At 39.4% G+C, this 144,179-nt stretch overlaps 1 protein-coding gene across 1 annotated transcript; it reads left to right on the top strand.

Moving 5' to 3' along the window:
• Positions 1-30,204: 30,204 nt before the first annotated feature.
• Positions 30,205-112,738, top strand: LOC121185664 (glutamate receptor ionotropic, kainate 3). Its single transcript, XM_041043962.1, has 16 exons — positions 30,205-30,319; positions 75,205-75,378; positions 75,599-75,856; positions 75,988-76,169; positions 78,572-78,625; positions 81,892-82,062; positions 82,373-82,516; positions 85,922-86,029; positions 88,136-88,249; positions 91,657-91,860; positions 97,975-98,198; positions 102,574-102,692; positions 107,974-108,191; positions 111,078-111,303; positions 111,553-111,803; positions 112,544-112,738. Exons 1-16 carry the CDS (start codon positions 30,205-30,207, stop codon positions 112,736-112,738), a joined length of 2,757 nt encoding a protein of 918 aa, XP_040899896.1.
• Positions 112,739-144,179: the final 31,441 nt, after the last annotated feature.

The raw sequence follows: 144,179 nt of genomic DNA, 5'->3' as shown, positions 1-144,179 counted from the left end.
TTACCCTACCCACGCACTCCATTTGACCCCAGGAAAGATGGACGGCCTGCCTTATGTTATTTTTCCTCTATCTTTTTTAAACAACGCGCTCGACTGTCAGTAATGCTTACAATTACCACGTCCACCTACCAAATGGGTACATTTTCAGGGGACAGATTTAATTCCTTTAACATACACGTGAATTGATTGTTAGCTTCAGAATCATTAATTAAAGCTCGGGACATTTCCTGGCAAGCTGCACATTGATGGAGAGCAGATCATTAGTGGCCCTTTGGGTCCTTTTAATATACTCTTCCGACAGTGGGCAATTCAGCAGTGACTTGAGTGGGAGGGCCCAACCCGCATATCAACCTTGTTGACCTGTAATTTGCTGAGGGCTGGATATCAGCTGCACTAAAAATAAGGAGACACTCCCTGATGTTTCCCAACTATTGCTTTTAAATTAGCTGGTTAGAGTTGTTGTGGAATTGTTAGAGGAGAAGAATTAAAATTATAACACACGTCCGTGAAAACTATTTAAAATATCAAGGAATTAAGATATAACTGATAATGTTGATTTGATGCTTTGGTATATCTCTGTCTACCCAATGTAAACTAGCAGGATGAACAACAATAGAGCCCTGGCATAGTTGAATTAAAGCTCCTCATTGCCATTTATTTACTTTGGTCTATATCTCATTATCTGCCTGCATTTCTTGAGTAAGTTGTGTTGATCTGCTGTGACAGGTGAATCACACTGAGGGCTATGTTAGTTCAATAGCAATGATCACCAATCCTGAAATCAATCTTGTCCTTATTTCCCCACTTGTAAGTATTGGCAGATTGATAGATCTCATAACTTCAGGGTATTGCATGTAATTAAAAGGAGTGAAAAGGATCCTCACGGTGGGAAGGCTTTGCATTTCAAATGACCTCATTTTCAGATCTCACATTCTGGTGCAAACCAAGAAAGAAAAATGCATATGGCAGCATCGACCTCACCTTGAGCACATAAAACGACAGACTAGTAAGACGTCACATTAAAGTGAGTATCCCCACACATAACGTACTGTAAAAGGCTAGTGACCTTTACGAGATGGAAGTGCTCACGCTCAATTCACTATGAACTCAGACTGATGGAGAAAATGACATGCTTCCTGAAAGCACTACCTTCACACACAAAAAAAGGGAAGAGAAGCAATGAATCAATAGGTTGCTTATTCTTAAAGGGGATATCGCCATGGGGCAAACATTTGGTGGCAGGAGCTCCCTTGTGGCCCCCGAACCTGAAGAAGAGCAAGACTTCATGTCACAAATCAAATGAAGCTCTCGATTGCATCTTCAACCAACATTGATTTCCTGGGTCTGTGGATGACCACAATTCAATGTTGGGCGCCTGATTAAACATCAGCAGTATGGTTGCAAAGTAGTGGAGGTTATCTCCTAACCACCATCAGTACCACTGGGAATCCAAGAGTGGAATTTTTGAGTGGCTTGCTCACTGAGCAGCTTTTTATTAACCAAGAAACCTCTAATATATGGGGGACTTCCACTGATCTTGATACAGTTATTATCAGAAGTTTAAAAAAAATGACATCCTGTAGAGTACTAATTTAGGCTTCAAGAAAACAGTTGCAGATTAAAGTTTAAACCACTGACCCCTGATCAAGACTCCAAGATCCCTCAGGCTTAATGAATCAGAAATCAAGATAAGAAGGCTATGATTTGCCCTAAATGATTTTTAACCAGCTCAAATGTTTTCTGTAAAATCTAGTTTCTGTCTGTGGCCTTGAAACATTCATTGGCAAAGCCAAAACAGCAGGTCACCTGGGCTTTTGGCCCTTTCTCTCCAAAACAAAAGAACCATTCTGTCCTTTGAAGCCAAATTAAACACCAGTTGAAAGTGTTGTGAAATATTTGAGATTGGCTTCAGTAGATAACACTATTTGTTCCCATCAGGGTCAACTACCCAAAACAGGCACTTCTGATCCCAGTATTTGATTCAAAATCAGAGTGCAGGCACGGTTTAACACAACAAGGACTGAAAAGCTACTGCCTTTTGAAAAATCGGGATGAAACACATATGGCTCGACCCTTCCAAGAACAGGAGAGGCTTGCACCATTTAGCATTTTACAGCCAGGCTGGTCTCCAGTATCATCTGGTAACTTGCTGAACACCCAAATAAAATGTGCAGTAAGGAGTTTTTCCCTTCAAGGAGGATGTAAACGGATGGGGTGCTCTGCTAGACTGGATTTGGGGGAGCCAGCCGAGGTTGACTAATCAGAGGGTGCTTGGGAGAGCATTAAGACAGACGTGTGGAGGGGAAATGTGACACCTGGAAATTACACAATGTAATGGAATCAGCCAAGTGGTAAATGTAGCTTTTAAATAGGTTTTGTGTTCTCCATTAACTTGCCAGACACTGATTGGTCCTGACAGCAAGGCAAAGTGACGGTCAGCATGTTGCCCCCTCCCTCCACTGCAGCCTCTACTGCATGTGCGTGCACTTGCGTGCACACCAATATACCAACACACACAGACACACACACACACACACACACACTACGCACTGTGGGACACAAAGTTCTTTGTAGTTAGCAGGGTTTCTGGAGCCAAATGAAAGTCCAGTTGGAGATGGGCACCGGTGATCACAGCACAGTGGCTGCAGTTATGCTCAATTGCATTCTTTTGTAGTTATAGATGTACATACAGGGGTACTGCCAAATCATTTCCATCTCCTCTTTGTCTTTATCTCTTTTAGTCAGGATAATATCAGTTTAAAAAAAACATATTTCTATTACAGCAAAAATAAATACACAACAACACAACTGCAGATATACTTATTTCTGTTTTTGAGGTGTTCTGGGGCTCCTACATATTTTGCCCCTGTTCTGTTTACATATTTCACTTCTCGGGCAAAAGGATGAGACTCCTGTTATCAGTTATCTATCAGTATTGCTCTAATTTCTTATTGTGTTTCCTGATTCGATTTCTTGCTGAGAGTGGATTGGATTTTTGTTGCATTACAGAGATAGGTTTAACAGGCTTCTTAGTTTGATCATATTTCATAGTTAGAACATAGTGAAATGATATGGCTAACTTTCTAGTTGCCTTTGGGGCTTGTCCAGAATTACAATCATTTTCTCACTATTGTAATGATACTTTCCAGTTTGTAAAGTAATGCCATGCCTTTGATTTCATGCCATTCGCAAGTCATTTGAATTCTCTTCTCTTTTTTTGTGTGAGGAAACATAACAATTTATTCATTTTTTAAAAGAAGAGAACACTGTTTTTGTTCTCTTCTAAGTGGAACCTAGTTTGCTTAGCTTGCTAATGTTAGCATGGACTGCCACCAGACGATACTGGTTGATGCTGTTATTAAGTGATAATACATAATGTTATGCAAAGACTGGTCTAGCAAGAATTACCTGTCTCTGTTTTGTTATTAAAAAAATTAAAAGAATTTTAATTTTAGTTTATCTTTAATAATGAAGGCTTTATCTTACAGTTGAAATTGGTATTTTATTTTAATTTGTAGGTGTTAAATCTTGCTATGGAAGACCCTGCATAAACACACTTAATCAGTCCTCCCAGGCAGACAGTAAAATTCTTAGCATGTAAAACACCATGTAACACATTAACACACTCTATACTTGGGTATTTACCCGTGTTTCCATCTCCATATTATGCATAGCTGCCAAAAAATATGACTGGGGGTCGTGAGTGCTGGTTGCCTTGCCTTTGCTCAGAGCTCTTACATGCTAACATGTGGGAGTACGAACTGGCTCAAGGGGGCCAACACAGTGCCACGAAGCTCATGAGCCTGAGCCTTCACACGAACCCTGCAGTCCTTTCAATGCAAATGAGAGAGGAAAGGAGAGGAGGGCTTAGCTGGGTATGTTCAGTGTCTGCCTCCATGCTTTTGCATTTCAAATGAATAAATGATAAAAGACCACTTTTTAGTCAGTTGGTGACTGTCCTCTCTCACTCTCTCTCCCTTTTTTCATTTACCGAGCACCCTCACCCTCTCCACCCTTCATCCCATCTTTCCTGTCATTCTGAGTTTACTGTGACTTTCCCTTGACTGCATGGTTGTTCTCCCTCTCATGAATCTGAAGTTGCTTTTGCATAATATCTAAAGCTCATATTAAACAGCTAATTTGACCAGTTGTTGAAATTGTTATTCTGGCAATTAACTTCATTCATCTGAGGGCCCCTGAGGTTCACAACTAGCCATCAGAGAAAAAAAAAACATTAAAACATTGAAAGTAGATTCTCACTGAAGCCCACAACAGTCTGTTCAGTGGAGCCATTCTAGGAAATGTAGGTTTTTAAAGGCCAACCTCTCTACCATTGTTTCCACTTCTTCTCTTTAGCCTTAGCAGGCTGTGGTAACTGCTATGGTTGGTGTGCATTTAAATAATGGCCCATTACTACATATCTCTCAGAAGAACTGGAGGCCTGTAATACTAGAATGGTGGGAGGGTATGACTGAAACAATGCCCTGCCTCATGGGACGTGGGGGTGGAAAAGAGTATGTTGAAGTCAAACACCAATTACTGTAGGCACTGAACTCTAGATAAACCACAGCAAGAGAAATACTTTTAAAAACTATAACAAATCTGTAGATTCTGATTCAGATACATTATATCAGCTTTGGTGAAAACTGGAATATTGGTAAAATATCACAAATTTGATAAATATTCTGACTAAGTGATACTTCTGATTTCAGATTTGATTTGATTTGTAGTTATAGCTTGAGGTCAAAATTTCCATATGTCTTGAATGCTACAAACAACAAAAGAACAAAACAAAAACAAACGAGTCCAGGAGGCCATCAATGAACACCTGTTTGGAATTTTAACACTGTAATATCTCATCTCATTGTTCATAATTTTTTGCATCAGTCAGAGGATTTAATTTACATCCAGAGTGTGGCCTGCAGTCCTAATGTTAAGCTACCTGTTTATGGTCAATACATACATACAAAATAGCCGTGTGTTAAACGACAGTGTCTTTTTTTCGATTTCTACATGTATACAGAGGATGTGAACAATAAAATTAATGTAAATACTTCTGCTGTTCTGTAATTAGCAAAGTGATGTAATCATTTTGATAAACAATATGTCATGAGTATGATTACATATTTCAAATGACCTGCTTAACACTGGTACTAACCGATGTGAATATGCCAGCGGCAGCATGCAGCCTGAGGCAACAACACAACTGCTGCATGTTGCATTCTGTCTCAATACAACTTTAGGGTACTGTGGCCAACCTCAATAAGACTAGAAGATTTTTCCAATGCTAAACCTGTACAGAATGTAAACACAGCAACAGTCCACTTGGAACATGCACGGACAAATATAACATTTCTGTTCAGCTGAAGGTGACACTGAAAAGAAGCTTTATCACTGTGGATCCTAGATGATACTTTATTTACAGACTTTTCATCCCCAAGGACTCATTGAAGAGTTACAGCATGGCATTCTTCTATGTATCATTCTCTATACCCTCAGCCCAAGATGCTGCTCAGTATAAAACATTAACAATTGATGATTTTGTGATATGATGAATTTATGATAGCGTGCAGAAATCCCAGAAATACTGAGACTTACCAAGAAATTACACCCAAAAATAAATAATAATAAAAAAAAAAACTTCTTAGTAATATTGTTTGTAACACAGATAATACAACTTATAAACTTAGATGTAGCACTCTAAGATGCATATAAGACTTTGGAATTGAATTTTTTCCATTATTGATGTCAACATGAGAATGAACACAGTAAGATTTCTAAACTACTTGTAACACAGATGATGATGAAATTAAAGCTTAATTTTTTTCTGACACAAGATATTTAATTTTGGTTGCAGACGGGTTTGCAAGCAGGAAAATCTGGGACAAATTCATTCATTATTAATCCAACTTTTATTTCCACACTTTCTCATTTGATTATCTGCTTTCTGAAATGGCAACGCTCATTTGCCTTCATATATTAATAATTCAGGATTTATACTGGTATACAGACACAGATACTTGAACACTCATAGCAATGCTTTGTTTCCTAGTTGCATTCAGCAAGAGTCCACATACTGATTTGCTGCTGAAATCTCTGTGTGTTGTTATTATGCAATTTTTGGAAACTGGTAGCACTAAAATATAGTAAAGGTTCATGTTACAAGTGACAGGCACATATTAAACCATTAGGAACACGCAGGAAGGAGAGAGTCTGAGTCATCTTGAATAGACATTATTTTGAGGAAGAAACACAAACAGTGATGCATTAGTCAAAGCAATTTCACTTTGCAGTAAGAGTTGTCTTGTTTTTCAGCGTCTTACAGTATTTTCAGCATTTAGAGTTCTTAAGGTTTGAGGCAGAAACATTTTGTACAAAAACTCAAACCCTGCACTGAAGTCACAGTTCCAACTGTAGCTGCTCATGTTTTCTGCCATCAAAATACTATGTGAGTAGAAATTCTATTAGGCCCAACATTTAACACATTTAATCTTTAATGAGGCTAGTTCTAATTTTATCACATTTCCCTTTTTCGAAGCATCAGTCAGAATCGTCCACGCCTTGTGAAAATTCTGAAGCCATGATGCGAGACGAATCTTATCAGGGAAGACAGATGGGATTGTCGATAGTTGACAGACATGGTGATAACGGATTTTGGTTTTATCTCCAATCACTTCATAGGGTGGAAAGCCTGACAGCCTGCATCTTCAAAGCGACAAAAGGCCAGAAACACGCCATGCTCTGACAGATGGAGAGGCTGTTTTTAATAACCTCAGTGCCACTGCGGTCCAGCAATGATGCCAGACACAGGGGTGCCAGCGAGGGACACCACGCTGTCGTGCTTTCTTGGTTCTCACATCTGTAAGGCGGCAAAGGTGATAGCATCTTTTCTAGCATTACAGAAATGGCAATATGGTAGAAGGGGCACTTGTGTTCTGGAATTTGCTCTTTCTGTTTGCTTTGAAATGTTAATATCTCCTTTCCATGTGGTCAGATTTAAATGCAACAGCCGCATGTCATTTCACAGGTTTGCATTCCACAGCTACTGCAATGCACAGCTCCTGTAGGATATGCCCTGAGCTTCAGGTAGAATGGAAGGCTTTTATATTTGTTTATTCACTCACATGCTGCAGCCTTCAAGTAAACACAGTCAACATCAGGTCAAAGCCATTTATCTTAAGTAGAAAAGCTCAGTTCATGTGACGTCCCTGCAGCTGGACCGACATCTCACAAGATTCAGCAAAGCAGCTTTAACTGTCTCTGTGACAGTTACAGTAAGAGCCACAACTGACCGGCGAGAGTTAATGTGAACTGATCTTGTCTCTGAACAGAGCACTGAATTCTACTGTCAACAGTCATGCTCATATTTCATTAGTATTATGAATCACTGCCTCGGCTCATCATACTGTTGCTCTAATGACTCACGGCTGTGTAGGTTAGTCGTAGCATAACTGAGCATTCCCTCAACAGTTCCCGGAAGATTCTGCGATGGACTTCACTGGATTGAAAAGCAAAAATCACCATTTAAAATCACTAGAGATGATATTTAAAACAATAAATCACACATACTGAGATGCTTCCGCTTTAACACACATCATACTGCAGTTAAGGGGCTGAAATTGAGAACCCTGTAGAGAAAAGAACTAACTATTGACCGTCTGTTGATAAATAATGTATAACTCTACAGTGCAATTTGATGTGAACTGCAGAATTGCTGTGTGAGGTTCTCAATGTTTAATAGGAACAATGTTTAAAAGTGTTGATAAAGTACAGCTACACAAAGGGTTTGGTAATCATTTTAGCCATTGGCATGGACCTCTGCATTCATTTAGGGGAATAAATTGAGAGCGTAAGAAAGATGGCAAAATTATACATACAGTATAGAGAATTCAGCCCGAGGCATTTACAATATGTCTAGATGCTGTTTGTGTACTAACATGTTCCTATTTGTCTTTGTTTTTCATTGCAGGCTACAATCATCAAATAATAAACACCAATTTAAAACTTGGGGTACACAAAATATTTAATGTGTTCCTGAGCTCTTATCCAATTGTAACAAGTCAACAGCTCTCAGGTATAGTTTAATTATATAAAATAATATGGTACTGCAAGTTTGTCATACAGTACATAAAGACACAGCACACTAAAGACTTTATTTATTCTTAGATGGCCTTCACACTGATAAAGGTAGAGCGGCTGACTGCCTGTCAGATTCCTGCTAGTGTGTGTAATCTAGTTATTGTCTGACAAATGCAGATTGCTGGTGTTACAAATAAATGACCCACATCAACATCCTACAGCAGCTCTGTGTAATGGCACATGAGCAAGAGACTGAAACCAAGTGTTGAAAAACGGACAAATCTGCAGTCTGACTTGCTGAAGGAAAAACAAAACCCTACAGTGAGGCTATATTTTGGGAGAGTGGCGCTCCGAGCTACATGCTAAAGTCAGCATACTAACATGATCACGATGATAATGCTGAAGTTCTGACGTTAAGCAGGTATGATGCTTACCACATTAGTTTGGTGTATTAGCATGTCTAACATATGCCAATAAGCAAAAGCACAAAGTACATGTGGGGCTGATGGGAATGTCATTAAGTTTGCAGGTAACTGGTCACAAAATAATTAGACAGATTGAAAGTTTGACCCCATGATGACGCTGGATGAAAAGTTAAAGGATCACCAAAGTCATTACAATTCATCCTGAAGCGAAGATGAATACTTCATGGCAATCCTTCACATCCATAGTGGAGGCAGAAGAAAAAAGGTTGGGGATCACCAAAGTTATTACAATTCATCCCCTCATGACCACCAATGCCTGTTTCACAGAGATCCATTCAAAGTTTCACAGGGATCCATCCAATAGTTTTTGAGATATTTCGGTCTGGACCAAAGTGGCAGACATAACTGTCAGACTCCCCAGTGCAGTGGGGGGAAGTGACAAATTTGTTAGCTCTATTGTTTTCTCTGTGTCACCTCTACCTTAAACATAGCGTACAACTGTAATACAACCTGCCCCTAAAAATAACAGCAGACTGTTGACGAGCAGCGGGGAACCTGAGGCTCAATCTATGCACATCTGTCAGGCAGGTTTGAGCAAAAGCATGCTGCATTATTAACGATGTGCAGCTTAGGGAGAAGCTGGAGGCCAAGCCTAGGGATGACATCTATCAAAGAGCAGCACATCTTTTTCTAGGTTGGGGTACTTCAGTCCACACTGGTGTGAGGGGAGGAGAAGTGTGTGTGTGTGAGTGTATGTGTGTGTGTGCATGTTTGAGGGGTTCTTGGAGATTGACCTTCAGTTTCTTAAACCTTTATTTGTCACCCATTCGTCTTGCTAATTTTCTTACAGTACTGGTTTTTCTCACTGTGCAGTTTTGTACAGCTTTGTCAGACAACACACTTGAGGCTATTTTAGAACTCATTAGTTTAATTGGCAATAAACTGTAATTATTTTGCAGCTGCAAACTGCATTTCTAAGCTACTACAAACACTGTTGGACTAGCAAATGAAAAGAATGCCAGCGCCAGTTTCCCTGGATTTCTCCCTCTCTGTCCTGCATGGCTGTATGGAGAGATAATAATTACTGCTGAGGGGGTAGGCAAGTTCATCTTAAAAGTTCCCCTGCACCAAAGGAGTCAATTTCTTCTCCACTGCTTTAATAATAATACATTTGTGGGCTTGTCTGTGGCTTTCCATGACTCAATAAAAAATAGATGAATAAATAATAAGCTCAATTGAAGGCACTTGGTCAACATTCATGCTCCAGCTTCCTCTCCCTAACACAGAAACCTCCCTATTCCCTGCTCACATGCATTATTCATACATTTAGGAATGCAAGCGTGTGGTGGGAAACATGACCGATGATAGGGAATTGCACACACAAATAACTTTACGGTAGGAACACTGAAAACACACTGTTTGTTTGTGTCCTTAGTGTTTCTGTGTTTATCCACTTAATCTAATCATTACAGCCACTTGAAAATCCAGGGTCGGAGGCAAAAGTATTGGATAAAACGTGCAGTATTTTTTTTAAATAACTGCACAATACTGTGGCACTCTCCTAACAGAAAACCAGAAAATATTCTCTCAATGGAAAATGAAGGTGGAAAGAGACAAACATATTAGTGGAAAAGGTAGACTAACTAAAAGATCAAACCTCATTTGAGGCCAGTTAATGGCCACCTAAGGTAACACAAAGAGGGACAAGGTCTGGTTCAACACTGGTGTGTCAGAGGTTGTGCAATTAACCTCTGTGAATGAGTGTTTGCTACAGAGGGACCGGCTTTGTGTGTGTGTTTGTGTTCATGTGCGCATTTTTCTTCTGCATTTTTTTTTTTCATGTGTACATGTGCGCATGTGCATGTGTGAGTATATCTCTCAGGCAATGAGACCTTGGACAGGAGAGTAATTGATTCAGAGAATCCTCAAATCAATTCTTGGACAGCTGGGGCCAAGGAGATTAGAAGTGAAGCACAGGCGGCCCGGAGTACAGTCAGACAGGCCCCAGAGCAAACAGTAATCTCAGGATTATAGACCTGGGGGAGATGTACCTGTTTTCTCTCATTTCGTTCTCTCTTGCTCTCCCAGTAGTGACAGTCTATATTCACTACTAACCACTTTCCCCCCAAAACGCTGCACTCCCTTCTTCCATCTGTAGAGCTTCACAATAAAAAGGTGACTAAAAGCTCCTGCTGACATCGAGGTAAGATTTCAATGTGAGTGCATGAACGTAAGGCAATTGGGGTGGATGTAGACTGACTGATATATGCTGTTGGATGACTTTTGACCTTTTAATTTGCTGCATTTTCTTTAAATAGAGCTTTTTGTAGTAGCCAAGTCAGAGGCAAGTGGAGATTATCTGGACTTGTAGCTCAAAGGAACCACTTAACCTAATGAAGTAAATAAGGTAATGTGTTCAAAGGTCATTTGTATAATTGTTTTGGTCGGACTGAGTGCAGATGAATGATGCAGACCTTTGTCCCATGGCTGGAATATATCTCATTGCCCTTTCCAATTGATTGAATTAAATCACAAGAGTAAATCTGTCAGCTTAATGGTGGAAAAATTGGCTTTAGAAGGAGGTAAGGAGGAGTAATTTTAAAAAGAGCTCGGGAACAGACAGCACCACAGCCTGCAGTTGACACAGAATAAACTCTCATGATTTGCTCCATGTGCCATATTTGCAGTTTGACTTCTGAGAGCCTTTTTAACTCTGTCTCTGAGCAGCCATGAAAAATACAGTATATAAACCCCTAATTAACCAAAGCTCGAGAGGTCCACTGAATGCATCTTTGCATTCACAAAATATGTCTTAATATATGAGGCAAAGAAGAGTTACATCCATTGCGCTATTTTCCAAAATTTCAGTTATTTCTCAGGGGATTTTAATGAACAATACCACAGCTGAACATAAGGTAGCGGAGCAGTACATGCTCAAATCACTCACTCAAGATACTCTCAAGGGATGTTCTTGTCTCATTAATATTCAGGTAAAACCACGCTGTCTGAATAAAAGTGTTTAAAACTTTAGATATTAAATTTTAGCTTCATATCTCCCACAAATGAGGAGTAAATACACCTTGGCAATGACTCACAGCGTATTTTGCTCATGACTATTCTAATAGGCTGTAGGGCAACTGTTTACTTCCACGAAATAGTGGCAGCCCTGGAATAAAGAGATAACATGTTGCAAGAATAACAACAGAATGCATGGCAATACAATTGAGCTGACACTACCAAATGAGCAGTTACCATCATGCGGTATAGTCTTCTGGGACAAATGAGTCACTCATGCCTGATTTATCAGTCTGCTCATCAAACTACCTCATGTTCCATTTGGCACCGCAACAGTGAAAACAGCTCTTATTTTGACTCGTTGGACATGAAGTCCATAAGATGGACTTTTGGGAACTCAGCTGTAAGTTATGATTAAGCAGAAGCTAAAGGACTATGTTGGAGTATCTAGATTACTTGATCAACAGAAAAAAAAAAAACAATTGTTGATGAATCATTTAAGTAATAGCATAAACATTAAACATTTCTCAGTTTCAGCTTTTCTAATGTGAGGACAGGATGCATTACACTGTTTTATATTATTACAAACTGAGCTTATTTGGGTATTTGACCAATGGTTGGACAAAAAGGCTGATTGCAGTTGTCACCTTGGGCTAAATTAGTAGAAAGAAATCCATCTAATCATCATTAGTTGGAGCCCTAATCTACATTTATCTGAAAGTGCTATTTCTTTGAGAAGTTTGAGATCAGACCTGGAGGTCCTCTCCTCACAGTGGCTTCTGGTTAAAGCTCAAATTGAAAATGTTCTGTTTGAGGAGATTAGAAGAGGAACAATAGCTTGAGGAAGGATATCTAAGTCAGCATATTCCTGCTGGAGGGAGTTCAAATGAAGGCCTGTAACAGGGTGAGACTTCTGTCAGCTGTGTGGTCACATTGATGAGAACGGTGTCCCCCACAAAACTCTGTCAAGGACTTGACAAGCTCTCAAGGTGATTACTGGCTGATTAGCATTACAGTAATCAGAAGATGATTCCTGATATGGAAGCGATTCTAGCTCCACAGTTCATGACCTCAGCAGAAGCAGCCTTCCTGGGCAGTGAGTGAAATGAGGGTGGGCAGATGAGAAAACCTCTGACCATGTTTAGCACAAGCAGGAACATGATTTCAACTTATGCTGAAGCACTGTCATTATGCATTTTGTCGCCTGTCCAACAGTCTGACAGTAGAGCCTAATGAATTGCTGATCATGGCTAATTTACTGTTTCTATCTTTATAAGCAAGAAGCAGATCCTTGAAAGGAATTGTTATCATTGCTGTTTCACCTAAGAAATTTTGCATGTGCAAACACAAATCCAGAGAAGACAAATAATATTTCAGTGGTATTTTCTCTGGTTTTAAGACTAAATGTCTACAGCCATGTTGGTAAGGATGTATTTAGTATGGCTAAAAAATCTGATTGAGTCTCATCTTTAACTCACTGTAACAAACAGGCAACAGAAAACTACATTTCACACACCTGCAGCATTGTAATTCATGCAAGTCTCCATGATATTTGTAGTATAGAAATGGTAAAATCAAAATGAGCTGCATTTTGATGACAGCCAGGAGTATTCCACTCCATTTTCCACTGGTATGGAGGTAAAAGGGGGAATCGAGAGATAACGGAGCAGTGGTAGAATCTTAGAGGAGCATTTGCTTTGATTTTTCCAGAAATCAGATGTAGAAGAAGAGAAAAAGAAAGGCAGCAGGGGCTTGTGAGTGGACGCTGGTTTTAATGCATCATTGTATCCGTGCAGTGATCCAAAAAAGGGAGGATCAGAAAGGGAAAGTAGAGGAGCTCCTTGCAAAGCTTTCCACTGAAAGCCTGGGGTTTGACAGAGCTGTGTAATTTTTATACTTGTCAGAATGTGTACCAGATGCATGACATGTAAATTGAACTGGCAACAAAACACAGCCAGTGGGCAATGAAGGCAACTGAGGTCTGAAGTTACCCTGAAATATCTAAAAGTATTACCAGGGAACACATTTTGACTGAGTGTGCTATTGTGGCTGCTGGAGGAGCTCTATTACTCTCTGCAAAAAAAAAGAAAAAAAGAAAAGAAAAACAGTTGGGAGGTTGGAATTCCTGCCTCACTTGTCTAACATTGCCAGTGGCAGTCAAAAAATCAATAAGTCCAAAATAAGACTGCCGTTTCTCCAAATCCTCTATGCTTACTCCCACGTCACCAATAACTACTGCAAACATTGTCCTTAGCCACACTGCCGCAGATAATCTGATATACAGTCTGAAAAGACCCATAACGGAACATACACTTGTTTGGTCCAGTCTGGCAAAAAAATATTAGCCACAATACATCACATATAATTTTTTCCTGTAAAACAACTGAAATAAAAATACTGTAAATGTAGCCATTTATAGTTGTAGAGTGTTTTCTAGCTTACATTTGGCTTTTTAAACCAGGTACGTAGAGCAGAGCAACAATTTGGCCGCAACATGAGCTGTTTTCGTCACACCACATTGTGCAGGATTGAGGCAAGCCTGGTTTTCATCATGCATATGTTAGCTGGCAAAACCTCCAATGCAGAAATCTGGGGGGGGATTTTTGCTGGTGGAGAACGGTGAGCACAGTCCAAAATATGTGGAGAATAAAAGATCCTCAGCACCTTCTCATGATAAACACGCCAGCTACCTAAAATGTAAAACTTCCCACTTTCAGATACAGAGTAATTTACCATGATTCTATCGTTTTAAATGCACTATTTTGTGACAGGTCTTGAAGTCTACCTTCTTCCTATCCCCACTTTCACTCAGACTACCCTCTGTAAGTTATTTTGTACAGTTTCCCTGAATGATTTTAAGCATAGCCACAGAAGACACCTGAACTTTTATTCCGTCCATGTGTTTGAAAACAGTGATAACAAAATAGTAAAAGTAATAAAGTGAGAAATTTTCAGGTCACAAAAAAGGTGAGATGAACCTATTACTCAAAAACCTGCCCGTCATCTGTAATGGATTTTTTCCTGTATGACAGCTGAGCATGGAGGGAACAGGGTACATTTAGAAAGAGGCCCTTGCTCTCTGAATCTCAGGGTCTAACAACAAAATCTGGTGTTTACGTTTATGCTGTAGATAGCTGGGTTTTATTAATGTATTTATTCTTATCAAACCCCAATCTCGCTACCCTGAAAACATCTCGGTGTGACATCACGTGGTTCATGGCTGACCAGTTATTATCTGTTTGTTTATTTTGACTTTCCTTTAAAAGTAGAAGATCAAATGAAGCAAACAGTAAAACACAGACTTGATTAATAGAAAATGACTGTTCTCTCATTTGACACTGCTCCCTTTGTTATAGAGCTAGTTCGTGTTTGTTTGAGTAATCCTCTCAGAAATCAGCCTTTCACATACTTGTGAAATCTGAATGCTCACCACCACATTTGATTTCAGGAGTTCCTTATGCATTCATGCAGCCCCTTTTTCCAATTTTCAGGATAGGGAGCACATTAGCGTGATTAGCAGGTGGCCCAAAATGTTGATTAATGTGATTTGATACGGGGAGATAATTCTGCCTGATGCCTAATATTTAGCTGATCCAAAAGACAATGGACATTAATTATCATCGCTACTAATGCTTCTGGCATGAAATGTTCTCATTACCTACTCCCATCTAATTTAGCACCAGGAAAGGCAGAGGGAGAAAGGGAGAGAAACAGACAGATAGATTTAGAAAGACAGAGAGAGATAAATAATGGAAAAGATCCAAAAGACTGAAAGAAAATGATAGATAGATAGATAGATAAGTAGATAAATACATAGATAAATTGATAGATACACAGATGCTGTTGCAATGCCTCAAGCTTTCTGTTCTCGCACGGCAGATATGCAATCTACACTGACTACAGGGATGTACTTACCACTCAAATTTCTTAATAACACAGAGGGTCTTCCATTTTATTCAGAAGAACCAAAGGTTAGCTTCTCATTTCTAGAGGACAACCATGGATTTTACTGCCACCAGCTGATTTTTATCAGCAAAACCAAGCAAGTGTAAGCTATGGCTAATGCTCAGACTGTGTAAGTTGGTTAAAATCTCCCCCCTCTAGCCGACCTTTCAGTGTTTCCAGCTGATTTTTCAAATGAGAGTCTTGAGTATGCACTTGATAGGTACATACGGTGCATGATTTAATGATCAGTTATTTAATACCAAACTGGGGCTAAAGCCAAGTGTTCCAGGCAGATAACCAGCATTCCTATACCGAAGCAGCTAGTTAGTTTGAGTACTGTGATACAGTATTATTGTAAAGAAAATTAAATATTAAAATAATGGCTATTCTTTCTAACATAACAGGCTGGGGTGCAGGCAGGGGAAAGAACCTGAGCAACATTTTTCCATTGAGATGCTGGTAAATACTGAAACTGAAATGGTTCAAGTAACATTCCTCATCTTCTTTTCACAGGCTCATTCCTCAGATCAGATGGTCTCATACACTCTACGTCGAGATTCGATGCCACTAAATGAAATTTCAAACAATTTCAAACCATTTTTTTCTCTGTGGAGGTTTCAACAGATCGAGGACATATTTTTAGCCTGTAATACAAGACCTTTTGTTCTGATGAAGTGAGTTAACTGATCCTTAGGCAGAGCTTACAAACTGCCTCTCCTTGAGATGATAGAAGACCTGTGCAATGTCTCCCCTATCCAGCATTCAATGGGAAAACAATAAACAAGCCTGGGAGGGAGACGGGGAGATTGATAGGCATGCAGCTCTGATCACTCAACCAACAGAAGCTCACTTTACCGGTCCTGTGCTTTATGCACATTTGTGTTTATGAAATTGCAATCGATTGTTTCAATTACATGCACAGTTGGACCATAGCGTTGTCACAATAGTTGTGCTTCTCTGAGTCAACCTTTGTAAAAATCATTCAAGTAAGTGGTGTAAAAAAAAACTTCTTTTTCAGACAATTGCTTTTTCATCATATCCCACTGTAGTCTGAAATACTGCAGTAATATAGCCTCAGCATTTGACTATGGTGGTAAATACCAAGATGTACGAGGCAACAAAGCTCTAGTCTTCAAATCAGCCCTCAGCTATGGACACAAGCGTTGGTTAGTAAAAAGATCATGATTATAAGAAGCTGAAATTTTATCTCTGAATGGTGGCCAGGCTTTTCCCCTGTGACAGAGTAATGATTTCAATGACCCGAGCACACTTTGGGGTCAAACTGCTGTGTAGCTAGGGCACCTGGTAAAAAAAAATTGTTGTGCGACCACCTCTTGCAATGGATGTTCCTAAAGCAGAAGCATGACTTGCGGGCGGGGCTATATTTTCATACAAAGCACTTGTTACTCTTTGGTACATGAGCAAACAAACGCTGAATCCTCAAGCTGAACTTAGTGAACCACCGGCATTATTGACTGACTGAGCAGCTTTCTTTCTGAACTGAAGCTCTCCACATTTGTGATTAAAAGTGACTTTGTTAGCTAATCCATGACATACAATATGTTACCTTGCAGTTAAGAGCTTACTGTAAGACCATGATAACAAACATGATGCAAATAAGTGGTTTCTGAGATATTAACCTCATAAATAGAGTTTGTAGAGCATGTTTTGTACTGAACATGACAGAACAGAACTAGACTGGACTAAATATACTTAAAATAGAATCTGAAAATGGAAGGAGAAGGCTAACCACGAGCACTTTAAAACCACAGTTTAACAGATGGCCATACAATCTCCAAGTGATAGCAGTCTGAGCCACCAACGCATCCCCATGAATTATGGTTATAATGGATGAATCTGCAATGCACAGTTTACATCCAATGGCAACTCTCAGCATCGGCGAAGAAATTAGTGTGCTGTTTATGTAGCACAGTGGAAAGCATGGGTGTGGGGTGGTTTGTTTTTATGATCTTTTCCTAACTTCAGTCAAATGTTTTAGATGCTTATCCTGATTTATACGACAGCTGCCATGTGTGGATATTAAAGAAAGAGGTCATTTTAAAAATGTTAGCATTAAATGTTGTCACTGAATGTTCCCTTGACAGGGTTGGTGTTTGGCGATGTGATCCTTTAGATACCAACCACAGAGACACTGCCTACAAATCTTTGAACTAAACTGAAAGAAGCAATTTAAACCAGCAAAGTGATTTGTACTTTTTGCATCTATTTATTTGGTACCCCCCACTCTCCACCGCCCACCGCTTGAGAACAGAAGAAAGAGACTGGGGAAAGACCATTTTGGCTTCACTGCTCTGTTATTACCACAGGCATTGGCTGGGATAAGAACCAGAAATAGATGGATGGCTTTATTAAGCTATGGATGATTTATATTGAGTGTACTATGCATAATAAGTTTAAAGCCCCGGTGATGAGTGCTTTCCCATATGCTGTTGTTGCCCTTTTAGAGTGGTTGATGCCATTTGGGGAAAGCAGTGCCATCCCTCCTGAAATTAAGGGCAAATAACACAGCTTAGAGACAAATGTTTAGTGTTGTCTCTTCCCACAGCACTAAACTAAGTGCTGCTGCTTTTTGTGTGATTGCACTCTTAAATGTAATCATTGCACCATGCAAAATGGCCACACATCTTCACACATTACCAGTGACAGGAAGGCAAAGAGAAATATATTTACACATAAAAAGAGAATACATTTTGTCGTGCAGCTCTGTCAGGTAATCCACTGTTAATTACTAGCGCTGCACCTGTGTTTGATTACTGTCTACAGTAGATGATTTCTGGGTTCATAGACATGTCAGCACAGCCTGTCAAAAAGGCTCCTGATAATATGGTAGCAATTAAAAGCTCCTTTCAGGGTTATAACTAGAATGCAAAGTGAACTTGTGCAGTGCTTCTGGAATTTGATATTTCTGTCCTGTTAGCTAGAGCAAGAGCTGTGGAGCAAGAAAAAGCAATGCCAGCCTCTTGGTCAGTCTATCTTTGTGTCTGTTCTGAACTTTCATTGTCTTTCATGGCAAGGTTTAGACTTGTTTTACATAAAATTTTCAGTGTGTATTCATGGTCCACAGAGGATGAATCTTATTGTTTTGGTGACATTCTCATCTTTCTTCTCATGCCACAACCAGGCCAGAAAGTCCAACTGTATTCAAGAAATATGAAAATCTAAAGAGCAAATTACCCCAAAATTTTAAGAGTAAATTGCAAAGCTTTGTCATAAACAAATTCTGAGATTGCTGGATGTTGCGGGCCAAATCTTTTTGATATTCTTTTAAAGGTCTTTTCTATTGAAAAATACTAAGGAAAAATATTTCATTTTCCTACTGCCCCAAGATTCCTTTTTCTTATTTTTCTTTTATTATTTTTAGTCTCATTAGTATGACTTTTTAAAAATCATGTTTTTTTCCATCGACTCAGTGTGGTGTTGATGAAAATGATGATTATAACGAGTTTTGATTCCGGCCACATTTGTTGAGCATCTTATTAAAGCTTATTCTGTTTTTTTTTTTTTTTTGTTCTGTCTTATTTTTTTAACCATTTGAAATAGAAACAATTACATTTTTGTTACTGTTCTTGTTTCATTATTTAGGAGCTGCTGAAACCTGCTGCTGAGACTCTGTCTGTACTGAAGGGCAATAACATCAACTTGACTTGACTAGAGTGTAGTTGACTGTGTCACCTTATTGTTTTCCATACTGTGATGTCTTCCCTATTTCTTTACATAGTTGTAATATATAGACAAAAACTGAAACATGCACTGAGTAAAAAAAAAACTTATGGCCCACTCATTTGTCCTTTCCCACAGCATCCAACTTCCCTCCCTCACTCAAATCTTTCAATGTACTGAGGAAGCACTAAGGTGTTGATTGAAATTTCATTGACTGTATACAAATCCCTGGCCTCTAATCCCCATAATTCCAGCATATTGTATTGTCATTAACCACTCACTGGCTGGTAAATACAAATCTTTTCACCTTTCACTTTGCAGTCCATGGATAATTGCTGTATCTTCTCCTCAGAAGCGTTCCCATGGGGAGAACCAAGCAGTACACAGGAAGCAGACACAGTTGTGCTTGACACTATAATATGGAGCTACAGTATACTGGAGTTTACTTGGCAGTGGGAGGAAGGGGCCTTGTACAGGTCTGCCATCGCTGACAGAGCAGACACGGTGGCTAATTAGACCTTTGCAACCTCCCAGTGGTGAAACACTTAAATGTCTGGTCTTTGAGTTGAAGCCCCGATCTTTAAGGCTTCTCCCTGGTGTAGTCAAAGCTTTGTGGTTTATTTAACAAAACTAAGGCTGCTTACTTGAAACTGAAGCTCTTCCTCTCTGACAGTAGAGAAGGATGTCAAAATACAATATGGTATAAAAAAAAAAATGTATGTTTGAAAATGTGACAGATGTGATCAACAGACTCTAAAGATGTGGCATTACACAATGTGTCTGCAACAACTTAAATAAAATTTACGTTCTTGTCAGGTCACTCCCTCTTATTGACTATGTAAGTAAAGGAGGAACAATCAGTTGCACTATTTCCCACAGGGCCTTCAAGGGATGTCACCATGAACAATATAGGTTAATTAATTCCTATGAGACTTGTATTAGTCAATGATAACTAACTTCAGAGAGATTTATGTGACAGAGCAGAATCTAAAAAAAGAAAAAAAAAAAGCTTGGATACTGAATGAGAACCAGTTCAGTGGACACAAAAATATTCTCTGATGACATTTAGTATCATCTCATTGAGCAAAGGTCCAGAAAAAGTATTTCAGTATTTTTAGAACATACCATGATACTGAAACTGCTCTTACGAAAATAAGCAGCAGTTCTTCTTCCATTCTTGCCCTTTTAGACCTCGCACAGCATTTGATTCGATTTACCATGATATCCTAATCAATCGTATTGAAAAGTTGGTTGGTCTTTCTGTCTGAGAAGCATGACATCTGCTTTGGGGTTACACAAGGGAGCTGCCTTGGTCCTCTATTATTCTCCCCATCCATTCTGCCAATTGTTGACATCTTTAGAGAGCATAATGTATGTTTCCGTACCTGTGCAGATGACTCACAACTGTACACCTCTGGTGAACCAACTGATGTTGCAGCTATTAACTCCATAACTACATGTCTTTTGGCAATAAATAAAAGATATAAACAAAAATTTCTCAAGGTTAAACAAGGACAAAACTGAAATCCTACCAAGACAAAAAGAGAAATGCTGTTTAATAATCTGGGGAAATTAACTCTAAAATCTAAGCTTCGAGTCCCACATTGGCAAGGTGATGAAAACATAGTTTTATTTTCAGTCTATTTACATGTTCAGCACACGGTGCATGTAGTCTCTTTTGTCATAAAGCACTTTGTATGAACTTAAATGAAAGGTGCTATACAAATAAGTTTTATTATTATTGTTATTTATTATAATCAAGGAAACTCAAGTCAGTACTTTCAATTGAAATCTGATGATTTAACTCTCATGAAGTCTTTTCTCTGTAGAGAGCATATTATCTTTAATCCAAGAAAAAAAAAAATCAAAGTCAGAACTTTTATTTGGAAATTTACTGATGCAACCCTGTAAGCCTTATTTTGTTTATTTATCAAAAAAGGTCCAGGTGCGAACTACTTTTAACTCTGTCAGAACCTGCTTTGAAACTAACGGAACTGATTTAACTCTCGTACATCTTTCTTCTGATCAGAGACGAAAACATCTGTGTAAGTCATCCGCAAACATTCCTAACCCTAATTTTTCTTCATCAGAGCATTTAATTGTGATTGAAAAACAAAAAGTTAATTAGCACCACCACGAGGTCACTAATGTGTTTGGATGAACATTATTTGTCCCACACACTCAGATAAAGATTAAAGGAAAGTCAGAAAAGATAAACCGTGTTTCTGAATTATGTTTTCTGCTTTTTTCTCCTGTCAGTCATTTGTAGCCCCATAGATTAATCTCTCAAACCCTTGTGAGGGTCTCGAACCTCAGGTTAGGAACCACTGACTTAGACTGGAGGCAAGCAGACCTACAGGACTTAGGACATTAATAAATGCACGATGGCTTGCTGATTAATGATTGGTCAAATGTCTTCAAATTCTCCCATCATATGTGCACTTATGATTTCACTTCCAAACTAATATATAAAGCAGTGTCATTTTCCACATCCACTATAACAAAATTACTGTAGCTTCATAATAGATTTAGCATTGTGTTCCAGCTCTCCGTTGAACAGAATCAGCGTCAAACTATAACCAAGCTGATGTGTGAAAAATGATTTGAAGAAAGAGCTTTTGATGTTTTCTGCTCTGCACAGATAACATCACATGCGATGATCCACCGGATAGTGCCTGAGTGAGACTGACTCCTGTAACTCAATATATGCAAATGTCAGCCAGGCAAGGTTCACTTGTAGTGATTATCCATGTACAAGATCTTTGATTAAGCCAGCACGGTGTAGTGTACATTGATTGAAAGAGCACGTTTCCCAACGACCCCTCTCTCTCATTACAGTTTTTTTCCTTAACCCAGTCAGCGATTACTTCAGTAAGTGTGGTGGTCATTTTTCCAGTGTGTTTAATGTATGCAGTCATAATTAGTCAAGCATTAAATGGGTGTTTTACACATAAACAAGAGCATGCCTCGTAATCATTATCATTTAAGTATCTAATAAATCTTTTACAAACTTTTTCTTGACAGTAAGTTTTACACCCACAAAAAAAAGAAACTGCAACTCATCAAAACCTCAAACTCACTACACCTTCATAGTTTCATCATTATCCCATTGGATGTGTCCCAAAAGTCTTTTAAATCCTCTCTGCAAAATTGGTCTCATGTCATTTAAGTTGTCAAGAAACTCTGGAGTGAAGAAACTGTATGAATAGGAGACTTGTTGGCTTAACACTGCACATTCTTGAGCAAGTTCTCTACGAGATTCGTCCTGATAAGTAACAATTTATAATTTTTTGATTGAACGGAATCTGGTGTGCTTCACAACTTGAGTTGAATTAATAAAGCTGAATAAAATGCAAACTTTAGCTTTTTTTAATAGACAATGAGAATTTCAATCATGTTGTTTTCTGCTTTCTCATCTGCAGTTGTAAAAAAAATAATAATAAAATAAAGATTTATGTTTCAGGTCTTGATGTGTTGGTCAAAACTGGTTGTGAAGCAATCATGCCTCAACGTGTTCCTTGACTCCAGTGTGACAAGAGGGACTTGCCCAACATGAAACTGTGAGTGACATGCTGCTGGTCGGTATGTGCTTCACTTCACACTCATCTGCCCCTACGATGATGGACAGCACACACACACATCCATCTCCACAGGGAGAGATGTTTCAGGCATAGGCCATACAAGACATAAATGATCCATGGTGCCCGAGGAATACGTTACAGTTCATTCATGTTGTCAGCACTCTATCTCTGCTATTCTCTTTTCTCAAAAAAAAAAAGATAAAAAGACTTCAGATCCCCTGCTGCTTTCCAGCTTCTGTAAGCATTCCACTGCTTTGCTACACATTATTTTTAAATTCCTTATCATACATAACACAAAGGATAATCCCTGCCTCACATCAACAAATACCATGGTGTGAGTTTATCTCTAAAGATTAATAAACATGTTTGCTTGATTTAGGGAAGCGAGTCCTTGTACAAGACCAGAGTGAATGTAATCGTTCGAGACTCCAACGGAGACATTAATGCAGGAGAGCATGTGCACTTTGTAACATAATTAAAAGCTGTCCAGGGGTAGGGACTGCTGCAGGGTGCAATTACTCATAACTGCCAATGTGATAACATGAAAGTCTGTGGATCACTGTATTGTGCACAAAGTCAAACACGTTTCAAACTAGTGAGACACTTTCTTTCGCGGGTTGTCCGAATGTGTGTATGCATGTGTCGCTGCGGGACTTGTTTACACACACACACATACAAAGACACACAGGGGTGCATGCTCTTTGCCCTGTGTTACCAACTTCTTTACCAAAAACAAATAATGAAGTCGATATCAAATGTGGCAAACCTCAAGGTCCCACTCGCTGCACAAAAAGACACAGCACAGATGAATTTATGTTTACGCTCTTGTCTCATATTATTTGACAAGCTCCTGTCTGTCTAACATTACAGCTAAATCAGTGAGTTACCCATGTACGGATAATCATATACAAAAACCACTGATTCTCAGAGCTGACTTGCCCTGCAAACACCTGTGCTTTAATGATATCTATTTTATGTTGCCGCAGATTTTTTAATGGGCCATTGATTTGGCAGACACAAATGAAAACAAGGTGGAAATGCATTCTAAACCATTTATAATGTAGTTTTGAAGCCACTAAGCTTGTCTGGGTTGGATGCTGCATATAATTAATTTCTCATTGTTTGTGTTAGACAGGGTCATTGAGGTTAATTGAGTCTTACTTCAAAATTCTGGCTAGGAGCCACACGTGCAGTCTTTACTGTATATTCATTTTAATTAATATAAAAGGAGTAGGCAGCCAGCCTTGCCAAGTCTAATGATGGGCAAACGCTGTGTAAACAACAACAAAGGCTGGCCCTGTTCAACTGCATGCGCAATATTAGCCGACATAGTGTCTAATCGCACTGTGGCTGTCACCACTGCTCCCTTTCTGTCACTGATAGATAGGCTACTCGAGTGAACTGAGTGGAGAAAGAAGATAACCTCTGAAACAAAGCCTCGTGGGTATTGGCTGCTAGAGTATTTGCAAGGCATGTCATGATACTGGCCTCTCACTCTGCCTCACTTTGAAGCACTGAACGAACTCTCTGGAGATAGTAAACATACTTTAAGGATGCTTCGCTGATGGCCTTTTTCTTATTGTTCTAAACTAAAAATCCATAATTAGCCGTATGTTTTTGTTTTTTACTGCGCCAACTACAAAACCTGATGCTTTGCATGAAGCTCAGCACAAACACAAGTCTGCTTCTCAGGAAGAAAATCTGTGATTATGGATAGGCTGGAAGGATCAGACATCATGCACAGATCCCTTCAGTCTATTGGATAACCAACATATCCAATGTATGACATTAACTATGTAAACAATGTGACCTCAGAATAGGATAAAAACAACATCCTGGTTCTGACTGCATTCTGATGACAGCCTGAGTGTAGGTCAGGACTGGTGATGCATACAGTGCACACAGGGTCAAGTATAATCACAGAGAGTTTTGTGAGAAAATTAATCACTCCTTGATTGCACTCTATAGGTTCTCCAACAGAAGTGTTCAAGTGTGATTTCAATTCCCCAGTTTGCCTCCTTGACCTCGAAGGTCTCCTTGAACATCAAGGACCAGTCACTTGAGAGCTGAACGACTTTGGATTTTTGTAGTAGGAGAGTTTTTATTTTTGTTTGTTTGACAGTCTCATATAAGCATCTTTGAAACCATGGCACAAATAATGTTTTTTACTGAAGCATTTACTGTAGTCATATCCTCCAACTCCAAATATAGACACATTGATGAAGGTCATAAAATTGTGGCTGATGGTATTTGGTTTTTTTTGCATGCTTCAATACTGTTTCACAATTTTAAGCTGGCGTTCCATAGTTATTGAAGATAGATGACAGGGGTGATAAGGATAATACCACTAATAATTCAATTGATAAATCAGGTTGGTCAGGAATCTATTATTACTCAGTGCCTTTCTCATCTATAACCAGTGGCTGTACCCTGCTAGCAGTCATTTCCCATCTCACAGACTGTCTGGATGACTGATCAGGGTTGTGATTGTCTCCCCTCTCCCCAACACACCACCGCCACATACGTCAGCAGCAGCACATACATCTTGAGCAGTCGCTAACTCCAAGCCAGAGCAGCCTAGAGCCCCAGTAAACGTTGCAATCAGCGCCAGAATTGGGCCAATTCCTCATAACCTTGTCTGCACATGGCACCTTGCCTTGAATCATAAGAGCATGAGGCAGTAGCAAGTGTCCAATCTGTCAGCAAAGCAGCTATGTTGCCCCAGTACAGTTGAAGAGGGTAAATCGACATTTAATTATCTGTGTCTGCACACAAAAGCTGCATGGGTATTGTAGACCTGATGTAATGGAGTTGCCACAAACCCTGTCATGGCAGCAATATGTACAAGCAGCAGTTGTGTGACATTGCAGCTTATTTCTTAAGGCTATCCTGTGCTGTGGTTGACAGCTGACAGGTACCGCGAACAAAGCTTTTTAAAATGTTTTAATTCTATGACGATACAGGGCCTTCACAAAAGAGAGAAACATGTAATAGACATCTCAGGTGTACTTTATTCCGCTCACAATGAAAACTCAGATGTGGAATATTTATTCCCAAACATCAAGCCTCTGTGCCTTCAAACCTATTTTTGATTTGTCACTGCCTTTTCTGCTAAGAGATCAATACAACTCCCCCATAGTTTGAAAAGTTGACTCTGTGGCCTTTTGATGAAACAATCATCTTTTCTTTTAACAAAGGAAAAGGTGAAACTTTTCTTTCACCATCAAAAAAGTGAATCCCATCAAAAAGGCTTGAAAAAAGGCATCTCATTTATAACCACATTAGACCCAGAGATGAGTTCCTATTGACTCATTGTTGAGGGGAGATGTTCGATCTTCAGTATTATGTTCAGTCTGGTGACAAAGTTCTTTGTGTTTCTCTTGACGAGAAAAGCAAAATCAATGGTGAAAATGTTTCACGATTCATTTCTGAGGCTCAATCGAAGTGCAGCAATTTTTCCAAATAATTATGAACAATCTTGAATTGCACATCTTCTCCAGCCAATCATAGGTGTGTAAGCAAGCAGTGAAAGGCGCTGGGTGGAAATTGATTGTCCTCTTTCTCCTCTCTCACAATCTTCAAAAAATAAACAAAATGTGCTGATCAATCCAGTCAACTAAGTACACCTCTTGTCAATGTCTCAAGCTCTACAATGGAGACTTGATGTTTCTGGAGCCATTAGTTATGACCAACTTGCCAGACGAGGCATTGATCGCTGGCCAGTTGTAAGGGCAACAGCAATCATTTCACGGAGAAATAAATAGGGCTGACTGTGCTGTTGTATATGGATGTGTGACCTGCTTAAAAAGTGTCAACTTAAATGACTTTTTAATTTACTCAGAGCAGAGACTGGACTGAGTTATTTCACCTGTGGTTTTATGCTGTTATAACAGTCCCCCAGTGTCCTTCAGTGTCACTTTTACACTTCTGTGTTTCTTTTTTACTTCAGCGGGGCCTTGCACAGCCACATCAGACATCACAAAAAGAAGAAAATTTGACAACCCTTAGCAAAATGCTGCCATTTTGGATCTCAATGGGAAGTCCATTCAAACATACAGTAGGAACCTGTTTGCCCAAGTGTGCAGCCTGCTTTATTCAGGTTAAAGTGGGACCTATAATTCTCATTTCCAGCTCTATATTTTTTTATTCTGGGACTCCACTAGAGTATCTTTGCATGATTCAGAGTAAAAAATAAAACAGAAAAAAAAAAAAACAAAAAAAAAAAAACCCTTATTTATCTCATACTGCCTGCAACTCAGTTGGGCCTCTGACTAAAACAGGCAATATTAGTTCTAGGCTCTTTAAGGGCTTCCTCCCTAAAAGCCGACTTTCTTCTGATTGGCCAACTCCTGGAAGCCCCTGAGGGGCAGCGCACCCTCTCATCCTCTTACAGGTGTGGTGGTTCTGCCAGTTAATACTGGAGTTAATACTTTTCGGATTCAGATTTTACATTAAAACATAGGATAGCGTGGAGAAATACAACGAATTGTTATTCATTGTATATATTAAAATCATATGTATATGATTTAGTATATATTAAAATCTTTTTGGCTTGCAATCCTGTACGTGGGGAAATGTTTCAGCATTCTATGAGCTGTAGTTCCAAATAAGACACATCTTGCCTCTAATCTTCTCAGATGGTTTCATTTAATCATCTCATGGCCCCTCAGAGTTATCTTGTGACCCTTTGGAGGAGTCTGATCCTTAGGTTGGTAAACACTGGACTAAACTACTTAACTTGATATGAATTTGCTCCACCTCAACCAACAGCAAGCGTTAAGAACTACTACTTAATCCAATAAGATATTAAATTATAAAATATCACTAACAGGGAACATTTTTCTGCACAGTTAGTACTTTTACTGTTGATACTTTAAATACATTTTGCTGATAATTTTCTGTATTTTTATGTGACTAGAGTTTTGAATGACTTGTAATGGAGTATTTTTACATTGTTGAATTTGTACATTTACATAAGTAAAGATCTGAGCACTTCTTCCATCACTGAAGCTTAAGCCTTGTTTACAACATAGGACACACCAGCACTGCTCTGGTCTCTTCTAATAATCGTCTTGACTCCAATCCCTTTGTGCCAACACTGCCAAAGCACATTTCTGCTATTTCTCATAATGGCAAGAGACATTATAACATAATGTCTTGTCTTCTTGTCTTCATGTCTTCTAACAATGACAGGGAGTGGCAGAAAGACAAAACTGATAGCTACATGAAGATTTAAGGCCAATTGCTGTAAGAAATACAAACAACTCAAATCCAGTTTGCTTCAACAGCTATTCAAATTGTAGACAATTAACTGAGATGCTACATCTTATGCTTCACATTTCCCCTGTGTGTCACAGTGAGGAGCCCTCCAGGGCCTGACTCCCTCCAGTCTTCATCCCAGGTGATGGAGAGCACAGACCACCATCTCTCTATAGAGGGCACCCACAGACCCAGAATGTCTTGTTTGCTAGAGCTGTGTACATTTTGTATTTGAAAGAGCAGCAAGTCAATGAATCTCGATAATGCGAGAGCCGGGCCACATAACTCACGTTGATAGTCCTTACATTGTGCCAAGAGGCGATAAATCTGCTCGGGGAGACATGAATATGCAGTGGCAGTCAGTCTGGCTTGTTCTTGCTTGCATGCCCCCTGATGCACAGTTTATTCCTCTCCCCCATTCCAAACAGAAAAATAAAACCAATGAGCCGCAGCACTATCTCATCAACAGCGTTCTATTAAGCACAAAAAATGTAGCAGTGCATTTTTCAGAATATGCCTAATAACGCCATATTATTAATGTAAAAAAAAAGCAAGTTGTAGAATTATTATTTTGTTATTATTATTATTATTTTTATGTAAGATGTCTACTTACTTTAATCTGTGAAGTCAAATATGTTCACATTTTTCCAGGAAATAACACATTTGCTCGATCTATCTGTCTGTCTGTCTGTCTGCATGTTAAAATGTGTCTAGATTTAAAAGAGGATTAATTAACCTGAAAATATATTTTTTAAAAGACCTACAAATTAATCCTAGAGGCTACAGCTTTCATCGCTTCAAACTTCATTTCAGCCTTTTGATGGTGCTGGAAGTTTCAATATCGGCAAAATGTATAAAACACTTACTGAAATGCATAAACCATACCATAAACAGGCAGTTCCATACTTTCAGCCTCCTCCACTGCAGTGGTGAGAGAGACATGAGCAGCACTCCGTCTATGTGATTGCATATGTAACCAGCAGCTATTTGACGGCTCTTTGTAAGGCATGAAAAATGGGCAGCCAGATAGGCACCAAGCAGTTACAGGGGTTTAATGTACTCACTGACACAGACAGAATGTCTCAAATAACAGCGATAAGAAGCCTGCTTTGTCAATGGACCAATCCTCAGCTGGTACTTATTTCCCTCATGCAAAGAATTCATCCCATTCACAGTACTGTAGGCAGCCGGGGATTTCCTTTTTTTTTTCCTTTTGCTTGAAGCAAAGAGAATAAAATTGTAATTTCCATCACTGTGTAGAAAATAAGAAAAAAATCTGCATCTCTACCAACCCCGAAAAAAACCCCATATAAATCATAAGATATACAGAGTGAAGAAAATAATTACATAATGCAAGTGTATACAACAACCGGAAAAGTAGAGAACCGGGTCATTATTCGGAACCCTCTCACCTCCATAAAACACTTCTTGGACATAGTTGACAACTATGCGTAACGACGCGTGCCTCTAGTGGCACCGTGGAAGGAGGGTCGTCAGACGCACGCAGATGCACGGCTTTCTGCACTACCTTTCCATCCAGCACAAACTAGGAGCTGGGTAACAAAGAGTCTTTTTCAACACATTTGGACGTTCTGCAGTGTAACCAGCCTCGTGCCATCACCGTGCGCAACTGGAGTGAGCGGCTTTTCCACCTTCACAAAGTATCCCTGTGTTATGTGAACTGTTCTCGTGACTGGAACGAGGGACTGGAGTGATTTAAACTGCAACAAGCATTTTTTGAATGTCTGAAGTGCGTTCAGATTCCGCGGCACTCGTCGCGTAGCGCTTTTCCGTGTTTGTCTTTCGGGCAACACAATCATTCGAGGCGATCCAAAGTTCCGCAGGCGCAGTTCTCCTCTTCCACAGCGGTGCGGGAGTCTGGCTCGGCTGTTGCCGTGGTACTTGCCAATAGACAGATAGCATCGGCGGTAGGAGGGGATACAGAGACTCCTGCAGGCTAATTGTAGCAGCCTGCGTTCGCAGGTGTATCAATGATCCGCCTGTGAGGGACTGGGGGCTTCATCCTGATCGAGCCGCTCAGACTTGTGAGTAACAGAAAAAAAAAAAAAAAAATCCTGGGAGAATGTTGCACCAAGTACAATGAGCGCAAATTTGTCGCAGACACCAAAATACATATATGCTCCGTCGAATTCAGTTTTGATGAGCGATTCTGAACCGTCTTTGGAATTTTAAAAAGTGGATCCCGCGACTTCACAACCATGCGAAATACTTGGCTGTCTCCCCGGAGTGCGATTTGGGAATACTGGACATCGCTGATTGCATGTCTCTTTTGGATTCAGTACTCTTACGGGATGCCTCATGTTATTCGAATAGGTAAGTTCTTCGCATTTGCATTTACACACACTCACGTTTGTATTGCAACCCTCAAATTTACACCCTATCCGGCTCATTTCAGTGCGGGTCTTCAGCAGTGCGTTCACAGCGGCAGTGGTTAGTTTTTTGGAGTAAATGAGCAGTCCCTTTCATTTACCGCTCGCCTCTTTCGGGTGGTGTGTGAATTTTCATTTTACTTAAACGGGGGGATTGGGAGGGGGGAACCAGAAAGCAACAGGAGAGCAGTGCATTATAGTGGATGATTGCCCATAAAATTGAGGATGCCTTCTCCACTCAAGAGACCACGCAACGAAATATTGTGGGTTAGTGTGACCTCTATGCACTCTGCTTTGTCTGTTCCATTTTCTGCAGCCAGCACGTTGAGTCACCAGCTAAATTCAGGCTTACTGCCATGCCTTCTGGAAGTAAGTTCTTAAGGACAGTCTGTTAAATTAAGGGATACAGCTTCCAGTTAAGAAATACACCATCACTAAGTTTCAAACAATGTTATAACTTATTTATGGGAGATTATCAAAGTTTAGATCTCGTCTAATTTCATTTTATCTTATCGCTGCAAAGAAAACTAAGTGCGCACAGAAGACAAATAAACAGTCTAAGTCTGTTCAAAGCTGAATTGCACAGTTAAGTCCTGTGTCCTTCCCGCCCGTCGTTTACTGTGAGACACGAAAACAAGACGCCAGGCTGGTGCTGGTGTTGTCTTTTCCCAATCACTCACCGAGGAGAGGAACAAAGTGAGAATTGCCATTCAGAGGCTGGCGATGCGATTAAACATTTTGCGCTGAGAAGAGACAGGAACAGAATGAAGATCAATACGGTTTTTGTCACGAGGCAAATCGTTTTTGACATTTGGCGGAGTGCCATGCAGGACAATTACTCAAAATGGCATTGGCCCACATTAACATACTACTTCAACAGCCGGAGTACAGGCAGGGAGTGAGAGCGTCTTAATGGCATGAGGCTTTTTGTCTTCGAGGTATAAATGATGGGTGAAAGTAGGTGAATGTTTCAAAATTTCATATTCTTGTGCTCTAACTGAGGTCAATGGTCTCTCAAAACCAGATGTCTGGTGTTTGACATATCGGCAACATCCCACTCTGACTTTGTAATTCAGAATTCCTGTCAAGCTCAATGGGTGGTCAATGAAAAGCTGCTTTAATTCAAGTGAAAGTTAGTAGACTTTAACAGGATGAAGTACAGCTACGTGTTACAGCTCTATAACCTTGAATGAGACCCTTTCTATGTTTTATCTAAATTATTTATATAAAAAAAAAATCTTCAACAGAAACACACAGCATAAAGTCTAAGACTGCAGAATAATGTTTACTGCTGAGTATCATATGCAGCTTGTCAGGCAGGCCCAGCATGTCCCTGTGATTGACTGCTGCACTCTGAGGAGCAATGACTTCTCTGACATTGCTGTGTATGGACAGTGGGTGATGTCTTAGAAACTGCATAAATCCTTAAAGCTCCCTTTCTACTGATCTGAACTGAAATCGTTCGGTCAAAGGAACATTTTTTTCCCTTTTTTTTGTAACTGTGGCAGCAGCTCAAATGAAGACCTGAAATAGACTTGACAGGCTTTGTTTTTAAAAATGTCAAAGTGCTGAGACAAATTTACCTTGAAATGTGCTACAGTCGCACTATTGCTTTTTATAGAATCTATCATTGCCTGCGGTGCAGGAGCAGTTTGGGTTTTTTGTGTTCCTGAGATTGTATTTTGACAGGCTGAGAAGAGGGACATGTAGGAGACGGTTGCTGAATTTGCCTCAATGCCAAAAGAAAACGAAATTCAAAAGGCTTACGTCTTCATATGATCTTTTGAAGCGGAGTGTATATGTGCAACGGCCATGTGTGTATCCATTTTATTTTGTCCACTTAAAAAAAATTGGCTTGTGAGAAAATAACATAAAATATAAAATAATATTCTTTATAATTGCCTTTACAAAATTATTTTTTTTCTGTTTTAATAGTGGATAAGCTTGAGGGTTGCATAAAATATGTAACGCGTGTGTATTACGTATGTATGTATTACTGTTATTGCAGACATACTGTAGTTAATATACAGTCTGGTGATTTATTTAGGGATGAGCATAATTTTGAATGTGTAGTGGAGCTTTTCTCCCCTTTTTTTAAAATGCAATTTGGTATTTAGTGTGAAAGTGCTCTGTGTCAAAGCTACCCTGCTAAAGCCAACAGAGGGCTCTCTTAAAGTCGGTGCACGGTGGCCAGTGTCGCTCCTCAGCACTGGTTACCAACACAAACAAACCAGTGAAAATCATCGAGGTGGGTGGTGGTATTTGAGCACCTCGCTCTCTGTCTGTGCTTGTGTCTGCTCTTGGTTAGGTGGCCTGTGCACCATCTGGGTAATGGTGGGCATCCAAGGTAGAGTTGTTGCCATTGATTTTAGTGCTTTTACAGTGCATTGCTCTAAGTTGAGGCCAGATGGTCGCTCCGTCTCATTCTGCAGCTTCTATTTGTTGGAGGGAATAAAAGACTACTCCTCCTGTATTTGTCCTTTTACACGCTGAGCTTCTCTTTACTCCACTCTGTCTGCCTTTCATAATTTTTTTGTCCTCCTGACATGTTTTCAACCTGTAATCCCATCTAGGAACCATTTCAGTTCATAATGCATTTTCTTTTTATAATAAAGATAAATGTGCTCTGGATCCGAATGTGATTTTTCACTCGGAAGGTAGTGCATGTCTGCAGATAATTTGTATGTTTGCCAACATGGAAATAAGATGCATATTAAAGCAGTACACTGGTGATTTCGTTGAATATGATAGTTGCTTTTTGTGCTTTGTTCTGTCTGTGCATTTTATTAATTTCTCTATACATATTTCCTTCTTATACATCAGATAGGAATTGCCCAAATCGCAAATCTGACAAGATAAAAATACATTCATAGCATACATTTATATAGTATATGTCGTAATGACAGATTATTATGCATTGTCTCTTTCATCTTTGAACTGATGAAACCAATTCATCATTTGATGTTTCTCTTTTCTCTCACTGAGGTTATTCACTGCCTGACAGGGATTTATTGAATAATCAATTACTTTATCTACCTAATACTTAAAGCACTTAATCAGTGCCAGTTAATCAATCTCCCTCATGATATCATGTTGATTTCATTTCCTTAGCTCCTTACTCTGCCCCCACAACACCTGGTCGCATGCATTTTTCATTTAGCTTCCCTAAAATGCTTAGGGCAGCCATGACTCCAGACTTAATTATTGTGTGTGAAACAGCCTGAACACTTAAACGTAAGCTGGCAAATGTGCACCACTCGAAGCTGTATGCAGTGTGACCACTCAGAAGCTTCAGTGGGATAAATCGGGTTTGTGGTCACCACTTTTGGTTGAAGTCTCCAAACACAGCCACTTCAGAGGCTTGTCTTTATCCCCGCACCACCAGCAGAGAGAGACTGAGAAGTTTTCATGTGATTAACTCTTCTAGCGAGCTATAGAGAGTGCACTCTCAACTCACATGCTCTCCGAGATTCTCCTTGCCAGGGTTTGTGCAAATGTCTCATCTGAAATGACTCAGACATATTTCAAGAGACTGCGAAAAGCTGTAATGGTACTTTGGAATTCTAGTTTTAACAAAGTCAAACCCACTGGGGCGCTTGTATTGAGAAATTACCCACAGGAGGATGGCATGGTTGGCAAAGAGAGGGAGGAGGAGGACATTAAGAAAAAAGTGTTTGGTGATGAAAAACAATGAGGAGATGTTGCATCAAAAGTTGTATCAAATTAAGATGGCCATCAGATGCTGAGTGGAAATGAATATTTCATTTTCATCTAAATTTAATCTCTCCCTAGACAGAGTGAGGAAGCAGGGAGAAGCCTGCTGGTGGAAGCTTGGTCGGGGAGTTGTCGTGGTGAATATGAACAAAGGCTGGTAGAGGTCACAGAAGAATTGGATACAGGGAGAAGCTTCTTTGATGTGTAATTCCATTATCTGTTAGCGAAAGCAGAGATTGAAGGGGGAGGAATACACCTGCGCTAACACACTCCCCTTCATCCACTTGTATAAACATGGACGGATAAACGAACTGCAAAAGAAATAGCTGAGGCCTATTTTCTGCCTCTCCCACTCTCGGCCATCTCCACACACACACACGGACGCACACTATATAAACCCATACTCCATCCACAACATTTTCCAAAACATATGTCTGGTCTCTGTGGGCCTCTTGTACACAATCCAATTCCATTCTCTCTGTCAGCACACTCACAGCTCGTCATTAGCTTCAATCTCGCTGATGAGAAACGGCAGATGTTCGTTTTGTTGAGCAGAGGGCCCATCTCTGAACGTGCTGTCTTCTGTGCTTGCCTGTGATCCTCTTTAGATGCTTAAGAAAGGAACATTATACTTCCACAAACAAATACGTGCTCCAGGCGTGCCATATTCTCTCTTTTCTGAAGCGCACTTCCTGTTTTTAAGTTAAGTCAGTAAAGCCATTCCACTTGTATTAAACACACTGTGCGAGTTCAAGTCAAAGTGTATTAAATAAACAGTGTGTTTATGTCCCAGACTACGTGTAATAAATGAGTAATGTTCTGAAATGTGCTCGTAATGTGTCTGATCACTAACACTAACAAGACATAACTGCATCAGGGAAGTGCAGGTACTTAGCTCCTTGTTCAGTCACACATAATAATGATCATCCAATAATCCAAACCACTAGGGGCTAATAGAGCGGATCTACCAACCAGTAAGATAATCCTGTGACACAGCAGGGCCCTATCTAGCCCCAGTTAGCTTAGCCTAGCTGCTGCTCACACACCAGATGGTGTTTTCATATCGTACTACAAAGTGGGTGCTCTGCAGTGAAAGGTCTGCTGCAAGCATATGCTTCTCATGCCTATTGAAATAAATACCCGAGGTGCAAACTCATCAGGGGTGAAAAAGGTGACAAAGATGCAGGGGATGGGGGGTTGCTAGGGTAGTAAAAGTGAACGTGTTTTTTGTTCTATTGACAGCTATTGACAGGGCTATAGATAGGAACTAGATATAATACTTGTAATTTCATTTCACAACCACTATAACTAAAAGAAAAATGTAAAAGTGAGCTTGGCATTTGCCCTTCTCAAGCAACATAATCAAGGTACTATAACAAGAGTTTCCCTTAACTACATCATCAGCAACGTAAATCCATTTTAGCAAAAAGTCTACACCACTGTCTACTGATTTAGTGTAACGTTCCAAAACAAATCAAAAAGCAAATAGTTTATTAGACTTTCTAATGTTATCATAGCTGAAAGAAAATGTACATTAGAAAATAACGTTAGCATTAAGTTGGCACTTTGAGGAGCTCAACCTATGTTGTAGTTGTCGACAATATGGTAACGTTTGTAATGTTAAACGAGTAAAGCCCTAATAACGTTATACAAGTGGAATTTGGAATTTGGAATAATAAGTACACTAGCTAGACTCCATGGAAATAACATTAACGGCTAATGTTACATCCAAATTGTGATGGCTAGCGTTTGCTAATTTAAAACAGCTCAACCTTATCAGGCTAATTAACAGTCCAAGCTTGACAGATCATCATAAAAGCCAGTTAAGGTTATCATATTAGGATAAGGTTATCTTTTATTTTTTTTCATAACTCAGAAGATGTGTGTCTCATTTCACTCGCTCTTCCAGTTGTAGATATATACATATAACATATATCAACCTGTGAACCAACCTGTTAAACATCTTCACTCAACCCCATGTTGAAATGTCCATCAGAAACAACAGCCTGATTGATTTGGTCCACAATTTGCCCAGAGTCCCCCTGCCAGCCCCTCAGGGACTCAATGTCATTATAGCAGGACGTGTGCTTTTTGGTTTTGACAGTGTTTTGAAATTCATGACATGTCAGTGTTGGCTATTTCCCTACGAATGTTTCTGTACCAAGGCAATGAATCAAATTTCATGCTCTAGCCATTTGTCTTTATTATGTGCCCTTGTCCTTTCCATTTGACTCTCCCATCTCAGCCCTCCTCGGGGCTCTGCCGGAAAAGTCGAATAACATCAAAACAGTTTGAGAAGAAAGCTTGATCACGGGGCATTTCACTCTCAGGGTCACGCTAACAATATAACGCAGTTAATTAGAATCATCTTGTTGGAGGTAATTTGGTGATTATTTTTTACATTTCAGCATGGGGAGCAATTTGTCTTCACTTTTCAAGACACACTGTACATGTTGGCAAACCGCACATACACAATAGCAGCAAAAAGTAATGCAGCAAAAGAGACAGAGGGAGGGAGAACAAGCGAGGGTAGTTACATAGATGAAGCTAGGGGACTCTTATTTAGCTTGTTAATTAGCTTGAACCTTTTGATCCCAATTTTAAAACCCGCCACGTTGCAATGCTGGTGCCTTTTGTGTGTTGCCCCAAGCCAGATAAAGCTAAGCTTTATTCCTGTGCCTTTCAAACACCACGGCATTCACCAGAGCAGTATTAGCTTTGCTTTCCCTCCCCGTGTTAGTGTCGTCCTTATCTATTCCCAGACGTTCTGTGTAAACTTGGTCACCTCTGACACCTCAGTTACATACAGTTATGCACATGCATTACAATAACAAGACCTTTTCTTCTCACTGCTTTAGAGCAATCAGGATTTGACAGTGAAGGTATCAGCTGCAATGCACAGGTTTAAATCCTTTTCAACTTGGGCTAAGGACAATGAATGGAGGGTGACACTGTTTCATTCTGCCCTTTTAATCAAGCCCTCATTGTTATAGGTGCACCGCAAATGTCAGGTCTTGGTTGTGTGATTCCCTCAAATTGCTGTTCCATGACTGTAAGGAGATGTGTGTGCATGGGAGGGAGGGAGAAAGAGAGGAAGTGCGAGTGTGTGCATGACAAGGGGCTGTATAAGGGGAGCTGGCATAGAATCCCTGGAGCGTAGGGGTAGAGCAGGAGTTACTAATCAACTGTGAGAGAGTCGGCTAGAGAAGACTCACCCTCTATTTTCCCCCCAGAGAGAAAGAGAAGGAATGCGTAAGACAAAGCTCTTCAGGCCAAAACCACTACAAATGAATGGTTATCACCAAAAATATCAGGAGGGGAAAACAGATCCTCTCCTCCACATTCTGCCTCACACACCCCCCTTGTTTTTCATCCCTGCGAGGACTACCGCAGGAAGTGCATAAGACTCGGGGGTTACCTCTCTAGCCCCTGTGCTCATTCCTCCACTGATGGATAGCCTGGAGGTTGGAAGCCAATGTCAGTTTAGTTAACACAGCCAATACCCAGAAGATTCCACTCAGCACTCTCGCTGTGTGCAGGCAAGATAATACAGGATGGTCTCTCCTGTCTCAGCGAATGTTTTAACGGCCGCCGATCTACTGCCCAGGTTGCCCCCGGAGAGCAGTGTGGTTAACCGCAAAATGTTCCCTCGTGACTCATCTGAAGACAGCTTGTCTGCATGTGACCGGCTTCAGATATATAGAACAAGACAGACATTATCATTGACAGGGAAGGGAAGAGGAGGAGAGATTGTGGGCGGTATGAGGCTGGCAGTACATTCTAGTAAAGCTATTAGTGATGCTTGTATGAATTAGGGCCTTTAATGTAAAGCCAGAAAAGGCACTAACTCACTGTCCTGCGGGTTTTTACAATTTCAGGTGGGGTTTGACGAAGTAGAGATGGCCGTAGTAGTAACCAGAGCTCATGTAGTTGGCAAACTAGAACATGATTGGTGGAGGTAATAGAATTTGATTAGTCTATCATCTAAGCAGCAAGGTTTTTTTTTTTCACAAATCAATTCCCTATCACGGAGTTAATGAAAAATTTGGCTTCTGATTGTTTTGTGCCTTAATCATGTTTCCCAGTATCAAGTGTTTCTGTTTCTTCGCTTCCAGCCTCAGCTGTTTTTTTTCCTTCTTCTTTAGTGATCAGTCTTGTGTGTTGCTGTTACTTGTTTTCCATTATACTGTCCATCTTCAATTTCAGCTTAGTGAAATTGGTTTGATAAATTCATTATTTTCTTATGATTTGGGAAATTGTAATAACTCACAGGTCCTAATTTTAATGTCTTCAGTCATAAATTATAGTATATCGTTGCACAACAGGTTTATATACTAAACACTTGGGGATTTGCGTGACCCTCTTATAAAGGTTTTAGTTTTTTTTTCCAGACATTAAGAAATACCACTGTCTACCACTGTACCTTTTTCCTGTACGTCCTTAGTACTATGTGAGCTGATCAAAAACCATAGCTGAAAACTTAAGATGCAACAAATCGAGAGAGAGAAAGAAAATGCAGCTTCACATATAATCCCCTCTTTTTTATCCTCTCAATATCAGAGTCGTGTTTATTTGTCCAGAGAGAAAAAAAAGGCTGGTTAATTACTGAATAAAGCCGGGAAAAATATGAGCTATGCTCCTTCTTACTTTTTACCAAGAGCGAACATGATACCATGAAATTTGCCTGCACCAAAATAGTCTGCAATCAGCAAGCATTATCTGTTTGATAAAAAGATCAATTGAAGCTCAGCGCTTATCCTTGTCACCTGGCATTTTAGTCAAAAATACTAAAAAACATTAACATTAGATATCATCCAGGGTCTTCACAAACACACATTTCTACCTCCACTGTTTTTGACATACAGAATATGCAACAACTGTATTCGTCAACTGTGGTAAGGTTTGAGTATTTTCAAAATCTGAATCTCTTCTCGTCTAATAAATAGATGTTATAAATGTAATTTTAGGCCACAAGTAGCCATGCAAGAAAGCTTTCTAATGCAAAAGAAGGAAAAGAATAAAAGCTCTCTGATGTGATTACATGGCTAGAGTTACTTATTAAGACATAAGGCATAAAACATAGTTTAGCAATGTCAACATTCTAAATAACTTGAAAGGTCTATTAGAAATGTTACAAATTGTAGGCTAGTGGGTGCAACCGAGTAAATAAAAACATGTATAACTGTTATGAGGTAGTTACATTTCTGAATTACATTTACATCGTATGCATCTGAAACTATTTTTTATTGCAGTCCAATTTACAGCACCCACCAAATTTCTCTTCTTTTGGTTTAAACAACAAAAATACTGTTCTCTCTTTTGCTTGACCTGCCTTTTTAAGTGCAATTCCCATTTACACCAAGGAGCTTTTGTTAGCTTAACTGGTACTTGGTAAAATTTACAACCATCAGAACATTGACCACATTTAAAATAATTGGCATCATGCTGGCATCACAGAATTAATGCTCAGTTAATGTCCTGCTCAGCCTCCCTCTGCACAGTTCACATATGGATCGCCTGTCTGCCAAAGGGGTAATTACTTCAAATGTGCTTAGGACCATTCCTACTGTATGGAGAACACAGGCTACAATACACAGCATATAGAAAAAAGCAATCTCGTAATGAAGCGATTTACCATAGGGCTGAAATGATTAGTCAGTTAATCGATGAGTTAACAGAATATTTCTTTTGTTTTTTTAAGACCTTCAGTAAACCTACCAAACAGTTAATTATTACAGTGTCATTCATATCATCACAAGCTGAATACTTTTGACCAAACCTTTAGCTGCAAACTAATCATTTAGTTGTACCCAAAAAGAAATCAACATGCTAATCAATGACAAAGCTAATTGCTTACTTGCAGTCTTAATTTAAAATAAAATAGAGAGTCAGTTTTATACAGGAGCCAGAACAAAGACTTGGTAGTTTCTCAGTAAAGAGTATTATATTGTAAGACTTCAGCATTCCCCTTTGTCAGATGTGCACATGTCCTTTGTCGACAGCTTGGTAAAAATCAGTCATTTAACCACACAAGGAGGAAGGATCACTTAAAAAAAGAGAGGAATTTTTCCCTTTTTCCCCTCTATCAGGGTCTTTAGGAGGCGAGAGGACAATCAGCAGGGTTTGTGAGCTGGATTTCCAGTCTGTAATGATGGCTGGCTTGAGCTCAGACAGATCAGAGACCTCACGTTCTTTGTCAATATTCTGCCTAAGCATCAGAGGACAGTATGAGATGACAGAATGGGCCTGGTGTGCGTGTGTGTGTTTTTCTGAGAGGAGCCTATTAGTGTAGCGAGCCTCTCCAGCCACTGTCAAACTTAAAACAGAGGACAGGAGGAGATATTACCTCCAATTATGTGCTGTGGTGCATCTGTGAAGTCTGAGCACTATCAAGCTGCTGGACTGTCAAACTTTTGTCTGTTTATTAATTCATTTTTGTTTCATATTATACGTATCGGGGTGATAGAAAAGGAGCCCCCTCTCACCCTTCCCTTGTCTCCTGCTACAGTTCTCCATCTCCCTTTCCTTAAGAAAAGAAATAACCATTTATTTGAAGTCATGTTCTTTTAAGAGGGTAAAAGATAAGCTTTTGTTTAGGTTTCATTCACTTGCTCTTCCTCTTTTCTTACCATACAGATAATGTGATCCTGCTAACACACACTCATTGTGTTAATCCATTTCCAGGGTAAAATGAGAACTCCCCTCTATCACCTTTCTTGACCCAAACCCGGTCTGTCTCCTCAATGCACTGTATTACAAGACTTACATTTCAATTTGCAAGCCCAATCACTGTGATCTTATGAGCTGCTGGTTGGAAAGCAATTGAGTCTCATTCAATCTGTTCCCCTCATGTTTTCAATCCATTTATGATTATTTAAAAGATACAAAATGGCTTGAATAAACCGCTTGCAGAAAAGTTTTTTTTTCCTCTCTTTTTCCTCTCTTCTTTTGTCTCTTTTTTTTAACATTTCGTTTGATTGCACCCACCAGCCACCTTTGCCTCCATCCAGTGCTTCCCTGGTCATCTGTGCACCTTGATTTGAGACTTGTAGGTAGGGGGTGGTGGTGGGAATAACGGCACATGGAAATGGGCCGGTGATTGCCTTCCTCCTCGTGTGGTGATGGAGGGCTTGAGTGATCGCACCCCTCAAGCCCTTCCTTGGTGGTTGATTAGCTGTGGAGACCTGGAGCTCTGGAGTGACACACTGGCTCATCAGACCCAGCTCAGCCTGTCAGGGACCCCTTTGATTGCATGGTGCTTCATAATTGTCCCCCATTCTGCTGTAGTGTCTGGTGTGCTGCCATCTCATCTTCGTGTCAGAGAATGCGCCTCACAATGCTTGACTTTTCCAGTTGCTTTTCAGAATATACACACTTCAAATGTTTCCACATGAAAGCGATGTGTCATAAAAATTTCATTCTCCATGACCTTCCAGTTATTAACAGGTGACAACATGATAGTGCTCTTGGAGACATTCAATGCATAGTATCTACAGTAACTATGTGCCATCTCTCTGAGGTCTAAAAATTATCTCCTAGTCACAATGTACCATTATAGATACTAGTCAAAGGAATGCTGTGTTATAATAATGCATATTGAACTGTACGGAAGCGAGGTTAAAATGAAATGGCAGCTGAAGAAATGCAGGACAACATTTATGTCAAAGAGTGCTGCTTCTTTCTACCTGTCTCTGTCTGCCAGCACCAGCAGCTCCAAATGGGCCTGGTGTAATGTCTTTTTTTAGTAAGGCAATTGGAAAAGAATTGCCATCATGGCATTTATAATCATGGAATTGGTATCCATGATTGAAAGTTAAAGCAGTCAGAATGGAGAACTCTGAGGGCTCCGGCCCAGATTATTGACTCATATAGCTTATGTGGGTGCCTGAGGTGTGGAACTCATCAAATCATAGACTGTTTTAATTATTTTTATGTCCTGGCATTAGCCTCCGGTGAATTTCTCAAAGTTGAGACTTGTGCCCATGACTGTAAGACACTAGCTGACATTAGTCTGAATCAAGTCTTTGGACTCTGCACTGGACATCTGTGGGTTAGAACTCTAAGTGTGTCTAATAGATTCAAGGATTCAAAGATTTATTGGTCTCACACACACAAACTTCAGGCTGTGCAAAAACACTAGTGTGAATAAATACTAGTTAAAGAAGAAATAAAAAAATAAAAATTCAACATAAAAAGGGAATATAGCTCTGATGGTATGATCAGATGAGCAAGCCACTCCCTGTAGGACTATACAGTCTTGTGCAGTATATTTCCCAAGCTCCCAAGTTCCTAGACCACTTGGTGACACCTGTAGTTAGGATGCTTTCCACGCCAGATTAAAAGCTCTTTAGGAACCCAAAAGAGGCTCTGAATTTCTTTGCTATCAAGAGAATCCAGCAGGAGGCTACACACAACCTCAGGGGGCAGCTGTGCTGAGGATGAGGGTGCTGGAGGTGTGACTCCCCACCTAAGCACTTGTGTTCTGCTAGTCAGGAATTCTACGATACAAGCACTGACGGACCGTTTAATCCCAGGTCCATCAGATTTGCAACCCCTCATGTTAAGTTGCAAAATTACTGCTTAATGGCCTTTTTCATGAGCTGTAGCATGTTTTTAGTGCCTTCTGATGCAAAAGCCTGGACTGTTCATTTGTGTCTTGGCAGCTCTGCATTACATGTATCAGACAGAAGGCCTGTCTGAAGCACTTTGCTTACACTTTAAAATTATTCCCTCTTTTTGCCTCTGGTGAAAAGCCCAGCAGGTAAAGAAGCCCATATGTATCTCTAAGGCTTTTCTGCTCTCCAGAGAGTTGAGATGACCTCCAGTCACTCAGCCCAGCAGCTGCTTTTCACTCAACCAAGGCACATGAAACAACATCTTTCTGCCGTTTTGGCTCCTAGAAGCCATTCCCTGTTTTCACAGAACAGACATCACCTACGGAATAAGACTTCAAATATAAAAGACGCCCCTCAATTTTTTTTTTTTGGTAGAAAAACTTGCCCGCTGTTTGTGATGTGTGTAATTGCATTTAACTGTATGCCAGCTTTTATCTTATTTTCTACCAAAGAAGTGGTGACTGCAGCCACAGGCTTATTCATGTCCAGACTTTTTTACTCACCAAATAGGCTTTTTCTTGTTGTCAGCCTTTGGATAAAATCACTCACTAGTTTTTGTTGGTGCATTTTCCTTTGTTTATTTCTTACTTCTGCACTGGCTTCTTCTTGCTCTTCTGGCTTTGTGTAATCATCTGTCTACATCGGTACATTTGTAGCCCATTAAAGTTACAGTGATTTCACCAGCTGCATGTTTACTAGACTTTGAAAAAAAAAAAAAAAGTTACTTCTTCCTTGCTGTTTTACTAAAGATTATATTGTCCAAATTTTAAAATGAAATAGCATTCAGTGTCAATTTTGTACAGGGTGATAGACTTTACAGTGACAGAGCAGAATTGTATTGAAAAGTGAATCCACCATCATATGCGGCACAAGCATTTACATAAGAAGCAGGGGGCCGTAGCAGATGAGTGGCTTGTCGTAACATTGCACATTTGTTCAGCCAAGGAATGAGTCAAGGTGTTCATGGTGCGTCAAAAGGGAAGCCTCAGAGAAAATATTGTCTTTGTCAAGGGTCCCTATAGAGTTCTGCAACCAGGGCAAAAATGACATGTTGGTTTATACTACCTCCTCCTATGTGTCTGTGTTGTGAGTGTTCAGCAGAAAGATAATGAAGATACAGTAAGTGATAGTATTGCATTTCTGCACAAACTGGCTGTGGAACGTGAATATTTTCGATCTTCCTAGTACTAGTCAAATGATTCAGGTCTCAGCAATGATGCACTGGGATCAATTTAACAGCTTTTTGTTTGATTTTGTTGTCGTTTTCATAGCTACGTCTTTGTGAGACACATCTAAACATTCCGTGTGCCATTTAATTGGCAAGGGAAGCATCAGAGCACACCTTGGTGAGTTCACGGCTCCCGATGATTCTGATGAAAATCTTTCGACAGCTGAAACATTTTTACTCTTGCCACACAAAACCCAGTATCACTTACAGTATATGGCATCTGTTTTGGATTATTGGTAAATCAGAATGACTCTGCACATACACACACAGAATCAAGTCACGGTGTTCTGAGCACTGTAAGGTTAAGAGGTAAAAGTTGAGCTTGAGTGTGTTTACTACTACAGCTAAATCTAACCCACTGGGTTCTGTTTGAACAGTCAGGCAAACGGAGGGTAAACTTTACCTTAACTGCCCCACACTGTGAAGTGTTGATCAAAGGGAATGAAAGAAACACATGGGAAACTTCCCGCAATTACAAATAAGACAGACGATGCCTTTAGCACTTTATTATGCTGTGGGACAGAGGAGCAGTATTATTATCACATCAACAAGGGTTAGCATCCCATATGTTTGGGAATTGAGAATTGGTTTCCAATTGTTAAGAACTGGAGATTAACAAACATGCTTTTTACTTCCACCTATTGATTCCTTTTAGAGTATGGCAGCTCATCCTCACGAAGTATATAATGCTGAAAGCCTGGAGACATATTGACCACTGACAGGTTGTCCTTTAGCTGCTGCTTGCTGTGTCGTGTCATTCATGGTAAAAAGGATATTAAGAGGACAGACAATATTGCATTTCAAAATGGTCTGCTCAAAATTAGTGGATACTGTTTAAATTATTTAATATCAGTAATTTTAGTAACAAATGCTGGTGTTGCTTCTTGTGGTAACATGATGGAAGTTTTATGCTTTCATGCAAGCCACAGTAAGCTCCTGTCACATGCACCTCAACAAATCATCTCACTGTGGGTGCTGCTGCTTCTACCACTCCGCCTATGCCTATGTAGAGGTATTTTATATGCACCAAAGAGCAAGCAGTCACTAACACTGATGACTAAAGCTACAAGAAGCCATGACAAGAAGTATTGTTTTGGCATTAACATACGCTTAACTGCATCAGACCTCGTTACAGCTCTGTGCAGAGCAGATGCGAAAACACTGAGTCTCCTTCCTCCACAGTGTTGCCTGATTGTTGACGGTATTAGGAGACATTTGGTTGAGAAATGACAGGGGCTACTTTCAACGTGTTGGTTTCTGTTACCGTTTCGTTTAGCTTGGTAACATGCTGGATAGTTGACATTTTTGCCTAAATTGATTCATGATTTGCAAAATCTTTATATGATACTCAGCACCTATTACTAAAACATTACTATATGTTCCCTGAAATGCAGTCGGGGGATTTTCACTTACTGATGGAATATGCTGAAACATGACCCCTGAGTCCACTGTCCTCCCTTAGTGTATTCCTCATTTATGGGCTGAATAATATGTAATACCTTGCAAAGCTGCACACCTTCCTGGTAAGGTGTCACTGCTGGAGACAGATACACTCACCTCAGTTCAAAGTAAGTCATGTCATTTTGTTGACAAGCTGTAGCTGGGTGTCTGTGAGCATGCTTGTGCCTGGGAAGACATGCTATTCTGTGTTCTTTCTCAGAAAAATCAGCATTGTGACAGAGAGTCTGACAGTGCTGTGTGCCTTCAGCTCACTTAACTGGAGCATCTAGATGTGGCTGAAAATCAAAGGCCAAGTAATGATAGAGAACAAACCTGCTTATATTAAAGGAGTGGAGCAGTGTGGGGGAGGTTGAAAAGAATGTATTGATGCTTAGCAATACATTGGCATTAAAGTCTCTGAGATGTATGCAGCAGTCCGACTTAAAGGTAGCCTGTAGAGTTTTCTTGTAGAAGACAAAAAAAGTCTGTGCCTGAACAAACTGAATACATTTCCTTCCTTGTAAAACATTTGCAAAGCAAAGTTAGTTTTTTTCTTTTTTTCATGTTTACTTCAGCTACCAGCTTTGAACTGGTACATTATTGTCAGTCAGTGAATTGTGTCAAAAGCAAGAGACAACACACAGCCCACCGTCTTTTTTTTCCACAGACACACCAGTTTCATTTATGGTCATGTTTGGTGTAGAGCTGCGACAATTAGTCTCTTAGTAAATTAGTCAATGGATATAAAATTGATTGGCAACTATTTTGATAACTGACTAACATTTGCTAATTACCGCTTCTCTAACGTGAGGATTTGATATTTTTATTTCTTGTACACGATAATAAACTGAATCTTTGGATTTTAGACTGTCGATCAGACAAAACATATGAAGACATCACATTTTTCACAACTTCCTGACATTTTACCATCAAAACGAACAACAGGGGAAGAAAATATTTAGCAGATTAATCTATAATGAAATTAATTGTTATTAGCACCCCTAGGTGGGTGATTTGACATGCAGGCCTATGTTTCCAGCTGAGGTAATTATTGTTGATATACCAACCTAATACTTACTAATACTTTTTTTTCCCTCTTTGCTTCATGTTTGTCTTCTCTCTTATGTTTTATGGCTTAAATGCACTTAATGTTTGAATCACTAAACTGTAAAGCAAGAATGCATATTGTATGTACTACCAATATTAAAAATTGCTCCATGGCACCACTAGTGGTCAAAAGTCTTAAAAACTAAAACTTTGATTGGCTGTCCCAAAGCTGACAGTTTAAGTGACTAAAACAAAATAACTGTTCATCCCAAAATAGCTCTAGAAAGCATGGCTTGGTTAAATGCCTTGCTCAAAGGCACCTTTATTGTGGTTTTTGTGAGTGAGATAAGAACTCCTTCAGGCGACATCAGTGACCTGCTGGTTGTGAAGCCACTTAGCTGACCTCATCTCTGGGCATTAAGCCACATGAATATTGAACGGCAAAGTAGTGCCCGGTCACAACTGTGTGCATTGAGGCCTTGACCCTTCCAGTGGAAAAGGTCAGTGTTGATGCACATTCAGTATTGCCTCAACTAATGTTTCCCAGAAAACAAGTTAATTTCATAAACTCTCTGGAGCAACAAGGAATGTGGGAATCAATAGGTGCTGCTGTTGGCATGTGGACATTGTGATTAACTTGTCCATACGCTTGAGATACTGCACACTGAATCTGTGTGCTCATTTCAGCTCAGGAAAACATGCCAGCTGTTTGTTTTCTGCAGTGGATTTGGTTCAGGAGCGGGAAGTCAGCGCTCTGAGTACTGGTTCTGAACTTCGACTGTTAACTTCAACATCTTCTCTAAAGCTGAGTGCTACTTTCCAGCCATTGCGTCCTGTTTCAGTGCTTAAAACCTCCTGGTGCTTTGTCATTCTGTTCATATCCGGCAGAGTGTAAACATTATCACTTGAACATATTTATTATCAAAGTGTAATTACACTCACAGTATCAGCCTGCGTGTTTCCAGCCGATACACAATTGTGAGAAATGACCTTCAATTAAATTTCTGCCAGAGTGATGTCAGTGTATCTCCAAATATAATCACTGAAAAGTTTGTTCAAATATAAGAGGAAAAGTGATACTGCTCTTCACTCTACTTTCTCCTTAATTAATAAAGGGGTGGGCATTATATTTCCCTCTCATATCACCTCATGCTTGTCATGCTCCTTGACAGTGTTTAATTGAAAAATGGTGTCTGTAAATTTCTTACCAAGTTCATGATCACCACTGATCATAGAGTGTGTTGATGTGAAGTGAAACTTGTCCAAAAATGACACTTTAAACACACTTTCCACAGAGTCACCATGTCTCTCTCTCTCTCTCTCTCTCTCTCTGCTCTATTCGTCTTTCTCCCTCTCCTTTTTTATGAACACACACACACACTCAGATATGACTTGTGTTTTCCAGGCTACATTCTCATATCACACCAGGAGGGAATGAATGTGAGACAAGTCATCCATTATAAGAACTTGATTGGTTCTGTAGTGGCAAATATCCCATCCCCATTTAATACCATCAACATGAACACACACACACTCACACTCACACATGAACACTCACACACAAACACGTGCACCTCAGTTCTGCCTTGCCCAGCCTCTTTCATAATTTTCCTGTCAAGCATAGCAGGCAACGTAATGCGAGAGGGCAAGCCCAGAGTAAACAGTGGACAGATTTTCAATGTATCACTGTAATGGAGTCAGTTATGACGGCATTACGCTGCCAAAATCCGTGAGCGCAAATGAGACCCACCCATGTAGATGCAGAGGAGCCGTGCGCACAAATCAAACAGCAATACAAAGCACGTGCGCACAGAATATCTCAGCAATACTGTAGCCTACGAGGAGGAAACCACGCTTTGAGAACATGCACAATCCGGAGGAGTATATGACCATTATCCCCGAGTGCAAACTACCATAATTGGAAAAAAAACCTTCACCTGCTTGGTTACGAGTGCATTTTATTTTTGCCAGTATGTGGGCAGACCCAGTTGCATTCATTGTATCCCTAAACTTAACTGGTAGAATGGGTCCGGCACCATGGACAGCTACGTATGACAACATCAGCTGGACAAACCACATAGACTTTTCCCCCCGGTATTTTGTTTTGCCAAGGTGGTAAGCCAATCAGATCCTGATACACCTCATGCTGTCATCAGTGTAGTTAGAAGGTGTTTTACTGGTGCTTTTGGGAATGATTTCAATTCTGGGTGATATCTATCTTGATACAATATAAATTGGTCAGATGAATCAGCAGGTTTCAGGTATTGAATTCCCTGGACCAGACAAAGATATCTGGTTATTTTATCTGTTAGCAATTTATCAATTAAGATTTGATTTGGTTAATAATATAAAATGAATACATTGTCATAGAAGATCCATATCACCAATCTATGCAATTGTTACTATATGGTAGCACTGTTCGGCAGAGCCACAGACCCACTGAGGCCCAGATCGATCAGTATGATGGAAAATGATGCCAAAGTAGGTTTTGAGATGAAAATGATGAAGTAAATAACCATGTGCTGGATTTTCATCTCGCTTTGTCTTTTCTCTGGAAAGCATGCATTGGAAAGCTCGGAATCACTCTAGTGTTCACAGTTTGTGGCGGCTGCTGTACTGAAAAAAAGAATTATTAGATTTAATAGTATGTAGGGGAGAAAAAAGCAATGAATAAATAAGAGGTTATACAGTGGTGCAATTCAAATCAGCCTTGGATTCAATTTGTCGATGGAATGGTAATAGGAAGGCCAGAGAGAGGAGGCAGAAAATGGTATGTGATTTCTCCCACTCGCTTGCATCACACCATGCTAATTTGTGTTTCATGCTCTGGAAATGCAAGCCAAACCGCAATTTTTCTCCCCCTCAACCCTGGTACACAATTAGAATTTTTTTTTTGTTTTGCAAGTACTTTATTTACTTATTTATTTATTTATTTATTTATGTGGTTACTTTGAAAGCATTAACCTCAAACGCTGGTTTTGGTAATCACTGCGAGAGCTGAACAGCTGTTTAGTCGTCTCTCACAAGAACTACTTTAGGCCCGAGTGGCGGCTCACATTTTATTTTCATGATGTCTGCATAGCCTTGTGGCTCTCTTCAAAGACCACAAAAAAGTGTGTGAAAAAGAAAAGCACAGTGTAAATGGCCCTCCTAATGACTCTCAGCAGGACTACTCCTTGTATCTTTTATGAGCCAGGAAGAAAGGCGCGCATCATTATACAGTGCCCATCTGAAATCCACCAGCAGCATGATGCTCAACAAAAAGAATCCCCTCCTGGCAAATCGGGTGTAATGGGACACATTAGCGTATCGTTAGCCTGTTAGCGTGCCCGGAGGTCAGACACTGGCTGCCAAATTCCTGCTGCTGTAGAAAAAGAGGAGCTGGCACTAGATGTCTGTTCATTCATTTGTGAACAGATAAAACATGAGCGCAGACATGTATCCATGAGATTTTGAATATTTTGTCAGGATTTAGTAGGGATAATGATTAATTAATAGACTGACATCTTTTGTATCAAGAAGAGACAATCGACCAACTCAGTAAACACTGATATTCAGAAACCTCTCTCTGACTAAGTGCTGATTCCTCAGAGTCGCAGATTAGTATCTTGTGCTTAAATGTAGGCAATGGAAAATGTTAATTAAGTCTCCGGTACCCATTAGAAGCAAATGTATTACTAGGTCACTAGCTCACTTTAAAATACACCTAACACTATATTAGTATTCAGTGTGAAGAAAATGAGTTTTTGGCATTTGGAATAATGTTAGGTGAAAAAATGTACTGGAGCAGAATTTCTTTTTTTTTTTGCTACATCTGTTTTTGCCGTCTTTAGTGAGGACATGCCACAGGTTTGCTTTTTTTTTTTAATGTATGAATTCAGAGCTTAGAAAATGTGAGTTTATTGAAGAACATGAGAGTCTTTTGAAAACGTCCATCAAATCAATCAAAGCAAATCATTTACACTGAGAGTTGGTTATGGAGAGTTCAGTATACAGTATGTCCCAGAGGAACTTTCCTTGTGTGTTTAGATATATTCTTGTAGTACAAGATATAAGAGAGAGACGAGGGAAAATTGTATTGTAAGACTGTCATAAATTTGCGAAGCGGCACAAAGGACTTACGTTACTGATGTAGATTATAGGACAGCTTGGCAGAAATTCACAGGAAGATGGATGGAAACCACAGCTACAGATGATGTAGATGATGGTGGAGAAAGAGAAAGATAGATGGCTGTGGTCAGGGAGTGGTTAAAAAGGAGAAAGAGAGAAAAAGTGATGAGGGCTGTGACTGTAGCAGTCACTTATTGTCATCTGTCACTCACTCTGCGGCGCTCTGTTGATGGCACTGAACCCCGAAATATCATCTAATTTGACTCACCTTCAAATTGATACGCTCCATCAGAGGCATCATACGCTGCATTATGGGAAAATGATTTCTGAATAGTAAAACAAATGACCTGCTAGGTCTCGCAGCACTATCATGCAGTATAGAGTAGGAGATGCTTCAATTTCCAAGGAATGATAAGTGTCGCTTCAGTGCATCACTGTCCAATCTAGTCAGGGGTGAAAGGTGAGAAAGTGGGAAATTATAAGGCTAACTAGGGCAGGGGCTAGTCAGCAAATAAAGTCATTTGTGAGAGATGACTATCAATTAAAGGCACTTAAGGCGCTAATGATCAGCAAAGGGTTCCTAATGAGGATATGTGAAGGTGGGATCACATCTCTGGAAGTCAGGTGCCATGTTAAGATTCTGCAGTATGGTAAAAGCCATGGCTGCACACGGGCCCACTCATCATACTATCAAGGTCATTAGATACTGTAATCAACTCACCCAGCACAGTTTCAGGGGGAAACAAAGTTGCCTCACTTTAAAGCAGCGATAGAAAACCATGTGCCGTGGTACAGCAGGTGATTACACTAATTAGTTCCTTCTGTCAGCTAGAAGGCATGCTAATCAGTGAAATCACCCTGTGTAGTGTTTGGTGGGAATGAAAACCTGCACATTCGTAGCCATTTCCTGTCACACGGTTGCTTATCCCTGCCTTATAATGGAGAATTGGAGACAGTCCCAGCCTGTTCTTGTTTGGCTGCCTCAGTATCCACTGATAAAAGGTTCAAATATATCCATATACAAAACAAATGGGATACTACCACACTACCAAGAAAATGTAAAAGTGTATTCTTTTGTAAAATCAGTATGAAAGAACTTGTAAGAAACAAACTGTTCAGCTGTATTACTGATGATCACTGACTGTGATCAATTTTACATCATGACAAGAGTAGATATGTCTATATTGGGTTTTTTTTGTTTTTTTACATAGGATGTAGATCTCTCCTGTGCACCGTATGTTTCACGTTTTAAAAAACCCTTCAAAAATAACATATTCCATCTGCTGTTGAAGCCTCTGGTAAAGCTCCACTAATCAATATTTTTAACGTGAAAGCCATCCCTCATGGGGCTGAACTCAGAATTGTCATCCAAATTTGCTTTTAGCATCTTTTAGCTCATCCTTTTACTTATGTTTATTGTGGTCGAGCCTTGCCATTCTCAGACCTGTTTTCAGCAGCAGCAGGCAGCCATTTTCTTAAGACTAAAACAGGGATTAATAGCCACAAAAATAACCAGAGTCATGACTACAAATGCTGTGGTCTTTGTCTGTTAGATATGATTGTTTGCTTTTCAGTGAGAAACCTGCCTCAGATGAAAAGGTCAAGTCTTAAGCACATCAGTAAATGAGCAGTGTAGGCACAGCGTGTATTAAGCCCGCTCTATCTTGGCTTTAGGAAGAGAACATTGTCTGGGCAGGAAAGAGCACGATACCACTGACACTGCACACTCGCTCAGCACCCCCGGGTATTTGATTATCTCTGTAGCAACCTGCTCACTGATGACCCCCATTACCTACCTGGCACACAGGTCAGGCACGTATTGCGTCAAATAAAATGTACTTCCTGACAATCTCACACACAAGGCCACGGAAAACGCAGAGAGGCTGGAAGAGGGTCCTCGACAACAATGAAACCATCTGTGCATCTATGGGTTCATTCAATCATAAGCTACATTGCTACATACTGTATTATCCCTCCCCTGATGTCTGTGTGGAGCTAAATAATATTTTTGAAATATTTATGTGTATTTAGGGGCATTGGAAGCTGACATACTGAAATGGAAATGTAATTTTCCAGACACTTCACCTTGCACTCCACTCACACAGGGTTAGTCTAATACTAAATTCAGCAATGAAAGGTTCTAAAATCATATAAAGATTTCTAATAATACACATTTTTATTTTGACAGTTATGCAAATGGATATAACCAATGAGTTCTGGCTCTAAAGGAGGTAACAGTGGGTTTGTGTATAAAATGTTGTGAGCCTCTGAGGACCTGATCACTAAACCGCACCGACATATCCTCCCCAAATACTGTAATATGGTCTATCTTCACAGAGGCCGAACAGTACCGAACCAAAACCTGATGGTGCAATCAGGCATTCCTGCTCAACTTCTGAAGTAACACTTTTTACAATTTGCTCTTTGCCAAGGTGTAAAAATCAGCAGAGTTTACATTGCAGGCTCTAAAGTTTATGTTGACTACCTGAGATTAAAAATACTGTAAATACAATGTGGTTCTGTGATATTTCCTGACTTTGTGACTAACACAGTGAATCATCATATATTGAGAACCTCAAAAACCAGTTTCTACATTGCCTCAAAAATATCTGTGGCATTTCTGTAGTGCAATTTCTTGTTATTTATTGATCAACATATGTGCTGGTAAGATATGTGTAATATCTGCAATAAGTTAATATTGGCCAACGTATCTGCCAGGCTATGTTATTGGTTCGACTCTAGTACAAATAATTGTCCCTTCTTCTAAGGAATTGCCCTTTCATCTGAGGTGTCCACAGGTGTGAGGCTTTGCCACGTGCAGCAGAATTAGAGCACAATACCAGATCAAATGTCAACAGAACTACTGTGTGTGGCTCCCTCTGTTGGTCTTAAGAGCAGAGGTAGTAAATTCACAAGAAACCTGGTCTCCATACTGGCATCATTTCTTGCAGTTCAAGTACTTGTGTTAATGAGACCAAGTCCCCCCCCCCTGAGAAAAATAGAAACTGTGATTTTGTGGATGCCAGAAACTGTAATTTCTCAACTATGAATATCATTTTAATAGTGGTATTTTTCACCCTTTTTCCCTTGGCAAAGTAGAAGCGTGACTGAGTATGTCTGTGTCACTTGGCCATGTGGGTGTTTTTGGAATAGAGTGCAAGCTTTCACATATCTTGCAGGTTATTTTTTCATTCACTCAGCTGTGTTAAGGAAATGGTGAAAACATATGCCGTACATCAGTTATTACGTTTTTCTCATAATAAAAATATTTTGAAAATGGCCCTCCACGGTTCACGAAGGATGGCGTTTCTCCTGAACTGTAAAATGAAACTTTTCTCGCCTGGCTTTCATCTCTTCTAATGGTAAATAAATAAGACTTTTCCGTTCAGCTTAGTTCTTTTTGCATCACTGTTACTTCCCCATTCATCATTTTACAAAAGATTAAACAATACAGCATATTATGCTATTCCATGCCTCATGATACAGTCACACCCAGTTAAACTAGGGTAATGTATTTAATGCACTGATTGATGATGCAACAAATACTATACTAATAGAAAAAAAATCTGACAGTACTCTTAAAGCTAAACAGAAATTTGAAATGTCCTTATGTTTAATGTAAATACATATAAACTAGCTATGAACTATATGTAGCATTGTGGAGTAAACAGTGTGGAGGCCTACAGACACTTGAAGTGTCCAGTGGTACCATACAGTATGCAACTGGGATGCAGCTGTGGCCCCCATAGAAGGCTCTTAAGAGAAGTCCCTAGCACCCTCCCACACCTGCCAGGGACAGGCCTTCCTGCGGATGCCTCTCCTCTTCCTCCTCCCACTGGCAGCAGGGCAGGCGGTAATTAATTTCCACATTTTAACTGGGAGGCAAAACGCTAGCATCCTGGGACTGAGGCATGTGTGCCACCAGCCTACATTCTGGATTCAAGGGATTAGGATAATTAGCCCCCGGAAGAGTGGGCAGACAGATGGAGAGAGGAGATGGTGGCACCTCGTGGCCGGGGAGGCTGATCCCTCATGTTCTTTTCTCTAGTTCGTGGAAGAAAAGAAGCTGTAAACAATAGTTTTCTAACCGAGGAAGAGTTAAAAAAAAAAAAAAAAACAAACCTAAACACAAACAGATTGCCTGTTACTTTTGCCTCAGGATAATCCATCTGACATGTCTTTTTTTCATACTGCACATAGTTTTGGAAACATTTCAAACTGGATTCCTCTGCTGTGGAAAACTTATTGTGCTAACTTGTTGCAGGAATACAAGGAAGAGTGTGTATGTTGTTTGTCATTGCATGTGTGTGTGTGTTTTTTAGACACAAATGTAAGCTAGCCCTGTTATTTCTCAAAATGGGTGCCTGCTAATGCGTGTGATGGTCGGGCAGGGCGTTTTGACAGCAGCTCTGCTCTCTGCTCTGCTCAGCCTCCAAGATCCCTCAGTCACTTAATGAAAAAGAGAGTGGACTTGTTGCAAGTCACTGATGCAGAAAACAGATTAACTCAGCTGGGCTGTACTTGCCCAATATCATGTACAACAAAAGCATCACCTCAAGTGGTGGACATGAGGGGACAAAGTACAACAGGGTGTGAGGATGGAGAGAAAAGTCGATGCTATGAATGTGTGGTAGTATATATATTGTTTATAAAACTGTCAATGAGAATGTATTTTTTTAAAAATCACTTGAAATAGTCAAATTGCTTCACTGTCACGAATTACATTAGAACAAACTCTTCACTGTGTGTAAAACAAGAAATAAGCACACACTCTCTTCAATAATAAATCAGTTTTGCTCCAAATCATTTGTTCAAATCTCATGATGGGCATTTTAAAGATGAACAAATATGCCATATAATACGGCATTTATAGCCTTGGTAAGTTTGCAATGCCTGTCCTTGGATGGCTAATTATACAAATACATACAGCTCAGCCAAACAATATGCAAAAAAGAAAAAAAAAACAATAAAATGCAGTACAATCAAAGCTAATAAAAGGCATCTGATTATCCATGACTATGTGACTGATTTCTATTCAAAAATTGTGTCAGCTTGAGTTTAAATTGATCCCATGATCCTTTTTGAGTTCTGCAGAGTGTAAGGAGGTTCACATATTGACTCCCTGAGCACAAAGACATTTTGTCCAAATGAGGTTTTACTGAAGGGCACCTTACAATTCCCCATAGATGAACCTTGAGTTACTGAGCCAGAAACCACAAGCGGTTTCATTATGTCACTGCTGCAACCTTATGAGCCTGGCTATGTAGGCATTTATTGATGGAGGTTTAAACCTGCATTAGTTGATTTTTCGTCCACCTGGAGACAGCGCGTCAAACTGTAAGCACAACACTCACACACTCACCTTATAAAGCTGTTAATGTGTTAGCACACATCTGATATGGAGCAACATTAAGATTAACATTATTGTTTAGGAGTCATGTTTCTTCTGGTGGATGCAAGTGCTTCACTAGTCAGCTTTGTGTAGTGTTTGGTGATAATGATTTGTAGCACCGGCTGACAGCTTCGGCCATATCTTTCCTCCCCGGTTGTGTTTCTGTGCTTTTTGCTCCGTCTTCTCATGAGAAGCACAGGGAAAATAAGTGACAGTTAGCTCTGGAGACTCTAGCGCAGTGGTGCAGTTGTAGGGTGGGGGTAGGGGGTGGCAATGAAGGAGGGGAGCCAGCACTACAGTGAAGGCTTTTGACAGGTAGACAGCAGGTGTGAGTAAAGTAAAGCAGAGTGGGCTGTATCACTCCAAGTGCTTCTGATATCATGTTTTTCTTTCTTTTTTCTTTTCTCTCTCTTTCTCTCTCTCTCTCTTTTTTAAATTGCTGGGCTGTTTGTAAAACTGTGGCATTCGGATGCAATGGATTGTGGTTAGTCCTCAGTCAGTTCTGTTTCATTTAAGGTAATAAATCCATCAGTTTCTTTCTGTTCCAGTGGTGTGCTTTGTTGATTTCAAGCTGCACTTTTAAAATGTCAGAGTACGGGTTTGTTGTTCAACAGTAATTGTAACGACCTGGTGTAATAACTCTCTCAAGCAGTGAATGAAAAACTGCCTTTGAGGTCACTTCATAGAAGTGCTGCTGCTTTCCATTCTGTAGACTTGTATAATTAGAGTTCACTCTGGAGTTAACAGACTAACATGAATTAATTCCTGTGCAACTTTACTCTTAATCAAGCTGACCTTCAGTCTGAATTGAATTCACAAGTACAGCAGCTACTTCAGTGTAAAATAGCACTTTATTGTTAGATTTGAGAATGTGATATTGTTTCTTTTTGAAAGAAATGGCTACGAGGATTATTTGTTCACTTGTCTCCATTGAGAATTTGTGTCAGAAAAAATTGCTCTTTGATTGGTACAATAACACCGAACGTGTAATGAATATCTACTCTCTTAAAGTGTGAAGTAAACGCTGACCTGAGGACTTTCCTGTCTTAATTTTGTTTTGCATGAATGCTCTGAAAGGCTAATAAAATCTGCCGTTAGTGTCAAATTCCATACAGCAAGTTCACAACAGATATTAAGGCCAAATGTGGGTCACCAGAAGGAGAGAGAGGTGGGTGCTGAGCAAGCTTAATTGCTTTGTATCTCTTAAGGTTTGAAGGGGAAGAAGGTAAAAGTGCTCTCACTGTGTACACTAGATTAAAGTCAAACAAACATGCAGAAAAACAGGGTAACATTAGATTTCATCAGGACCTAAGGCAAACACTTGATAATTTAATACCCTGTGTAACAAACCAATCATCAATCTCTTCGAAAGAGATGAACAACATCAAAAGCACATACATCATTTTCATATGCTCCAGTCTAAACTTAGCTATTTTCATCTTCTGGGAAATGTATACAGCCTGGTTCTTTGTCTTAACAACAGCACCTGGCAGAAACAAGATAAAGCCTGTAGATCTTGCACAGTAGACCATAGCTTGAAATAAGAATAATTATGTCCAAATTACCTGGTAAGCAATCATTTAATTCTCCCTGTCACATTGAATAAGGATTAATTTGCAGGCAAATATTACACAATGAATTATTGAATAACTCATCTCCCTAGCCAAATTAATCTTGAGGATTGATGATGTGGATGTAACCTGTGATCGGAGTAACATATTTCATGAGTCATTGGTGGCGCGCTTCGCATTCGCAAGGGCGTTACCGAGTGATGACTTTATTTCCACTGACTGTCCCCGTTTGAATCCAGGTTATATAAACAAACAGGGGGACGTCGGTGCGGCAGTAGACCAAATTATGATTGCATAGTCACTCAGCTTTTTAATTAAGTCTGTTAACGGATTATGACAGTGCCTGAAACATTACGCATCACATGTAATGACTCATGAACCATTTCTTCCTGATTCCTCCAGACACCCAGAATGATTTAGTGCAATGTCCTTTGACAGTGAGTATCCCTTGATGTTTGGGATCTGGTCTCAGTGATGCACAACGGTTATGCAGCTGTACAACTTGATTTTCTACAGTCTGCCAAGCCCCCCTCAGAAAACTGTAACAGGATATCATGGACAAGGAAGAGCAGTTCATATTTAACTTTCTTCAAACATCTTAGCGCTTCAGGCCGTCTCTGCTTTGAATGACAAAATAGGTCCTTGACTCCATCCACTCAGTAGCTTTACAGTATCTCTTCTTTCACATTTCAAGTACTGCCGTTGGAGTGACTGTTACTAAACTAGTGCAGTGTGAAAGTCCTTAAGGAAGCAAGTGTATCACGGTTGTTTCTCTGTGCGCTACTCTCCTTTCTCGCCACACTGCCAGCTCTCTTTAGGCCGAGCGTTATGCTTGCTTTGGTCTCTTGATCCCACAAGCACCCTTGAGATTGGCCAGGCGGATTTAGTAGTCGCCTCCTGGCATATGGCTTTTATTATGCTGTGTTAGATTGGCAGAAGAAAACAATGGCACTCTTCTGTCTCTCTGTTGGAAGGCTACAGGGCAGGGTTCCACCAAGTTTCAAGGGTGTCTGCAATATGTACCCAACATCCCGAGAGCATTCGCCAACTTCCCACAGCACAACCCTGTCTCCCAAAAATTACATTTATTTACTACTAATTTGCCAGATACATTTGTAATCATCACTGGGTTATGTTCCCTGACAATGTTATTTAAGTGCAAAAAGTGAAAAAAATTATGGACGACGTACAAAGCTAAGACTCCATGGACTGGGGTTTGAACTCTGAGTCCTGCAAGTGGCTCAGTTTAGGCAACAAAATCACTTTGATTAAAGGTACCATACATGAGTTTTTGACCACAGAGGCAGTGAGAAAGAAAACTGTAAGCTAATGAACATGGATGTACAAATCGTACAAAAACTGGCTTTGCAAAAGTTTTTTATGGAGGAGGAAATGCTTTCAAAACATATTTTAGACGTCAAGGATATATACAATGTGTTTAGAGTGAAGACCTAAACACAACCATAGAGATTTTGATTTAACTTTTAAAATGGATATTATATTGTAAAAGTGGATATTGTAGGAAAACATGGAAGGAACATTTTACATTTTACTGACAGTAGCAGCATGAACATTTTATGACTAAGCTTAATCAGTAATGTTTCCTCATTTTGTGGGTAAAAAAATATCATTTGGGCTGAATTATGTTTCTCACAAAATGTATTTACTGTTGCATATTAGTATATATAAACATACACTAATATTCAATATACATGGTGTTTCCTATGGCACCTGTGTATTTTCCAGTTTCCCATTTGTCTTCTACATTTGTGTTTGTGCTTCTAACCTCATTGTGCCCCTTAGGAGCACTGATATTTCTCATTCTATCTAATCTGTCTAATCATTAAAACTATCTTGGCTTAGCTCTCATTCATATTAATCAAAATGCATTTTGTATGAACTGGACAAGCTGCAGCCTTTGCAGCTGAATAAGGGAACAAAAACATACTAGATTTGATATGTTACAGCAGCTATAGGAAAGCTTGAATGCGAGAAGGGGAAATATGGGATTAAAAACATGACCTCGATTTGACACCAAGCCACCAGCATTGTGGTGGCCAGACAGAAACTGCAGTGTGTGCACTTATTTTTGAAACCTTTTATTAGTAAAAACCTTATAAGAAAAGCTGTTAGCCAGGTGGTTTGAGCGGGTAATGAACTTGTCGGCTCTGAGGTTTCAGAGTTTGTTGGCTTTGTCGTTTTTTGTTATTATTCAATTCAGCACCTTGGTCTCTCCTCTCCCCCGAATGATTTCTCAAGTCTCTACTCGGCTGCTCGTTTTGCACCAGGAACACATTTTAGTTTCTCCCATTGGACCTAAGGTATCGAATTGCCTCTCATTCAAAATAAATAATCTGCTCCCATAATGCTCCTACTGTGTATTCCCACAAATGCTAAGCAGCCAAAATGCTGTTGTTGCAACGGGATTTTCTGTTCTTTTTCAACAGCCCATCAAATGTATTAGGCCTGCCAGATAAAAGCACTGAGACTTGACTGCACAAGAAGGTGAGGTTAGTATGAGGTATGGATTTGCCTCGGTCCTTTTTCACTTCATTTGAGATTTCTTGCCTTTTTCATTTGGCAGAGGAAAATGCCATCGGCTCAGGCAGCATACATTACTCTGCAGTGGGAGGGATGAGGTTTTTATGATACCTTGTATGGCCTTGTGATACTTTGAAGCAAATTCCATGGACAAAAAGGAATAGAGCCCCTGCTTATATAATAACTGTCTGATCATGTAATAACACTGCACTTTAACTCTAGTTCACTCTAAGTGTACTGAAAATGAATGAAATAAATGAAATAAAACGTATGTAACAGATTAACCAGCTAATATCAGTTAATTGGTTGTGGGTAATAATGTAGATCTAAGCATCAATGTTATATGTTGTTGTTTAGAGATCTTCAGAAATTAATTTCAAGAATTTATTGACATTTGTCCCAGCTTTTCCAGTGTTTTTTGTCACTGTAAATATCGAGATTTAGACCGTTGGTTGAACAAGACGCTTGATAAGATCACACTGGGCTCCAGCAATCTGTGATGGAAATGTTTCACTGCTTTCTGACAGTTTATAGATCAAACAATAAAATATAGACAATAACTGCAATTAACTGATATAATTTTTAAAGATGAAAAGTTGCAAAGCTATACAATGGATGGACTGAAAACCTGTGGTTCACATACAAAAAACTGGAGCAACATTATCATTAGCAATGATGGACAACCCAAATGAGCATTTAAACAAGGTCAAGAACTTAATAACAGCAAGATTTAGTAGAAAATAAAAAAATATAATATGAAGCCAGATTTATTAAAACTTGTCGTACTTGTTTTCCAGAAATTATGAGAGAATATTTACAACTAACGTGGTTCCTCTAATTTAATTCTTGCCATAAGTGATTGCTCAACCTGACCTTGCTGAAGTGGAGTGACAGTAATTTAATTTTTTTTTTTAACAATATGCAAATGTTCTATGGACAATAACAAGCTCATAATTCATTTTATAGTCACCCTGTTCTCACGGTAAATATATTCCACAAGTAGTCTGTGCTGCAGTTTGAGCTGTGCTGCTGCAAGTCTGAGCGGAAATCATTATCCTGCTTCAGACAGGTGAGTATTTCCACCGTGTTTTGCAGGTGAATGATCAGACATGATGCACAGCCTGTCGTATAAGCAATTCACAAGGTGCACACGTGTTCTTTCAACAACAAAGTGTCGGCTGATTTTCAGTACTCCACACAGAGCTGCTTTAGCGGGATGCCATGTCCATGTCAGGGATCAAAGCGAACAGTGAAGACAATTTATGCTGTGCAGTGTGTGTGACCATCACTCAGAGGGCGAGGGCGGAGGAAGTGATATGAGAAAACAAGTTGTTGCAGTGACCGGAGGATGATGCAAGACAGTGCTGTTGTTAGGGTGCCTCTCCGGTTCTGTCAAGCCACCTTCAAGTAATATTTTTTCAAATAAGTATTATGGGTGTGATTTGCAAAGGTTTGTTTGATATGGATAGACATGAATAGAAAAACGGGGGGTTTCCATTATCTTTGTCACATTCAGGTTTTGCATCCTGTAAAACTTGCTAACAAGGCTCTTGAATTACCATTTTGGGGAAATGGACTTCGACTGTACATAACTACTAACCTTCAGGGTAGAAATCTGAGTGGTGCTATATTAAAATATTGTGTATTATATACTGTAAGGGGGTTTTCATGTATATGTAGAAGAGATCTATTTGGAAAAAATCCATGGGATGCTATAAGACTATAAACATTAAAGTACAACATCTCGCTTTCAAGGGCACAAAATAATCTGATATTTTTGGTGAATTTAATAGAGAAAACAAATAAAAAAACTTAAGCATTTTCCACAAGATTGCCTCGGGACTTTATCAGTCCCTTTGTAATGAAACACATACTTAATGGGTTTGTTTAAAATGGCCTAATGGTGTTCTTGGTCTGTGTCCAAAGATACTCAGAAAGGCAATGCAGGAATAATTTAGACATTTAACTTTGGGCTGTATATTTTTGTCAAGGGCACTGATCTCATTAGAATTATTCCCCTATGCCACAGACTGACGTTTCTTTTTGTGTTTTGGCTTTTTGACTCACACGTGTTTCTTTGATTTCGATTTCACCGCAATCGGTGGTGCGAGGGAACTTGGCACTATGAACAAAGATCACTGATGAGACTCGTTGCACCTGTCAGAGTTGACCAGATCAGGTAATGAGGAAAGTCCCTCAGGATGTTAACGAAGCCATTAAGCACTCATGTGTGAAACTGCTAGGAAGCCGCCGTGTTAAATCGTAGCAGCCGAATTAAAATTCACTGCACATGGCACTGAAATGTAAATATCCTGCCTTTGTGAGGATGAGCTGGCCTCCTTCTCCGCGCTCTAATCGGCTTTGAAAAGACGGTGCAAAGTGCTTAGGAATAATGCTTGTGCTCTGTGATAAAACAGGCAGCTTTTATTATAAACCTACAATAGTCAAGCCATGTTTGAAAAAGAACTAAAATATAAGCTGTGTGCATTTTGTTCCTCACACTGAGAATAAATGACTTTCATTCAGGACACAACATGTACGCAACAGTTTTCTCACACAATGTCTCTTGTCATATCATTTTGTCTTTGTTTTATCATCTTCAGGACTCAACACTGATGTGTCTAGTAGCTGTAGATTGATATGTTTATTTAACAAGAAGGTTTTGAAATAGAGATCATAAAAAGAAAAAAAATTGTCTTGCATATCTGTCTGATTCGAATATAGACTTTGCTACTTTGCCTTATCTGTTTCATGAAACTATCTGACTAGGCATGAATGTGTTTACAAGAGAAGTTCCATGTAGGCTGTCAGTCAAATCAGTGCAGTCAAACATGTTGATTTACATACAATCATGAGGAAATGCTTTGAAGCTGATCATTAAGGCAAGTTTTTTTTTTTTTTTGCACTATTGGGCTTTAAACATGATGCATTTTACATAAATGTGTTCAAATGAGAAAAGTCTTCCTGTAGTAACTTAAATTTAGATTCTATAAATGTCGATTTTCATTCCGTATGAGTTAATGTCCCTCGGGTGACTGGTCCTTCACATTCATTGCTCCGTGCTCTCTGCTAATCCTCATGAGTACATGGCCCTCTATACACAGCCTGAGGGGAATAATCTCCCTCCTCATACCACCAGCAAAGTTGGAGAACGTGGATAAAAATGAGCGCCCAGGGCGTCAATTCAGATGTGTTGGGATTGGTCTTGTTCCAAAGGATGTGAACGTTCTCGCAGACACAGTCAAGTTAATTTCCATTTGAGTGCCTCCTGTCCCAGAAACTAGCCAGAGGTGTCCCAAATGATCTGACCTGCACCTCCCCCTCATTTGTCTACATTAACTTTGCATGTGTGGTCCATCCAGTAATAAGTGGGGCAGATTTATATTTAGCCTCGCCTGCAATGACTTTGAAAAACAGGGTGACTCCTGTCTTCAGACCTCTTTCAACCTCTCAGCTCGAGGGCCTTTTTCGTTTCTATAACACACACTTGAGATGTGTTTTTAAGGTTGATATTAATCAAGTTCATCACAAACACTGAACAGTCTGGAATCTTTGTCATTAATTGGGTTACAATTAAGCCCCATGCGTTTTTCCTGTCTCAGAGTTAAAAATGCAATAAAGCCTGTCTGAGATGTTTGCTGCCTTTTACAAAAGTAAGACGAGACATCATAAAAAGATACTTATGTCCTGTTTTCATTAAGCCTCTGGCAAAAGACACTAATTTCAATGGGTGGGGGACAGTAATAGCACTGTCAAAGAGTTTTATACGTAGCTGAACTCAAACTCTTGTTCTAATTATGTTGAGCATTAAAGCAACTAAGTGCTTGTCAAAACTGTTGGGTAATAAGGTGGCCTAAATTAAACAATGCCTTTCCATTTTCGTACGGACTTTGAAGCAGCTTGCAGCGATAAACACAGGCCTTGATATTAATTACATCTTTAGTTGTAAAATCAATATCAATTACACTGCATGATTTTGTGGAAGTAGTTGTGTAGCCTTACATTTTAGAGACTATACATCCAACTGTGGTGCTTTAACCCACAGGGTGAATCAAATGGTCAGCAGCAGGTTTGTGACCGTAAAATTAAAAGATCCCTCCAAAGTGCTATTAATGAAAATGAAGCCCTCAAGCCCCGGAGTGACCCGACACAAAGAATATGGACGTAAAACTCTATGGTGAAGCCTTGAGGTGGAAGGCTATTACACGCGGCCTTCAGTGCTGCTGTTTCACTGATACTCATCACTTTATATTGATTCTGACATAAAATGGAACATAATGAAAGTTGACAGACTTAAAAGTAAAAGTTGTTCTTTGTTGGGTTAAGTGTGTTTTGTGTGGGACAGAGTGTGATGTGTTACTGAATGCTCAGATCGAACAAAAAAAATGAGAAAAAATCAAATTTCATTATGAAACAAAAAGAGGGTGAATTGATAGAAGTACAAGTGAGATGATGAGACATGATCCAGACAGTTTAGCTAGTAGATCCATTACTTTCAAGGCTTATCAGATGCCAAAACACTGCACATATAATGCTGCAAGGAAAGGAAGGTACATCTCTGCTTGCGCTTTGCTAAATGTCATCACACTGCTCTGCAGAAAAAGTGGACAGCGGTTTGCTGGATAACTGTTTTTTAAGGGTTAGTATAAGCGTTGCTGTTGTTTTTTTTTTTTCCGAAGACCCCGCAGGGTGGCACCCCTGCTGTGCTAACTCAGTGGTCTCGTTGAAACAAAGGAAGATGCTGTGTTTTTCCACACAGTGGAAAGTGTATGAACAAAGCCTTTCTCTGCTGCAGTAGCAGCTGAGATGCTCAGAGAAACCACTCTGTTTTGCTTGCCTGGCAGATAAAGCCCACTTGCTTGCACACTTAGGTAGATCCCTTCTTTAAAGTACTCACACTTGGAAAAAATAACATAGCCATGTGTTTATGAGTGACAACCTGTATTTTCAGACACATCTTAAATGAAAAATACTCAGCTGTCCTGCAAAGGCTATACTTTGTTTAGTGTACACATATAATGTAATTTGAATGTATGGGGGTTAGGGGTTAAAAGTATCATATAACATGTTGCATGGCTCAAACTGTTTTTTTTTTCGTGACTGTAGTGGGAAGCCCCCAGGAATTTGTTTGTATTGAAACCGAGTTACTTGCAGAAATAGCTCACTTATCCTAGTTTCTGAAAACATACTGTAATTAGCCTTGTCAAATATAATCATGCCCTGTCACTTTTATTTCATTGTTATATTGTTTCCTCACTGTTGTTGTGCAAAATAATGTTATGTCATGTATAAATTACTTATTTGACTGGCATTTTTCCTTTCATGGCTGATGGGAAAACACTCAATGTGACTCTGAGTTGAACTGCCAGTAAAACTGATTACAAAGGTTCTCAAATGTTTGAGGACTTACAGTTGCAGTTGCATGAAAACTCACCCCTGACAATATCAGGGTATGTTGAGACAGTGGGAGAGGGTGTGCATGACCAACACCTATGAGGCAGCACCTTCAAAGTACAAAATCATGTGAGGTAAAAGACAACATTTTAAGTTACTGCAAAACTACATGTAAGTGTACACTTTTGTATTATATAGCTGTAGAAGCATTGTATTATCCTTAGACAAGACATACACAGCAGAGTACAGAGGTTGTGTACTGTATTTTTAAACCAGAAAGAGGAGGCAGCCATAGCTAGCTGGTGAGTAAGCTTGTTTGGGGTCATGATCAAATTGCTTATTGACAAATGTTGCCAAGGATACAATATTTAACCATATCCTGTAGTCATCTTTATGTAAGTCCACTTTTTAAACACGCACACACATATTATTGAAGGTGCACCTTCCAAAGCTGTTGTTTATGCACTGTGTGGAGCTTTTTTTTCCTGCTGCTGGCCACCTTTGTGTCCCACTGTGACAAAGTGCCAAGGCTGCAGGTCTGCATATTTCCTGCCACCATATGTGGACAAAGAAAGGTGGCAGCCAGTGAGGAGATAGATGGGGGTAGGGATGGTGATGGACACAGGTAACTTGGCACAGCTCAGAGCCCCCATCCACCTGGCATTAGTTACCATTGTCTCGCTCCCCGTTTTCCTGGCACAGCCTTTGATTGAACTGGCGGTGAGGTGAGGATTTGGCATGGGGTGGGTTTTACCTCCGTGATAACAATAGGCCACAGACGGGGGAGGTGGCTGCTTCTATCGTGCATTGTGGAACTGGATTGTCGAATGCAGGTTCACTGTGCATTGTGCAGGGTTTCTGGAAAGGGATTTGTGGTTTGTAAAAGGGCATCTGAGTCCCACTGCTCCGTTTGGTTAATCAATTCAGAGTCCTCACTGGGTTGTACCACAATTGTCCTCAAACAGAATGAGGCAGTTTCTCTCTACCAAAGGATCTAATTGACACAGCCAAGTTTTCATAGCATACAGGGAGAAAGATACACCCATTACTTCTAATTTAGAAAAAAAAGGTATTTTCATTGCAAGCACGCCCTGACACCCCTAATCATGACCAGGGTGCCCTGTACGGTGCAGAGCACAGGCTCCCGCCCTGACAGATTATCCGGTGTGAATGTTTGGGAATGATAATGAGATCAAAACACCTCACTAAGCTGGGAAGAGAGGGTGGAGACTGGAGAGGGAGTAAGGGGAAAGCGAGCAAGAGTGAGCAGGGGAGAGGGTGAGCGATAGCTGCGATAAATTGCAGAAGCAGAACCACTTGAGCATAAAATTAGATTTTACAAATGTGTTGTTACCTGACAGTCCTCTGACAGAGGAGATATCACAACATTATAGGGCTGCATGAGTGCTACTAATCGTATCAAATAAATAAGAATGCCTCTCAGCTGTGATAGAGCTTGATGGAGATTCAATGTGGACAGTGAGTTAGGGGGAGAAATAACATAATTAAAACAGCCTTTCTCATTATGGACTCAGACATTAGAAGCCCAAATTCAATTTATATGATAATATATTATGCTTTGTGAAAGCTGTGCACATTATGACACATTTGTCGCAATGCTGTGACACTTAAAACATCGTCACTGACCGTTGATGTCACGTTTTGAAGAAAAGCTTTTGGAATAACTGTTTTCGGTGAGATTTCTCCTCTTGATGTGCATTTTTTTACACTCCATGGCCAGACGCTCCTGCTGCTATCAATTACCAAGATGTGATTGTTTAACGATTCAAATCTAGTTTTGTTTTGGATTCTGTAACAGAGTGAAACTAGTTGAGGATACACTATTGCCTTCAGTAGTTAGAAGAAATCAGTTATAGAAGTATAAAGTAATAAAACATATATGTATGCTGTACATATATACTATATGCACAGCCTGTCAAAGTAAGAAATATAAACAGTCATTCTACATAATGGATTGCTATGAGACTGAGCATTTGAGGAGACAGTTATTTCCCCATGTTATTGGTGGTTACAATAGTAAGTTAAATACATCATTAAGACATGAATGAAGACTGAATGAATCAGTCTGAATGACAAATGGAGGCTCTAATTCAAGTCAGCTTAGCAGACAGACAGTGTGTGTGAGAGACAAGTCACGGAGGCAAGCTTTATCTATCGTATGCTGCAAAAAGAAATAGAGCATGTGCATGTGCGTGTGTGTGTGTGTGTGAGTGCATCTGCTGCAAATGTGTCGCTCTATGAGTAAATATATCGAGGGTTATATCCCCTAAGGTGATAAATCTATAGGGAAATATTTTACCTGATGTCTTTTGCGTGATGTTTGAAATAGATAATGATGGTTTCATCTTTTATAGTGCAATGGTCTAAACACCAGCACCATCAATAATTATCTGTTGTAAGACAGTATTCCTGCAGTTTTGTAACAGTTGGTTTCATATTTTGTTCAGCTGGTGAATATTGTTTTTGGAGGTGTTTTGGCATACACTGAGCTAAAAAGACTGAGTTTATAATTTGGGTTATTAATAATATTAAAGTGGTTATATTAATACTTGTGTGCCACTATCGAGCTTTGCTGTCATCTCTCAGCAAGCAAAGTAAAGACTGTTAAATGTGTTAGTTGGTCACAAAAGGATCAGCTGTAGATTAGATATAATTTTTGTATTGTTACAATATGCTCTGGCTATATAGTTGCATTTGAATATGTCACTATTGAATCTTAATTACTGTGCTAGAGAACACAAATTCCTTTCCTAATAACACTTGTTGGCTTATTATGTTTAAAACACATTCATTATTTTTAAAGAGATTAAATGGGCCATTAATATATGCTTAGTATAATGTAACTATTCACTAGAATTCATATGGCTAGAATGAAGGGTGCACATTAGCAGCCATTAAACTTAACTTGAGGCTTTATTCTTCTAGTTTTGTTAATTTACATGCATTACTGATGAACACAGGCACTTATGTATTAGCAGATGCCACCCATACTGTAACATGACCCATTTAATCCTCTAACATATACCATGCTTAAGTACTGTATGTAATGTATGTAATGTAATCATTCACTTTACGAAAACACATTAAGTAGGCTTTGTGAAATAATCATGACCAGCCTACAAATGTACAAGAAGAATACACTGCTTGTGGTCCTAAAATCGTTTTAATCTTATGTCTGTAAACATAATTATAGTACTGGTAGGAATAATGCTTAAAACATATCAAAATGATTTCTCTTAGGCATTTAAATTTTCAAACAAAACTTATTATATATTTATTTGTTAACGTGATATGTTTTTGTTGTTTTACTTGGCTCAAACTAAATAGTTCAACAAAACTATTACACTATGGCTACAATGTCAGGCAATCACACACACACACACACGTTTTACGCTAATGCTTCCATAAATGACATTAATTTATCAGACTCAGAAGTCCTTTACACTATTAATAGTCACTTGTGACATTTTGCAGTCAACGTGTGTGCAAACATTAGCATGTGAGCACATACCTGTCATGTGTTATCGCAGATTGAGTTTAAATATTATCAACAGTACAAAAAGGAGAAAGAGCACGTGGACCATGGTATAATTCTCTGCAGAATTTGTCTGTTCTGTTCGACACTAACATATATCACACTGCATAGAGACCTGAAAAGTAGCAACATTTTTTTTCTATTGCTGACGTATATGTTATATGAGTCTTATACATACATGCATGCTTCATAAATGTTTGCCTACTTTGTTCTTCTTTTAAGATTTAAGCATTAATTTGTTGAAATTTTAAATCTCTAGTGGAATATTCTCTAGAGTAATTAATTACACATTCATCTGTGCTCCCTTATTCCTGATAAGGGGTACAGAGGGACTGGAGCATTACGAGAAATACGTGGAAACACCGTGAACAGATCACCAATCCACTGCAGCGTTAACACATTCATACTACCACTAACACCTACAGGCAACGTAGAGCGTTAGATTCACCTGACCTGTGTGTGTTGGGACTGCGGGGAAGAAACCAGAACAGTGGGGTGAAACCCAAGTGAACGTGGGGAGAAGAACCACAGCTAAGATCAAACCTAGAACCATCTTGCTGTGAGGTGACTTTGCTAACTAATGAGCCAACACGCTGCCAGACACCATTAATTAACCAGTACCGTTAATTTCCTGTCATGATACTTATCATTGATTAAATGTTACAGATTTCTGGCCTGCTTTTTTGTGATACAAATGCAGTCTTGGCTAACTTAGCCATCGGTCTCAGCATATAACCGTTAGTCCCAAGTGTTGTGTTGTTACCCATAATTATGAAGGAACATATTCTTCCTGAAATTGGCTGCGTTTCTGAATGTTCATGATGGTTTGCGTGTGTGCTTTGTGCCGGTCATTGTTTGCTGCCATCATTGTGAAACTGAGTGCTGTTGCACATCCAGGGAGACAGGAAGCTATTCACAGGGAGATTGGGAATCCCACCAGTGAAAAGAAAAGTACAAAAGAGCAACACTCAAAAATGCAGTGGGCGAGCGCACATGTATCCAAGAGCATAATGAGCTGGTTTCATTGTTCAGGCTTCTGCACTGGTTTGGCTGGCAGCAAGGAGTGTGTTTTAACAAGCTCAAGGTATAATACAATGGAGGGCAATAAAAATAAAATATTTACATGCTCCATGTACCTACCTATCTGTCTAGACATATGGCTTTGTATTTTATTTCTATACAGAATTATTTAACTATTTATTTAGTTGAACTTTTGTTGATTTCAACCAAAACAGGCCCCAATTAAATCAGTGAAATCAGTCTTGTTTAAAACCTCACAAAAAAGGGTAACCCAGGTTTAGAAGGACAAATGAGGTAATGTAATCAGCGTTGTTGTGAAACCGTTTGTAACTCCGTGTAAGGTCGTGTGTTCTTGCTCGGCAGAAAATAACAAAAAGGTCACTGATCCTGCCTCTCCTCCATACAAATTCCACATTGCACAAGGGCAATGGTATCATAGTTTTTACCTCAGTTGTAAAAAAGTACAGACATCAAAAATGACCTTGCTTTGGTTTTAAATTGTGGCTACTGCATTTATGTTGGACATACTGATTGTGATGTGATTACTGTTAGGATAGGGACAAACACATTCTCATAAACATCCGTGTTTACATTACAGTGCAAGCAAACACGACTTCTCCAATCTTGGGTGTAAGCTCAAACAGTTGGATGACAATCAGAGTTTGAAAAACAACATATCAGATTGGTCCTAACTTCCTGTATTCAGTTTAGATGATATAAAAATATTATAAAAATATTTTCTAAAATTCTTTAGTGCTACTTTAGCAGAAATCAGAAAGTCAGTATATGTCACTCTGTCACTCAGATCACAGTCTTTGAAGTCTCGACCCTGTAAATGCAGTAGATGTTAAAAATAAGTATTTTCTGTGGTATCCTGATGATTCCAACCTAACCAACTAAGCTGGCTCGCAGGCAGTCTGCCACTACATAAAAGCAGAGAGTGGGTTTATGCTTGTGCATTTGCCCACGTTGTTTGTGGGTATGTAACATGTGGGGCTTTCATGCTAAAACATGGATTTTTGCAAGGGCATGTACAGCTGAAATGTGAAACTTGACTCGGCACAGCATGTATCTGTTAGTTCCTTTAGGCCCTGCGGACCCTTCTGCACCCACAGCTTCTGTTTAAGAATTAAACTATTCAGCTTGATTTTCATTCACACCACAGATTACCATGGGCCTTCATCTGTGTACAGGCCAAATGTTTTATTAATGTATAATTTATTAGCTTAAATAATAACATTTTGTGCACTTGTAATCATCACTGTGGTCACATTTGTTAGCTGAATTGTTTTTAAATCTTGCTGAACATGTGTTTTTATTCCAATATTTAGCACTCTGATATAAGCTGTACATTTTATTCTACCCGCTATCATCTTGTAGTTGCCAGGTTAACTTCCTTTGCATATCCTGGCTTTCTTGGTGCCTTTGCTTTGTGTAACTAGATCTGCAAATCTTGGAAGCTTAACACGTGTTGTAATAGATGTTGGCACCATTATAACACTGCTGGGATAAGCATTATCAGCCTGTCTCAGGCTTGTTACTTTACTTAACGGTACTGGAGGGATAAAACCAGCAGTGCAAATTTGTAACTTAAGCAAGAAACTAGAAAATGACATGGATACAGTAACATGTGAGCACCAAGTGCGAGTAACTAAGGGTAATCTGACTACTTTTACTTGCTGTATGGTGTATAATTCCACGCAATCACAGTTGAGATTTTTATTATATTCTACAGTAGTACAGTGCTAGTCGTCCCTCCTGTTTCTGTTAACATGTCTCTAAGATCAGGTGGTCTTGAGTAATTTACTTTTCGCAGTTTTAAGAGTAGTCCTCTCTTCACATACATGAGTCTGTGGCTTTTGAAAGCACCCAATCCACAAAGTCCTCAAAGGACAAATTATGGAAACAGCTGCAATTAGTGGCTGATTTATATATTGTGGTAGGACCTTAGAGACTAATTAAAGGCCTTTGTGTTCTTGTCTATAGACATGCTAATTTGAAGCCTTTTGACAGAGATTCACACGAACAAGTCTGAAATTCATGCATCTCAATTTGCACGCGCCCACTGCACTGACGAACATTCAGTGTAGTTGTTTAAATGGGCACTTGTAAATATGTTCCGTAATATTCAAATCTCTACATCATTTTAGTAGATCACCGTTTAGTTAAATTTACGCAATGCTAAAAAGAACTGCTTGTCCCTTATCTGATGGAGCTGCAGGAGCACTTTTACATTAAACCTTGCTATTGTGCTTATGGCAGAATTCTAAAAAGGGCAAAGCAAATTATCCGCAGGATTTTCCTCCCAAGGAGCAGGTTTCACCCTGTTTATTAAATTTGTTAAAGTGCTTCTGAGCAATGCACATTTTATCCTCTTAACAGTCAAATTACTATATACTCCAGCAATTACTTAATGTACTCTAATGAGATTTCCCCATGAAATGGAAGGATTCATTTATTTTAATGTGACGCATTCCACCGGGCGGTTTATGCATCACGTCCCCTCACAATCCGGGAAGGCTTTGAGTCATAAATAGTAAGATGAGCTTGGCTTCCAGACTTGCCACTCTGCCCACAGCAGCAGAGGTACAGTATATGATGCTGTGATCCAGGCACTGGGGGTCTTTCAGGGGCATCAGTGGGTCACAGGTGCTATTTCCAAGCTCGACTAGGTATTGTTGAGGATTAGTGAAATAATACCAGGCTGGCAGACTGTTTGTGTGCTAGGCCAGAGGAGAACAAAATCCAAAGCACAAATAACACATCAAAACACAAAAATAAAATAAAACAAATCTCTTTGTGTTCTTTAAATCCCATTGGGCCACATTAAATTCGAGCCTTTTTAATTGATTTTTTTCTGTACCATTTAATAGTGGTGAAGATATGCATGAAATGTACTAAAAGCTCATATCCTACAACAAAATAAAGCAACTGCTCTAACCATTAGACGATGAATCAATTAGTCGATCAACAGAAAATTAACTGGCAACGTTTCTGACTGTCGTTAAATTGTCAACCATCATGCAATAAATGCGAAATACTGTCATGGTTCCTTTATTGGTAATGGTTCATTTATTTCTTCTCTCTTTGCTATGTCATTTTAAGTTGGATATCACTCTTTAGACTCTTGGTGGGATAAAACAAGCAGATGTCACCTTGGACATTTCAAAAATCATCAATAGATTAATAGATCATGAACATAATGGTTGGCCGCAGCTCTAAGAGCAGGTGATTTATGAAAATGTGTTTAGTGTCAAGGCAGCAATGACTGGAACTTGACCAATAAATGTACTTAATCAAACCAACAAGGAAAATTGTCTAATACAGAACTATTTGAAAATACATTAGAGTGTAATGGTGACATAAAATAATGACTCACACCACACAAGCAACCAATAATAACCACAAAGCAGAGTCTAGATAGAGATAGGATAGAGATTTTAAATAATTGGTAACATCTCAAGAGAGACCTGAATCAATTATCAATTATTATGGTGGTTTAGTGTTTAGAAATGTGTGACTTAATGCAGGGAAAGCAGGTTTTAAAAGGTTGTCTCTGTAGCTGAAATGACTGCCATAAAAGTTAAACCTAAGTAGAGACATTTGTAACTTTTGATGACAGTGAACATTTTTTTTTTTTTTTAGCATTGACAGAAGATGGCAGCGACATTTTGCTTTGTTGTCGAAATGGATAATATGATGAGAGTGGAGGTGGAGGAGCCAGTCTCCCCATAAGCTGATGTTCCTACAGGCGTCTTTTTAAGAAGCTGTCTAAACTGTCTTCTTAAAGGCTGCAGCCGAGCCACGGAGGAACTTTGTTGTCTTACATTTGACAGTACTTGTAATGTTTGTTATTTTACCAATTACACACAAATTGTGGAACTTAGACTATTTTAATGTTCGATGCTGAGGACATGACAGTGAACTATTTCCAAAGAAAATCCTCTGACTTTCAAATGAATTTTAAATGTGTATGTGTTTAAAATGAAACAAAAATAACTAGGGTTTTGTGAATTGTTTGATTTCCTGAACACAATACTTGGCAACATACATAATTAAAGTCACAATTCGAATAAATTCTATGAAGAGGTTAATGTATGTGCAGACTCATGCGGGGGTGAGCACTGGTTTGGTGTGGAGTTTAATTGCGTGGGTTAGTGTTCATCGCGCACACAGATCTACGCCCTGCAAATTTTTAGGCTGGGCTTTCTCCATAAGGACAATGAGTGTGAGTTTTCTATCACATTTAATGAGACACTCCAGCAATTAAGTATGACACTTCTATGAATTTAGGGAGAGATACTGGAGTTACTGGAGATAGATTTAAAAAAAAAATCTAACTCGAAGCAACAAGGGCTGAGATATCCTGACTTTTACTCCCTAATATGGAATAAGCTTCAATAAGATCCAGCGTTTCCCATAATGAGTACTCTCCATGACAAATGAACTAGTCTACATGTATAAAATCAGTGGCCTGCCTTTAAATGACCTAAACCGAGTAAAAAATGCTTTTGATTGTTTAAGCTTTATTGTATTTGTCCTATGGTTCCAGCATACCATGAAAAATCCATTCATCTAGCAAACTACAGAAAAAGATTTTTTTTTTTTCCTACACTGCAGGATGTAGTGCAGGACTGATGTCTGATACATGCCACCTTCTCAAGCGACACTCTACTTTGATGTGAACAAAGACATGTTTTGTAAGTTTTGTGCAGTGGTCCATAACATCTAAAAAAAAAAAAATAGAAAAATACTTTCCTTTGAATTTTATGTAAAAGAAAAGTGCCCAAGTCCAGATATCTGCTCCCCCAATGTGGTATTCTGGTGAAATAAAAGGACATCTTAATGGAGAGACAAGAGCCTAACCTGTACTGCTGGCCTGATGGAACAGACAGAAACACAGACGCATACACACACATACAGTCCTTTAAATCCATTATGTCTTTAGACTTCAAAGCTGATATTGGTTTTTTTTCTACATTCCCTGGAAATGGAGAAGGTTGCTCCATGTTTGCTGAGCAAATTGAATACCCGGTGTAATGTGCACTGCTCCCCTCACTGCTAGTCCTGAGTGCAAATGCCTCTCAATAATGTTCTCCTTAGTCTCATCTGGAATTGTGTCTGTCTTTCTCCTTTTGCTTGTGATCATGTTTGAGACCAACTGTCATGGGCTTTACGTGTCCTTCTCTTTTGTTTTTCAGGTGGGATTTTTGAGCAAACAGATGGACCTGTTTCACTTGTTAGCGCGGAGGAGCTTGCCTTTAAATTTGCTGTCAATAACATTAACAGAAACAGGACTTTGTTGCCAAACACAACATTAACATATGACATACAGAGGATTAATATCTACGACAGCTTTGAGGCATCGAGAAAAGGTGAGTGACATGTTTGGTGTTTACTCAAGAAATGTGATCACACTGTGGAGAAAAACAAAAATTTGGTCGGTTAAAAAAAAATACTAAGATGCCTGCATTAGTTTGACTACGATTGCCTTGGCTAACAAATCAGAGCCCTATATTTAAGTTCTTGGCAATTCTACTGTGACAGAACATAACTTGCTCTGTTCTCAAGCTTTCCTCTCTTGTTCTTCTCTAGCTTGTGACCAGCTGTCTTTAGGTGTGGTTGCAATTTTTGGGCCCTCTCATAGCTCATCGTCAAATGCTGTGCAGTCCATCTGCAATGCACTGGAAGTGCCACACATCCAGGTCCGGTGGAAACATCACCCTATGGACAACAGGGACACCTTTTATGCCAATTTATACCCGGACTACTCATCGCTCAGCTATGCTATCCTAGACCTGGTGCAGTTTCTCAAGTGGAAAACAGCCACTGTTGTATATGATGACAGCACAGGTGAGGAGACAATTATACTATTATATAATACTGTAATTTTGCAAACGCAATGCACATGGCAAAGCCTCACTAAAAACAACATATTTGGAAAGAAAACAGTGTGGTCATGCCTTCATTTCTATTTTCCTCAGGTCTTATAAGACTACAGGAGCTGATAATGGCCCCCTCCAGGTACAACATCAGGCTAAAGATCCGTCAGCTTCCTCTTGACACGCAGGACACAAGACCCCTTCTCAAAGAAATGAAGAGAAGTCGTGAGTTCCGCATCATCTTCGACTGTAGCCACCACATGGCTGCACAGATTCTCAAACAGGTTAGTGCGAGGCCTTTATCTGGGTATTGAGCCTGCTATTGTCAAAACTAAGTATGGCCGGACAAACGAGAGACACAGCTGTCTCCGACAACAGCTGTCTCTGACAACAGCTGATTCTTCTTAGATTTGTTGTGAATGAAAATATAGAGGCTTTGACTCACCAAGAACTTGGCAGTGGCTAAGTGGGAAGAGGAGGTGCGCCAGTAATAATTTAGTAGCAGTGAATTTGAATGAGTAGGGGGGGCACCTGCTTGCAATAGAGAACCTTAAAAGTGAGACAACTAGTGTCCAACTGTATATATGAATCCCATAATTGGCCATTGTAAATTGTGCAGGATATATCCTTGCAGCCAAAAGCAGAGGGGCGAATCACAGTTTGGCACTGAGCTGTGATTATTAGTGAAATCAAGATCCTCATTTTCACATCTGCTGCAGCTGCCTTTGTGTTATACATGTATCTGGGACTTAAAACTTTTTGTGATTTTTATTTTTTTTAATCCTTTCCTCTATCATTGTGTTCTTCTCACGCTTATTTTATTTGGAATAAGATCCAAAATGTTTCATTATCAAAGCTGTATATGCACGTGTTGTGATATAAACAACTGCCAGTCAACAAAGAGCTGTCAGTGTGATTCACAGACTAGAGATTGTGTAGGTGGTCTGTCCCCCCTCCACCATCTTCTCCATTTAGTTGCTGTCAGCTTCTATTAACATGTTTACCAAATGCATCATCTCTTCCCAAGATATTTAAATAACTCAGTTCTTCCAAGTTATTGAGATCTAAGTTGACATATATCTGCTCACGGCCTGTCCACACATCTCACACCAAGAAATAAGTGCCCACTTGAGAGAAGAAGTGAGAGCAGGTTTTGAGGCAAAAATGCTGCAGACAGTTCTCTTCCATGGCCAAATTGTCAGGGCACCGTGGTACAGACCAACAGACCAACCAACGTGGTACAGGAAACTTTCCCATTGCAAGTTTCAGGAGCTGCAGCTAACATATTTAAATTCTTGGAACAACAACCCAAAATCCAAAAACCTGCAAATATTGACATCTGAGAAAGCTGGTGAATTTGGGGCATTTTACCAAAAAAAAAAAAAAAATAATAATAATAACAGAGACCAAAACAGAAATCTTGCCACTGTTAATACTCCAGCACACAATGCACAGTTTCTCACTAAAATTCTATGTGATAGACCTTTTGCTTATTAAAAGTGAATGATACTGAACTACAGCATGCTAAGATTTGCAGATTGCTACAGCTTTACAAAAAGGCTGCTCACATGCAAGACAATAAGTGGCACTCAGGTGCACTGAATTTATATGTAATGTGACCTGGTGCAGGTGCATGTGTATGAAGGAGAATCTGACACATCTTTATTTTAAAAGGGGTTAAATATCACCTCTGAAGTACTTTATTATGCCCTTGGAATCTTTCATTTGTCATGCCATGACTCCCAACAATATGCCGGGCCCTGTCTTTGTTTTGACAAGCTCACTTGCACCCGACATGCCTCTGTCAGGTTACATTCACTCTCGGATTGTAGGGGAGAAAATAGGAAGCGTTTCCCTGGTGTCGCTAACAAATAAATAAATAAGTGCGCTCCTTTTGCCCTTCATTGTAATGTTTTTTTTTTTGTTTTAATTTTAAAGTGTGACCCTGCTTATGGTGAGAATACACGAGGAGATAAATTAAAATAAGAACTTGATGAAGAATAGAAATGTTGACAGAATTCTGTTGCATCATACTATAAATTCTTCCGGCAGCAGTGGAAAAATTACTTTAATTAATGAAATCTGCTCACAAGTTTCAATGTCATGCATTTGGCTTGATGTCCGTAGACAGAGAAGTGAATTTGCCTCCACATAAGCATAGCATCTTATTTACATAACCTTGGCTCTTTTTTTTTTTTTCCACGACAGATGGTACAATTAAATGGGAAGCACAGCCGCCATGGGAATGTGGTGCCTTTGAATGTAGATTGAGTGAAACAAGTGGCAGTGATGGAGTGTTCAGATATGAGACAAAGATTACAGCACTCTTTTGATGGAAGGCCCTCTTCTCTGCTGGGATAACGTCACATGCCATGAGCCATTGCAAACCATTTAAATGCATAGAAAGGCATCAAGTACTGTTGCCACTCTGTAATTCTCTGGACCACATATGGTGCAGAAATCCCAGCAAGCAATTGCAGAAACTTGGTTAGTCAATATGCTCATTAAAACCTGGCTATTTTGCTCTCTGCTGATGAAAGTCATTTTGTGTGTGTCTTTCGTATTGTTTATTGTGACTATGCTGGTGATTGTAAAATACCCTGACATGACAAAATGACCATTTTCTCCCCTCCGTCTCACTCATTCACACCTTCCTGTCCCATCCTCTGTCTCCGTATCCTTCCAGGCCCAGACCATGGGGATGATGACAGAGTATTACCACTATATCTTCACCACTCTGGTAATGTACCATGCTTGTTAATGCAAATAGAGTCTCGTTTGTTCTCATCTCCCCACCGCTTGAGCTTTTGATGAATAGTGGCTAATTGCCAATGGGCTTTGGATCCAGTCCACTATATCAATTTTGTTTGACAAGCTGGAGGCATAATGGAGTCCTCAGTGTGCTGTAGTAAACACTTTATAGTGAAGTCAACAAAAGTCTTTGAGGTGACAGCATAAAAACAGCAGCTTGAGATTCAAAACTGAACGAGACTTCCAAGTTTGCTAAAGGTTAAAAATTGGTCCTTTGTGAGCTTTTACGAGATATATGATTAAATAAAATGCCAAATATTTGGAAGTGAACTTCAAATCAAAATGTAAACAAAATGGTAGCACAACAGCAGCAACGTTAAAACACAATTTTATCCTGCTGTTATTCCTCAATTCATTGGCAGGGCTTTTAATCAACAGATGATATAAATTGTGATATTGAAGTTATTGATTTTCAGGTTTGTTTACATCAATACAAACATGAATGCAACAGGCCTGTAGTCTCAGTAATGACTTCAATGATACAGCGAGAAACAATAGTTGCTTTTCATCTATGTATCAATCTCTTAAACTATACAGCATATGTCTTTATTACTGTAATTATTTAGCCTTTCTCTATTTCCTCTTAAGTCTGGTGATATTCCATATTCTTCTTTTAGTCTGCAAATCCTGTCAAAAGACCAAAACCAGCTATAAGTACCAAGTATGCCAAGTATCGTCTGTGTAGCCACTAACCGCTAAATGTCCAAAAAATAGTGAAAACTATTGGTGAGCCTCAAACACACATTTATGGGCCACACCTTTACACTGGGTGGCATGTTCCTTCATTATGACAAAACGAGGGCACTGTAGTTTATTTTGAGTTGATCCCACATACATTGTCTTGCTGCCAGAAAAGCTCACCAGAGCATCAAATGTGGATTAATCCCCTGCTGAAAATAGTCCCCAACAAATGCACTGCTCCTGCTTGAGTAATATTTCTTAGAAACTACAGTGTCCAGTATCTTTTGGAAAGTATTCAGGCTTTTTTTTTTTTGTTTGTTTTTTTGTACACACACACATACACATATGTACATATATATATATACACAACAGATCTCTACAGTGAGCATGATGTTAGACTTTCTTTTTTTTTTTAGTGTCAGACATGTTTAACATGTCCACAGTATGTTACAGTTTCATTCCCATTCCCATCTTGAGCATTTTAAGTTCTCACTCTGCTAAAACGATCTTGTCTGACTAATACAAGCAGACCCAGCAGGGAGCCGTTGCTGCTCTTCACTGTGACGGCGGCTATCTGGTGACAAACAGACTGAATGGGGATGAATACCAGCATGTTCTGTGCTGTTCCTTTCACTCTCGGTTATTGTCTCTGTTTCTGCCTCCCGAGCGCACACACTCGCTGTCTCTCTGGACTTGGCAAGTCTGTTGTGATAATGTGATATGACATAGAGGTCCAGTCATGATGTGTGTCATCTTTCACGCTCGACAGTGTGGCAATGACATTGTTCTGCCATGCATCATGTTTGTGTAGCATGTCTATTGCTTTAATAGGGAAATCCAAAAGTCCTTTTTTATTGGTAGTGCATCGCTTTACATGTTTCCAAACAGATGGATCAGAAAAAAATTTACTTGAGGATTAACTTTAAATGTTTTATTTAATATGATTTTCTGCAACAACAATATTTTTCTCATGAAGAGAGGATATCTTTATAGAATCAGACTGTCGTATCTGTCTAAAGCTGCAGTATGCGTCATTTTGATAGACACACCATTAAAAAGATTATACCTGGCGGCTTGATTTGATCCAAAATGATGAATACTTGCATGCTATACATGGCAATACAATTTCCTCCCGATGGAATCCACTGATGTCTGTGTTTTATCTTCTGAGGTGAGGGAAATGCCGACTTATTAGAGCATGAAAAGGCAACAGCAGAGTGGTATGGGGTAATAACTTCCTTGTCCTTTGAAATGAGTCTGTCATAGCTCCCGTCTTGCCATAGCTATCTCTGAGAACCTAAAGCTAAGAACTTTGTTGTGTTTGCCACCTCCAGAACACTTATGTATGTACTCAGAGATATGCAGTGTGTTCTCTGGGTTAAGATTTCTGTGTAATGCTGTTGTAGGATTATGTTGATTTTGTGCTATAGATGTGTGTACAAGGCAGCACTGCAAAAAGTGAACTTATAATTGGAACAACTTGCTCCTCTGACATTCCAAAATGCCCTGAAATGAAATGAGGATGTCGCAAAAGACGAATTATATTTTACAAACAATTCTGTCCCAGTTAGTTTGTATTCTTAGCTTCAAAGCTAAGAAACTTGTAACCTGATCTACTTTTCTGAGTGTTTCTGAATGTCATATAGAACAATAGCGATTTACTTTGATCTCTGTTCATAAAAGAGGCTACTGTACTACATTCTAGTGGGAAAGAAAAAAAAAAGGAGGAGAAATATTTCAGTGACTGGCGGCGACCGTTCTTTAGTAAGTGTCTTACACGCTCTCGTTCCCCCAGCACTAACCCCACAGGGTGCTAATGAAATATCTATGTTCATCCAAATGTCTTTTCCAAGCCCTCTGGCCCATTCCGACACGACATGTGTCAACATGTGACTTCACACTTCAGCTACAATGGCTGCCCCAGAAATTACAGCGGCTCAAATTGAATTGCTTTTTGCTTAGAAGTTGCCAAGGGAATGCAAGTGTTGAATTATTAATATGATCCAACAGAACTGCTGTTTTTTTTTCTTGTTCTTAAATTTTTCTGAGCCACAAACAATAATTAGAAGCTTCACAAATAATACATTTGTACCTATAGAGATTTTATGCAGTTGAACATGATTAAGAAAGACAGAATATATAACACAAGCTTGTAGTTTGTGCAATATAATTCATTATTATGTAGGTGCAAAAACAATAACAACTTGTCAATTCTAAAAGGGTTTGCCAGCAGAAAAGTGACTCTGCCACCAGAGCCTTTTTAGATTTCATTTATTACACAGACACTGCCTCAGACACCAGACTTAAATCTCCTGATTTGACATTGAAAACTGTATTCCTCCTTCTTTTCACTCTGTTTGGTCTTAATATAGTATCTCTTTAATCAGCTGCTGCGTCATTCTCTTTTTATGTAGGGAGAAAGCGTCCAGCATAAATACTTAAAACAAAGATGCTCAGTGCTAGCAGACTAAATGAGAATCCATCCTTCTCTACTGCTGTCTCTCTAATAAAAAGGACCTGATGGCCATTGACCTGGAGCCATATCGCTTCTGTGGTGTCAACATGACCGGCTTCCGCATCCTCAACGTGGATAATCCCCAGGTTGCATCCATTGTGGAGAAATGGTCGATGGAAAGGCAGATACCACCTAAACCTGATTCAGGCCTGCTGGAGGGCATCATGACGGTATGTTTTTTTACTTCTGTATTGTTCCGTTTAAAGTCAGTCGTCAAAACGTCAACATAAGGAGACCACATCTATCTATCAGTCTATTATTTTTTTTTTTTTTTTAAATTTGAATTACTTTATTGATCCCTCCTGGGGAAAGAGAGGACACTTGTATCCCTTTTTTTTAATTTTAGCATATTGCCAGAAATTAACTGCTAATAAAAGATATAGGTCTTTCATATGTTCCTAAATATTGCCCATATTTACCTTGCAGGTCATTTGCTTGAATTCAGGCATCAGCTGAAATAATGTTCACCCCTTATTCCAGACAGATGCAGCTCTGACCTATGACGCAGTCCACATTGTATCCGTGTCATACCAGCACGCTCCACAGATGACGGTAAACTCGCTGCAGTGCCACCGCCACAAACCCTGGAGATTTGGAGGGCGCTTCATGAGTTTCATCAAAGAGGTGATGGGACACCTGTGACCTGTTGCTATTTGATTTAAGCGTTATTTATTTTAGAGAATACTGATTGAGTGGTGAACATGACAATAGGAATGGAGTGAGGACTGTGTAGTCATTTGGGACTTAGATATTTACCCAGCAAATCAATAATATCCACATACAAAGAAAACCAAGCCTTGATAGACACATCAAAGCAGCGTAGTTGTCAGCTTTATAAATTCCCTGTATTCATAACCTATTTTCCAGAAAGCACGTACTGTAACCTTTTGAAAGCACAACTTGTGTAATCGGCTCTTATTTCATCTAACATGAGAGTCTGACAGTGCCTCAGAATACACAAACAAGTCTGGGCAAAATGGCAGATGAAGGGTGTGCGGAGATGCTACTATTTGTATCTTGATTTGTTCAAACAACAAAATCATTTGTATTTGTCTTGGGTGTGGTCTATAAATGGCAGGAATTCCATTTGTTATTTCCCTCTTATAATCATTCAGATTACTGCAAAATTAAAGCATTAACCATCTCGATCTACTGAATTTTACTCAGGCTTTGCCCTCTAACGAGGATCCCTCATCTGTGGGAACTGCCCAATAAATTTGCATATACCCACAGAGCCATGAGAATGATAGCAACAGGGGGCTGTCCATATAAAAAGGGCAGAGCTAAACCCCTTGCCGGTGCTTTACGTGCCTCAGTGCCAAGCATCCTGGAATTTGCAACCAGTTTCAAGTATGCTTTTTGGCCAGTTTGGGCCTATTTTCCAGTGAGGATCTCTCGAGCCTCACTGAGATGACAGAGAGGGAGAGTGTGGTCATAGATCTACTAAGCCCTACCCACCCATCCACAGAATGACAGCATCCTTCTCCATCAAGATACCACTATGTGCCTATGCGGGTTCATGCAGTCACTGTCACGCTAAACAACAAAGCTGTCGAGGCCACAGGGCTAAAGTCAGAGCAGGCTACAATCACACCTGTGAATGTGACCGTGAATGGTTGTTTGTCTCTACGTGTCAGCCCTGCGATTGACTGGGGACCTGTCCAGGGTGTGCCCCACCTCTCACCTAATGTCAGCTGGGATAGGCTCTAGTGCCCCTGCAACGCTCAAGGATTAGCTAATGGATAGATAGATACTCTGCCACGGCATGGCCTGCACTTTGCCTCTCTCACATACTATTGGTCCACTGACCTATAACTTCAATCCAGGTGTACAGTGAGGGAAGAGTGGATACTTGTGTGTTGTTCCTCTTCCATCCACTTAACTGAAGACAATGCAAGATGATCACAAACTCATGGTATAATATCCAGTCACAGATATCAGCATTTAGGGTAAGTATGGGGTAACTGATGACATGGCTTGCAACCTAGTTCAGAGGTAAGCAGGGGCAGAATTTCTTCGGGTCCCAAACATGGTCCCTCAAACAAACAGAAGGTGCTTCAGTGGTGAACTGAAGGAGGTGATGGGGCAGTGTCTTTAGGGATGAATTAAATTTTCAGTTTGTAGTTCGGCAAAAGTGAGGGGTCAAGCCCACTGTATAGAGTCTCCAATGTTAGAGTACTCTCCCTGTGTAAACAGAATTAGAGTTACAATGTGTAACCATCCATTTATAATGACATATCAACGATGAACGCCTTGGGAGAAAATGTAATTTTTGTCCTTGCGCTCGCAATGTGACTGTTTCCAATCATTCCCTAAACACCCAGAATTTATTGTGTAAAGTGTGCTCTGAAATCTGATGCCTCACATTATAATGTTACTCAGCTACACATCCCCAACTGGCACAAGATCCATGAATACTATTGTTTGTGTCTGAGCTGTAGGAACAATGTCTGCTTGTCTGCCAAATGTGCAAACACAATATCACATGCACCATTACAAAGAACAACAAACAATGTTGTGCGTGTGTGTGGTCAGTTGAAACAATGAGCTTTGTTGGCCCTTCTAAGAACATGGACCATTAGCAGCTATGTTAGCGACTTGTTGTGATCATGACTAAAGCCAGAGAAATACTGTTGTTCTTATGCAAATATACTGTAGTGTTGGGGTTATAAAAACAGTTACACAGGCCTGATTTATGCTTGCTTCAAGACAAGTGCCTGACATGTCCTCAAGGTCGAATTGGCCCTTCGGATGTGATGTGGCTGAGGCATTTATGTCACTCTTTGAATTAGAGCTGTTTGAACATGCCACCCACCTCAGTGGCAATAGGCTAGATGAAATGAGGTATGAGGCAGTTTGGAAAAGGAGAGTGCCACAAATTTCTCCTTGAAGCTTCGATCTTCTCACAACAAATTCTGGCAAGTGACAGAGAAGACAGGAGAAAGCTATAGCCTGTAGGGTTTTCACAGTTTGGATTTTAAATATCAGAAAACCGCTGCTGCTCGACACACAATGATTGATTACTCTATTGTATCAAAGCCTATTAAAGATCTAGTGTCTGCATCCCAGACACTGTGACTGAATGAAAAGGACAGCAATAGAAAATGAAGATCTGTTTTTGCATAAAGACCACAACAGACAAAATAAAATAAAATAATACAAAAATAAAATAAATCTTAGTATGGCATTTAAAACAAAAAGGATTCCCCCCAAATGCCTGGGCATGCAGTACAAATGCCAAGACTAAACTAAAATGGACGGGAGCAATGACTCAAGAAGAGTTTATTTCATCACTGCTGATAGATGGCTACTTCTGCTAGCATACGTGTGAGAAGAACAGGTACGTAGCAGAGACTGTCATGTTTGCTTATGCACACGTCTGTGGAGGTGGCAGGTATCAGGGAATCATAATAGAGGGCAGTTATGTGTTTTTCCCCCTCATGGGGAATCAAGCAAAAGGAGATGGTTGTTAATTAACTCTGTAGTGTGGAAGAAAAATGCTTTGGAGGCTTGAGATGTAAAATGTAATTAAAAACAAAAAAAAGAAAAGAAAAAGAAAATGCAGCCTGTATGGTTTGTGTTTGCACTTTTGGTCTGTGGGTGTTTGTGCGTGTGTGGGTGTGAGTGTTCTCTCAGTGAAAGATAGAGGGTGTTGTAATGTGTTTTGCTAACAGCACTTGTACATTTTTCTGCGGTTATTTCTTCATTATATTTGCCCTATTGTAATGTGCTCCAAATACTTTGTTCCCAATATTTCCGAACAGTTCAACTAATGTGACAAAAGATACACAATTGAATGTAATGTGATGCAATAATACCATAACTATGATATAACCACTCTACAAAAACTGGGCAGCAATTGTAAATTATGAGCTTAAAAAAGATTGCATAATTACTGCATTGATTACATTAGGTTGTAAAGGTGTTTAGATTGTTATGTGCAGTATTCTACTTGATGACAATGAGGTTGATAAAGTGGAATTTGCTTTGTGAATATGGGTACAAATAAGTAGATATGTTATCTTTCAGTCCCACTGGGATGGTTTGACGGGGAGACTGTCGTTCAACAAGACAACTGGTCTGCGTACAGACTTTGACTTGGACATCATCAGTCTAAAGGAGGACGGGCTTGAAAAGGTAAATTTTGTTGAAATACTATCTTTTGGTGCTTTTGTTGAGATGGAATAAAACCAACAGCAAAGTACATCACCACATGCAGTTTAGAAAAAAAACACCACTTCTGTGATGATTGTACCATAAAAAGAAGTTAATGGAATTATTGATTTCAGAAATATGTTTCTGAATTTCCTCCTGATGTGGAACAGATAATGCAAATTTGACAGTATCATTTACCTCCTAACAAGGAACCAAATTGGCTGTTTCAACATAAGCATAAGTTAGTGGATCATAAAGCAAATTGGATTAGGGTACACATTAGGGTGTTAATTGCAGCCTCTCTTAATGATAATTCGAGGTGATGCCCAAAATGCTGTTTGGTGGTAATGAGCTGTATAAACATGTTTTACAAAAAAGAAAAAAGAAAAGGGAACAAAAAGGTTGGTAATCTAGAACTTATTTTATTATACTGGAAGGCAAAGTACCCTTTGGACTATAACAGCTTTTCTCTACTAGAGGGCTTTCATACATTATGAATACATCAAATAGGGATAAGTCCCATTATGACTTCCTCAAGTACTCCCTAAAGGCTCAAGACCATATAATAGCAGGGGCTTTTCAGCTTGTAACCCTTCTGTTCAAGAATGGAGCTTGAAACACTGCTGCTTTGAAATGATTCTTCCTCTCCCTTTTACCGGCATCTTGTCCTGCGTGCGGTCAATTAAGTTGAAGCACAGTCATCTTGCAAAACGTATTTGATGGCATATTAGCATCCTCTTTCTCATTGTGTCTCTGACAAATCCTACACTCGAGCATGTTAGCGTTGATCCAGCAGTGTGCTGGATTGCTTGATTTTTTTTTCTTTTTTTTTTTTTGTATATCCGTGGAATCGGCTTTTACTGTTTGAGCCTGTTAAGATGTGGACTTTTCTCAACTAATCCATTGTAATTGAATATTAGCCCAACTTTGAGCTTTTGCTGGAATTATGAACAGGTTTCTGCGAGTGCCACTTTCACTCAGTGCCGGCATGCTCAGGAGGGTGAAATAAATGTAATGCTCTCCGTGTGGTTGCATGAGTAAATAACTTTTGAATCAAGTCTTTCTCTAATCATGTTTAATGAATTGAGCTAATTGTAATTGGGTACAATTAGAAAGAATTTTGCAAAGCGGAGAGCATTCACAGATATTTTTAAATCTCTCTCCTGGAGTTCTCTTTGGTTGTGTGACAAGCTGTAACTAATGTGCTTTTCAAATTAGAGCATATGCCTCTCTCTGGATTAGGCAGGGAGGACGTTAACAGACGTTTTTCATGCTTTTTTGTGGGACGTTGTGTATCTTTAAATGGATCCACCTCAAGCACCAACCCCAGTGAATATTAAAAGCTGTGTCTGTAGTAAGAGAGAAAGCAGGAGAGATGGAAGGAGGGTTTGGTAGAGGGCTTGACTTGCAAACAGAGATTGTTACCGACAGCCACAGGACTATTTGTGCTAATGATATGTTCCAGAGTGTGTCTCTACAATATGCACAGCTTTTTGCCTGAGGTATTCTCGCATGTATAACTCCTTTTATTTGTTCAAATCTCTTGGCTTATCTTAGTGAAGCTGCAGAGCAAATTACTTTCACAATGTTCCAACCTGCAACCCCATGCTGTACCTTCATTCAGATTAACTATAACCTTCTTGCAATATTTGCTATTTTTAATTATGTTTCTTTTCGTTTTAGTGTCATTATTTAGCCCTATTTCTTTTTCATGCACATTTACACATCTCAGAAACTGACAACATCAGAGTATATTATTTGTACACTTTAATCTGGCAATAGTAATAAAAAATATAAGGTAAGCTTTGTTTTAGCATACAGTTAATCATGTGATTTCAGTTTCTTTGATTTACCCGTCTTTCTTGATATCTTTCAAGAAATACACCTAACTACCCTGTGCTTTCCAAAATAATCTCGCCTGCTGATATAAAGGTGACTCAGCTGATATAAAGGTGACTCACCTAATGCAGCAGGAGATGTGTTCAACCTGGCACTAATGTGGGAGACTGGTTGGCGGGGGAGTCTGCTGGGGTCACAGCCCACCAACAGACACAGAACACTTAGCTACACACTTTTCATCTTCCGCAGGTGGGGAAGTGGAGTGCGTCGGGAGGGCTTAACATCACAGAAGTGCCGAAGCGAAAAGGGATGAACATCACTGATTCCCTGGCTAACCGCTCCCTCATCATCACCACCATTCTGGTAGGTCACCTGTGTAGTCTGTCATAAAAGATGTCCTATCCATAATACCCTAAAATTCAAGCTTTACAATAAGAATTATATAAATAAAAATATTTATTTCTTTCCAATAGAGATATTCATTGCAATATAGAGGGTATCAGCCATGTTTTACTCTGAATTTACTGTCACATTAAACATATGCACTCAGTTTACATATCTTTTCTTTGTGACTGACGCATAATATATATACTAGGTCTAAATATAGCACATATATCATAGAATACACACTTTAAGTGACTGTTTGCTAAATCCATCCACAATACAGCGATCATGCAATCATAACTTAGCAACCGTAACTAGGAACAGAATGCCTGTCAAACTTGAAGCTATGTGCATGGGATTTCTAGTTAAAGTGATACAGAAAAAGATATTTTAGCCTTAAAACCAACTAGAAGTACCACCTCGTGGTCATACGCCTCCAGCAACCAGTCAAGTGTATTCTGAGTAGTTCATAATTAGAGTGAATGAATTCTTGATTTATGGCCAAAAACGTGTTTTGTGAGCTCACAGTGACTTTGACCTTTGAACACTAAATTCTAATCAGTTCATACTTGAGTCCAAGTGAACATTTGTGCCAAATATGAAAAAATTCCCTCAAGGCGTTCCTGAGATATCACATTCATGAGAATTCAATTCAGTTCTATTCTATTCATTCAAAAAGAATGTCTATTTTCATGGATCATCAACTGGTCAGGAGTTTGTGCAATGCAGCACCATTCTTTTAGCATATCGTGTATGTAGCGATCAGTTTCATATTTAACACGCCTTTTATAGGGTTCTCGATTTAAAATGAGTCAGCTGAAAACATTAAGAGTCAGAGATGGGGACAGCATTTTAAACAACTCATGTTAGCTTAATTAGCTACCTAGCTGCAGCTGATGAATTCTGACAGCTCCAGCTGTCATTTCAGCTGGCAGTGGCCTACTTTTGTCTACCACTGTCAGAAGTCAAGGGCCCGTTGTTTCAAAAATTAATAAGAATTTCAAGTGGTAAATCTACTAGTGAATCTAGCAAATGATGAAGTACCAGTGATTCAGATTAGATTTTAAAGTCATATCATGATCATGTTAAGTGAAAAGGCCTAGAGCAAAAAAGAAGTAGGCGGTGAGATACAATGAACTCTTCCTGAGAATGGAATTAATTACATGTTCAGATGCTCAGAAAGAACTAGGTGATCCCTCCCCCAGCTTCACATCGCATTCATTTGTAGATCCCCACTTGTATGTACTTAACACTGTCACTGGATGTTGGGGTCTTTGTGGAGCTATCAGCGAGCTGCTGACACAGATGCCCCCCCCCCATGCACCTTTTCAGGACAGATATACAAGCTACAACAATAAACACTATCATTATGCCTGTGTTGGACCACAGGGCTATAATTATGACAAGTGAGGTTAAGGCGAAACATAATTAATGCCTATCAGGTGCCATCTATGTTAATTCTGTCTCAAAGAGGAAAAATGGAACAAGGATTTAAGTGGTGTAATGTTGAACTCCTGTACCAGGAAGTGCCAGTGTTTTCTGATTTAATGTTGGAATTAGAGTGGTGTTAGATGTGTTCCTCACTGAGTAGTTCAAGTGTTTCAAGTTCATTTTAAGTTTTTTCTAAATTCAAAATGCATTTGAATCTGTATGACATGTTCCTCGATTTGCTATTTCATTGGGAATCATTAGTTTAAGATCATAAAACTGCCGACTTTCAAATTGCTGAAGAGAGTTTCAGCTTTAATATCAATCTCTCCTCTTAGAGTAATGACATTGCATCAAACTGATTCCAGTGATGCATGAACAAGACGTCTGACAGCTTTATAGTGATAACTTTGTCGGAGAGATTAAGGCACTTAATGTGTTTTCCCCCTTACATTAATTGTTTGCACTCCATTGCCTGTAATGTCTCTGCACAGGCCCACCTCCCTCCTCTTTCTGTTATGCACGCCCATGCTGCGACTGTGAGGGTAGAACTGGTATAAACACTTTGATTTGAGTTCAAACCTTGGGGAATAACAAGAATTGGAAGGCTAGAAACAGATGGTAATGACTTTTTCCCTTAACATGCAAACTTTTTGATCAAGTTAATTGGACAACTTGAGCAAAGTTTGTGGCTAAGCACTTACTCTCTAAATGCATTGTCATCAAGTATTCATAACTTATTATTTATTTAAGAGGCCATCCTAATTGTAACGTCCAAGCTTCGTATTTTAATAGCAAACAATTAAAAATGTTTATCATTTGCTGTATGTTTTTCTAGGCGTTTTTATTTTGGTGAAATTTATGGAATAAATTATGCTCTGCTTCATGTTAGGTTTGGTTTACAGCATTGTTTACAGGCAACCAGCCTCAACGGAACAGTGCAACTGTGTCCACATGCCACTAGCACATGATGTTGTACTTTAGCTGTCCCCACCTCCACCCTCACCACCTCCGCTTTCCCCCATGAAAAGCAATTTCCTGAGGGAATAAAGAGCACTGCGATTGCGTGTGTTCTCCTCTTTGTACAGTTAAAAAATAAATAAATAAATAAAAAAAAAAAAAAGCAAAGGGTCACCTTCACTAGAGAATCAATTACTCTGCTTCTGAGCTCAGTTTGTAAATTATACATCTGGCTATTGGAGGCAATAAATTGTATTACAGCCCTTGCATAAATGGACCAACATGTTTTGAAATGCACAGCGGGATATGCAAGTCTATTTGGCAGGGAAATGGTAACAGGCACTAAATAAAGGAAATCATTTATGAGCTATTCTGCGTTAGTCATTGTCACTGCAGGCATCAGCTCAGTTGCTCTCCCTTGGAGGTTGGTGACAATGATGAAGGCAACGTTGTGGGCATGTTCCATTTCACTACTGCATTCTGTTCCTAATCAAGCTTTTATACACCCCAAATTATGAGCAGCTAGGCAGGATATTACAAGCCAGTAAAGAGTGTCAGCTACCTGACCATAAAATGGGCCGACCTGTGCACCAGCTATATAGGTCAACGCACAGCAGTGTGGGGGAGATGGCAGGTCTGTTTAGCTCAACAAATCAAGCATACTGATAGTGTAAACAATTCTTCTGTGTGCATTACCATCACTATAGTAAACACAGGTTACAGGTTTGCAATTTAAAAGACATTTACTTACGTTAGTCTTAAAGTAACTCAGGTCTCCTTTCACTAACACATCAATGCAGCAAAAACCTTTGCCTTCTTTCATATTTTAACACTCCCTGTAGCCGCACACTGAACTAGAATCTGCTGTCACTGCCTGTTAAATGCAACAGCAGCTCATCAGCTCAGATCACTTTGCTTCAATTAGGTGCATGTGCTGAAACAAATTGAAAAAGCTGACCTCACCATTGCTTTTCATTTGATCTTTTTGGTCTGTGCAGGAGGAGCCATATGTCATGCTTAAGAAGTCTGACAAGGCGCTGGTTGGGAACGACCGTTTCGAAGGATTTTGCATCGACTTGCTAAAAGAGCTCTCCAACATCCTGGGCTTCACCTATGAGATCCGTCTGGTGCCTGATGGGAAGTATGGCTCTCAGGATGACAAGGGCCAGTGGAACGGCATGATAAGGGAACTTATAGAGCATGTAAGTCGTACTTCATATTGTCTGCTTCACATTTTTCCTTAAAAGAATAGTTCAGCATTTCTGGAAATATGTTGATCTGCTGTCTTGCTGAGAGTTGAGAAGATTGATTCTACTCTCGCTGTGCAGTAAAATACATAGCTGGAACAAACAGCCTGTTGGCTTAGCTTAGCAGTTGCCAGGCTCCAAGAAGTTGCTGCTCCACCCCAAGTATAGTCTGGTAAATAACTGTCTTAAAACATCAAATTTTGTCTTTATACTTCGTTTTTTTTGTGACAAATGAGGTATTACATATTAATTAGTGACCTGTAGAGATGTTGGTAGCCAGATTTTGTTACCTTTGGACTGGTGTTTTCCCATGTTTCCAATCTTTATGCTAAGCTAATATTAGCAAATAAATATTTACCATACAGACATGAGAGTGGTAGCAAATGAACGCATTTTCCAAAGTGTCAAACTATTCATTTAATAAATGCTGCATCTATATACTGTAAAAGTGTTTTCCACCAGCATGTGAACTTACAAAAACATGCCATTGAAGTAAAGTTCAGGTTATGTCCTCCATGTGGACAGTGATATAGTTATGATTGAGTACAAGTCAGGAGTAGCCTGCAAAGCTGTCAGTTACATTTATGGCACAATTATGTCAAGGTTACCTAAATGAATAAAGTGTGTCGATGCCATTCAGTGAGACAAACCACTTCCTTCAGCTGAATGAACCAGAGATGTAGGACGAGCACAAAAATACTGAATATATTGTAAGGATGCAGAGGAACACATCGCCAATCATCTTGCTCAGGCATAGCGGGAAATCGCACCTGTCTGTATCAAACTCAGAGATTCAGCAGCCATGAAACAGCCCTACATCGAAGTGATGGTGGCAATTCTCTGCTGGCATTTCATAAGTGTCCCTGTCAGTGCTCTCTCTTTGTCCTCAGCCCCATCAGGTCAGCGCTGTACTCAGCTGAAAACTTGTAATAGCTTAAGTGGCATTTAGTGCAGGGAATCGTAAGGCAGGAGTCAATGGCTTGGTGCTGAAAGGGTTGGGAAAGGTGGGCTCCCACTGCAGCACTTTATTTCTCCATCCAAGCTTTTTGCTAGATCCATGTTGATAACAATAACCTTGAGGGGAACAAATGGATTACTAAAGGCAGAGAATGCTGGCACGAAATGGAGATGCATGACTCCATCATTAAACAGCACATATGCTCTTTGCATTAGTCTGTTCTCTGGTTTAAAGGGAGATGGTGCAGGTGGCCACAGAGAGTCTGCTCATTAGCTTACAGCCAAATGAAAAATGAGTGCGACATAAGGTTTACATGTGTTATGTGAAGAGGTAGTGTCTGGTGATTGAGACCTATATAGCTTAAATAGAAACGTAGGCTGTTGAACACAGTGCATAGACACCAAAGTGTAGTGCCATTTGATTTTGCTTTGCAGCTTTAGAAAGTGAGAAATTATAAAGCAGAAGACAAATACAGTTAAAGAAATGCATTTTAAAATGTTTTTTATTACAACATATCTTTATATTTTAACCTCTCTAGGTCTATTGCCTTTGTAAATAGCAGCAGAAGAGAAGATTTGAGTCTATACTGCTTGTTATTGCTTTTACTGCTCCTTATCGCATGACCAAAGATGCATGGCTTTGCGGATTTTTAGTCAGTTCTATTTTGTGGTCTAGTGCTTTCCATACCCTGTATAGTATGGATAAGCTGATCGTGATTCAGCAGACCTGAAATATAAACTTTAAGGCAAGCTCAAGAGATCTACCAGAGACCTGGTATGATATGAGAGGCCAGTAAGGCTACAGATTTTGTGAGAGTAAACTACAAACTACTGCAGTAAATGGCTATGCTCTCATGTATGTATTCAATACAAAATGAATTGCATTCATTGTGTACAACAAATAGAGAAGGTAAAAAGCACTGTCATAGTTGTTATCTGTTCAATTTATATTCATAACTACTTTCTATTAACCTCTTAAAAACCCATTGCCCCCTCACTGTAATACAGATAAATAAGATGTGTAACAGTTTACTGGGGATCAGTGCCTTTACTCAAAAAAGGGTCATGATGTTAGATAAGGTCTGAGGTGCCGTAGAAAACAGGGAAAACTGTTGGTCCAAGCTGATAAAATGGTGCTGAAACATAAGACTCGTGCATTCATACTATCAGAGCACACAGTGTACCCTCATAAATCACAGCTGCATTACAGAATTACACAAAATTCCCACTGACATCTTTTTAAGAGAACAAGACCTAGGTTTATTAAAATCAGTTGTAAGCCTTCATTCATCTCTGTAATCCATCAAGCTTTGTCACACAGTGGAAATGAGACAGAAACAGAGTAAAGCTCACTAGATATGTGTTTGTGCTTTTTAATATGTTTTGGTATGAATTTGCCACTATTATGTGATTTACTCCCCATGCAACTGATACCTCTGAATGAGAAACGGCAGTGTTGCCAAGTGCAACAATTTACTATTGTGTAACATACAGCCCTTTATTTTCCTGTGTAGTCACAAAGCTCGCTGTGGTGCCAAAGGGCATTGTATGGAAGGTGCTAAATGATGCAACAGGCCTTGTTAAACTTGATTTAGTCACTATAGATGATCACTTTAATCATGCTGTGATGCAAATGTTAATAGCGTGCTTAGCACATCATTTGTTTCTGTCATGGCAATTAATCTTTGCTTCGACAGATAAGTTATAGCCAGCCCACACCCTCTATGTCTACACGGATAGATAGTTGACTTGATTTAGGTCTGAATGAAAAACTACAGTACAGTACTTTATTTGTTTGTATCGGGTAAAACAAATAAATGTGTTTTAATGCTCATCTAAGGATTTTTTTTTTTTTTTGTAATGGAGGGCATCACAAAACTGTAAGTGGATGTGTGTGATTTAGATTTTTTTTTTTTTTTATCTCAGAAGCAGGATGAACTGGTGGTGAGAGTCACTGACCCATAGCTGGAAGAACACAGGTTCAACTGCCACAACAGCAAACATGTCTGTCCTGCCTGCCAAAGCACCCTTGAGTAAATCACAGTTCCAGCCAACCACACTCTAAACCTTCCGCTTTTGCAAAGCAACAATTTCTTAATTACATTTTGTATGTGTCATCATTAGCCCTTTGTGTATTTTGATATGAGACTACATTATATGAGAGGGTTCAGGCATATCTATAATGTTGAGTGTTGTCTGAACATGAATGTGCATTCATTTCCCACCATGGACTTTGTAAATGCACGTACAATTGGCCAATCATACCTTTTTATATTCCCTCAGCATCCCAAAAGCAAGAATTGCTGTCTGTTGTCTGAAGTAACCATTGCATAGTTCAGCAAAGTGTTTCTGCAATTACAACACCTTTCAACAAAGCAAAATTTGCACTTCTATGTGTTCTAAATGACTATAAAAAGAAGAAAAAAAAGCAACACAACAACATTATGTCTAAGTGCTGTACAATTACTTTTTCATACTTGTGACTGCATGCACTAAGATATATATAGACTGTAAAGCAGAGTGTGTAAAGGTTTGTTGTGGGACAAAAAGCCTGGGCAGTAAGCAGTATGTAATTCCTGCATGTTCGGCATTTGACTAAATGCACTAATAGCCTAATAGCCTAATGATTTAATTAAAACAACTGTAACAAAACAGCTCACCACACTGATGCGAAGAACATTCAGTGTACAGGCAGTGAAACTGTGTGGATCATGTTAGTTGCAACTTCATAAATCCTCCAGGCTGTCGTCAGGTGAGGAGGTCCGGAGGGAGAACACCACTAAGCCCACCATCTGCAAACCCAGATAACACCAAGCCATGTGGCACGCAGCAGGGCACTATCAGGTTATCTTGCTTGTGCCCAGTTTGTGTGCCTAAGCAGTAAACAGAACAAGTACATGCAGCATGTATATTAGCCGACCATAGGGATGTCTGAAATCGCATGCTAGTTGATCTTCCCGACTGAGTGGCAGGTTGGTTCAAAGCTGCAGTTGGCAGCAGAGAACAGAGGGAGCAGTATGTGATGTACAAATTTGAATAGTTTAAGAGAGACAGCAGCTGCACGGCAGGATGCACTGGTTTTCCAATCTTTCCATCTCTTCAGAGGCCACCGTGTATTTAGCCACCATGGTGGTGACTACAGGAGCACATAATCCGCAGTGCCACACGCAAAGTGGAAATGTTTTCTCTTTGACATTTTACTATAGTTTACTACTGTGAGTTAGTTCAGGTGAACCTGAAGAAGAGCTGTCTAATCCACAGGGAAAGTTAAGTTCATGTTAGGAATAGCTCTAGGGCCTAGAAAGTGAGTTTAAAAAAATTAGTTTTTACTCATCAAAAACAAAAAAGAAGATTTCTGTACAGTTAGGTCTCATGGTTTTTACATAAAGCATCCAAACAAACATGCAGTCTGATATTACTTGTTAAAAATGCTGTACAGTGAACTGTTGTATGAACAAGTCAGTATGTAGGAAATAAAGAAAGCCTCCCTTTGTGAGCTGTCTCGTTTCTTGGAAGAAAGAGGCATCCGAGCGTAAACCAAGCAGCTGGTTTCATTAACCTCCTGTCCAGACATGGTGCAGGGGAGTTGTGGGGGCTGCCAATATGAACGGTAACCTTATGAATATGCAATCATACGCATATAATAGGTGACTGAAACTTATCTGTCATGCTCGACCATGTCTATTGTCTGATGCTATATGGTGTCATTATGCCATTCTTGTGACATTAGATAATGGCTTTATAAATGGAGCTGCATGTGATACATTGGAACTTTTTCCAAAAGGCATCACTGAAGAGACAGAGACATTTTTTTTTTCACATTTACTAGTTATTCTCTGTTTTTATGATGAATTTTGAATGAAATGTCACAGACATATGATTGTACGTCTCCACACTTTAGATAAAAGACACCTCTTATAACCACTTAATAAATATTTCACTGTTTAATGATATAACATGACTAAGACTGTAAAGACATTCTAGTGAGACTGTACTTCAGCACAGCTTTGTTTTCAGCTAAATGCTATTGTCGGTATGCTAACATGCTCAAAAAACAAACAAAAAAGAAAAACAATGAAAACATGCTGAGGTTATAACAGTCGCATGCATTCATCTTGTAATTTACTGCCCTCTTGAGGCTACACTGTACACTCCTATTGTCCGTGTAATCTAGTTTGACTACCGGCCGATGCGTCTATCATTTTTGTCATTTTCGTGCACGTGGCTGTGACCCCGTTGAGAAACAGTGGGGCTTGTCAAGCAGAGGAGGGGGCAGAATTTTTTGGACATTGGTGCACACACATTGTGGAATCTGAGGATCTTTGATGGTTGACTAGCTATAGCAAGCTATACAGGGTAGCATTTGCACGTATACGAGCAAATTACACTGTGATCAGTATGAGTTGTCTTACTGGTTCACCTCACAATTACAGGATAACATGGTATGTCTGGATTAGGGATTTTTTTTTTTTAGCTATTTCTCTATACTGCACATATGATATGTTTACTGTCAGTTCAAAGGAATAATCTTTCTGCCTGGAAAGAGTGCAGAAAGGTAAAGATGTTCAGGTAGAGTGCACCAAGATGCAGGAGGGAGATGCTCAGTACAGGAAAGACAGGCGGCACAAAATCATGAGACAGGACAGGTCCTGAATTTAAGTGAGATTTGCTTCTCCCACTGTCATAAAAAGCTATGCTTTAGTCTGGTCCATTTTTCTCAATGGTGTAGTGAGCCGCTGAATTTCACGCTGAGATGGTGGTTTGTGGGCGGGTGGGCAGGAGAAGCGAGTTCTTCGGCTCTGCTCACTTATCTGTAAAAGTCACCGCACCCCATTATGTTATGGAAATCCATATAACAGTTGCTCAGATATTGTAACCAAAAATGTCAACTTCATGGTGGTATGAAAGAAAAAGGCAAGAGATCACCAGCGCAATTAGGATCGATCTTCTGGGCACCCTGAATGTTTGTACCAAATGTTTTGCCAATTCATTTTAATGTTGTCGAGAGCTAGACCCATGCTGCTACCTTGGCTAAGAAGAAACCTTGCTAATATGAAAACAGAAATCAGAGAAAATGACTATTTCCTGAATGTTTTTGTTTTTCCTCTACAGAGAGCAGACTTAGCAGTGGCTCCTCTCACCATCACCTACATGCGTGAAAAGTTTGTCGACTTCTCCAAGCCCTTCATGAGCATGGGCATCAGCATCCTGTATCGCAAACCCAATGCCACCAACAACGGCTTCTTCTCCTTCCTGAACCCTATGACGCCTGACATCTGGGTCTACATCCTCCTTGCCTACCTGGGTGTTAGCTGTGTCCTTTTTGTTATTGCCAGGTAAGTGTGGAAGCTACATTCAATTTGTCCTATCAGTACTTCATACACTTCTCCACAGGATCTTTCAACAGACATAGTAATTCACTCTGTTATCATTGCAGACCGAGGTTTGAGCATAGCAGCCGGTTTCTCATACTGTGTTAGCTGCTGGGTAGTGATCAAGGCAGTTATGTCTGCATGGGTTCTCTACAGCCCAGCAGTGGGAGGAGGAATACAAGTCCCATTCAGTGTAAAATTTCTTGTTTCCTGTATGATGTGTTTGAACTGGAAACACAAATTATGGTGCACCTTTAGAAGATTGTTTAAAAAGAAGAAATACTGAAGCAAAAAGAGGATGACATACCTAATTATCATATTCAGAGGCAGGAAAAAAATACACACACCTTATGTGAAATTCCTTCAAATGAGTCTATTTATAGTTGATCATCAGCATTTACTTTGGAAAAAATGAAATTCCTGCCAGTAATAAGTCATAAAGTTATTATGGATGGAGATTATCAGTTTGATTGACTGAAAAGTACCTCACTTGTAATTTTTTTTTCTTTTGGTCATGAATATGATGAATATCCTGTTAGTATCATTGTCAGTATTTCCTGCTGCTTCTCATGCAAAGTGGTGCTTGAGGAAGTTCTGGAAAAGACTCTGAAAGGAGTTCTGAGGCTCGAGAGCAAACAGCTGCACTCATTCTATCCTCAGTCGTTGTTGTGAAACTAAACAAATTCTGGAGCTGCTTCACCTAAGTATGAAATCATCTTAAATTGTTGCATCAGTTTTTTGGAGGCCAGCCTAGATAGCTGAAAAGCTGCATCCCCAAATGTGCATCGTATGGGCATAAAACAAACAGCGGTGAACAATCAGAGGGCTACTTCAGCACAAGTAGGTAATTTTAAATGCTGGACAGAGGTGTCAAACCATTGCCAACAATATCAGGCAAAAAAGCACTCTGTCATTCAAAACATCTGCTACACCATAATAATTCTGTTGCAAGGTGCCTTTTATTTATTTGTTCTAAGGCACATATTGCATCTCTGTGTATAAATAAAATTGACTGTAATGCTTATATGCCTTGGAAAAAACAGCTGCCATGTATTTGCTTGTATCAGCTTATACCTAACTAAGGATGATTTCAGAAGATCTAAGGATATAAGACGCTGTATTTTGCTTCTCTTTTTCAATCCCTAATTCAGAACTTGGAGAAATACATCTAAGAAAAATACAAAGATAAAAATAGCTGCTGAATACAGATTATCAGACGCATTCTCTAATGTGTTTTTGTGGATAAGCATCCACACTCCACTAAGTGTGTAATGATGGAGGTTTCTGTCTGTGTATACTTATCATTTCTTGTAATAGCACAGGGACCTGGTTTTACTTTTCATGGAGTTCAGTTGTCTGTCCTTGACCATATACAGTAGGTACAACTGAGCAAACTGTTTAATATTCTCACCGTAGTCTGGCCTGTAGAAATGTGTGATTTTACACTTTATACATTTACATATTTTCTTTATATTTGTCAGGGGCATGAATTATGGCTTCATCAATATATTCATTGTGCTGGTAACAGTCTATACTTTTCCAGTCAACAAATCCCATGAAAAGACCAAAACCAACAGTTAACTGATTAGCTATTAGCATCAATTGACTGTGTAGCCAAAGCCCAATATTGCTTGTTCCTCTGTGCCATAGAGCTCCACTGTTATCCAAAAACACACGAATGAGCCACAATGATACACTGGGTGACATGTTCTGTCATTAACATGTTTACTGACATGTTTATCTACTGTTATTATTTAGTCAGTCCCATATATAACAGCAATTATTTAATTTTTCAGGATTAAAGGAGAATGTGGGTTAAATGTATTGTGCCCTGTAACAAGCTGAAATACTTTAAATCAGTATGTGGCTTTCTGTAGCTTCTAAAACCTTGCCACTGAACATAAATCACTAATGCAGAGGAGCTTTGTGTGAGGAAAATTCATAGGGGATAGAGAAATTGTTATTAGGCTGTGAAAATAAATGTAATTTAATGAGTGGCAGCACTGAGACATTAGTGGAAAGTGCATGTTGCATCATTGGGCTGGAGTGTGCAAATTCAATATAATGTTCGTAAATGCAGTCATGGCGCTTTTGCTTTATGTTATGTTTGGATGCCAAGCGGTTTCCAGATCACCTCCTCTGTGTAGGCTGTACTCTTGGCTGACAGTTAATAGCGTTGTTTAGCAGACAGTTTTGTATAAGGTTGTACAGCACACAGTCTGAGTCTTGTGGCTCTGCTTGCCAGAACAACCTTTTTAGAAATTAGCAGAGAACCTGGGGTATTGAATCAGTACTGTAACATTTTTTTTGTGTAGAGACTGCGCTTAAAACAGTGGAAAAAAAAGACATTGCTCTTTTATGTTTACGTCCAGTTCACGTGTAGTTTGGATGTGCATAAAGCAATCATATTTTCCATGCCTCTTCACTATCCTGCTGCTGTTTTATCTGACCATGGCTTTCAATTTAACATTAAAGCAAAACAAAAATGAGACTGGGGGAATTCATTGAAAAGGCAAGGAGCACCACATTTGTACAACAGCTGCCCAAGGCCTCTCTGATGAGAATCTTAAGAGAAATACTCTGAGATGGAAACACTAGTGAGTATATTTGACAGTAGTGATTTTAAAGCACAAGAAAATGCACTAAGACAAGCCAACATTGGGCAAAAACACCATCTTATTGTTCATCAATTGTCTATTTGCTTAACTAAGATGAGATTTGCCTGAATTATAGCTAGAAAGGACTCCATTACAAAGCTGTTTCATGATTAACCACCACTCCTATTCACGATCTGATTAAAATAGACTATATTACCAAATATTTCTGCAGCACATAATTAGGTTGAAGTGTAACCCTCCCTAGAACAATATAAATTTCCATCAATTAAATCTTTCTACATTATTCTCACTGTATCCCATCAGAACTGAGAATATGCACTCGAGGATTTACAGAGGATTTATAGTGGGTTATGGACTACATTAATGTTAACCATGTAACATATCCAAGCCTTTTAATTCTTTTCTGTTCTGTCTTTTTGTTATTTTTTTTAGCTGTAGTTGCTATATGGAGTCTAAGGGATCCAGTTCTACTCAGGAGAACACCCAGAACTAAGAGCCAATAAAGATTTTTCACATTATATACATACATTTTTTAAAGGAGGTTAAGTACTGACATTTATCATGTTTCATCTCAGCATCTGCCTCTGAAAATGACTTGTGCAATAAAGGTGTACATCATTTTCAGCAGGTGTCAAACTAAATGGCAGATGGATATAGAAAGATGCATGCTTTATGATTCCATGTTCCATGTTAAGAGGAGTCACTCACATTCTCAAACATGACATTTTATACGGTCTGAAAAAATGTACTTTTGTGACTTGTTGGTCACCTTTAACTACAAAGGATATTACAAATGGTTTAGGGGATTTCTAAAGGTAAGGCTTAAAAACCAGCACCACCTGATCTAAAAATGTTTTGATGTGACATTTCACAAAAGATTGAAGTTTTATTATTTAAAAAACTGGTAAAACTTCTGCTCAGAAAAAAATAGAAATTTATGGATGGGTCACATTGATCCCTACATGTTATGTCCGTACACACATTATTAAAGCTGCAAAAGTCAATGTTTTTGTGTGAACAGTGGATCAAAGGAATGTGTGTAATGTGAAAGCTCTTGCTCATAGTGATGAAGCCTCAAAAAATATTTCTACCAACTCTGCAGTCCCTCTCAGCTATACTGAGCTTTTTAGTTTGTTTTGGTTTTAGGGCCGGTAGCTTTAATGTTCTGAATCACTCCTACTGCTCAAACTTGTTTCTGGCAGTTCTGATAAACCAACTGTTCATTGACTGCCCACCACCAAAGGACAATCCAACAATCAGCATTCACCATGTGGACAGAGACAGGGCTCAAAAGTTTTGCTAAGGTTGCTCTGTGTCAGGTGTATCTGTAAATAAGCAGCTGTCTGCTAAGATATTTACCATATCAACTTTACGGTATAAGGTAACAAAAACCCAAGGTTGTGTTTATATCTTGTTCCACTGTCTCAAGTGGCCCAAAAAAAAGAAACAAAACAAAAACAAATAATGCTGCTTTAAGTACTGCTATGTAGGTCTGCCGTCTAATGCCGTCATCAACAATTTTGTTACTTCAAACTAAAGATGAAGCTCTAAAATATCTGGAACTCTCAGAATAGCTCTCAAGCTATTATGATTCCATATTTGAGATTATTCTCAAGGTGGGAACGGTGTTCAGAAAGAATAAAGATAAGATCATTCTTGTATTTTCTCAGCACTCATAACCGATTCAAAAACAGCTTTCCAACGTCCTGTCTCGTTCCCAGGTTCAGTCCATATGAATGGTACGACGCTCATCCTTGTAACCCCGGATCAGATGTGGTGGAGAACAACTTCACTCTCCTCAACAGTTTCTGGTTTGGAGTCGGTTCCTTAATGCAACAAGGTACGGTGGCACACACATCCCCTTCCCTGTCAAAAACAATACTGTCACACCACCCTTTTTTCCTGTGCACTGCTAGCTCCCACGTTCTGCCTCTTTAACTGACAAGCTCCATGATTTCCATTCCGTGACTGTTTCATAAGACATTTACCTGTCAAGAACAACTGCAGAGCTCAGTCTTACATGACAAAGGAAGGCTGTTGTCACCTACCTGCTGTTTAAAAAGGGAAGAGTAGGTGCCAAGCACTTGTCAGAGATTGGCAGGTAAGGATGGAAAACATTGCTGCATTTATTTGCCCATAACGCAGTCGCTGGCCCTGCTCAAGAGCTTTCTCAGTGTTGGGACAAAAAGGGTAACTTGAGGTACATGTCTGACAAATGCCAGCTGTCAGCCATGCTAGAACTGGCTGGTGTGATGTTTGCAGCACTGTACGAATTGCTCTGGCAGTGACCCACTATAGAGAATCCATATGTTTCGCTCATAACAAGCCAACAAGTAGCCTGCCAATGAAATGTTACTGCAATCTTGTTTGATGCTAATGTACTGTGTGTGTACTATACATGTATGCATTAACATTGTGTGTGTGTGTGTGTGTGTATAATGTTATGCATACATGTATAATGTCAGAGCAAAAGCAGCACTGTCTTTTTTCAGTAGAAGGATCCAACATGCATTACTAAACCCACTGCAGATTCTATTCTGCACTTTGTCTGAAAAACCAAACGGATACAAATAGGTTCTCACTTGCTAGGTGTCCCTTAAAGGGATAGGTAAGCAAATGAAGGCCCAGAAATAACCTAATGAAGTCAACTGTGGAGGAAAAAGACCCAAGTAATAAAATGTTTAACCTCAATGTAACAAGACAAATCAAGGAGGCTTAGTGAGACTCGGGAGTGGATCTGTGCCCGTAAGGATAGCAAACACATTCAGCAATTCATTAAGCATAGAAGCTCGGCAGCACTCTTGTGAAACTGCATAGCAGCTCTGCCAATTTGCTGGTGCAGTCAGAGGGCTACGAGTGTAGCAGCAGCATGTTGAGAGGGAGGGAGAGGAGAGAGAGAGAATCAAAACAAAATGAGCTAGTTAGTAGCCTATATTATTAAACTAAACAGGGGAGAATTCTCTATTATAATTCATACTGTGGCTCACAGTGTTGTCTGTCAGCGCCTGAGCTGCTGTGTGTCTCATATTTATAGTAGTTGACTGAAGCAGCTGCTGCTAATCAGCTGTTATTCATTCTCTGAATAAAAAAAAAATCACACTAGAATATCAGAGTTAATATGAGGTACATATATGCCATGTAGTCTAGCAGGTTTATCTGATTATGAATATGAACATATGATGCATTTTTTTCATGTTGCATAACTGTTTCTTTGTGATTTTTAAATTTAGCATTGTCAGAATATCTTGACAGTTATATTGACCATATAATTTGTGTTTAGACACCGACTGATTCTGGCTTTCTGTGACACCCATTTGTCCTACAGTACCTTGTAACACATGCTGCACACTGGTATCTGCAGCAAGGTATATTTTGTCTGTGTCACATAAACAGACATCCTGTGCCTGTCTGCCAAACAGTGACAGCAGCTGAGACGGAAGCCATTTCCTTGACACGTTTAAAATGCAAATGGACGTGTTTGAGGGGATCCAAAAAAAAAAAAAATCTACCAGCTTGTCTGTGGGAGGGAGGTGTCACAGACAACACAAAGAACACAAAATATGAGGAGGTGCAAAAGCAAACACTTTGTGTACTTCAAATGCATTCCTGGGGGTCTCTGTAGGCTTTTGCTCACAACAAACATATGTCTGATCATTTCCCGTAAATTGGTTTCCCCATATAAAATAATTTTTGAAAGTACGTTTGATTTATGAGTTGATTTATTCCCAACCCTTTCATTCTCAGTGACATTGTTCCTTTCATTTTCTATGCGTTTTAAGCCTAAAATATTATACTCTTTGTTTGGCTCTTCATGCAAGATCTAATTTGTGGTGGCGTTTTGTCTGTGGTTAAGAAACCGGAGTTGTGACTTTGCCCCTTCTTGAGATTCAGACCAAGATTTACTTCCAATGGAATAAACATTTTCATTCACAAGTGTCATTATTTAAAAGCAATTAACAACTAGTAAAAGCCCCCAGCTCTGAAAGGACGTTTTGTGTGAGGACTCCATAGAGAGAATGTTAAGTGCAAGTAATCGTTCTCATGGGAAAGCCCAGTTCTCTCGTGCTAAGGTGAGGCATTGCTAGTGGGGAGGAACACTCCAGAAAATCGGGACTTCACAGTGCACTTCTGGATCCACAGAGAACAGCTTGTTTTTCCCCCCCAGACTGACAATTCAAAAAGCATCATTAGATGCAAAACAGTCTGTTCATTTATTCAAAGGAGAATTGCAATGTCAGAGTGACTTATTTATGATCTCCTCTTAAGAAATCTGATGTGCTGTGGTGTTAGTTGTGGCTACGTACACAGTGTATCTACAAAAGAATTATATATGCTATGGTATTCACAGATGTTGCGACTAGGAAGTTACACACAAGAAGTGGACGTACTAGAATTTTCCCTAAATGCTTGCTTGATATAGTTCTTGATATATACATGTACATGAGAACATAAATTTTAAATTTAACAGGAGTTAAAAATGCAAGAGCACAGTTTTCTCTGTCAGACCCCAGCCTCAAAGAATCTTAAAATTTCAGTTCATATCTACTTTTTCGTATTATAAAGACATGAGTTCTTTAACAACATTTTTGAGCTATCTTCTGACAAATGTCAATTTTGAAGGTTGTAGCTACAAAACAATAATATCCCTAATATTTCAATAGAGTTACATATTTAAATTTAGGGGTGCCAGCAGTAGAAGAAGATGGCTGTTTAATTAAAAAAAAAAAAAAAAAAGCTAGCATAGACACTAAAACCAGGGGGACACAGTCTCTCTCTTTCAATGAAACAGTAAAATATAACTGTTTACACATTCAAAACACCTTTTGCAGGTGCTTTGTTCATCTGTTTATTTATTTAATTTTTGTACTTTTTCCTCTATCATCTTGAACAGCACAATTTTAATTCAAATGATACTCCATAATAAGGCTTCATGATTTTTGATTGCAAGTAAATTCTTGAACCTGGACACAAATTTTTCTGAGACAAAACTCAGTGATATTTGTTGTTTTGTAATAGTCTGTATAATTGTACACAACTATTTAGAGCATTCATGCAAATGAGCAATGCAGCAGACAGTGAGACAGATGTGATATTTGGGTTACTGAAACAGTATCAGCGCCGTCTTCCCAGAAAGAACATTTATATTTCCTTGGTTTACAAGTCACGAGTCCTTCCACAAGGAAATGTATGGCATATTGACACTGTTTTATTTCCCTGGCACCATATGATTGATTTGCTTTTTGTATTTATTAGCGTTCTGATGCAGCGCCATATACTGTTCCCTGCTGACAACAGCGCTTTATAGTGGGGAATTCAATTGAGTTACCCGTTGCTTCACTTCATTTTTAGTGCAACCGGAGAATGTGTCTGGATCTTCCCTCTCTGAAGTCATAGTGAATTAAGGAATGCTACTGTCTTCCCTTGTTTGCAACCATGTAGTCTTTGTCAAACCATAAAGGACAAATCCAATCAAATGTGGTTGAAGAGGTTAAAAACCTGACCACTCTGCCCCCCCACCCCACCCCTTCTGTGGGCTTGTTACTCTTCAGAATTGCCCTCATAAATCTTCTCAGTAAAGTAACAGAGTGCACAAAGCACAAGGGTATTTTAAAGGTTGTCAGAGATGAGATATAAAGTAACTTTAACACCAGTCAGTGAGCCATTGTAAACATAGTATTACTCAGCAGAGGACCACTCAAAGTCAAGGCTGATGCAGAGGTGTACTGTCACTCTGCTTAGGCACTATATCTTGATTTTTCCTGCTTCATTTTTTTTAAAATACAGGCTGCGAGGATTGTTATTAAATCACCAGTGTGTACATCGGGTTAACCTGATGACATGACATGATAGAAAATTCTGTGAACTATAGCTGTGTCAGTTACATGTGACAAAAAATGTCAAAAAAAAAAGTTGTTTGTTGATTTTGCTCATTTATGTGTGATCTGACAGATCAGCTTGTGTCTAACAGTTCATCAAAACTGATTTCAGACAAAAGATTCAGTAACAGAGGAGGATCAACTGCTATTAATTCTCAATAGATAAATCTAAACTGGTAACATATTGCCAGCAGTCCTTTCGCAATAGAAAGATGTTAAGTGTGATTGCAGTGCTGAGCAATTGCCTAATTGAAGAGTATTACTCAGGCTTTGAGAGGGGATGTTTGAATTGTATGGGAATGCCACAGTGTCTTCTTTGTTAATGATAAATGCAATATATACTGGACTTTATGTTCCCTTTTTAAAGGTTTTCAATGCATATTGTAATTTCAATTAAAAGACGTTTTGTTAATGATGTAAGTTGGATGTCTATGCTAGCAGCTTCTTATGACCTATAGTCATTTTTAATTGTTTGGTGATCTCTACAGGTCTTGTAATTATGATGAGGGCCAAGCAGAAAGTCAGGCGGCGTAGTATATAGAGCAACAAAGTCCACATTAGGAGGAGGTTGGGATGGATGGACGGGTCGATAAGACACAGGACTTTGACACAGGAGACTGCTGTTCATTTCCTGTTTGAGATTGATAGACAATGTTGTTCCTTGTGCGTGACGACAAAGGCACTCGAAGATTCAGGACGCACTTATTTCAGCCCCTGCTACGATCATTTCCTAAAACCTAACCAAATACTGTTTGTGCCTAAACCTAATCAAATCTTGACCGTTACGTCAGCTCAATCACGTGTTTATTATTGTAACCATGACAACGAAGGTCCAGTACACCTGTCGTCATAGGGGCACTATTTCAAAAGACACTCTTATTCCCTCAAATCAGAGGGAAGGGACAAAAACCCTACATGGTCTTTCAGGTCTCTGGAGGACATAGGACATTGGGCGTTTACACTGAATGTAGAAGTCTGGGCAACAGGCAGTTTTGCAGCTCTGATTCGCCTGTTCTGAATTCTTAGCTTAGAGATTGGCTGACCTGCCAAACTGGCTTCATTTCCTATTTCCTCAGTGACAGTACCTTGATCAACACCAGCGATGCTGCCAGAAACATTTGCAGGTTAATTAACAAAAATGCAAGTGATCATGTTTCTGCATTTGTTAAATTCCATTACATTGTTGGCAGATACAATTTTATTTAGTTAATGGCTTAATACTCTCTCACTTTGTATTGCCTACAGGCTCAGAACTGATGCCCAAAGCCCTGTCGACCAGGATCATCGGTGGGATCTGGTGGTTCTTCACACTCATTATTATATCATCCTATACAGCTAATTTAGCAGCTTTTCTCACTGTGGAGAGAATGGATTCGCCTGTGGACTCGGCTGATGACATTGCCAAGCAGACAAAAATTGAGTATGGTGTCGTCAAAGATGGCGCAACCATGTCCTTCTTCAAGGTATAGTACAAACATTAATTAGTCAAGCTGTTTATCTGTTCTCAAGCTTCACATTTAAAAAATGTAAAGTATTTTAGTTTTTTAATTGCTTAAAGTATTACACATATAGGAGTTCATCATTTATGTTACCATGTAAAACAGTAAAAATTGTGTGGCAAGATTTTGAACCTAAAACTATATAGTATGCCAGTTTTTCCAAAGGAAAAATAAATCAATACCATTCCACAAAAGAAATTTTATATATATTTCCAGTTAGATCTTAATTCCCACAGCAAAGGCAAATTCTTCAGTTTCTCCACTTCTCTACACTGTTTGATGTGTTTCTCCATAATGATTTTTCTATTCTGAAGTTTCAGCGTTTGCCTGCAGGGTCTTTGACTTTATTTTATTATTTTGAGCTTTGCTTTAGATGCTGCTGCTGTTGTGGTTGAGAATAACACATGTAACAGAGTTACAGTTTCTCCAAGTGAGAAAATGAAAACACTGCACATTTCTATTGAAGACAGTCCATAGGTTTATGACATTCAGTAGAAAAAAAAAAAATTAGATTCTTTCAGGGCATCTATCTGCCCTAGTTTTTATGCCCCCAACATTTGTAGCTGAGCTCATAAATACTCTATGCTTCATTGTTGAGTTTGCTGAATGGTGTATATACCGGATCCCCCAGCTTTGATTATGTAATTGGGTTTAGGATTTTTGCTGATATCATGTGCATTTAAAACAACAGTGGTGTCTCAGAATTGTACACCATGGTATTTTTATTTATTTTTTTAAAAGGGATTTTGTTACTAATCACAATACTGTAAGATTGCTTACTTATTGCATTGCATCCCATGAATATTAAATGCGGTGCAATGATAAATAGTGCGCCTGGATCCAGCTCAACTCGTTGACCCTTTGAAAAGAAATCAACCTTCAGTTCCTCTGAATAGCTATGTAAAAGGAAGTTATTTTAGATCATTCTGTGTTCTTTGATAAATTGTAGTTGTGATTGTCGCATCATAAATAGAAGGAGACACAGGTGTCTAATTACCTCATCAGAGCTGCAAGGCTCAAGTGCCCTCTGCTCCCTCTTGCTCTTACAGAAAGGCTTAATGATGTCAACTCAATGAGGCAGAGAAGCATGATAAATACTGAGGAGACGGAGGAGTAGATAAAGGCTTTGCAGATGCATGTAGCTGGATGATTTTGGCCCTAAACTTATGTTACAGTGACATACTAAATGGTCCAATGTTTTGGATTTGACTCTACTCAAATGTGATATAATTTGTAGCTTGAGAAGAGACCACTCTAGCCCAACTAGCCACCACATAACAGATGGTTAGTTATGAGCCAGATGTGGTTCTGCGACATCAAAACAAGAATACATGCCTGGAGACAACTAGTTGATTTTGTGGTTGTGGATCATGGTGAAATCCACAAGTGACAAATCTTTGCCTGTAGGCTTTTGTTCCAGTTTGTTTGCAATATCTAATTCACTGATTGATTCACTGCTTGCACTGCCTGCTCAAGACACTGGATTGGTTTTACAAATATCTGCTTGGTTTGTCATCTCTCCCACATTTAAAGAGCAAGATGGTGTGTACAACTCTAAATGTGCAAAAGACCCCAAAAGACAAACGCAGTATAACGCTAAACTAGATACATGAATTTTCATCAGCAAGAAAATGTTTTAGTGATGGCTGACCAGATACAAGAAGACATATTGTTCAAGACAGTATGTCAGTGGAATAATGAAACTGTTGAAACAAACACATTGCATTAAAAACATAATCACAGGTTTGTAGCCACGGTTGACCAGGGGGTTGTCATGACACCTGAAAGCCCTCTTATGAGGAGCTGTTGTTTTGTTAAATTGCACATTATCAAGAGCACTGAAGGGCACATCTAAGCAAGTCAACTGCTTCCAAGGAAATATGTTTTCACCAACTGTTCAAAGGTTGAAAGAAATTGCTGTGATGTGGATGTTGTATACCGTTTTGCTCTCTTAGCAGAGAGAAGGGATCCATTGCAAAGCATTCTTTATCTTGAGACCTTTCTGAATTACACATTTCTGTAATGCAAATGAGCATCAGCTGTCCTAAGTTGCCATATGGTTCATTTTCCATGACTTCACCTGCTTATCAGGGAGGTAAAAAAAAAAAAAAAGATGCCAACTTGGCAACACTTGCAATACATCCTAAATGGTGCTTTTAAGTTTTAACATCAGACTATCATATCACAATTTTAAGCAACCAAGTCTGTGCTTCCACTTGAGTTACACATAATGGAGGGCTTCTTATAATAGCATCTTTCACAATTTGAAATGGCTTATAGTCTTTAGACAGTAATTATCTAGGATTAGACATGGCAAAAATGTGACCTCATATAAAATTGCATGAAATACCACATAGCCTGATGCAAGACTAATGGAGAGGCATTCTATTATTGCTGCTTCAGTAGCACTTATGAGAATAGATGTGCGCAAAGCTTCAATTTACTCTCCTTTAATCCTGTGACAGTGGATATCTGTAGGAGTAATCACATAAATGTATTTAGTCACTGGCTAAAGAATCTGGACATGTTTGTAACTGCTATCAACTGTTACAAATGCGTTGTCTTTGGCGATGTTTAAAATAGGCATTCAAAGAATCCCAATAGGTGTAGAGTTATTCTGCCATTCATTAGGGCTACCAGTAAGATTTCATGGTTAGCAGTACTTCCAGTTTCAACACCGTGGGCCATAACATTTAAAACTTATTTAGTTCATGCCCACTCATTTCTCAGTGGGAAAAGCACTATATATTTTTCCAACTACTTTTTCCTCACTTGTGGCAATAGAGATTATTCAAGTGAGGTTCAAAGGCACATTTTTTTTTTTAAATGGGCTCTTTCCATCCCTTACAGAAATCCAAGGTTTCTACTTTTGAGAAGATGTGGGCCTTCATGAGCAGCAAGCCAAGCACATCATTGGTGAAGTCTATTGAGGATGGGATTCAGAGGGTGCTGAAGTCAGACTATGCCCTCATCATGGAGTCCACCACTATCGATTACATCACTAGGAGGAACTGTAATCTGACACAGGTGGGAGGGATCATCGACAGCAAAGGCTATGGAATCGGCACTCCCCTCGGTAAGACCTGCAAACGACCAGCGAATACATTTGAGAGCCAAGTAATAAAAAATGCAAGCCCTTTTTATAGGTTATGTGTTGCCTTTTGAAGGATGAGGGTGAGGGAATGCTTTTTAGACGACGCAGCAGCACAAGATGTTTTTTTAGCCACTAGTCAGAGTGTTTGCCACAACGTGTTTATGAACCTTATAATCACAGAATCCAGCTGGCGTTTCTTCCAAAGTAAAACAGGCCTTATGTTGCTTCCAGGCTCCCCGTACAGGGACAAAATCACCATAGCAATCCTAAGCATCTTGGAGGATGGGCGCCTACACATGCTGAAGGAGAAGTGGTGGAGTGGGAGCAGCTGCTTGGATGAAGAGCGTCGCGAGACAGGCCCCATGGGTATCCAAAACCTGGGTGGTATATTCATTGTGCTGGCATCTGGCCTAGTGCTGTCTGTTTTTGTGGCGATTGCTGAATTCATCTACAAGCTAAGGAAGACTGCCGAACGTGAGCAGGTATATGTCCCCAAAAATCATATACAGAATATCTCAATTAAATCTTTACTCTGTGGTTTGGAAGTATGGAAAATTAATTTTAACTAACATTAATTTAATTACACTCCACTAGGATTCAGTTTATTTCACCCTTGATTTTAGCAGAGAAGTTGCTAACCATGCCAATTTTGTTATGATACTTACCACACAGCCTCTAAACCAAAGCTGTGCTCTATTCATGGCTTTTAGTTCAAACATGTCATAAAAGGATTTGCATGCCTTTGGCTAATCCCTAGGAGTACTTGGCCATAACACCACAACATTTACTTATTTTAACTGGCATAATTGCAAATTGGAGCATAGAGAATTAATCCATTATTAGTCATTGGAGATGTCAGAATAGCATGAACCCTTTACTATTGTAAATCACTAATTTGACTCATGCTAAGTGAGTAGTTGCATGCATGCTTACGCACCATACTTGTTCACTCTTTCTGACACAGCAGCAATAATGAACTGTTTGCAAGCTACCTCTGGTGGTGCCGCAGTTTGACATTGCTGACAGCCATGGACGCACATGCACACACGTACACACACAAGCATTAACACCACATGAATGTTATGTTCTAATGCATTTTGTGCACTTTAGACTGTCGACACCCTCTGCTGTCAGAACAATTTAAAGCTAAGGCATTTACCCCCCGTCCCTTTCCCCTCTTCTCCTTCTTGCTCCCCTCCCCGCATCCTCCCTTTTTGCCCAGAGGTCTTTGTGCAGTGCCATGGTGGACGAGATCAGACTGTCGTTCACCTGCGAGAGGCGGGTGAAACACAAGCCTCAGCCTCCAGTCATGGTGAAGACGGATGCAGTGATAAACATGCACGCCTACAACGACCGACGACTCCCAGGAAAGGACAACATGAGCTGCAGCACTGGGATGACTCCTGTGTTCCCATGACAATGTGTTCCCCCCAGGGCAAGAACCTCATGAGTAATGTGTCGGGGGCAGTGCCAGAGACTAGAGACAATGGCATAGATGGGATCACCAGATACACCATTAACCACAGTGACATGGGGACAATGGGGACACTAACAAAACATGGGCAACTCAAAATGGCAGCATCAGCCACACAGGTATGACAACATTCACCACTCTAATCCAAACCACAAGAGGTAAAAGAAATATTCGGGGGAGGTTCTGGGAAAACAGTACACCCAAATAATCAGTTTCAAGTCTGATGTTTACGTGCGCAACACAAAAACACAAGAAAATACACATTATTCAAGGAATCCTCTATCAGTGAAAATACTGAGAATTATATTGGACTGAGACAAGACAAGCTTTGATGAGAATGGCAATAAATGACAGCTATACAAGTGGACAAGGAAGAGCAGTTTTCATTGGAGATCAGTTTCGCCACACATGAATATTATGAAATCAAGTTGATACCTTTATCCTGTTGATTTACACAAACTCCTGAATGGCCTTTGACAGCAGAAAATAATGTTACCTCAAACATGTTGTCTGGGCTTATATGGTTATCTTGGACTCATAAACTGGAGGAAATGAGAAAGGATCTTTTGAAAGCATGGATCACAGGGACATTTAGCATCTGCAGTATATGGAAACCCATAGCGAGACACAACTGTTTGGCAGTAAATGTAATTTTGTTGAAGTTGTGATGTGTAATTAACTATATTGTTGCTCACAAGCAATTAATCATTGATGCAAAACAAAGCTGCAATGGGGAGACATCCATATTAAAAACAAGAAATTCCACTATGGACTACTGGATCACAGTGTTATGTGATTAGATTTATTTGACCAGAAGTACATTTTATTTAAAAAATGATTCTGTACATGATTAAAGTTTAATCATTTAAATTGCCAAAGATCTGACCATTCAAGATAACAATATACAAAACAGTACGGCCCAGGGCTGCTCACTTAGCTTTTTAGAGAACACTCATCTTGTGTTCGATGCAAAGTAAATTGGAGTGGTTTAAGTGGGACTATTAAGGGATCTTGGTATAACGGTTTTTTCAATCTTGCAGGGTAATATGTAGTAGGGTAATTGTGTTTGGCACAATCGTGGCATTGTGTTTGCTGGTTTTGCAAACCACCTCACCTGAAAATATTATCAACACTGCAATGTCAAACAATCAGTGCTAAAAACACACAAAAAAGAAAACTAAGGGATGAACTTCCTCATCGAATACCTTTCGTAAAACATAACTTCGGTCCTCTCTAATTTGAAAAAGGAAAATTACTGAAACGTTGAACAACCACATGAATCAGTTCCAAAAGTCCAGGCTCACTTTTCAAACACTGCGCTGATTAAACAGTTGCATGGTTGGATGGAAGGAATTAGATCAGGTATTTGTGTTTATATCTTAGCTTAACAAAGAATTATAAGGCACAGAGACAAAAGGTAAGAGACTGTGACCTTAAAACTAAAGTGCATTTTTGAGTGCATTTAATTGTGACATATCCATCAAACTATGTGCTGGTCTTTGTCCATGTGTGGCTATAGGACCACTGAATGTCCCGAGTACTTCTGAGCACATCTTTGAACAGTTACTTTATTTTTCCATGTGTGGTTTGGAGGCTTTTTGGCAGGAAACCAGTTGTTTTGCATTATGATTGTTATGAAAGCTTGCCAAGGGTTTGGCTCTAAATGAGAAAAGACTTTAAAAGTTATCTCAGACTTTTTCTTTTTCATGACATGATGTGAGCAGAGTAATTCCATACTTTTAGTGTGTGAACATGCTGAAAGACAACGCGGTGAATACATGGTGAATAGACTAAAAACGATGACGACTTGGGTTCATGTTGACTTTAATGCCGGACAAGTAAGTGTATATCTTCAGCAAGTGTCATGATGTATGAAGATTCGAGGAGTCTGTGAGCTGCTGTCACCTGGGAGGTGAGCGAACAGCAAACCTCCGTGAGGTTTACGTTGTTGATATGTCGAGACAAAAAAAAATCGTAACTATCTATGATTCAAGGAAACTCCAATCTGTAAAACTTAGCATTGGTTTGGTAGAGATTCACTGTAAAATTGTTTATTGATTCCCTTCTGCAAAGTAGAGTATGTAGATAAGATCAGCAGGAGAAAATGTATTTTGCTAAATTTATACTGTTATAAATGAATTCTGTTCACAGTCGAATATGTTATAGATGCTATTTATTTCATTAGAGAGGTCACTTTAAACTACTTCCTCACTTTATCCCAGTTCCAGAGCCCCCAAACTCTGTTTATTTATTTAATGAAAATGCATTATATTGTGGTATACTGGATTACTATCATCCAGATGGAAAAATGTGTGTAAATCTTCTTTTATGATGGCTAATATATTTCTACAAGGTGAACGTGAAATGGAAACATTGAACTTCCCCAAGAATTCTGGGGGCACTCCCTTAGAGTAGGGTTTTCTCTTATGTAACTGGACCTTTGCTCCTCTTGAAAATCTAATTAGGACCTGGTCTAAAGTATGGCCACAGCTGATATGTGGTTATACTATATTACTGTTACCCTCATGTGTACTGTAGCTTTTCATGCAGGTGATTCAAAGACTCAAGTTTGCTTGTATTTCACTTCCGTAATATGTGAGAAGAATTGAAAACATCATAATCAAAATTAGTTGGAATTACAACAGGGTTTCTGATTTGGCTGATTCAGTCAGTTTGGTTACTGAATATATATATATATATATATCTTTTTATAAATTAATGTGAATAATAATGTCATTTTACACAAAATTGTATGAAATGTGAGAGAAAAGTAATGCAAAATGTAAGCTACATAACCTGTGTTCCATTAGCAGTGTGTGAGTTTTGATTTCCCAGCAGTCATGACGGTATGCCTTTTTATGTATACCTTTCTTTTCAGTTGCACAGCTTCTATCATTTGGCAGAAAACCTCTCAAACAATACGATAAATATGTTGGTGCCAACCAGGGTTTTCTTTGTGGACATGCAGAATTTCTATGAATATAGTTTTTGTAAGGTTTTGTAAAAAAAAAAGGAAAAAAAAGATTTTGTTTTCCTAGTAACTGTATGTGTTAATAGACCATTAGAATAACCGACATATGAGTAAAACATGGGGAAATTCAACAAAATGTTATAGAAAAGCTATTGAATTATTTTCTTTTTAACACACTGTGAATAATTCAATTGTACAGTTTGCTGTATGGGTTATATGAAGTTTTAAATAAAAAATACAAACTGTTCATATCTCCTGTCGAGCCACTGATTGATTGGTGTGTGTTGCCAAGCTAAAAACACGGAGCAAAACATGCTTTTAACAAGGTAAACCTTTGACACCTTTTGATGTGTTGTCAGAATCAACTTGTGCACTGTTAGTTACATTTGACTTAATATTTCTGAGTTCTCCGTTAAGGCTTACAGTCAAGAGATTACCAGCAATGCTGTGTTTATGCTTGTTTACTACTAAGTTGCTAAAGTTTTTTACCTCCATGAAAATATCCCACAAATTTAGACAAATTCAGCTCAAGTTTTGTCAATATTCTGTTCTTGGTGAAACCGGTGCCCACAACTGGAAGAAGTGTTTACAGTTCAGTACATCCAGGAAGCATCATGTGACTGAAATCAAACTACAAACACACATGGCAAACTACATAAACCCAGACTAAAAATGCATCATTAATATCCGGTGTATTTTGTCACAGTTGTTTTTCAGGTTATACAGATAGTGCCATACTGCTCATCACTGGATACATTAGACAGATGTGAAAATAGATGAGAAAGTAGCTGCCTTAATAGGTAGCAAGATATAGGTCAGTGACTGGCTAATGCATGTGGGAGATATGTCTGTTGAAAACAACAAAGAGGCGAACCTTTGAAGACTGAACGTCTGAAGAGCTCTCAGAAGTGTCTCAAGGTAGTGGGAATGACTCAGTACCATCAAATCATTCCTGGAAAACTGACTACTTTGTTTTTTTTCTCATCCATCATTACAACACTAAATTAGAAATGAGGAAAAGCAAAATTTGCTAGTTGAAGATTTTTATCAATTCCTTCTTAGAAATCCACAGTTTGTGCTATGCTCACATGCAACAGCTGCTGCAAGGTGAAGCTTCTCGAGTCTCACGTAAGACACAGAGCACTGCAAATCTAGAGTGAAAGGAAGGAATAAACACAAGCACGAAATGGTGTTCATGCATGAATGAGTACGTGTCGTGATGTGAGGTAGCCAATCGACTGCGATAGGGAGAGATTAACCTTGCTTGTGTTGAGTTGGCATACGTGCGTGTTAAAAAAGCAGGGGAAACCCCAGGCCATGGCGTTGAGGAGCAGCGGGTGCATAATGAGCGATGGGCAGGGGCCTTGCGCCTAATGGGAAGATTTATTATCTCTCACTATCAATTAATCCCTTCGGACAGACCGGGGCCAGCAGGAGCACATCAGGAGTATGTAAAAGAGAGAGAGGGAGACTGAGGCATGATGGGAGCCAGCCAGATGAAGAGAGAAAGATGTGAAAGGACACACGAGGTGGAGGGAGCAGGAGCAGTGGGGCGAAAGGGAAAAAGATAGGGTGAGAATAGGAAAAAGCCAAGGAGAGTGAGGGAATGATTTGAAGGTAATACCCACAACAATTTGAGAGGGAGAGAGAAGGGAGAGAGAAGGGAGAAGGGAGAAGAACAACGGGTTAATGACAAAGTTAAGAAAGAGGAACAGTTGGTAATAAGATTTGAGCAATGGAAGACAATGTTAGACTTAGATGAGACAGAAATAAAAGGGACAACAAATAATGAGTGAAACTATAGAAGATAAAGAAAACTTAAGATGTATATGGGAGACTCTGGGAACATCAAACAGAATTTGAAAGCCTGATACAACACCACAAGCTACTTTGCTTTTAAAGATTAGCTATATGTTCAGCTTGAAAACTCTGAAATGGACTGTTGCAATAATGTAAGATAACAATCTCTGGAAGTAGGTCAGTGAATACAGGCTATTTTAAGAAATTAGCCTTTTTGAAAATAAACTACTAAATGGATTTTAATGAAAAGAATTATTCCATTCAAAGGCAGTTCTATGTGGCTGTGCTGAATTATGTTTGAGTGGCTTTTAAGAAAAGGGACATTTTTATTTTTTTATGATGGAAAGTCTATGTTTGATTTAATGTTAATGGACTGCAGTCTAATGTAGAACCATAAACTATTTATCTAGAGTGGTTTTACGTAGTGTTCCTCATGTTTTGAATAGCCGAGGCAATGAATGACATTAGGACTTTGAAGTACCTTTACAGATTCATTCTCATGTCTTCAGATTTATTCTCTCATATTCCACTGTGCCGTATTGTGTACTATAAATGAGGTGCTGCATGGAGAAAGTACAACCTAAAGCTCACACGAAGATGCTTTGCCATTATGAAGACTGCCTCGGTCTCTTGCTCGTGCACGCTCGTGGTGGATTTCTCACTCTGATGGCACATGTCCAGAGCAGTACTCTTTTTGATGACCTTGACAGGCCAGTCAGTGGGCGATGTTCTGCTTGACACTCCAGGGTGAGCTGGAGCCCGATGGCTGTGCATAATCGACCCATTTGGGGGTGAATGAATGCCCGACCTGTGCCATGCCCATCTCTGTGGACCCACTGGGTGAGAGACCCATCGTAGCTGAAGCTGCATCAGAGGATTGGCTTGATAGGAGGGCCAGTGTGCACTGAACCTTATTATAGGCAATGTCATCATCCCAGAAAACTGAATTCCCTCCAGGAAGCGAGGGATATGTAGCTGTAACGGATGCAGCTAAATAAAAATTGTTCTGAAGGAATGAAAGTAGATATCACCTTCAAATAAAAGAACAGAGGGTTTTAAAACTGGGGCATAGAAAGTTAACTTTAGAGTTATCATCCTTAAGATTTCTCAAACTCCATTTTTGATACCATGTGTGGCTGGCATTTTTTCAGCAATAGGCATTTAATGCATTTATATTCTGTAATGACCTCTCTAGTAGTCTTAAATATGGTGCTAGTCCTGCACTGCATTCGAATATTAGTCACTCTTCTAATGTTGTCTCAGAACTGTATTAAGTTACTACTAATGCAAACCCCATATTTCTTACTGCTGCTGCTTCAAATTAAGAGGGGTGGCTTGGCTTTTATTGTGAAGCAGTCACAGGAAACACACTGACTGTGATCCGCAAAGCATCTGCAAAACAAGACAACGGTCTATTTCTGTGCTTTTTCATCAGTGTATCATTTTTAATTTTTGCTAGGGAGTAATGGAAAAGTAGGAGCAGTCACAGCGAGCTGTTTGATGAAGAGCTGCAGGCGACAAGCTGCACAGGTCCAACAAGGTGAAATTTATTTTTAAATTATAGATCATGAAAGAGCAAACATTTTGTGTTCCTCACACACCAGAATAAAATCAAAATCCCAACTTAGCCCGCATGCCAAAAAAACAGCAAAACACGAGGCTCCTCATATGTATTTACGTGATGCAAATGTTGAAATTGTATTGACACTGATGCATTTTCACTTCTGTATGTGGGCAGTGTGCCAGAGCTGGATTACAAGACTAATGGAAGGTCGATAGCCCTGTCCATCCCAATAATATTAAAAAGGGTGAACAATTAATGAGTGTGTAATTACAGCACACCGTACTGCTCTAATGAAGTGGTACCACATTGGGAATACTCATGCATATTCTCCCTTCCATAATGAGCCTGGCATTACATGTATCGTGTTTGTACAGGGAGACACCATATGGCAGAATGTCGGAATGAGAGAAAACCATTGTTTATTCCAGACCCCGTCTCTTTCATTGCAAATCACTGACATCGCCAGTATCAGAGTTTTATCTTCCCACCATCATGTTGAATTATCCATTTGACTTTAGGTGAAATAGCCTGATAGAGACATTGCCCATGAAATGCCTTAGTGACTTGCTCTTTCTGTTCTCTGTCTTTGACCCTGATAGTGACTGCAATGGAGGCTTTCCATGAATATAAATATAGAACTGGATGAAAGGCAATTTTCTCCAGTGTACATAAAATAACACTCTTGAACATTTAATGCAAAGTAGTGTTTGTCAAGAAGGTACTGTGCTTTAGCAGTTTAACATCACACTGTGCGCTCAGTGGCCACTCTTCTGGGTTCACCTCTTCATTTACGTAAATCACTCACTCTTCTACAGAGTGAGTCACATAAATGAAGACTGAGCTTACTGTAAAGCTTACACACCGTATTAAGCTAAGCTAAATTTTAGAATGCATATAATGCACTAATTACATGGTGCTGACTTTGAATACGGGAGGATTGTTTATCGCCAGAATCTTGTGGCTTACAAAGAATTATGCAGCAGACAAAACGCATATAGTCAACTGCAGTAATAAAGGCAAAAACACCGGGTTCATAAAAGGTGTCAGAAAATGATATGAGTCGTTCAAACTGACCGACAGGCCAGTAAGTCAGTAAACAAAGAATACCAGTGTATAACGTCAATGATCAAAGGGCATTTCAATAATATACTTCTCACTGAACCTTTACATTGCTAGGTTCAAGCAGGCTAGATTAGGTTAATACAGTCACATATCCAAAACACAGAACCTATATTTACATATACACAAGCATTTTTACCATGTTAAAAAGCAGCCATTATTTGTCCCACAATAATGTCATGAATGTAAAACTCCAACAGCCTGTTTTCAGTTTTGTCCAACTGTCGCCAAAAGTAACTAGGATTTTTAAAGAGTGCAGATTTGAAGTGATTTTTGCCCAGATTATATGTCCCCACACATCCAGAAATTGCTATATTTTCAACTGCTACAAGAAAAACCATCAGCCCAAACAATGGATCACAAACGAGCAGAGTACCTTTGAGATGAGCTGGTTGAAACTATAGCTGCATGAATGTTTCATTGTACTTACTTCAGAAAATGTTAGATGTTATCCTGTCATCAAAGACTGACATTTCTTTGAAAGCCTCTACCATCTTGTTGAGTCCATGCAAAGAAGAATTCAGCCTGTTCTAGATGAAACAGGGACAGCTTTGCATCATTGTCACTGCAATGCATTTGCAAGCAAGCTTCACCTAATTGCTGACCTGTAAGGCTTGTTGCCTACAGAAGATATTCCAGTTAAAATTGCAGCATCTATTTCCTTGCATGTGGGATGCATCATAGCCATATTTACATCTGTGGGTTTAAATTGCAGCCGCTGCTATTGCTGTTCTTGCCTGTAGGTGGTATAGATCAGCATGTGAACTAGTGTAGTCAAGTGGCTGAACAGATACCTAGGTGAGTCTGCTAAATATGCTTCTATTTGACTTAGGAGTTATAAGCCAGTATCTTGAGTTGCTTTGCATCTACAACATAACAGATGAGCTTATGTGGTCCTGGTTAGGCTAATCCAGAAAATAATTGAGAAGTACTGGGCTAATCTAATGGCCCACACAATATTTTTTTTTTTTAAAGTTTGGATTTGTTGTGTAAAGCAGGTCTTTCTCATCATCAAACAGGCACTCCTAACCTCTTTGCTCGTTTCTACCTGAGGAGGTAAATATTGTCAGTGTTTTATCCCAAGGTTGCCTGCAACCTACAGCAAAGCTGTTTGATGCTGGCCCAGGACCAGATTCCATTTGTTTCCAGAAGGGGTTGAAGTTCACCAGCAGATGATTTGCTATTCTTTATTAGACTCCATCCCCACATTTCCATCCTTCAGCTTGGGAAGCTGCCAATGCATGCAGCAATGTTCTTTCATGTAAAAGTCCCTAAAATTTGCTTACAACACACAGAGTGCTTCTGAAAAAAAAATCATTAAGCTTGTACAGAGGCAATACCATTCATAGTTTGACTTGCCCCTGACAATTGTGGGTTTATGTTGGCCTCTCAGTGCAGTCTGTCAGTTATGGGCTAAAAGTACATTTAGACAATTGGCTAGCAGCAGCTATCTTAGCTTGGCATATACATTATAATGACTTTATTATGATGATAAGTTAAATGGAGGTTTTCTTTTACTATAAGAGTGTGAGGCCACTTTTGTTTTACTATTGCAGACAGACGGTAATTATTCCAGAAGCTAAATTCAAGTATGTCTTTTTCAAAAGCTCTCTTTGCCTCTATAGTAAAACTTGATAAATCCCTAGTGACGGAAGCCAGACAGTCTCTCTTCTCTCTCATGCCTCTCTTCTATAAGAGGACATTATATGGCCTGTCCACAGGGAAGGTGCTAGAGGGTGTCTGGCTAGCTGGAAAGTTTATGGGCTGTGAAGGCCAATTTGAGCAGCGTGCAGATGGAGTCCAAAACCGCCATGTCACCTTCCCCCCTCTGCCACTCTCCGAGGGAACGTTGAAGGAAAAGGACGATCAACAAGCAAACAAAACTCCTGTTCAAAACTATTTGACATTTTGAGAGGCAGTGGCATGGATTTGTGGACCGTAAACTGCTCATTAATATTAAATAAGGAAGTGACAGTTGGAGGGACTTGGCATACACTCTTGGCACCTCAAGCGAGATTGCAAGCGATGGCTGGGTGCTTTGTTTAACCCAATATGTGGTGGTTAAGAGAAAGAACAGCTGCTTTGGACCTCTACAACCAAAGTACAAAGACTTAAGATCTCACATAGATTTTAAAGCAAAGTCATATGTTGTATTTTTGTTTTATATCTCACATTGCACTACAACCCTTTCTCCATTTGTTTAGATAAATCAAAGACTTCTATTAATATTGTTTATCATAAAATAGACTCTGTGATGATTGAATGATGAATTTAATTTGTTTACTGTTGTTCATTTATTTGTGATTTGTGATATCTTAAATGATATTCTGATATTCCTCCATTCAGAACTGATTTCAAGTATTCTGGATCTGGCCTCTGTGCAAGATGTTGGCAGGGTTTCCCTTGTTTCAGACAATTAACTAACATCACCTTATGCCACGCACTAAAAATGCAGCTGCAAACAAAGCCACACTCTGTAGCTGTAAAGCACATGATTAAAACGTGTGTTGCGCTTTCAGTATTTATGGCAGATGACTTCCGTTGTGCTAGACTGGTTTTAATATCCACACAAAACTACAAACATGATAATGTGTAGTCACTGAAAATAATTTATGTCCCTCATTGTGCTTTATTTTGTGTCTCCTTGTTGCCGATGTTTACGAGTAAGGCCAAATGTAAAGTCATTTTTAATTACTCAGCATTATTGCTCAATGAGGCTTTGTTAATGCAAGCTAGTGTCTCAGATATAAAAGATAAAGAGGCAACACCTGTACCCGAACATAAATGGGACAGTATACTACCTTTTTTGTCGGTATGGAATAACTGAGAAATTCAATTTATGAGTCCATTCACAGCAATGAATATGGAGATATAATATATAATCTATAACTCTGGGTTGAATTAGAAAAACTACATTTTCTGCGTATTGTTGATTTGTTAAATGAAGGGGATCAGAATTAATATGTGTCAGGAAAGGGACTTGGAAAGCTGCTTACTGGAATTTGTCCAAGGACTCCAATCATTCCTCCAATCACTTTGCAACAGAGCCTCCAGATTTGAGCGAGGATTTGGGACACCCTGCACTGCATTCCTGTTCCTTGCCTTTGACTGCTCCGACTAAAAGACCGTTAGGAAATGCTGTTTGGCATGAAACGAGTGGCACAGGCTTCCTTGGCAGTTTGCGCCGCTGCATATGGGAAGTCCGTCAAAGTCAGCCGTCGTGCTGCAGGCAGCATTCTAATGAGGTCATCAATAACCTGCAACAGCTGCTCAGAGAGAAAGACCTCATCTGTTGAGCTCGAGCCACCAGTGACTCTGCTGTAACTGAACAAACAGCCCCAAAATAATGAGGTATTCTATGGAACATGCAGCAGCGCTTGACTATGAACCATTAATTGGTGGAACGGCAGTTGATTTTAAAATGTGACAGGAGTGACAGTGAATGAGAAAGTTGCAAGCAAATCCCGCAGGGACTGTCAGTCAGTCCACTGTGATACTTTTGCTCGAATGAGCCTTTCAAAACAAAGTGATGGTAAATGTGCCATCCTCTTCAAAGGATGAATCTACTTTGGGCCAATCAGGAACAAGTAAACAAACCATGTAGCACTGCCCACAGGCAGGTTTTTCAAACACAGAGCTGCCACACGTATATTCACAAACTCAGCCATGGGATGCACTTTTTGGTTACATTTGAAGAAAATAAATAAATAAAATAAAATAAAATAAAATAAAATAATAAATAAATGTGTCAGTGCCGTCACTTTTTCTAAAGCAATTACGTTTATCATTCCCAGATTTTCAGAATGTGATTTGTGGCACCTGAAATAACATTTATTACAGATGGATGGATCCAGACTAGTAGAAGAACGAACGAGGGCCAGTACTCAAGCTTTGTTATTACTCATCGTGGAGAGAACATTAGTCTACCAGACTAGAAGAACTGCTTGGTTTCTGGTGTCTTGTTGCTAGCTTGGAAAGGCAACGGTGACCTTCTTGTTTTGATACTGGTGGCAAAATATGGATGAATGGCTTCTGTTCCTCAGTTTCCTACCCTGAAACATGTCAGTGTCAAGCTTTAGTCTGTCTCGCCATATTGTACAGTATTTGTTTTCATCATCATCGCATGGTTGACCCCTTCTTCTATCTCACTGTTGGAGACACCATGAGCTCATCTATTTGTGTGACATTTGCAGCATGGCACCTGTAACCTAAGGCCTCCTCTTATGTCTCTGTAGCTGTCAGAGCAAAGACAGTAATCTCTCTCTCTCTCTCTCTCTCTCTCTCTCTCTTCCTCCCTTCCACTGTTATGGATCTAGCCCACAGTTCATTCTTTCTTGGATAAAGCAACACTAAGACACGAAACAGGTGCAACTCTGCTTGCCAATAACAAAATGTCTGCCAGCCTACTTAGAAAGCCTTTCTGGGGAATACTGTTCAAGTTTTATGAATGTCTAGGTTGAACTTAAAGTCAGAGAACACCCAGTGCAATTCACACGCCTGCCAGAAGTACATGTGCTGAGACTCTGTAGAATTTTTATATTTGTTAGTCTGCACATGTTTGCTTGCAAGGAATGGGAGAAAGAACTGTGAGATTTTTGTGTGTATCTTAATCCTTAACTATCTTTACAAGTAAATATTTGGAGTTAGAACACTGATAGTTGATTTTCTAGTTTACTTGATTCAATGAATTGTTGGTAAAATGTATGTGAAATTCTGCCCGTGCTTCCGAATCAAACTGGGGCTACGTATAGTGTCCTAGCATTGCATTGGTTGGCTCATAAATATATCCCACTATAGTTTTGAAAGTAGTATTGAATGCTGTCAGACTGTCGAGTTTTATGACGTCACACGGCTGCAAAGTAACTGTGTGACAAATAAACAGTGTAAAATGGGCTTAGCTGTGTAAACCTAATGGTAATGGTGCTCTTTAAGTGGCTTAGAAATGTACCTCACCTCTAGAGATGCATTTCCAAGTCAAATGTGGACCACACCTGCCACTGGCATTATGTTTTAGGTGTCCTAGATTTGTTGTGTGGTACCACATACTGTGTTTGCACCTTGCAACTCTGCAACTTCTTTGATAAGAAGTTTCATCTGTACAGAAGCAGGTCTCCTCTCCTATCTACTATCCATTATAAAGCTGTCAGTGCACCATAGCAGGGAGTGCAATGCTTTTAAACAAAAAGGAAAGGAGAGATTCGATTTGCCACGACTAATGTTAGTTCCTATCACACCCGCTGATAACTCCCACCAAGTTTCTAACTGTGCTCCACGCACCTCTGGCCACAAATACCCCAAATATGGACTACTGGCTGACTCATCAATTTACAAAAATAACTTAGTTTAACCTTGGGTCACAAAACTGAGTTAGCGGTTGTAGTAATTAGCTGTAGCTATTGGTAGTAATTGATTTAGTAACATTACAGTATGATCATTGTGAGACTACTCTGTAGTAAATATTGATTTCATTTCCATTTACCATACAGCTAATGCAAACCTACTCTACTTTGCATTAGTTTGAAATACACAACACTATAGATGTTACTACACATGGGTTTAGTTTGCCCATTTTAATCCTGTTACTTTTAAGATCAGACTCAAGAAACAAGATTTATCCTTGAATGGTGAGTAGGCCTTGGAGTGACGTTGGGCAACATGAATAAAATTTCTGATAAGCTCCTTTTTCTCTGTAGTTCTGCCAAGATGGCTCATATGCAGAGGCAAGTAGGGAGGTGGTGGTGGAAGGATTAGGAAGAGGTTATATCTGAGGCTCAGTTTCAGTAGTTCACACCAAGGGTGGCGGTACAGGTTCAGCAGATGCTGCTGGAGCATGGCCACATAGTCACAGATTAGATATGGAGGCCCCAGCTAATTATAAGAAAAGCAGCAGCTGACAGCAGCCTCACCACAAAACTACTATAAATCCAGAGGAGCTAATGAATGAAACCAGATTTTTTAAAATAAATGCATGCAGCCTCCTCTTAAAGTACATTCATACAACACATAAATCTGCTACTGGTGCTGCTGTGTAGTTAACAATATCCACTTCTTCTGAGCATTTAAACGTTCCTGACCTCCATTCTCTCACTTTTACTATAATGGTTTTCTTGTATTAATGTACCTCATGTGTCAATTAATCACCTTGATTATACATTTATTTACCTAATGGAATCTACTTAGCCCTGCCAGTCCTCCTCAAAATGATGCATTGCCTTATTGATGGACTGATTTCTGTAAACTGCTTGTGTTCCCCTAATTGTCCTCATTGATTTATTTTCACGATCTTGTCACAAATGTCTCCTTTATTTAGTCAGTGCATTCATTTGTGTATGCACGTGTGTTAAATCTGTTAAATTAACAGTCACAGGATCTTCCAGCAAGACTTGGGTTACTGATTACCTCATCATAAAGTGACGAGTGATCCCTATTTTGCAGATGAAATATGACAAGTTCAATTTGATAGCAGCATAATGCAGGGGGCACTGCAGAGTGAAGTTAGGCAGGATAGGATGCTGTACACTTAAGAGACATTGGACGCATTTGAGTAGGCAAAAAGTGAGTGTAACATGCAGTCTGACCTCTCCTTGTCCTCTCTGTAACTTCAGCAATAGTTAACATCATAATGCTGCTATTTATGGCACCTGTTAAATAAGGCAATATCTCAGGATCGATTTTGCTGCCGCTCGCTCTCCCCTTTGGCACTCTCTTCCAACACACGTTGGATTTGATAACTCAAGCTCTATTGATTTTTCTATAAGCAAAAATAGTCTGCACAGAGGCATAAACAAAAAATATTGGTTGTGTCCACGTGTTTTTTTTTTAATGATCAATATTTAAATGCTTTTTGTTTGGTTTGTGGGATATTGCAAGTTGATATACTGTATGTAGATAATGAAACCATATTTGTAACTGATACATTGTTGCTAGAACAAGCAAAAGGAAAAAAAAAGAAAATTGAAAGTCAATCACAATTAATAAGATTTTACTATGAAATTTTATCAGTTCCAGGAAAATACATGCAATCTGGTTGTCGCATCACAACTTAACATGCTTGGGGCATGACATTGGAAAGAGTGCCAGTTCTCCAGCTAAAAGATAACCTTGTATGCTATATATCTTGTTGATGCGGGCATGAGGGGAAAATATGTTTTTGGAGGGATGAAGCTGATAGAATCGTGAGATGATATACAGGGAGATTGCTGCCCTGACACAAATAGAAATACACAGTATGCAACAAATGCAGAAAAGGCAATGGTAAGGCGTTGTTTGGAGAGGTCTTGGGGGATGGAAGAAAAAAATTGTGGGGGGGGAGAAATAGAAAGAGAGACCATAACATTCAAATGGCAGATTGGGATCTAGCTTCCTGAGTTGGGGAGAAAGTGACAGAGACTAATGGATTTCTGTGCCTGGTGTGATTAAGAGGCTGTACTAAACCTGAGATAATGTGCTGATACCTGCTGGGAGCTGCTTGACGCAGGCTGATCATAATCGGTGGACCTAAGACAATGGAGAAGCTGCTCACCTCTCTGCAGCACTCAGCTGGCCCTACATGTCCAGTCTGGTTATGTTTGAAGAAAGACACCCACCTTTTCTATCATCTCCCAATATTAAAAAGGTTTTTAGCAATGGCTGGAAATGTGTGAGCATAGTGGAATGCAAAAGAATATAGTTCACCATTATGTGTCATGTGATGTGCAGTGAAAGCGCAGGAACTGTTCTGCTTTTGTTGTGCTATTCAAGTATCGGGGGGGGGGGGGGGGGGGACTTGAAATACCACTTGGTGAGAACTGGCAAAACAAAACTTAAAATTTCATGAAGTAAACACAGGCTGTGGTGCATTAAACCTTGCTGATGCTCTTGTGCATGGTCCTTGGGCTTCACTGTGCCGTTGCGCATTTTAATTTTAATCTTAATCAATGTTCCGTGCTCTAATGAGAACACTGGTTTTTACACGCTTGTTGACCTGCCAGATCAGGATGTACTAAATGTGATCAGAGTCTTATTAGCCTTGGGGAGGTAAGTGCTAGCCTCTAGCACCAATATAACCCCAACCCACGCTGCAAGTGCTCATCATGCAGGAAATACCACAACAGATATCTTTTTATTTTCTAAAGGAATGATGGTCTTTGATGTGCCAGAGTATCAATTTAAAAAAAGGCCACACAAACCATGAGAGGGACTTCAGTGCAGCACCTGTAGAAATATGACTCTCGTCAATTCATTCCATACTGTCATTACTACTTAACTGGTCCTGTGGGACTCCTTTACTGCAGAATAACAAGACTCTGCATCGCAGCAACCATATGTCCTAGGTTTCCCTGGGGAAGACGCCTCCGGCTACCCACATCCCGTTCCCTTCGTGTCAGTTTCAGGCAGAAGAAGCCTGACAGCTATATGTTGTACCACCAAGATGGATCAGGATGAGGTGCTTTGTTTCCTAATCTGAATCAAAATCCACAACTTCAGTATGAAGTCCCTGCTGAATAATATTATGTGTGAGCTTGTGAAAACTGTCTGTCTAACTTGGACTCTGCTGTCGTACTTAAATCATAATGAAATAAGATTAGAATAATAGAATAGTAGAATAATATTTTATCATACTCAGATGATGATATCCAAAGGCAGGTTTTTTTTACAATACTCAATCTCAGCTGTGCTACTATAACGTCAGGACTTCAACATTTCAACTGTCATTTCAATGTCAAATGCTGATATTCAGGGAGTTAGGGAGATACACTGAGATTGTTTCTAGCTAATCATCTCGTCTGCCCCAGAGTAAAACATGAGAGATCATTGTTTGAGTTGTTTCACCAAGGCTGGATCTGGATGCAAACTGCAGGAGTAGAATGATATACAGATGGATTGCTGTATCTGTGTGAAAGTATTCAAACAGAATAATGTGACTTCACTACACCGTGTACTATGCAGTTGCAGGCATTTTAAGTGCAAGCATTTAATATAAATAACTCTCCATATACTGACACTTACAATATGATTTGGAATTAATTGCGTAAATTAGTAGGATAGCTCATTTGTTTATTTTTCCCCCTCTTGTTCATTATTGAATTAAATGACACAATCCAATTAGTAGTGTGCATTACCCTTTCTTGCAGTTTGATTAAGCAAGTAAAATATTAAGGCTGATGCTCAGCCAAATTATGTTGCATTACAAATCCTCCAAATCACAGAGCTTTTCATTCATATGCAAAGATTTTCTACAGAAACTCTGAGCTACAGGCTGAGAACTAGAAAGTCCTCATCTGTTGGTAGTTCTGAATTAAAGCCGTAAAGACTGGCCTGTCCACGGATTTCTAGTTTAAAATGGATGCCATTAATGTAAATAAAGCTCTGGGATGAATGTATTTATGCACTTAATTTTTCCATGTCATTGTGTACAGAATTTGATACACAAAAAAAGATTTCTCTTCACTGGTTGCTGTCAGACAATGTTATGATTAGGCTGAATATTTCCATTGTCATCACAGTTATTCTTGTAATGTCTCTTCTCTCCTGTTGGATCGTCGAGACAACAAATATTTGCATAGAAATGACCTCAATTTCGAGGGAACATTTCATTTGGCTGGAGCGCGTGTTATACATCTTGAGGAATGGCAACATGTCAGGCCTGCCAAGCTGATTCCCAGAGTAGCTAAAAATGACAGCGCTTACAGCCAGCGCTGTCTTCACCGTACGTGTGTGCCGAGTATTTTGGATGTCGCTCCAAATATTTTACAAATCGGGTGCAGAGGATGTTTTGTTTTCCTCTCACTGTGATTATATTCACTCTTTCTCTTTCCTCCCATGGAGAGCTGTGACACAGACAGACCATGTTTTCATTGTCAATCAAACGCTCACCTGACAAGATTTCTGGAGAACACATTTCACTGTGTCCTAGCATATTACCGTGATGGTATGTCTGCTGGAGAACAACAGCTGTTGGAATAGTTGAAGGTTATCACTTTTTATTTTCTGGAAAACGTAGTAGGTGTCATTTATAATCCATTGACACATTGCAGCTGGCTGTATGGAGGAACTGCTTCAACATGAGTAGAATTAAATACTTTCTCCAGCCATCTACTGGGGTGAATAAACTGCCAGAAAATATAATGTATGATCCCAATTTGTCCGATGCTTATGACAGATGTCTTTCCTTGGAGGTCAGAATGATTGCGAGGAGGTTTATTTTCTCTTTTAACCAATCTTTAGTGAGGGTTGGGACATTAACTTGGCAGAGCATGTGGTCTGTAATCTGGGTGAATGGCTGTGTCATATATCAAAACTCTTGGCAAGAGTCCTGGGTTCAAAACTGTTTGAAAAACCAATAAACAGCGAGTGAGACGCCTACTTACTGTGCCTACAGTGCTCCTGACGAAAAGAATGAATCGGTCCCTGGCACTCAAAGGAATGCTTGCTTTTAGTTACACTAGTAATCTGCATCCTGAATGATTGATTTCAGGGCTTACCATTACCATATGTTAGACAAACATATCTATTTGTCTAGCAGTGCTGTGTTAAATGGAAAGCAGCGTAGTGTACTTGACCACTCTATACAGACAGCTTGATCAATTGGGGTACAAGCTTTCCACTCAACAAAAAACTGGGAGCAAATATAAGCAAAAATCAAGACTGCCGAGCCCAACCAGCGCTTTGTCAAAGGGACATCAGTAGAGAAATTGAGCACTCATGAAACAATGGAAAAGAAGGGGAGAGCATCTATTTGCAATAATAAAGTGCAAATACAAGCAGCCGGTCCTTAATGGACCTCCTCACTGTATTGCTCATTGCTGCCCCCCCCTCTCCTCCAAGGCTTAGCGAGATTGAATACACCATATGTTAATCTGGAGCTTTTCCCCTCCTAAGTGGCACTGACGGCATGGTTTTGGCACTACCCTTGTCCTTCCCATAATACATCAACCCAAAAGCTCATTTAGGCAGTCACTTCCCAAACATCACACACAAAAAGGAACTGGGGCTTTTATTTGGTTGTTAGATCACTGCTATCCATTGTATTTTTTTAAATAATCTATCTTCTCACAGGTGTTCTTTTGTTGTGCACTATGTGCACAACCTACCACACATAAAAGCCCAAATCAAGAGATTTTACTTGACTGATCAATACAGGTATGAAGGTTGACACATTGCTAAAGTCCAACTCAAATTGATGCTTGTCTCTGAAATTGTCTACATATTTTATACATGATTTATGCACCCTGGCAAACATTTTTCTAGTCGATGAAGTACTACATTTATGTACCATGCCAAATTGGAAGGTGAGTCCCATGTGTGGTTAGATTTAGGGCAGCAAGAGCACTTTGGTTAAAGTTTGGAATAGATTGTCGTTTCAGGTAAATATTAATAGTAAAGTAAAATCATTGTCTCATGCTTTGTCACTTATGAATTTTTCAGCGTTTAACTAAGACCACAGATCCTTCTAATTCTATAATAATCTTAATTTCTCACAGAGAGGGTTGTAATGTCACTGCACTACAATTTGTGAATGGTCCTACGACAGTGTGTTAATCCTGCAAGTCTCACCCCTGCTACGCTCTATGTGTGTGTGAACTAAGCTCTGATTATTATTTTGTGATGTCCGTATCTAATCTAACCTTGTAATGATATTCCCTTGTCCTGCCTCAGCAGCCCTCCCCCCCAGTTACCCTGCTGCTGCTGTGCGGCCATTTTTAGCCCCATAATTTCCTTGGCAGTAAGCTCCTGATGAGGTTGGTCAGGGATGAAGACTTCTATTAACTCAAATGTTGTACATGAAGGGAATTGCAGACCCATAAAGCAAGGTCTTGTCAGTATCCCAGGTGAGCTCTAGCATGAAGAGCATAGCCTCCCTCTCCTCCCACTGGCAGATTTGCCTTAAAAGTTTCAGTGCCCGAGGGGGAAGGGAAAAACTTTGGGAAAGCAGCTTTATTTTCCCCTCCACTTCTCCAGCATTCATCCTGTATCTACTGTTGAGTGAAACAGACTCCCTGAAAAGAAAACATGCTCCACTTAGTTACAGTGGCACACCACATAGTTATTTTCTTGTTTAGACTGTCCAAAAACATTCAGGAATTCACTCAAATAATAATCAAATAGTCTGTATCTTAACTTTATGTTTTTTTAATAATCTTTGAGGGACTCTGGACCATATATTTAACTTCAGATAAAAGGAATCATCATGTTTCTGAGCTGTTTTCATTAAAAGAAGACCTCATTTACTTTAAAATGCTTACAGTGAACAGCATTTTCTTGCAAAAGAAAATGTTTGGATATGTGCTGACAGGTTAAACTGATCTTCTCCTTTTCAATAACAAAAAAATGGATATTTTCCAGTGAAAAATCTGTTAAAAACAAAAGCCTGTGAGCAGTAATCATATTCAAGTGGGCACTTAGAAAATAGCCTACCACAGGCAGCTGTAGGCAAAGAAGCAAACGAATTTGACTGCATGAGTGTTTGCTGGCTGTTTCTCTTATATTGCTCGTGTTCTCATTTCCTGACATGCTCTGGGATGTGGAGGAAAGTACTGACAGTTGTGTTATTTGACATTGAAAATGTACCTCTAGCTTTTCTAAATTAAATGTACACATTTCCTGAAAGCTTAAGCTGTGACACATAAGCTGCTATTAACTTCATTCTGGATGTGTCTGTTAAAACAAAAACCCAAGGACAGGAATTAGAGGTGCACAGCAAACAACAAGTTACTTTTTTTCTTTGTAAATGGACAGAAAACATCTGACAGGACTGCCTTAAAATTGAGTCTTTTATTTGTCCTAAATCTGTACCTAAAGGAGCTACTGCAGGTCAAACTGATAAAATTATTTGGTGAAACTAAAACTGAAACAGCAACCAAGTCCTTTTATACCAATGATCAAATTCATTAGCATTACTGTGCATCCAATTTTTTCCCCGTATTTTCATTTAGCAACAGCTTTTACCACATTATGTTTTACTCTCCCCAATTTCATGTACAAATCTTCCTACCAAGACACAGAAAATCCGTTACCAAGGATTTGGATGCAGTAAAATATACCATATATTATCCTGGACACAGCAAAAACATTGTTGCTGATGGTCACATAAAAGCTTATTTGCAGTAGGAGGAAATTACCTTCATAACTGCAGCAAGAGAGGTCGTGTTTTCAGACTACTGCATTCAGATTAATGTGTTGGAGAAAAAAAAAAACTGAGCTTAAAAAAATATGGTCTCTGCCTGAAGGGTTGGTTTAGGAATAAAATTCTTCCCTTCATATCTGGGATGAGAAACGTAGACTATTATACACAATTTTTATAGCTAACATTAATATTTACACTGTTTTAGCATAAGTATCTAAATATGACCCACAAGTGAAAGTATGTTCTCTTGAAAAAGTTGTGTTGACAAAAAAAGCTACACATTAATTTATTTTGATATTTACGGACGAGATGTCAGAACTGCATGGGAGAGTTATCTTAGATCGTGCTGAGATACTGTTTGTTCCATTCGCTCTTCTCGGGAAAACATGTTTTTTATTATAACCAATATGCAAATCATTAATCAAAAGTTATTTTTTGACACTCTCTTGAATGTTCCTCTGCAGCATTGTTGCTTCCAGCTTGACTCGACTTGAACACGAGCAGCCTGGATATATACTCATGGATATTCTGCCCACGTAAAGTGCTGAATGAACTCTTATAATTTGGTTGATAACCTCCTCTGTTATGTCAACAGTATAACATCCCCAGTGAGGTGGGATGTAGTGTAAACAACAGCGATTAAAGCGCGTTATCTGTCCTGCCTTTTGACACTTGTATATCTGAGGCTGGGTTAAGAAGACACATGCTGTCAGGCAATAAATCTTAGTTATTTCCCAAGGTCTAACCATGTTTACATCTAGAGTGCTGGCTTCAGTTTTGTGGTGAGTAATATCTCAGCCAGTCACGTCAGTGTTTGAGAATATGTCAGCAACCTTTATGTCAAAACAGGTGTTCTTTTAAATCCAAACATTCGGCAGAAACCTTACCGACTCTCAGCTAATCCTGAAATCTTCGGTCATCATTGGTTTATAGGGACAGTAAAGTTATTTCCAAGTCACAAAACTACGCAGAGAACAATCATGAAAGACTTAAACATTAAACCTCCTCAGTGTCTGACATGTAAATGTAAATGAAAAATTCATAGGCAGCGAGTACTGATTCATGATGGTTGTAAAGCTGGTCAGACATTATATAGATTGAGGTTGATTTTAAATTGATTGATTTTGAAACAGTTTAAATACATAAAGTACATTTTAATTGCACATTCATATTAAAATAACAAAGTCTGTTCAATTCTGAGAAATATTCATACATAATACAAGTATTGTTTTAGGCAAGATATATGAGCAAATAAAGAACAGCCAAAGCAAATATTTTTGAAGTCAAGCTCTGAAGCTTGTGTGTCTATGTGCATATAAAAGACAAAAATAGAGAGAGAAAGTGCACACATGTACAGCTCTATCTAATGGTCTTCCATCACAAAATAAATAAATAAATAAATCCCTACCAAAGGTAAAACAAAGTCTACACCCTTGGCTATAAGTCATGGAACTGAACAGAAAAGTAGATGCTTCTGCCACTGATGAATTTCTTGACAAATTATGAAAATGCAATTATAAATGGACTCCTTAATACATCTAGAGCCATAATATAGAGAATTCTGCCAAATACATGTGGAGAATATTCCACCACACTGCACAATGAGTTCTATCTATGAACGTGTCTGCCTGGACTTTAATGAGAGTCGGGGTAATGGGCTGTTTAATCTGGCCTCAGAGCTGGGATGAATATTATGATTAAGAATATGACAGTGCCACTTCCACACCTTGAGAAAGTGATGGTTCTACACGTGTTGGTTGTCGCCTTGCGTTAAACGGTTGTTTCATTACTGTCAGCAACAGATGCCGCAATCTCCCTCCTGCCACACTGAGCTGCTGCAGAGGAGCCTCGCCACAACAGACGAACGTGACAAGAGCAGAAAGCGTCCATTGGTGTGCATTATTCTGTAAAGAACATCAATCCAGCTATATGTGTTAATACAGGAGATGTTGTATCATCTTCAACAGCAAGTGTCCCCCTGACATCTGGCTCAATTCGGTGTCACAAAAATGCCTGAGACAAGAAAGGAGCCCATTCACTACCAGATCCCCAGCTGGAAATGTAACACTTGCTGTAATTCATCACCTGTTTCAAGGGAGGTGCACTGCTGCCGGCCATTAGGACCACTGAGGGTTTAACCACTGCCCAGCAATGAGCTGTAGTCATAAACTACTAGAGTGTAATCGTGTGGATCTGAATGAGCAGGTTGTGCACCCTGTGATGGAGTACCCAGACTTCACTGATCCTCTGAGCTGACCAGCGTTGGATCATTTGGACCTCACGCTGTTGAAGTGCAATATAAATATAGATTGTTCTGCTCACACTGGGGCAAAATCCATAACCATGACCTGGGAGGGTTTGATCTTTGAGCTAACATATGACTAAAGCCAGTTTTGCTTGCTGAAGGTAAACAGGGCAATCTATAAAGAAACGTAACCTCTATGGATTAAAGAAGTACGCTGGTGCTTTTGAGGAGGTTCAGTGGAGGCAGGGGAGTTTGGGAATGTACAACACAGCAGACTGAAGTTGGCTGATACTTATCTTATTTATCTTATTATTTATCTTATCGGCTTGATTATTTTTTATTTTTGTATACGTTATCCATAATGTTACATACATGTATATTGATAAAGCAAAAATATTTGTGTTAAAATTGTGATGTTACTACTACTGATATTCATACATTTTAAGTTTTATTTGCTTTCTAAGTTAAATGATTTTCAACTACCATAATAACGTTTCTCAGCACCTCAAATTTTAGTGCTGTTTTTGCTTTCATGGCAGTTTGAATAAGATTGTTTGGCTGTCCAGATTCAATGAAGGGAGTTGTAAACACCAGGGCCAGGGAGGTTAGCTAAGTGCAAACAAGACCTTTTTGTTCAGTAGACTAAACTCCCACTGAACGCTGACATGATGATGGAGGGAGTCCGGATGGGACCTTGTCAGCGGGCCACACCGCCATCCCCAAGAGCAGCGCCACAGCGGATGAGGGTGCCGCCACTCTGTCCGTTTACATAGAAAAAAACGAGGAAGAGGTAAGCTGAGGACTGTAAAACAGGGTGAGTGGGGACTCCCTGTGTCTAGTCCCACATCAAGAGATGAGAGAAGACACACAAGCCTGGCTTTTAGAGAGAACACATTCACAGAGCGAGAGTGAATGGAGCTCTGTCAATTTGCCAAAGTAGCTTGGGTGATTAACATTTGAACTGTGGCACATCAAGAGCCCCCTGTGGATGAATGGTCATTCTATCAGCCTCATTAGGGGGAACCTATTCAAGGATGCCAAGCACAAATTGCCCAGGCCGAACTGTCAAGCATGGGTAGAGAATGACAATGGCAACCCAAAGTAAACAGTCGCATCTCATAGATCGCTCAAATCCTCCAGTTAACAACATTCAGAGCCAAGATAAGCAATGAGCTTCTTAAACTGATGGAGTGTGTCATAATCATAACCTGTGTAGCACCATGGTAAATCGCTTCAATGTGGTCGGCTCCTCGGAGTAAATAACATCATTCGATGGGCAGCTCGGAAGCCAATCAACCACCTACTGAGACGTGAACACACACTCAGACATTTCCAGTTTTTGATTTACGTTTAATCCCTTGAAGAATCTTGGACATAAACACACAAACAATTGTTTTACTACCTTAATTTGAACTTAGATAAGTTTTTTTTTTTCATGGACATAAATAATTGGAATAACTGTTTCAACATGAATTTGCATGGTTCCAACTAATGGCACAAAAAGCAGCAAGTCCTCCACATGTGCTGACTGCCACATTTGTGAAGACACAGCAGTGCCTTGCCAGTACATCATTCCTTTTTTCTGGCTTTCTTGCGATCTGCAGACCCCTCATCAACAATTTATGGACTTTACCCACACATACGCACAAGCAACCTGAGGCCACGAAAAAAAAAAAGCATCTACTGTGCATGAGAAGCCAGAATAGCAGAAGCTACAATTCTCTTACCTAAAACGTACCCCAGTTAAGAAACACAGAAATAAGAAAGACTCCATGAACAAAATGCCACATGTGGAAATTTGCTTACTAATTTAATTTTCTTCTTCTTTCTTTCTCTTCACATTTAGTACTGCAAGCAACACATTTGCTCAGTAAAAGTTATGATCCAATATCCCTCTCATGAACACAGTAAACCTTTTCTTTTTATCTACCACCATCAGAAAATCCACACTTTACATGATTGGCTTCATTGTTGTATGTTATACATACACAGTACAGATGCTATATTGCTAAATGGCTATCAGCGCATGCGGCTACTATTTACTCTGCCACTATCCTTGTGCTCCTGTTTGCTGAAACTTTGATTATAACTTGTAAATCAAAGGACTGAAGAGTGTATAGCATCACTGGATTGATCTATTTTTTGATTCTGTAAAAGATAATGTGCTAAAATTAAATTAATTCATAGGGGTATTCAGTTTTACAAAATAATACCACAACGACGCACAGTTTCTCTCCTTCCTTTTAGCAGTAAATTGCTGCTATTAGAGATACAGAATCATCTCTCTTCCAAGTCCTAAGTGGGACCACAGTCATTTTGGCACAGAAAACCTTCACTGTTAGTGATTGCTCTCCCATATTTGTCTTTTTCCCCCCCTTCTCTTCTCTCTTCAGTTAAAAATCAGCATGATCTTGTTTGATAGACGTGTTTACCCAAGCTCTGGATGGAATTCATTAGCCATAATTAAGCGTTTACTTGATCAGGAGGGGAAAAAAAGGGATTATGTGAAGTCAGATTAAAGGGAGCTGAGTGAAACCAACGAAAGAGATTATCAAGTGCTGCCAGGCAAGCAGGCTGCCTTTGGAGTTGGGCCCTCTCTGATCGCTATCTCGTTAGTGCTTTATTCGTCAAGCGCAAGCTAATGCCTGAAACAAGCTTGGCTTTATCCAGATTCTTCTGCAGGAGCATAACTCTGGAAATGTCTTATTGACCAATGGATGCACTGGGTCAGAGAGGAGAGAGAAAGAAACAGGTTTGATTTTTCAAATGTTTCAAACTTCAAACTTTTGATTTAGATTTTTTTTTTAAAGCAGCATTAAATGTTTCTTTGTAAACACTTAACATTTTATGATATAGACATATCATAAACTTAAATAGTTATATATGGGAAACATTAGCAAACCGTTGCCTCTACACATGCAGCAGAGAATGCAACATTAGCATTCATATGGAATTGCATTTCTGGCCACCTGGCAAATGCAAGTCTAACATTCCCTCTCATTGCCTCTCCTTATATTTTGTTATGTTCTCCTCCAACTCCTGAGGCAAATATCTGGCTCTTTAGCGGCTAAATGCTCCACTGTGTTCACCAGGTAGCTGCTATTTTTGAAAAACTGGCTCTATGCTTATGCTACCTGCCCAGCACAAACAGCAGACAGACAGAGCTTTTTAGCTGGAAACAATGTTTGTGGGAGCAGTGAGACTGAATTAAAGCAGTTGCAGGCAATAATACTAAAGCAACAAGCTGGAAGACACTAAAAACCTAAGTAGGGCTGAGGGGGACCGAAGCTTTGGGTGATAATTCTTTGTGGGTTTGTCACTATGAGCGACTCCTTAAATGTACAAGTAGTAATCCCATTCATTGTTAATATAATAAAAATATTTATTAGTGCAGCTTTAAATTCTAGAAAATATGGTTGGATTTAAAAACTGAAAATGGAAACAAAATTAATAAATAATGTTGCATGTTTGTATCTATTCAGCCATTAATACTTATTATGGCTCAGCAAACACAATAAACCCACCACAATCAGAACCCTACAATCTGTTCAGCTGCAGCTTTGCTTTACCTCTTGGAAGTCAAATATACCTGCTGTTCGCAAAAATCCATTAGAATCTGCCTGCAAACACATGCTGGTGCAAACCTGCAGTACAACAGATGGGAGGAGCTTCTGGCTGTAGCAAATACATCCATGAGTTTAGAGTCTTCATGGGGGGGGTTCATGCTGATGGGGGCAAAAAATTGCACACACATAATGTAGTTGTCACAGTTCTCACACTGGATAACACAAACATTGGAACATCTTTAATTTCACCTGAATATCTTGTACCCTCTCTGCGCCTGCATTGAGCAAATACATAAATAACTATAAAATGTTTTGTTCACCTTTTCTGTACTGTTGTGGCTGTACACATAGTGATCATTTCTGAAAACCTTGTGAATACCCATGACACTGGAAAAACATGTTTCTATTTTGTGATTTGAGTGAACTGGCCCTTTAAGCATTACTATAATGTCTCTTGTATTAAGGGCTTCTATTTTTTTTCTCTTTCTAGCCTAATGGATAAGACGCAGTTGTCAGCAGATGAGTAATTCCTCTCACATTGCCTTTGCACATCCCGTCCCTCCAATTATTTTCTCGCCACTGATCCTAGTCCAAGGAATGTATGTAGGAGATCAGTAATAGAAAAGGACACTGACATCCCTCCCCACACAAGAGTCTATGTGCAGTGATTAATGTTAAAGTGTGAGTTAGGCCTAACATTACTGACCGGTTGATTTGAGGGCTGCAAAGTACAGCCTGTCAGAGCGCTGCTGGAACGCTGAGAGGAACCTGTAATGAGGCCTCTGAGAGATGCCAAGTGGTTGGAAACCAAACCATACCTGCTGCTGGCTGAGACAACACGGGCAGCCTGGCGAGCCAGGTTTAAGGATTACTGGATTTTCAAAGGGAAAAAAAGATGATGGATTTAAAGTTAACTGAATGCTAGATGTTTAACTTTGATTCTAGCTGTTTTTCTTTAAAACACAGATTTTTCTATTAGGCTACAGGGCTTAACCTTAAAACTAATTCATGTGTGCTTGTCTTTTGTACCATTTAATAGAGCCAGGCTAGGTTTTTAAACTACTACATTTTAAAATGTGGCATGAAAATACTCAAGAGACAAACTTACAAAATGAGAAGAAATTACAGTAAATTCTAGGTTGTGTTTAGCTTTAGCTTGTTGTTGGTTGTTGATGGTGACCAAAAGGACATCAGGCTACATCATCATGAATCTTCGGGGCTAAATGTTGCAGGGTTGATAATTTTATAACAGTACTATTATCAACCCTGTGACACCTGGTTCAGTAATGATTTTCAGTGAATTATAATTTATTGCAGATGTGCTACGTCATGCAATAAGTGACTTTCACACCTGACATCTGAATACAAAGACTATACAGCTTGCATAGCTGTAAAATGATAACTATACCCTTTCCAATAAGGCAGAAATCCTGTAGATTCACTCACTTGTCATTTTATTATACACACCTAGTTAAAGCTAATCCAGTATAATAGGACAGTACTGCAATAAATCCTACTTTTATAACAGCACAGTTTTGGTTGAAATTGCTTTAGACCATAATGATTCAGGTTTAGTCTCATTTTGGAGAGTTTAAGGTGTTGTTGGATTTTACTGTGTCATACCTCTAATATTGATTCTACATCTGTTCATACAAATATGATGGGAAAAATATTAGAAACACCTCAGTATACTGCAGTGTTCATACACATTTATTTCCTATGATAATGCTCCATTTACTCCATCGTTACTGTGAACAAAAAGATAAAGAGGTTAAAGTCCCACTATACAAGTCCAACCATCTGTTTCATGCCAGAGAAAATAATATTTCTGGTGAGCACATTAACAAAGTATCAGTCATGATGTTAATTTGAATGTAGAATTGAGCAGAATTGAAACCTCAGGCTCAGTTTACCTAAACACTATGCATCATGACAAATAAGTCATTTCAAATGTCTACAATCACTGACATGGTGCTTTGAGGTATATTTAATGGTGTGACTGGCAGAAGTGACTACTCAAACTGCTTAAATAAAGTTCGATATGCTTCAGAGACCAGTGGCAGGGCTGTGTGATTAAAACATCAAGCAGACACACAAGAACCGAATCTCTCATCTGTTTCTTCTCCAAAATGTTGCAGCAGGATTTAAACGCATGGGCCATTCAGCCAACACAAAGTCAAAACACATTTTGACATAAAAAGAACATCTCACATTTCCTTGACTTGACTTAACATCTCACCTACACAGACACTGCCAATAAACCCAGGAAAAGCTCGCAAGTGCACCGTGAGTTTAGAATATTCCACCACAGATATGTTTTCATAAGGTCAAGAATGAACCTCTATGAATATAATGAAATAATAATAGATATACTTTTTTTGACTTGCGTGAACTGTACCTTTCATAAGAGATTTTAAGGGTTGTTAGTGGGTGTACTCTTCACGTTTGACAGAGCTAGGCTCATATTTTCCCTCCTTCCCAAGCGATGATGTGGAAAACACAATAGACAACCTGGCAGCAAATGAGTGGAAACTGACTATAAATACTAAGAGCTGATTACGGAATGGGGCACAGGTGAGTAGGTGGGCTGGGAAGAGTCAGGTGGCTGAAAGGCGGGAAAGCAGGGGTTACTGGAGGGCAGGAGGGTGTGGCAGGGCCTGAAATAACAAGAGAGTTAATGATATGGAAAAGGCAGGGAATGAATGAATGCATGAACGAACTGTGACACCTGGACCACTAGCTTTATCTCCAAAGGGGAATCTGTGAATCCAATCTTTCCGTTGCTTCATTTACACTGCGTGTTTAATTGTTGGATCTGATTTAAAATAGACAGCAATTTCTTCAGTTGTCTTGCCACTGAACTTTAAACAGTATCACAACCGTATACTTGGCTTATGTTCATTTCCTACAACTATGCAGACATCAGCACTCATTTCCCAAACGTGTTCACTTTTGCACAATGAAATGTTTGCATGCATGCACACACAAATACTGCGAACGCAACCCAATGAGCATACTACATGAGGATATAACAACTTTTACTGTGTGGCAAGAAAATAAATCAGCTTGTACTTGAATATCTGCACATCAGGGCAAAGCCCTTTGGTTATTGTAATTACAAAGTGCAATAAATCAAAATAGAAACTGGATGTGTTTGCGGTGGCTTTTCTCTCTCCCAGCTGAATTTTTTCAGAAGATCCTGCTGCTGATGCAGCTTTTCTTGAGACAACAAGCCCTGGAGAATTGCACATGTCTCAGCAAATATGAGAAATTGACATCAGGGGTAATGAAGTGACTGAAATAGGAGCAGAGCCTGCCATATGATGTTGTTATAATGTATTTCATCCTGGGGATCTGATTTTAGTGCAGTGATTAGCATGCTTTTGATTACCTTATGGAGTAAGTCTTTAGCTCCTCAACAGATGTTTCCACTCTGATGGACACCAAGGCACTGCACATTCACAGTGCGCTATGGTGTAACGGCCTCTGTGAGTTGCCAGTATGTAAAAACGCCATGAAAATTTTGAGATTGGGACAATGTATGCAGCAGGGTGCACCACAGTGACTTTATTAGGGGTCTGATGACAATAGCTCTTAATGTGACATACAGCTTGTCGTCTTTATTTGCAGAGGCAAAGTGATGGATGTAAACTAGCCCTCAAAAAGAAACAGAGCACTGGGTTTTCCCAATAAACTAGTATTTGCAATAAAAGTACCACAAGATTGACATCATATTCTGCTGAGCATTTAAAGCCGTCACTCCCGTTTTGCTTGCCACACAGAAAAGAAACAGTTACACCTCACTAAAGGTAAATAAAAAAAATGCATCTCACACACTGTGATTTGTCTCTCAGCTGGGCTGTCACTGACAGCCTACAAAAGATTCCGAAATTCAATTTTAGCATTGTCGGGCTGGTAAAAGGAACTTATTCTTTCAAGAGGTAGATGTACCAAATTCCAAATAGGATCCCATGTTGCTACAGTCAGCGAAGCCAGACTACGCAGCATTAAATCTGCATTGCTGTAGGGATACATGTCATATTAGGTTAGGTGGCAGAGGAAATGCGTAGCTCGAGGTTTCCAGGCTTTGCGAACATTTCATGCATTCTTCGTATGTGGGGTTGCGGCAGAAGCAGTAGGGTAGAACTCAGGAGAGCATGCTGCCCTTCCAACTGCCCCCGAGGCCAGCAGGCTGTCACTATCACTCTGTAACAAAATTCAACTCTCCAGTTTGATTTGTGTGCATTTCAGACATGCACCCGAGCCTTTGCAAGCCGTCAGCATTCTACACTATATGGAGTGAAGTGATGAAATCATCTGAATATTGACAGTGATGTGCAAGTTGCCTGAAAAATGTAATTACATAGTTGAATGAGATTATTTCCATTACTGAGCCCAGCTCTGTCAAAGGTGCCTTTAAACTAGTGGTGGAATATCTATAGTACATTTACTCTAGTCCTGTAATCCAGTAAAATGATTCATGCTGTACATAAGAACAAAACACTGACAAGGGCCATTTTTCTGCAAATCAAGTACTTGAACTTTTTGTACTTCAAGTATATTTCACTGCTAATATTTACATTTTGGAGGTATTTACTGATCAACAGCTATCTTCATGTTAGTGACTGCATTTGGCACTGCAGAGGTCCTCTCTTTACAATGAAACAAGACCAGGTTATTCCTGATTGTCAAATACAGGCTTACCAGTGTTTAAAAATAGCAAGATACCTAAACACACACATCTGAGTAAGACAACTTTGAAGCTACCAATAGTCACATTAGTCATCCTTTGGTGGAGGCACACAGCTTATGACTCACACCAGAGACCAGGGCTGGCATCCAGAGTCCCATCTGTGGTTTGGTTTAGGCATAACCATAAACAGTTTAATATTATAATAACAGTTTTATGTTTTATGGTTGTAGTCACTGCAAGACAGAAAACATAATCTGGTTGTTAATATGTTTCCTTCAAAATGTATTTGAATGCACTGCATATAAAAATTATTTTCAAATG

The sequence above is a fragment of the Toxotes jaculatrix genome, chromosome 8 (genome assembly GCF_017976425.1).
Source record: "Toxotes jaculatrix isolate fToxJac2 chromosome 8, fToxJac2.pri, whole genome shotgun sequence".
Taxonomy (NCBI): Eukaryota; Metazoa; Chordata; class Actinopteri; family Toxotidae; genus Toxotes; species Toxotes jaculatrix.
The sequence above is the reverse complement of the archived record's forward strand: the minus strand, read 5'-3'. Positions and strand labels throughout refer to the sequence as shown.

What these genes read in the sequence shown, in the direction of transcription:
- LOC121185664 (XM_041043962.1), top strand. Translation starts at nt 30,205, where the DNA reads ATGCGAAATACTTGGCTGTCTCCCCGGAGTGCGATTTGGGAATACTGG. An exon ending in TCATCATCACCACCATTCTG is followed by an intron (nt 88,250 to 91,656) that starts GTAGGTCACCTG and finishes TGGTCTGTGCAG; the next exon opens with GAGGAGCCATATGTCATGCT. An exon ending in CGGTTCCTTAATGCAACAAG is followed by an intron (nt 102,693 to 107,973) that starts GTACGGTGGCAC and finishes TATTGCCTACAG; the next exon opens with GCTCAGAACTGATGCCCAAA.